Source organism: Barbus barbus, assembly GCF_936440315.1.
Source record: "Barbus barbus genome assembly, chromosome: 14".
Classification (NCBI taxonomy): Eukaryota; Metazoa; Chordata; class Actinopteri; order Cypriniformes; family Cyprinidae; genus Barbus; species Barbus barbus.
The window spans coordinates 18658685-18792916 of record NC_136742.1 but is presented as its reverse complement, the minus strand read 5'-3'; the positions used below and the strand labels follow the sequence as shown (position 1 = coordinate 18792916).

The following is a 134232-nucleotide window of genomic DNA, read 5'->3' as shown; positions in this document are numbered from 1 at the left end:
GTTATCATCTTGTCCTTACTTGCAGTTGCGCCACTCAGTTGGCTCATGAGGTTGCACCCCCACCTCTACATGCAAAGTGTGAGAAAGGCACCGCCTCCTGATTCTCACCCGTGATGGACCTATCATAATTAATTCACATATCTTTACAGAGGCATCTCATCATTACAATAAAGCTATTGATGTTTCTGAAACTTTATATTAGCTGTTTGTGTTGCCAGTTTGTCTTGAAGTATGAATGTGTCTATGAATCGTTTCAAAATGTAAGGAGCTTCTAAGCTTCTTAACTGAAATGAAGTGACCAATTTTGAATGCTCTACAGCAAACTGAACAGAAGACTTGACTCACGTTTGCTGCAACCTCAATGAAACGATTCTCTAATAAGCATAAACACCCAGAAATGACATTTTTTTTTATAAAATACTTTCAAAATATTAATCTAATTATATCTCTGATATTTTATTCCTGGATCTTTTGCTGTTGTATAAAGCTCTTTAAATAACTTAAATTGAAAGTCAGATGGAACTGCAATATCTGTCAGCCAATCAAAATGAAGCATTCTAGGGCACTGTTGTAGCCACCTTATTTTGCAACATGAAACTTAGCTTTTTTCTGTGAATGTGCAAATGACTTCACTGATTCATTATATATTCATTTTATATATAATGGCATATATATAGCATAAGAAACCTCTTTACAAAACATAAAAAACCTTACTGATCCCAAACATTTGATCATATATACATATATATATAAATAATGAATTTGTCATTTTAATGCGTTTACATTTTGTATTAATATTTTGAATTCATGTTTAGTGTATTTTGAATTTGTGTTTTTTAATTTTAGTTACAGTTTTAGTATTCTTGTTGTATGATTGTCGTTTTTATTCATTTTAGTTATTATTTCTCTCATCTGTTAAATATATGAATTTTTCTGCAAGGTGATGCTGCGTTAAAATTAGTCTTAGAACATAATTATAATTTCCTTTTGCAACAGACCTATGCCTTTAAGGCTGCCTGCGTAGACTAGGTTTTAGAACAGGGCCTATGCCATACAGTGATAGACATTATGAAATAAAAAATAATAAATACAGCAAAGTGAAATGTCAGCATGTAACATTGTCTCATGTGACAAGATTGTATCTTTGTGTTTATGTTGACCAAGATGGATCTTTTGTTGGTCAAACTAAGCGGATCTTGCTCAATGGGTTTCAAAAGGTCAAACTATAACGTGGACAAGAGTGACATGTCAATGGCATAAGAGCCACGCAATTGATTTAGATCAATGGTCAAAATGATACCGTCACACTGAACAGTCCAATCAAGGCTAATATCAAATCTTTGAAGTCATTATCAGCTCATCAGTCTTGTGAAAGAGGGCCAGTTTGAGGATCAGGAATGATTTCTATGAAGTCGGTCATTTGTAATGCACTGACATGTACTATTGCAGCTGACGAACTGTCATTCTCTAATGAGGCAGTCCATTATGTACGTGTTATCAAGCATTCAGTGTTCACAAGATCACATGACTACTTACCAGTTAACTGTCAATACAGCCAGCAACAGATTTAACAAGATTCTGTCTTACAGTATGTGTGTGAGAACTGAAACCATAACAGCTTATAAGCCACACACCCGAAACTGCAGATGAATCAAATAAACTTGACAGGGAGTGTGGGAGTGTGTAACGTTACTGCCTACAGGCAGTTCAGCAGACAACAGCTGTGAGACAAGCACAAGCCCTCGAGCTGTCCGTTATCACGATTGATTTTCCTGATTAAAACGTCCCCTTGATCCAGGGATATTTTCCACAACAATATTCGCAATCTAATTATAAAGATTCACTTAATTCCTTCATTTACAGTTAAAAGCATCGCGTTTGATGTAATTACATGAAGACAGTTTATTAGTGTCAATTTGTAAAGCTAACAAGTATTTGTTCTGTACAACCCCAATTCCAAAGAAGTTGGGAAAGTTTTGTGAAATGCAAGAAAATCTAGAATCTTGTTCATTCTCTTTAACTTTTTTTTTTTCAATTGACAAAAGTCAAAATATTTCCAAAGTTTTCACTGACCAACCTAAATTTATTTTTAAAATATGAACAAATTTAGTTTTTTGACGGCTGCAACACATTCCAAAAAAGTTGGGACAGAGGCAAAATAAAAGTGAAAAGGTTATAAAATATCCACATTAAACTGTTTTGAAACAGTTCACAGTAAGCATGTGAATTGGTAATAGGTCAAGGTATCATGTTTGGGTATAAAAGGAGCATCTCAGTCTTTGCAAGCAAAGCTGGATCATAGTATTTTGAGTTCTCAGTCCCAAAGACCAAAGGGACCATCCAGACTTTCATAAGTCAAGTCAAGTCACTATTATTTGTATAGCGCTTTTAACAATGCAAATTGTGTCAAAGCAGCTTTACATCAGCTTGATATAAAGCTGGGTGGCTTTATATCAGCTTTTCAGTATTTAGACGGGGAAATAGTTTGTCGAAATAGTGTCATTCTCCTCTGGCCAGACAAAATCAGCAGTTTAAATCTAGGCTAAAGCAGAGTCCGATTGTGCAAAGGACTCATCTGGTTCCTGTGGTCTTGTCCTGATGGCCGTCTCGGAGACAGGGTCTTCACTGGGGATCAGTCTCTGGGGCTCATCTAGTTGTCCTGGTCTCCGCTGATGTTCAGGGCTGTAGAGGTTATCTCTAGGTGCTGATCCACCATCTGATCTGGATACGGACTGGATCCGGGTGGCTGCAGTGACCATCTGATCTGGATACGGACTGGATCCAGGTGGCTGCAGTGACCATCTGATCTGGATACGGACTGGATCCGGGTGGCTGCAGTGACCATCATCATTAGGGACAGAAGCAAAAGCAAACGTCTGTCATGGCAGAGCGTGCACAGGCCTCCGGAGGGGCAGGGGCAGGGGCGAAATGGCGTTACGAGGGCTCAATCGCGGACCGGGGGGTGGGGGTTCCCCCTCAGCTCAGCTAGGGGCATCACGATTCACGATTTTATCACGATTCTTTGTCATGTTGGTTTTTCTATTTTGCAAGCTGTTTGAGCATTACAGCCAAACTAATTTCCCTATTATAAAGACAAACCCTTTCAAGATAACAAAATATAAAAAAGTATGGCAGATATTTAGGCCAAAGTGGGTGAAGATAAAAATCTTTGTCATTATTTTATCTTTGTTATTAAAAAATGAGAACAAAGATACACATTACAAATACACACAATATACAAATAAAATAAACCGTGTTTTATTTTCAGGTACAATAGGTGTATTTAGCATTCAAGAAACTGAATGAACAAATATAAAAATAAAACACTATATAGATTAATTCCAATTAAAGAAACTGTATTAAAGTTTTTCAGTCAAGAGTAGTGAGTGATTTTTCTCTGTGTTTGGTGTTTTATAAACATTAACGGAATAATTCACCCTAGAATTAAAATAGGCTAGTGTTTTATTTGTATACCTTCATTTACTCACTCAAAAGTTGTTTTAAACCTGAGTTTCCTTCTTCTGCTAAACATAAATGCTATTTTGAAAAAGGTGGAAAACCAAACAATTGCTGGTCCACAGTAACTTCCATAGTATTTTTTTCCCTACTGTCAAAGTCAATGTGGACCAGCAACTGTTTAGTTACCCGCATTCTTCAAAATATCTTCTTACTGATGTGAATGTATGTGGCACTGTGCAGTATATTGATACGGCCGCGCCAGAACTGCAGCTGATAGAATGCGCGCTGTAGCAAAATACAACAATATTTCTTCAAAAGCAGATCGTGGAGACATTTTTATCAGGGCCGCTGCTGGCCAAATGGGTGCCCTAAGCAGGATTTTATTGTTGTGCCCCCTCCCTCAAATATTATGGAAGTAAAAAAAAAACACACCTACCATAGGGGTCAAAATAGAACTTTAATAAAATATAAAAATAAATAAATTATAATAAAATTTTTATTATTTACAAATTACAACTGTAGCTCTAGACAGTTACCTATGGCAGTAAAACAGTTTTCTGATTGATTTTATGGTCTCAATCATTCAGAAATCATGCTAAAGAAAATTAAGCAGTTTTTCATTCTAAAAACCATGATGTGCATATGTTTTTTGTTGAAGAAATTATAGAGGCTGTGTCATCTATAGCAAAAAGGTGGCCAAAAATGAAAGATTAAGTGGATATTTGAATTAAATGTTTGGTCAATAGTCTATTGGTGTCTATTTTATTTCTTTCTTTCTTTTCAACGTTACATGTTATTACAAATGCCTGCAAAGGGAGCCAAAGGCCTGGTCATTGCTACTGTTACACTTAGCCTATTAAACAAGGACTTGATCGTCCTGGAAGTGTAACAGCAGCAATGACCAGGCCTTTGGCTCCCATTGCAGGCATTTGTAATAACATATAACGTTGAAAAAATAAAAATAAATAGACACCATCACAAAATTTGTAATTGTTTTACTGGTTATAATGGGACTTGTATTGGTTTTAATGGAAACTGTAATGGACCCTGTTGGTCTCTACTGGTAATTGGTCACCTTCTATTGGTGGCTTGTTAAAACCAATCAATTCTAATGGAATATGTCCCAAAACACACTACAGAAAACCATTTTTAATGGCTTTAATGGTTAAAAGTTGATGGCATTTGTGATTTATTTGTGATTCATTTGTGATGGTGTTAGAATTTTCTGTGATGGTCTTTTTTGTTGTTGTTTTTTTCAGCAGGGTTGCCTCATTGTTTTTATATAAAGCATTTTTAGTCATTTTAAAGGCTGTTTTATTTTATTGGTTTATTTAATAGGGACCATGCATATTCATTAACATTGTTGTATAAAAATACACCATGTAAATATGCCAGAATTAGTAACAATAACTACTTTTCATATAATATATATATATTATATTAATATTTCTTTGATTATGAATGTAGCCTACCTGAAAGTGACGTGCGTGCTTCATTTTCATCTTTTTTTTTTCTTCGCGCCGGATTGCTTTTCACGGGCATAGTTGTCCATCAATTATGATCATAGCATAAAATCAGACGTTAAATCAGAGCGGCAGTACTGATTTAACGTCCACGTTATCGTTCATATCGCGATTGCGCACAGCGTCAGCAACTGCACGCGATCACAGATTCTTGATTTTATTGCATTTTACAAAATGTCCCAACTTCTATGGAATTGTGGTTGTAAAGAAAGTTTGAATGCATGAAAAGTAAAATGATAATAAATAAATAAATACCAGTTTTACTCATAGTTAGTTTTAGGAATGTTAGTTATAACATTATAACATTATAATATAGTTAGTTAAAACTGAAATGAAATAAAATATAAATAGTAATATTAGATAAAAACTTCAATTCTTCAATTCTTCAATTCTTTAGACCAAACAAAATGGCGCCGCTGATGGCAGCTATTGTGCGTTGCTCCTCGGTGTTTGTATTGTTTTTGTTTGTTTTTCCTGTTTTTTGTTTTTCAAATAAGATCAGCTTTACCAGGGATGATCTACTGAACATTCGGCAGAACACACCACAAAATCTTCTACCGGTTTTTGATTTTTCGGACGTTTTGCTGGACATTGTAGTTGGCGGAGCTGTAGCTCTGGTCAAACGCTTCAGGAGGCGCAGACGGGGAAAGAGAGCCGGCGCGCTCGTGAAACTTCGTCAGCGCGGATTTAGAACGGCGTTGCCTAGCATCCATCTGGCGAATCTCCGCTCTCTACCCAACAAAACGGACGAACTCCTTCTGCTCTCCCGGACAAACAAGGACTTTTCTAACTCTGCTGCTCTATGTTTCACGGAAACCTGGTTGAATGGCGACATACCGGACAGCGCGATCCATCTGCCTAATTACCAGCTGATAAGAGCAGATCGGGACACAGAATCAACGGGGAAATCGCGCGGCGGCGGGACATGCTTTTACATCAATGAGAGGTGGTGTACAGATGTAACTGTTTTAAAGAAGATGTGCTGCTCAGATCTAGAAACGCTCTTCATTAACTGCAAGCCGTTCTATTCGCCGCGGGAGTTCTGCTCGTTCATTCTCGTGAGTGTTTACATTCCACCGCAAGCGCACGTGAGCACAGCTCTACAGAAACTCGCTGATCTGATCACAGAGAGTGAACAACAACACCCGGACTCTGTTTTAATCATTCTCGGGGACTTTAATAAAGCAAATCTCTCCCGTGAACTGCCAAAATACAGACAGCATGTTACATGTCCCACCAGAGACAGTAATATATTGGATCACTGTTACACAACAATAAAGGACGCATATCACTCGGTTCCACGAGCAGCTTTAGGACTCTCTGATCACTGTTTGGTTCATCTTATTCCATCCTACAGGCAGAAACTTAAGTCTGCGAAGCCTGTATTAAGATCTGTTAAAAGATGGACTAACGAAACAGAGCGGGATCTACAAGCCTGTTTCGACCTGACTGATTGGTCTGTTTTTGAAGCTGCAGCAAATGACCTGGACGAGCTCACAGAGACTGTAACATCATATATCAGTTTCTGTGAGGACATGTGCATTCCTACCAGGACTCATCTATTCTACAACAATGACAAACCATGGTTCACTGCCAAACTCAGACAGCTCCGTCAGGCCAAAGAAGATGCTCACAGAAAGGGGGATAAAGTCTTGTACAAACAGGCCAAATACACACTGGAAAAGGAGATCAGAGTGGCAAAGAGGAATTATTCTGACAAGCTCAGGAACAAATTCTCTTCCAGCGATCCGGCTTCAGTGTGGCTTGGATTAAAGGACATCACCAGCTACAAAACACCACCCCCCAGCACTCTGGAGAATCAACACCTGGCAGACGACTTAAACGAGTTCTTTTGTCGTTTTGAACGATCACCCCACACCCGCCCAGAACACCCCTCCACACAACCATTCACACCTCCAGCAACCCCTCTCTCCCCCACACCTACAATTCAAATCAGCGAAGACGAGGTGTGCCAGGTCTTCAGGAAAAACAAAAGAAGGAAAGCACCTGGTCCAGATGGTGTGTCATCAGCCTGCCTAAAAATCTGTGCTGAGCAGCTGGCCCCCATCTTCACACAGATCTTCAATAGATCACTGGAGCTGTGTGAAGTCCCCTCATGCTTCAAACGCTCCACCATCATCCCCGTCCCAAAGAAACACAAAATTACTGGACTTAATGACTACAGACCTGTGGCACTAACGTCTGTAGCCATGAAATCATTCGAAAGACTGGTTCTGGCTCATCTGAAGGACATCACTGGACCCTTACTGGACCCCCTGCAGTTTGCCTACAGAGCAAACAGGTCTGTGGATGATGCAGTCAACATGGGACTGCACTTCATCCTACAGCATCTGGACAGACCAGGGACTTATGTGAGGATCCTGTTTGTAGACTTCAGCTCTGCTTTTAACACCATTATCCCGGAAACCCTTCAAAATAAACTAACCCAGCTCTCCGTCCCCACCTCCGTCTGCCAGTGGATCAACAGCTTCCTGACAGACAGACAGCAGTTAGTAAAGCTTGGCAAATTCTCATCCAGCACTCGAACCATCAGCACTGGAGCTCCTCAGGGCTGCGTACTCTCCCCACTGCTCTTCTCCCTCTACACCAACGACTGCACATCTAAAGACCCCTCTGTCAAGCTCCTGAAGTTTGCAGACGACACCACACTGATCGGCCTCATCCAGGACGGTGACGAGTCTGCTTACAGACAGGAGGTTAAGGAGCTGGCTGTCTGGTGCAGTCTCAACAACCTGGAGCTTAACACGCTCAAAACTGTGGAGATGATCGTGGACTTCAGGAGAAACCCCCCTGCTCTCCCCCCACTTACCATCATGAACAGCACCGTGACTGCAGTGGAGTCATTCAGATTCCTGGGCACCACCATCTCTCAGGACCTAAAGTGGGATATTCACATTGACTCCATTGTCAGGAAGGCCCAGCAGAGGCTGTACTTTCTTCGCCAGCTGAGGAAGTTCAACCTGCCACAGGACTTACTGAAACAGTTCTACTCTGCCATCATTGAATCCATCCTCTGCACCTCAATAACTGTCTGGTTCAGCTCAGCTACCAAATCTGACCTCAGAAGACTACGGAGGGTAGTCCGGACTGCTGAGCGAATCATTGGTACAACCCTCCCCACTCTCCAAGAACTGTACTTATCCAGAGTGAGCAAAAGGGCTGGTAAAATCACTCTGGACCCCTCACATCCAGCACACAACCTCTTTGAACTGTTACCATCTGGTCGACGCTACAGAGCTCTGAGCACCAGAACGACCAGACACAGGAACAGTTTCTTCCCTCAGTCAATACATCTCATGAACACTCAATAAATAAACGTAGAACACACAACTAATACATTATCCATTCACCACACTCACTTATTTTATTTTCTCATTTCTAATTTGCACATACTTCACCTGTACATACATAGTCGCCTATATTATATATTATATATTGTGTATTTTTTATTTTTTTTGCTGCTTTGTACATTGGTTATTGGCTATTTCCTGTTATTTTGTTTCATTACCTGTGTCCTGTCCTGTTACTGTCTTTCTGTTGCACTGTGGAGCTTCTGTCACTACAACAAATTCCTTGTATGTGTAAACATACTTGGCCAATAAAGCTCATTCTGATTCTGATTCTGATTCTGATTCTATTAAATTTAGAAATGTTGCATTGACAAGTGAAGCTGAAGTATTATAATTACTAAAACTAATATATATACACACAGTATATACAGTTATATATATATACATACAGTGCCCTCCATTATTGTATTGGAACAGTAAAGACAAAATTGCTCTGTTGGCTGTGGAGTCAAGACATTTACAAATATGATTAAAAGATGAATATGAGACAAAACTATAGAATGTCATATTTTATTATTGGGTGATTCAACACATAGATGTTTTTACCAGCTAAGAAGTTCAGCACTTTTAGAGTTTCATCCCTCTATCTGATGTGAGCATAAGTATTGGGACAGTTGCCTCACAGGTCTTTCTAAGTGATCAGCTGTGTCCTGTTGCTTTAATTCTTCAGATATTAAAAGCAGGGAATGTGTCGTATCAGTTATATCCATTACTTCTGCATTCTGAATCTTGCATTCGATGATGACACACGCAAACCAGAATGAAGATGAGGGAGCTGACTTTGAGAGAAAAGCAAGCAATTTGGATGCTAAAAGAAAAGAGGAAGTCAGTTAGAGCTCTAGCAAAAACAAAGGGCATGGAGAAATCAAGAGTTTGGAAACCACCAGCGACACCAGCAACCAACAATGACCTGATCGGCTGAGAAAACAACAGTAGTTGATGACAGACAAATCATAAAAGCTGTGAAAATGAACCCTAAAAGATGTGTCTGTAAAATCACCAACAACTTCCAGAAAGCTTGGGTGATGCTCGGACAATCTACTGTCCTCAGGAGACTTTGACACAGAATTACAGATGCTACACAGCAAGAAGCAAACCTCTGACCAGCACCAAAAATAGAAAGGCAAGATCTGTAAAGCATGGTGGAGATGGTGTGGTGTCGTGGCATGGGCATGTTGCCTCTGGAACAGGCCCTCTCAACTTTACTGATGACTTAATGCATGATGACAGTAGCAGAATGAATTTGGAAGGGTACAAAACCATCTTGCCTAACAATATTCAAGAAAATGCCACCAAATTGAAGTGAAAGTGAAGTGCTTCATATTGCATCAGGACAATGACCCAAAACACCCTGCTAGTTCAGTCAAGGAATTTATAAGGGCAAAGAAATGGAAAGTCTTAGATTGCTCAAGTCAATCTCCAGATTTAAATCCAATTGAACATGAATTTCACCAGCTGAAGGAGGAGAGTAAAGGCATATCCATCCATCCATCCATATATAAATGCTGGGGTAAATACAACCCAGCGCTGGGTAAAATATGGATGAACCCAGCGATTGGGTTGTTTAGACCCAGCGGTTGGGTTAAACATTTAGCTTTTTATTTATTTAGTTGAAAACAACCCAGCATGTGTTCTGTCCAATATTTACCCAGCTCTGGGTTGTATTTAACCTAGCATTTTTTAGAGTATATATATATATATATATATATATACATATATATATATATATATATATATACATATATATATATATATACATATATATATATATATATATATATATATATATATATATATATATATATATATAAGGTATTATTATTTTTCAAAGTTATTGTACTTGCATTTTTTTTTAATGAAAAATTGGTCAAATAAATCTCATGAACAAGAGCCATATCTAAGGAACACAATATCATTAAAAAAAAAATATTAAAACTATTAAAATCATTTTCATCAGTTGAAATAAAAATGAAATGAAATAAAATATAAATAGTAGTATTAGATGCAAAACTTAACTTGTATGAAAATTAGAAATGTTGCATTGACAAATAGTTAAAATTACAAATAATTAGCTACTAAAGTATTATAATTACTAAAATTGAAATAAATTGAAGCTAAAATTAAAATCTTTAAAAAAAATGCAAAATGACTAACAAAATTATTAAAACAAACTAAAATGTAATTAAAATAGAAAATATAAAAATAAAAAGATAAATTAAAATATATAAATACCCTAGCAACTGTTTAGCAACATGCTATAAATCACTCAAACACCCTGGCAAAAACAACCAAACAACAAGCATATGTTATTCAATGGTTGATAAAATGCAAAACTCTTGTAAGCCTTTCAAAGAATGAGGTAAATATCATTCTGAAAGCAAAATTTGTAAGATTCAAATCAAAACAAGCCGCAAATAAGTCCCAAAGGCCTATGCATCATCTTGTCTGTGAATCAACCTCTGGCAATAACAGTAATGGCTGATTTGGCTGACCAGGAACAGGCTGGGTCTGTGATTGTGTACCTGTGTCCTCTCAGGAGGCCTGTAGGTAAATGTGACAGGAGTGAAACTCATTGAAACTGGCTGCGTGCCAGAGAAGGCATAGTCAGTTTGGTCTGAGCCCTGGGAAAAGGGGCGGGGAAGAAAGCTAACAAAGAGGTGAGTAACCGTTTCTTTAACCACAAAGTGAGATGAACACCTCACCATTCATGGGAACCTAAACCTGTCAGGCCTGGCCTCTGTTGCTCAACATGTGGAAAGCAGTATCATGCTAGACTCCAAAGCACAAATGCATCCTTAAAGAAACGTGGGTGTGTGTGAACATAGCTGAATTTACAAGCAGAGAAGATTAGTTTAATTACTTCATGTCAGGCTAATTATAGAAAGTTGTTATTTCTTGCTTTCCTGTAGTTTTCTGACTTTTTACTTAGAATATGTTCACTATACTGCTAGAATAGATGTAACAAAAAGTACTGTATTGTTCGATTTCATTCATTCAGTCATTTAGTGGTCTAACAAACATGGCGACACTTAATGAAGTCCTCATAATCCATCATGGTAGCAAGAGCGTAACCCCACAGTGGAGGTGATTCATTGTTGCTAGGCTTTGTTGCAGCAATAGTGAGCAATACCATCATGCACATGACAATTTCACTATGTGGTTTTTGTCATTTAAACAGGTACAAATGGCAGCCATTACTTATGTAATTCAACATGACTGTTTAGTGTTTTATGAGACATGTGAAAGTTTAAATGTAAACTGTTATGATAGAAATTTTAATTTGATCTAGAAAACTATAGTTTGTCAAGACACTTTAAATGCTGACACCATATTATAGCTTAGCTTTGCCTGAAAGTTTAAACACATTGTTGCTCACCGATGAATCCTCTGCAGGAAATGGTGCCGTCAGAATGAGTACAAACAGTTTTGAGTAGAATTTCATTTCGAGTAGTTTGAACACTACAAACAACAGCAAGAAACCCTTTGTCTCCTGTTTACACTTCAAGGGTAGCGAGTGAAATCCTCTCCCACATTCATCCGAGCGCGGCTCAAAGTCACAGCGCGAGACCTCGGAGCAGAGAAGTGTGAGTTCACAATGTATTCATATTCCTTCAGTACCTGACACTTCTCTGTGTCTCATTTACACCCTCTGAAGATATTTGCAGGACCATTTACATCAAGTACTCATAATGTTTGAGAAGCGTACTCTGATCTCTAACATTTGTTTGCGATGTACATAATTTAGTAGCACATATGTGTGTGTGATGCTAGTTCACATACTCAATTTAGTCATTTAATTATTTTTAATCAAAGTGAATTTAAACATTCACAAGTTCATTTGAATTAGTTTGGAAAAAATATTTGAAATGATAACAATTAATATAATTGTATTTAGCAAAGATACATTCATTTAATCAAAAGTGACAGTAAAGATATTTGTAATGTTACAACGGTTTCAACAAATATTTTAAGCCACATATTTTTTCTACATTGATAATATTAAGAAATTTTTTCTCTGTTGCACACCAACTCAGCATATATGAGTGATTTTTAAAGGATCATGTAACACTAAAGACTGGAGTAATGGCTGCTGATTCAGCTTTGCCATCCTAAGAATAAGTTACATTTTAAAATATGAAAATAGAAGTTATTTTTAATTATATTTCACAATATTATAGTTTGTATTGTATTTCTGATGGAATGAATGCAGCCTTGTTGAGCACAAATGACTAAATAAAATAAAAATCTTACAGACTCCAAACTTTTGAATGATATAATAACGGTTTCTTAACGGAGCTCAAAAATACAATTAGGGAACAATATCCATTTTCATCATGTTATTTATTTGATATTTAAGAGAAACACATGATTGTGTAAATAACTCACATATAACACTTAAAGCAGGAAAAAATAATAAAAACAGGGAACTTGCAAAGTTGCATTGGGAAAACTGCATTGGAAATGTATTTTGCCCTTTAAATTTATTTTAGATGATGCAAAGAAACACTGAAGGAGAACCTGTATAAAAGTGCAGCTTGAATTTGATCAAAAGGCAAAACAATAGTGAAGACAGATAAAATGATCAAGCGGTACATCCTTCTTGCCTGAGGCATCAAAACAGAACAGTTAAAACTGTTAAAAAAGAACTGTTAAAACAAACAGCATTAAAAAAAAAAAAAAGATAACTTCCACAAGAAGCATATTTGTAACAAAGACAGTCTTGTTTACCCTGTGAGAAGCACACACTGTCAGTAAAAGATTAAAAAAACAAACATAACCAAGCTACGGCTCCACAAAATGGGCTGGGCTTCTATACATTCATCTGTGTATGCACTCTCACAATACATTTGCACAAGAGAAAGACGCTAAACCTGTCTTAGGAAATCAGGAAAAACCCTGACGAATTTTCCCCGGATGTAGGAAACCATTTTCACACAAGCCTAATAATCTTATTTTGCCAATTTGCAAGACAATCCCCAGCTAAGGTTTATCAGGAGAACAGGCTGAATCATTGTAAGAGTGTTGTCGGATTTATAGTCACAGGCACCTAAGAAGGAGACATCTCACACATTGGTTTTGGTTTGGGCTGTTGCATATGAAAGAGTCTGTCTAAGTAGCGCCTGACACAAAAGAGATAAGACAGATACCCACTCTTGTTCCCTCGACCATCAGAGACATCTCCACGTGAGCACCATTCAAGCTTTGAATAGGCAGCTATCCAGCTCATGCAAATTCATTCATTTACATATGGTGGGTGCTCTTTGTGAACAATAAATGATTTAAGGAGTAGTTTTCTCTAATCTTTCTTCATTATGTGTCTATAAATCTTACAGCAAGTGTTACATATACAACTTGTACAATTAAAGCGCTCCGTAAACTTTGTCGAGTAACGCAACAACTCTCAAATGTCACTCGAACATTTCCTGGGAAGTTTCCCACAGATGAAACAACTCCACCCATAAAATAAAGCTAAATGACCGTAGGTAAACACATTGTCCAAAATAAATTAATATCTCATGTAAACAGTCCACACATTTTGACCCACAGGGTCAGATGAAGCAGAAGAACTTCTTCCAGCTGCACTTGGAAAAAGCTTTAGCTCGTCTGTCCGACAGTCTCAGTTTTTTGACCTTCCGGGCCTTGTGTTTAATAGCCGCGAATATTGCTGCGTCAAAGGCCTCCTTTAGGTTTTTCTGGGTCAGAGCTGAACACTCCACGTACTCAGCGGCCCTAATCTTCTCGGCGAGGCTCCGTGCCCGTGAGCTGAACACAGGTTTGACCTTGTACTTGTCCAAGTCTATGAGAACGTTAACGTCCAATAGAAGGTCCGACTGAGTTCCAACTAAAATGATGGGGGAGGATGGGTTACACGCACGAATCTCAGGGATCCATTTCTTGGTTATGTTCTGGAATGATGTGGGGTTAACCATACTGAAGCAGAGAAGGAAGACATCCGTGTGTGCGTAAGACAGAGATCTGAATTCATCAAATTCTTCCTGCAAGTCAAAGACAAAGACAGATAAGAACACCAGACACAGTTAACAATCTTCTGTTTAACAAAATTTGCACTTTACAAACTTTTAAATTACATTTTTAACAGAATATGCACTTTTTTTCACTGTTTACAATTTACAAATGTTTAAACAATGTTTTCAATGTACAAACCTTTTCAAGGTTCTTTACAAACTTTTTTTTAAAAGTTAATTTACAAAACTTTCTGAACAATTTACACTTTGTCAAACTAAAAGTTTACAACTGACAAACTTTTTGGACAAAGTTTACATACTTTATCCATTCTCAACTCAAAAGAACTACTAGTTGTCTCAACTACAACTAATGTGAAATATTTGATTAAATTGACAAATGAAGAAAACAGTTACCTGTCCAGCAGTGTCCATCAACTGAATCCGCACAGGGGTCCCATCCACCTGAACTTGTCCTGAATAAGCATAATGTAAAGACTCTTTAAATTTGAATCCTCATAATTCATCTAAATACTTTAATTTAAGCATCAGGGTTTAGAAGGAGTCAAAGATCACCCTCTTACCTGAGAAGACGTCAAAAGCCGTCTGTTTGTAATCCGTAGGGTATCCATTGGTTGTGTAGCTGACTATCATACTAGTCTTCCCCACCGCACCATCCCCAACAAGCATACAGCTGATCCAGGGCTCCAGCGCGTCGTCCTGCTCTAAACACACGGACGGAACTCTTGACTCGTGGTAAAAGTAATCCATTTGAGGTGGCATGTCCAACAATTAAAGCCAAGAAGAATTGTCTTCAGGAAAACTTAGTAAACTCCACAGTACAAGGTGGTATCTTTGTTGAGACCGATGAATGACTCATTACTTTCGCAGCTCAAAAGCTGACTCTCTTTCTAATATGTGACGGATATCTCCGTGTCTTTTCATTCAGCGATTCGGAGAGGCTTGACTTTGCATAGCCACGCCCACCGCAGTCACGGGCCTCAATAGAAAGATCAAATCTTTGGTTTGAACACAGATAAACTATTTAACGATTCGTTAACGATTTTAATCCCAAACGATTCTCAATGAAACAAAGTGCATGCCTTTTCTAAGCGGTTAAATTAAATGCATTTTATTACTATGCAAAATAATAGACCCTTTAAATATTAAATGTACTAAATGAAAAGAGCTGATACAAATGTAAAAACTGAATGCAATGTAAGTCGCTTTGGATAAAAGCGTCTGCTAAATGCATAAATGTAAATGTAGAATACAGTAGTGTCCTGAGGCGTTTTGTGCTGTTTTCACAGAGTCATCATCTTTATGAGGAAAAACTGGAATTAAATAGACTGACTAGTTAAACACGAGCCGTGTACAAATGTTAAAAATAAAATCTGCGTTTTCATGTTTTTTTCTCTTATTAGACCTTTGTCTTTGCATCTGGATTTAAAATATTACACTGCCATAATTGAGTAATTTTTTTAAAATGTAGCACAAAAATAACCATTACAAATTAAGCATATTTCTAATATAACTTATAACACTGCAATATTTAGTTACGCATGAATGATATTCCATCCTTAACTAAACAGTGCCACTATGTGGACAGATAAAGAAGAACAGTGAAGTTTTGACATGTAATCACATGATAATCATCAGCTGACCAAGACAGCAATGCACACAACACAACTCGGTCTCTTAGTTCTGTCTTTATTCATTCATAAAATATAATTTAAAGCTCAGCATCGTTTTATTTACAGTATTAACTAGTATATAACGGAGGCATTGCAGTAAATGAGCTTTTGAACTGGATATTTAGCTCACATGCTAGCGTGCTATGGCTGGGGACAGCTGCTAGAGATACTGTACATCTTTACGTGCAATGTGAACACAGCTTCAGTATTTGTTGTACATACTGTAGTTTTGTGAATAATTGATCATTTGCAATGGCATCTATTCTGGACCAATATGAAGATTCTCAGAACATCCGTCAACACAGCCGTGTGTCAGCGGCCAACATCGGCATTACTCATTCAGGTATAAACCTCTGCATTTACAGCTTTTAGGATATTGCAAACATTATGATTGGGTTGACTGTTGTACTTTACATGATTTTTTTTCCGTTCAAAGGGTTTGTGAATGTAAGGTTGGAGGAAGAGAAACCTATTTTCAACAAGCAGCGCATCGATTTCTCACCTCCCGAAAAAATCAACCACTTATCAGTGTGCAACAACCAGTTATGCATGAGTCTGGGGAAAGACACCCTGCTGAGGTAAAGGTGCCATGTCTCAATTGGGACATTTTGCAGCTGATATGTTTTGCATTGATTAGTTTATGTACATGCAATTAGTGATTAATGCGTATTTAATTTTCTGGATATTGAAAGGTGAAAGGACTAAGCAGTGAGGATGGGGACCATTAAAGACAATTCTCTTTGAAGGCTGTTAAAGTGGGATAACGATAACTTAATCTGCCCTTTATTTAGGCTAACAATTGCTAATTATGATTAATTCGCATTATACATGTCATTAAAATATGTATAGGATGAATTCCTGTAAACTGACCTGAAAGAGGTCAGCAATATTTACAGAGGAATTTTAAAGTGTTGTAATATGTTGACATGCATATTATGTTTCAGAATTGATCTTGGAAAACCTGATCAGCCAAATCAGATTGAACTGGGAAGAAAGGATGATAGCAAAGTGCACCAACTTTTTCTAGATCCTACAGGTAATCACGTGTCGATGTTCACACCTTGTTGTAAGAGGATTTAAATGCATTTGGGCCATCTATTAGACGTCATTAGACAGACACAGAAGTAGTCGGATTAGATTTCCATTGAAATTAGTATGATAAAAGAAGCTTCCCAAAGTAGTTTAACAGAACTGGGAAATTCAGTTAGGAAAATGTATATTTCCAATGCTTGGAGTACAATGAATAAATACATGAAATGTAATCTGTTTTTGATATGATTTATATCATGTAATGCTCTACAATGCATCCCATTAAGAGAAACCAATTCTCTGTTTAAGCCTGGTATTATGATCTGACTTGTGTGATCCATTCACAAATGGTCAGGTGAGACGCAGCAGTGTTTACATCTGGTAACAATGTGCATTTGTCGTACAAATACTGTTTAAGCTTTGCAAAAAATGTTGAGTTTTGCATTAACTAGTGTTGGAAACTTTTTCCTTCGTCAAAGCAGAGACCAGGAGACTTTGGGATAAGTTACTCTTTATTGAGAACTCGCAGTAGTCGCTGTAGTCATCCAAGTCTGACTCAAACAGTATACATTGTAGTTTATATACATTTCAAGGGGGAGGGATTTACATAGAGGTGGATACACTCGGAACAAAGCATGTAAATGAAGTATACAGGTTTAGGAACCCGCCCCAGACTCTAGAGTGTTACCAGTCCTAATTCAATCAGCATAACTATTCAACTGTATAAATGCTAATCCAATCAGCCTGACCGTATCACCCAAATGGTCAGGAAGTGCCTAAAGACAAAAGGTTAATGTCTCAGACACCTGGGCTGCCTGACTTCATCTTAGAATGTCATCATCTTTACCTCAAAATGTAAAACACACTGTTTCAGTTTATATATAGTTATATAAATAGTTATACTATTACATTGGAACCTAGATTTATCATTTTAATAAATTTGTAATCCCACAGTTCCCCCTTTGAGAGTTCTAATAACTCTCACAAAATACAAATTTAGACACTTAAAAGTTCATTCGTGTAACTTGTGATCGTTACAGGCACATAGCACATGCTCTGTGTTGATTTTCTGTAATTGCATGCTGACACAGAAACAAACATGCAATTAAGGTCCGTGAAGTTCTTACGGGTAATAGTCTTCTCTGGTTGGAACTGTCATTTTCTCGTGAGACGCGTGAGTCATTTGTTGAATGAAACACTTGATACTGTGGACGCATAGATAGTACGCCAGTAGGAGAAACAACAGAAGAATTGCTATTTCCTTGATCCACAGCCAGGGTTTACCTAAGTTTCCAAACCATGAAGAATTATCTTCAGTCATCTTGTGTATTTTTTCTGAAAGATCAAAAATGTCTTGTTGGATCTTGTTAGTAGTACGACAATCTTGATCATGTTGATGGATGACTGAAGTTCCCGTATGTGAGTCTCTGCGTTGTGTATTTTTTTTGTTTGTTCTGTCTTCCGTGACAGTTGGCTCGGCAGTGGGTCTATTGGTCTTTTAGAGGTTGTGGCTTCATACGCAGGTGAGGAGGTCGGTACGTATGGGTCTCAGGACAGCCATCAAGTGGTATCTGCACAGAGTAAGAAAGAAAACAAAAGACGACAGAGCAGTATTTGTTCTAAAAGATTGCAAACACTAGGGTTGTGTCCTTTGTTCGATCTGAGTCTGCTATTGTTGTTCCTTCTTTCCCTATTTCTTAATTCCTGCGACACCTAAGGAACAGTGAGGTAAGGATGGACTAGTGGATGGGGAAGGCCTATGAGGGAGTCTTCACCGCAGGGTTGGCCCCCGAAGCCTGTTGCATTCGGTTCTTCCCTGGGCTCTCACTGGTCTGCGTGTCCTAGTCTGTCCCTGTAGTTGGTGTACGAACTTTACTGTGCGACATCTCCATCCTCTAATGGAACATCAGTCATAACAAACATCATAATCGAGAGAGGATAGGTGAGTGACTGGAGTGTGCTGTAGTATAGCTTTGAAGGCTGTGAGTGTACTTAGCTAGCGTTCTCTCAATGGAAGGAAGTGACAGTCACCTTCCTGTTATTTAAATTACAAAGGATCTTTCATCTTTGTTGTACATTACTAGTGAAGTTAAGCACTCACAGCCCTAACAGTTAACACCTGAGCAAGCTGCTCCAACAGTTCGGTGAAGTGGGGAGGGGCTGCTTCAGAGAAGTAAGTAGACTGAGTAGGAGCTGAGTAAAGCTGTTAATTTCTCCTAATGTCTTTTTACTTTTCCTACACTCTTTCATCCAGTGTCCAGTTTTGCCACAGTAATGACAACTGCCCTCCTTCTTAGGACATTTACGTTTCTGGTGGTTCTCTGTATTCACCTTATAGGATGATGCTGCAATCTTTACTCTGGCTTTAACATCAAAGTCTCTTTCCCAAGTAGCTAACCTGTCCAAGTTGTTTTGTAGGCTTCCAGTGGACCATGTGAGATCTAAGAATGGCAAAGCAGATCTGTGCTCTGATAAAAGGCCATCAAACCATGTTCGAACTAGTGGTCCTTTATGATCCAGTACCTTCTCTGGAGTGTCAGCTATTCCACTGTATGCTGCAGCTGACTGACAAAACCTTTCCGTGTATTCACTTACAGTTTCTTCTTGCCTTTGCACACAGTTAGTGATTCTGGACCAGTCTATTTTGGGTCCCATGATATTCTTTAGAATTTTCAAAACACCTTCTCTCAAATCGCCTTTACTGGCATGTTGTAGTTCAGAAGTAACAGCGGACTCAAAACTGTTGAATTCAGATTCAGTTAGAATTTCTGACATTAGCTGTGTGACTTCTGCCAAGGACATGTCATAGAGACGCATTTTGCTGATCAATGCTCTTCTAAATTCAGAAAAATTTGTGCGTGCTGAGGGTAAACTCTGGGATAGTCTCTCTATATCTTTAGGTCCTAGCACTTTGGCAACAGTTTGTATTTGGACAACAGAAGAGTTGGGAGGAACACTTTCAGTTCCCTCAATTCCCTGAGATCTTCTCCTAGCGCCACATACCTTCACTGAATCTACAGGCACATCAGTTACTGATTGGATGGTTACATCTGTTTCAAAGAAAGCTTTTAAGTCAGGATAATTGTTATCAGGCTGACTGACTTCTTCCACATCAGTTTTTGCTGAAGCTTTGTTTCGGTTCAATTTCTTAGTCAAAGAGGATACTCTAGCACGGAGCTCTTTGTTCTGTTCCTCTAGCTCTGAGTTACGCTGAGACTGTTGTGTAGCTAGCGCTAAACCAAATTCTCTATGGCAGCATATAATGCCTTTCACGTCGTTCTTGCGAATACATGCTCCTAGTACCTTTTTACACTCATCTACCGACCAAGTCTTGTCTGGATGAATCTCATATTTCTGCGTTAGTTCTTGTCTAACTTTCTCAGTGACTATTAGGTTCATTTGTACTCCTAACAGTGATTTGAATTCGCTATCTGACCACAAAGGAGTCGCTAGACCACCTTTTTCAGTTGTGGGGATCAGTCTAGCATTCTTTCTAAACATATTGTGAGTTTCTTTGTTACCACACAATCAAAACACTAAAACTTCTCTGTTCAACAGAGGGTATGCTTGTTAACACATCAACTATTGTTAACCTTCCTTGCCAGAGCCACGGATAACGCAAATTACTAGCACTTTACGCTAATCTTCTCTGCCGAAACAGAGGGTCACAAATATTAGCACGTAATGCTAATCTTCCCTGCCTGAACAGAGGATAACCAATATTAGCACGTAATGCTAATCTTCCCTGCCTGAACAGAGGATAACCAATATTAGCACGTAATGCTAATCTTCCCTGCCTGAACAGAGGATGAATCTTCTCTGACTACACAGAGGATAAATCACCTTCCCTGGTAAAGCAGAGGATAAATCTTCCCTAACTTTACAGAGGATAAACCTTCTCTAGCAACGTAGAGGATAAACTAGTCTGTTAAACAACCTTCCCTGATTAGACAGAGGATAACGAATATTAACATGTAATGCTAATCTTCCCTGCCTGAACAGAGGATAAATTTCCTCTCTAAAAGAAAACTTTAGAGGATAACTTAGTTAACCAAACCCTACAGCTGTCTGTTAACTCTTCTCTGACGGCGCAGAGGATAATACATTTGTACTGGTCTTAAAGGTTCTTTTGGATAGAGTGGCACTCACCAACCCTTGGTTTTACAGAAAGATTAAGTCTGGAACACAGTCAGATCTTTGAGCTTGAAGTTTCAATCTGGATTCAGAAGATTCAGTCTGGAATGCAGTCAGATCTTTGAGCTTGAAGTTTCAATTTGGATTCAGGTGAGGAGCTCTATCCGGATCACGGCACCAAAACTGTTGGAAACTTTTTCCTTCGTCAAAGCAGAGACCAGGAGACTTTGGGATAAGTTACTCTTTATTGAGAACTCGCAGTAGTCGCTGTAGTCATCCAAGTCTGACTCAAACAGTATACATTGTAGTTTATATACATTTCAAGGGGGAGGGATTTACATAGAGGTGGATACACTCGGAACAAAGCATGTAAATGAAGTATACAGGTTTAGGAACCCGCCCCAGACTCTAGAGTGTTACCAGTCCTAATTCAATCAGCATAACTATTCAACTGTATAAATGCTAATCCAATCAGCCTGACCGTATCACCCAAATGGTCAGGAAGTGCCTAAAGACAAAAGGTTAATGTCTCAGACACCTGGGCTGCCTGACTTCATCTTAGAATGTCATCATCTTTACCTCAAAATGTAAAACACACTGTTTCAGTTTATATATAGTTATATAAATAGTTATACTATTACATTGGAACCTAGATTTATCATTTTAATAAATTTGTAATCCCACACTAGTTAGCTGGCATATGAGTTTTTTGTTTTGTTTTTTTTAACAATGATTTTCCCCCTTTTGTCTGTTTTCTTTTTGTGTAACAGTATACCACAAATTAATCAGTTTAATTATTGTTTACCCTGTATGCTATCATTTAATGTTTTAATAACATAATATTAAAGGGTAACTCCACCTCAAAATGAAAATGTTGTCATTAATCACTTACCCCCATGTCGTTCCAAACCTGTAAAAGCTTTGTTCGTCTTTGGAACACAATTTAAGATATTTTAGATGAAAACCAGGAGACTTGTGACTGTCCCATTGTCTGCCAAGTAATTACCACTGTCGAGGCCCAGAAAAGTATGAAAAGCATAATCAAAATAGTCCATCTGCCATCAGTGGTTCAATCTGAATAATAAAATCTAAAAAATAACTTTTTTTTTCAACAATTCGTCTCTTCTCTGTCTCTCCGCGTCACCGTAGCGCCATTTTGGAGATTACACGCTGAACGCAAACTTACGCTCTTCTGTATCAGCTGCAACACAATGATACATTTTCTACGTGTATTTACACTTTGATTTGAACGAAAATAGCACATCCTTGTGTTGCGGCTGATACAGAACAGTGTACACAGTTTGAAAGACAGAGGAGATGAATTGTTGAAAAAAAGTCATTATTTTTAATTTCTTTGCATACAAAAAGTATTCTCGTCGCTTCATAAAATTCAGACTGAACCACTGATGGCAGATGGACTATCCTGACGATGCTTTCATACTTTTCTGGGCCTCGACAATGGTAATTACTTGGCAGTCAATGGGACAGTCACAAGCCTCCCAGTTTCCATCCAAAATATTTTAAATTGTGTTCCGAAGACGAACAAAGTTTTTACGGGTTTGGAACAACATGGGGGTAAGTGATTAATGACAAACTTTTCATTTTGGGGTGGAATAACCTTTAAATCATTTCAACATAAATATGAAATAAAAATTATAAAGAAATTAAATGAGAAGTGCAAATTTATAAATGTAAATATAACATTTTTATTTTAAAGTTATACTTTTTTATTAGAAAGATATTTTTGTTTAAATCCGTAACCAGCAAAGTTTAATATCTCTTTTTGGCACATTGTTTGATTCACAGATGAGTAGGATTATCAAATTTTTTAAACTTGTTATCTTGGTCTAAATGTCTGATTTAGATTATTTTAGATTATCTTGTGATAGTCAACCGCACAAACTGCACAGTAGTGCTTTGCCATGTATGCCACAATTTGAATGCTTAATAATATTAAATAATTCAGAAATTAGTATTAAATAATACACACACACACACACATATATATTAACTTTTGCATTTCTAAATGTTTATATATAGAGCTGTAAAAGTTAAATAAAATTACATTTAAAATGGTTAGCAGCAAAGTTTAAAAACTGTCTTCGCACAGTGGTTAATTGACAAGTGATTAGGCTCATGAGAAGGATTAGCTTTTACAATGCGATATGGTTATTTTGAACCCCATTTACACCCATGTTTAGCAATGACTGAAGATGGATCTTATACCAGGTGTAAACTGGATCAAAAGCTCAGACCTGGTATTTTTAAACTTGCAATTTAGTGTTGAACTGCTTAAATAGATTTACTTTTTAATGCAATCTGTAAAATGACCTTATCGTTTGTCTTACAGGGTCACATTTAGTCATCAGCCTCACCACAAACGAATGTGTATACTTAAACCGAAACACTCAAAAGGTCCGAAGTCTGTCACGATGGAGAGGCCACCTAATTGAAAGCATAGGATGGAACAAATTAATCGGCTCTGAGACCAACACCGGCCCGATTCTGGTCGGCACCAGCCAGGGAATCATCTTTGAAGCGGAGATCTCTGCCTCAGAGGGCAGTCTGTTCAACACTAACCCAGACCAGTACTTCAGACAGGTTCATTCCCTGGAGGAGGATGGTAAGCCAGCTCCGGTTTGTTGCCTCGAGGTGGAACGTGGCTTGGAATCCAAGTACTTCATTGTTGCGACCACACGGAAACGCCTGTTCCAGTTTGTAGGAAAGCTGGCAGAGGGATCTGAGCAGCAGGGGTTCAGCTCCATCTTTGCCCAGAACCAGGATCTCCTACCCAGCTTCCAGGAGTTTCCAGTCAACATGGGCTACAGTGAGATTACGTTCTACACGTCAAAGCTGCGCAGTTCCCCGAAGACCTTTGCATGGATGATGGGAAATGGGGTTTTGTATGGACAGCTGGACTATGTGCGGCCCGACTCTCTACTCAGTGATGTTCAAGTGTGGGAATACACCTCAGACATCGATTTAAACTCCGTCAAGCCCATCTCTATAGTACTCACCCAGTTTCACTTCCTGCTCCTGCTCCCAGACCGCGTCAAGAGTATTTGCACTCTGAATGGACAGGTAGTGCACGAAGAAAAGTTTTTTCCGGAAAAGTTTGGCAGTCTAAAAAAGATGATCAAAGATCCAATCACTGGGCTTGTCTGGATCTACACAGAGAAAGCTGTGTTTCGCTACCACATCCAGAGGGAGGCGCGGGATGTTTGGCAGATGTACATGAACATGAATAAGTTTGACCTGGCTAAAGAGTACTGCAAAGACAGACCAGAATGCCTGGACATGGTGCTAGCCAAAGAGGCGGAGCACTGCTTCCAAAACAAGCGCTACCTGGAGAGTGCCAAATGCTACGCTCTCACTCAGAATTACTTTGAGGAGATTGCGCTGAAGTTCATCGAGGCCAAGCAGGAGGAGGCCTTGAAAGAGTTTCTGATTAAGAAGCTGACCAACTTCAAGCCCACCGAGAAGACTCAGATCACCCTGCTGGTCACCTGGCTGACGGAACTCTATCTCAACCGGCTCGGTCAACTGGAGGCCGATGACGGCAAGCAACACCTCTTTCTGGAGACCCGTGAAGAGTTCCGCACCTTTCTTAAAAGCCCCAAACATAAAGACTGCTTCTACAACAATCGCAACACCATCTACGACCTGCTCGCTAGTCATGGCGACGTGGACAACATGGTGTATTTCTCAGTCATCATGCAAGATTATGAGCGCGTCATATCACATTACTGCCAGCATGATGACTACAGTGCAGCCTTAGATGTTCTCTCCAAACACTGCGATGACAAGCTCTTCTACAAGTTCTCCCCGGTCCTCATGCAGCACATCCCCAAAAAGGTGGTCGATGCATGGATTCAAATGGGAAATCGGTTAGATCCAAAGAATCTGATCCCAGCACTGGTGAACTACAGCCAGATGGGTAGCATGCAGCAGATTAACGAGACCATCCGGTACATGGAGTTTTGTGTGTATGAGCTGGATGTCAAAGACGAAGCCATTCACAATTACTTACTGTCGCTTTATGCCAAACACAAGCCAGACGCTCTGTTGTGGTACCTCGAACAAGCAGGAACGCACGTCTCCGACATCCACTATGACTTGAAATATGCCTTGCGCCTTTGTGCGGAACATGGTTACCTGCAGGCCTGCGTCTTGGTTTATAAGATTATGGAGCTGTATGAGGAAGCTGTGGATCTAGCTCTACAAGTATGTGTGCTTTTATACTCCTTACATTCTCTTTTAAAATTCTGTCATTACTTACTCACCCTCATGTTGTTCCAAACCCGCAAGACCTTAAGATATTTTTTATGAAATCCGAGAGATTTCTGACCCTGGATAGACAACAAGGCAACTACCACGTTCAAGGCCCAGAAATGCAGTAAGGACATCGTCAAAATAGTCCATGTGACATCAGTGTTTCAACCGTAATGTTATGAAGCTACGAGAATACAATTTGTGAGTGAAGAAAACCAAAATAACGACTTTATTCAACAATTTCTTATCTTTCGTGTCAGTCTTCGATGCGCGTTCAGAAGAGTACCATGACACATGCGTATCCAAACCCTCTCGAATTTCATCAGAAATATCGTAATAAGATGAACAAAGGTCTTGCAGGTGTGGAACAACATGAGGATGAGTAATTAATGATAGAATAAATTTTTTTTTAGGTGAACTATCCCTTTAAAACTCTCAGTATTGGGCTAATTATACATTTAATTAAAAAAAATACCTATGTTTATTCCTTTAGGTGGATGTAGATTTGGCCAAGTCTTGCGCCGACCTTCCAGAGGATGATGAGGAGTTGAGGAAGAAGCTGTGGCTGAAGATCGCTCGTCATGTGGTTCAGGAGGAGAAAGATGTCAAGAAGGCCATGAACTGTCTGTCCAGTTGCAACCTTCTTAAGATTGAGGACATCTTGCCTTTCTTTCCAGATTTTGTTACGATAGACCACTTCAAGGAGGCAATTTGCAACTCCCTGGAAGAGTACAACGAACACATCAAGGAGCTGAAGCAAGAAATGGAGGAGGCCACAGAAAGTGCCAAACGCATCCGTGAAGACATCCAGGAGATGAGGAACAAGTACGGAGTGGTGGAGTCTCAGGAAAAGTGTGCCACTTGCGACTTCCCCTTGCTCAACAGACCTTTCTATCTCTTCCTGTGTGGACACATGTTCCATTATGATTGCCTCTTACAGGAAGTCATCCCTCACCTCTCTTCCTATAAGCAGAATAAATTAGAGGAGCTTCAGAAGAAGCTGGCAGCGACCACGCAGACCACCAAATCCAGGCACAAGCCCAAAGAGGAGGATACGGTCAGCTTAGGTAAGGGCCAAGGAAGCAGAGAGCAGATCAAGTCTGACATTGATGACATCATAGCATGTGAGTGTGTCTACTGTGGTGAGCTGATGATCAAATCCATTGACAAGCCTTTCATAGATCTACAGAAGTTTGATCAAGAGATGTCCAGCTGGCTCTGAAGGATGCATTTCTCCATGAGTTCATTTGAGGACTGCACAATAAATCTGTTATACGTTGTACATATCCTGACAAATTAACCATTAATCATTTGTGAAAGTTGTAATTTGTTTAGAATATTACATGCTACCTGCTGAATTAATGAGTATTAACAGATATGTACTGTACAAATGGCCTTCTTTGATTTTTATGTTGCTTCCTTAGATCACTGGTCACTTCAAAATTTAATAAGCACTTGTTTTCATTTTGCATTATGAGTAATGTGAATAATATCTTTTTTTTAATGTATGCAGCAAAAAATAAATGATTGCTATGTGACCAGACTTTGTGTTGTGATATAATGTTATGGGACAAAGGTGAAAAGGTATCACTCCTAATGTAAAGCCATTTTATGGAAATTGTTTTCATTTTGTAAAAAAAAAATAAAAAAAAGTTACATTTTGATGAAATCAGTAATAAATGTACACAATACACACTTTTGTATCTAAGCACATTTTAAGTTTTCACATTTTAAGTTATTGGTGTAGTTTATTTGATAAATTAAATGACCTCTGTTCATTAGTGTTATTTATTTTTAACAATTATATACTAAATAAATCAAAACCCAGAGATAATGGCCAAGGGTTTATGCACTATAACACAGAGATAAAGGAAAATATATAAAATGAGAAAAAACAAAGAGTAAACTAAATAAATGTGTTATATAGATCACTTGATACAATATATCTTCCCTTAAATTATAGATAAAAGCCAAATAAAAATATAAAAACACCTAAATGTGAGCATTTCCATTTAGTAGTTTGTTTTAAAAATGAGAAAATTAGTTAATTTAAATTCCTTACATTTATACATAGCAAAAATAATTAAGTTGCATGGGGGGGAAATCATATTGCATTAGTGCTATTTGTGTATTACAAGACTGACGAATTTTACGTCAAGTCTCAATCACGCGATATTTTGAGGCTACATTCGGAAAGTGTTACGTCATAAAACCTTCGGCAACGTTCGGTTTTTCTAGGCACAATCAGTAGAACTCCGATAGCCATTACTCTCTCCTCCAATATAACCCACTTCATTTATAATGGGTCGGATTCTCACCACTATCTTTTTTAAATTAAACTACTCTTTTCTTTTTGCTACTAGTACTTTATTATGATACGTCCCTAAATGCTTATAAGATTGCAGCCTTCGCTCTATAATTGATTGGTACGCCTGTTCCCCACTCTGTCCTCGCCATGGCGCCGTGTCCCTGCTCTCTCAGTTACTGAAAGTGGCCGCCTCTCTGCTGCTACCGACTCACGGTCTCTCTCCTCGCTCACAACCGCCATTTTGGAGACAGAGAGCTGCGAGTCGGCTGCAACAGAGACAGAGCAAAAACGGCGGACAAGGTGAGCCAGCGTTTATGAGGAACGTGGTGGGGGAGCAATGGGGGAAGATGGCCGGGAGGGAGAAAGAATTAGAATATGGGAATCGCAGATCTGCTGGCCTCCTCGATTCCCGCAGTGCATATAGACATGAGACGGGACAGGTGGTGCTTGACCTCACGTGTAACAAGGCCACGGAACATTACGAATAATTTTAAATCATATCTCCCTACATTTCATTTGACAAAGAGGTGATGGCCTTAAAGAGACAGAACCCATTTCAATTTTTCAAAATTATTAAGAACTTGCCATGATACTAAACCTTTGCTAAAACAAAGTCACCTCTCAACGGTTATCATTACAAATAGCAGCCAGCTAAACTTCATAGTCTTGCTTTTAAAAATGTAATAAATCTCGTTTTTAGTGGTCGTGCCTCAAGTTTACCTTACATCGCGCTGCAAACTAGCAACATATCCAGTAACCCTGGGTTTAGATTAACAAGCAGCACTGGCTGCTGAGACGCTTAGCGTTAGCTAAACCTAGCCAGCTTAGTGTGCTAGCTAAGCTAAATCGGAAATAAAACATTAGCCTGTCGATAATATTCTGTGAACTAACAGTGGTTTTACCTGGATTTCATAAGTCTTAAGACACCTTGCACCGCTATACATTTCCTCTTTATATAAGGTTAAAAGGATACGCTCGTAAGTGTGCGTTAGGTTTATAAATTACGTTGTCTCATATGAAGAAACCAAAAATTTACGAGTATTTGTCAGTAACATTAATCTATTGATTTTATAATAATAGTTTCCCGGACATTAAAGTCAAATGAGTTGCCGAACTATAGAAATTAATAACTCATAGGCTATCCATTGCTCTGTTTGTTATATTGCATCCAGGAAATGGTTAATGAGGCACTAAAACACAAGTGGTGTGTGTGCTTTAGTTGTGTTTACAAAAACTCAAAAAACCTGTGCAAATGCACCAGTATTATTTGAGGTGGAGTATCATGTTTGCTTTAGAGTTGAATTACTATAAATAGATGTAAATACTTTCCCAATGGTGGATTTTCAATAAAACTGCCTATTGTTATATAAATAATACTTACAGGTACATCTAAAAAAAAAAAAATGAATATCGTGAAAATTTTCATTTTTTTCTTGTAACTTATTTCAAAAAAGTGAAACTTTCATATATTTTTGATTCATTACATGTAAAGTAAAACATTTCAAAAGTTTTTTTGTTTTAATTTTGATGCTTACAGCTTACAGCTCATGAAAGTCAAAAATCAGTATCTCAAAACATTAGAATATTTACATTTGAGTTTCAATAAATGACCATCTATAAATTCCGGGTATCTCTTGTTCTTTGAAACCACAATAATGGGGAAGACTGCTGACTTGGCAATGATCCAGAGGACGAACATTGACGCCCTCCACAAAGAGGGTAAGTCACAGAGGGTCATTACTGAAAGGTGTGGCTGTTTACAGAGTGCTGTATCAAAGCATATTAAATGCAAAGTTGACTGGAATGAAGAAATTGGGTAGGAAAATGTGCACAAGCAACAGGGATGACCGCAAGCTTGAGAATACTGTCAAGCAAAGCTGATTCAAACACTTGGGAGAGCTTCACAAGGAGTGGACTGAAGCTGGAGTCAGTGCATCAAGAGTCACCACGCTCAGACGTCTTCAGGAAAAGGGCTACCAAGCCACTTCTGAACCAGAGACAACGTCAGAAGCGTCTTACCTGGGCTGTGGAGAAAAAGAACTGGACTGTCGCTCAGTGGTCTAAAGTCCTCTTTTCAGATGAAAGTAAATTTTGCATTTCATTGGAAATCAAGGTCCCAGAGTCTGGAGGAAGAGTGGAGAGGAACAGAATCCATGTTGCTTGAAGTTCAGTGTGAAGTTTCCACAGTCAGTGATGATTTGGGCTGCCATGTCATCTGCTGGTGTTGGTCCACTGTGTTTTCTGAAGTCCACAGTCAACGCAGCCATCTACCAGGAAATTTTAGAGCACTTCTTGCTTCCTTCTGCTGGCAAGCTTTATGGAGATGCTGATTTCATTTTCCAGCAGGACTTGGCACCTGCCCACACTGCCAAAGGTACCAAAAGCTGGTTCAATGACCATGGTGTTACTGTGATTGGCCAGCAAACTGAATTTTGGGTTTTCATTATCTGTATGCCATAATCATCAAAATTTAAAGAAATAAAGGCTTGAAATATTTCACTCTATGTGTAATGAATCTATATAATATATGGGTTTCACTTTCTGAAATGAGTGGCAAAAAACATTGACCTTTTTCACGATATTCACATTTTTTGAGATGTACCTGTATATTTTGAGCGTTCACTAGTAGTTTTTAAAGTGGATGTGAAAAGGAAATTCACTCTATTTTCTATTTATCTGTTTTATAAATTTTATGAACAATTCATTAGTTCAGTATTCCACAATTTAATATTCAACAATTCATCCATGCGCTTCACGTTTGTTTTTTTGTTTTTTTTAAATCGCAGGGAAGTAGATTTGTTGCTACATTTTCTCAGGAAATCACTTGATGCCACAAAAAGATGGTTTGCTAATTGGTACTTATTACAAGTATTTTTGGAGGGTGTGGATATTCTCATTCTAGTGAGCATTTGATTTGAACAAAAATCTGCAGTGCAAGATGAATTATTAATACCTTTTGATAAAAAGTTTTTATTGTGGTCAGTAAGATTCTTTTTTAGTTTTATCAAGCAAGGTTGATTAATGTGACTAAAACTAACAGTAAAGACTTGTTACAAAGTGTATCTCATTTTACACAAAAATATTAAACAGCACAACTGTTTTTTATATTTATAATGATAAATGTTTCTTGAGCAGCAAATCAGCATATTAGAATGATTTCTGAAGAATCATGTGACTGAAGACTTGAGTAATGATGCTGCTGAAAGTTCAGCTTTGCCATCACAGGGATAAATTACATTGTAAAATCTATTAAATAATTTTTTTTATTTAAAATTGTATTAACATTTCATAATATTACTGTTTTTACTGTATTTTTGATCAGATAAGAAACTTCTTTCAAAAACATACTTTTTTTTTTTTTACCAGTCCCAAACTTTAATAAGAAAAATCTACTTTTCTTTGAGTCTTTGAACAGATGCAAATCTAAAAAGTCAAATTATAAATTCATGCAGTCATTCACGAGTTTGTCCAGCTGATTCTGAACCTCACAAGGCTGTTTATCAGGTTGATTAGCACCTCTGTTACCCTACAGAGGGCACAAACTGCTACAACAATGGAATATATTCAGTATTACATTTCATTATGTTCTCAATAAACCTGTCAGCTGTGTTAATCTAAATCCACTTCATTATCATTCAGCTACTGCCAGTATGCCATGTGCAAATGTATTTTTAAATTTCTCATTTTTATTTGCAATTTGTTATTGTCATTAAGTTCTGAATATTTATATGCAATATTCTTATTCTAAATGTGCAATCAATCTTACAGTGATTATATCTATATAAGAGTAGACAGATTAATCAATAACTAAATCAATATCACATCCTTTTCTGTTTCAGATTATTCATTTCTGGGACACTGAATGTTGAAATTGTGAAATATGAAGTTTCGCTCTCCAAAGGTACTGTACTGTCTTTGACCACAGTTTTATTACCTTGATTCAAAGCATTCAGATGATCTTCATAATCTCATTTAGAGTTAACCGACAAACACTTTCCATATTGTATTTGCAGTGATCGCCCTTTCAGGGTCTTAACCTCTACCTATGGCCTTGGAGCAGGATGGCGTTGGAGACGCCACATGCTCAAAGTTGGCCAAACCACTTCACCTGCAGTACCTTGAGCGATCCCTCCGCCTAGACACTTTTCTAAGGCAGACTGCTGCTGTTTTTAACCAGAACATTTCCAGGTAAATTATTGTGGAGTTCTCAAAGGCATTCAGGTCCTTTTTGACCTTTTATATTTAGAGTCACTGCATGACTACCATGCTTTTACAAAATCCTTAGAGACTGTAATGTCCCAACCTGGTTTGTGATTTTTATCTGTTTTGAATGTTTCTCCATTCCCCATAATTCCAAAAACCAAAACCTAATTATGGGAAATAATGCACTGCAGCTTGGTTTTATGGCATGTGGTGGGTTGTTTATGGTCGTGTTTGTGTGTGCTTCTCTATATCAGCGATGACAGCGATGATGGTTTGGGCGAGGGGTCTTCTCTGGCTCCGTCTAACCCACTGCTGGCAGTGAAAAATGATCACATCAACCCTGAGAATGAGAGCAAGGACTCATGCAGAGATAGAGAGGCAGAGTGTGGCACTCTCAATGGAGCTGTGCTGCAAGGTACAAGACATAAAATCAAAAATAGCCATGCTATATAACATAAGAATATAATTTTCTGTATATATTACGCTGACCAGTTGTCGTGGATTTCTGCTGGCATCTAATACCATGAAAGTAGTACATTTTGTCTTATTGATATGATAGTATTTGGCTGGTCATGTGATTTCAACATGGCGGCCTTTATTAGGCATTCCAATGTGTATATGATTTTCAAAAGTACTCTTCATTTATTTAGGGGTAGAAGCTTTTAATGAGTAAAAAAAAATACTGAGTTCACCTTAAACCCCACATTGTCATCCACAGAACACAAAGCTGACAAGGCCAGTCTGTATAACTTCTCAAAACTGAAGAAAAGCAGGAAATGGCTAAAGGTAATGTATAGATACAACACTACAGTAATTCTGGGAAAATCTAAATCCAAATCTTTATCTAAATCCAATCCCTGCTTTAAAGAAGCCTGTTGCCGCCTCAAGAGTAAAAAATAAAAGCAGTTATTGCTGTATAAATATAACATTTAAAATAGTAAATTAAGGCTCTTTGCAAAATATAAACTAACAGTTACAAGAAATATAGTCACAGTTTTGATATGAGAAGTCAAAATTGTGACAAAGTGGCAGTAATAGTGAGAGTAAAGTTGCAATTAAAAGAAGTACACTCACAATATTGAGATACAAACTCTAAGAGGACATGGTGATGGAAACAAATGAGATGCGGGAAAGAATTGTTGCAATTATGAAAAAATGCAAATACATTTCAGTAATACGATATGAAATTGCAGTTGTTTTTGCTCTGAAGAGGAAACAGGTTTATCCATACTACTGGCAAAAAAGTCATTCATTGGTAATTGTGCCTCTCGTGTATGTCTGTGTCTAAGCATTCTGATGTTAGGGAGATTGTTTGTGAATTTCAGGGCATCTTGCTGAGCGATGACACCACAGATTCCGATACTGACTCGGATGATTCTGACTTCACAATGACACGGGAAGAGCTCCAGGACATGCTGCGCCTGCACAAGTTCACCAAACTCCACCAGAGCAAGTTCCACTCTGACAGAGAAGTACGACACGCTTGCTGAGTCTGGGATAGTTGCCCCCGCATAAATAGCTTCATGGAAACAGTTGGTAATGTGTGTTTGTGTTCACAGCTGCAGCACTATCAACACTACAGCACTGGCCTCCTGTCCACTCACGACCCATTCTACGAGCAGCAGCGCCACCTACTGGGCATCAAGAAAAAGAAAATCAAGGAAGAGAAGAAATGTAAGGGTAAGCCTACAGAACAAAAGAGGATGACCGTAGCTGTTTTCTGGTCATTTGAATGCTCATCCTTCTTCTGTTTTCATAGCCAAGTTAAAAAAGATGAAAAAGAAAAAGAAACGAGGAGAGGAGTTCTCCATGGAGGGAAGGCCGCACGTTACAAAAATTTTTGCCAAGTTTTCTCATGATGCACCTCTTCCCATGATCAAAAAGAAGCACTTAACCATCGAGCAGCTCAATGCTCGTAGACGAAAGGTCTGGCTCACGATTGCCAAAAAAGAAATCCCAAAGGTACAACAATTTTTCTTTGGAATTCCATTGAGCTTTGTGACACACAATATCTATTTCTTCTGTTCCCGCTTTAATCTATGCTTTCATTGTCTCATTTCAGGCATTTAAACAGAAAGTCTCGGCAAGGAACTTTGTGTTAACCAATGCCAGAAAGGTAAGAGATGTTTATTTTTTACATAACCTACCACTGGGGTTTGAAAGAAGTCTCTCATGCTCACTAAGGCTGCATTTATTTAGAAAAAAAGTAATATTTATTGTATTACAATATATATATTGTAATATTTTGAAATATTAATACAAATAATGTAATTCTATGATAGCAAAGTCATATTTTCAGCAGTCTTCAGTGTCACATGATCCTTCAAAAATCATTCTTATATGCTAATTTTGTGCTCTAGAAACATTTCTTATCATCAATGTTGAAAACAGTTGTTCTACTTAATATTTTTGAAGAAATTTTAATATTTTTCAGTATTATTTAATGAATATAAACTTATAAGATATATATAAAGTAAGTATAGTGTATATAATGTATAAACAGAATTTATTTGAAATAGAACAAATATTTTTTGTAACTTTTGTAACATTGTAAACATCTTTACTGACACTTTTGATCAATTTAGTGCATCCCTGCTGAATAAAATAATAAAATTCTTACTGACCCTAAACATGTGAATGTCACAAAATTTGAAGGTCAAAATTCTGAGACAACACTGAAAATCTGCTAATAAAAATGCATGTGTACACTTGTCCAGTTGGCCCACCAGTGTATGCGTGAGGTCCGGAGGGCTGCGATCCAAGCGCAGAAGAACTGCAAAGAGACTTTGCCACGAGCACGCCGCCTCACCAAAGAAATGCTGCTGTACTGGAAGAAATACGAGAAGGTGGAGAAGGAGCATCGCAAACGCGCTGAGAAAGAGGCTCTTGAACAACGCAAACTGGATGAGGAGATGCGGGAGGTATCAGTAAATATGCACTAGAAATTATATTTCACTGAGAATCACTTCTTAAATAGTTTCCCTGACAGTTCTTCCTGTGTGTCCTATCAGGCTAAGCGTCAGCAGAGGAAGCTTAACTTCCTGATCACCCAGACAGAGCTGTATGCTCACTTCATGGGGGGCAAGCAGAACGCTGGGGGAGACGGCACACAGGAGGAGATCCTGTGCAAGCTTGAGGACAACACCTCCCAACGGCAGATCGACATCGGTGGAGGGGTTATGGTGAATGTCAGCCAGGAAGACTATGGTAAGATCTTATTCTGACCCTGATGGAGCTTGTCAAAATGCGGAGTACCATCTTATGCATTTAGAGTCAAATTTCATGCTGTCCTTTTGCAGATAGTGAATATTACAAGTCTCAGGCCCTTAAAAATGCAAAAGAGGCATACCAGATTCACCAGGCCAGAGTAAGTGGCAATCTGATTTGCATTATACATGAATTTCAGCTGTAAATTATTACATTGTCTCTCTTTTTGTTGTATAGACTAGGTTGTTTGATGAGGAAGCAAAGGACAGTCGCAGTGCCTCTCTGCATGCGGCTAGCGTGTCTGGCTCTGGCTTCGGCGAGAGCTATAGCTTATCAAACCCATCTATTCAAGCAGGTGAAGACATCCCCCAGCCCACCATATTCAATGGGAAACTTAAAGGCTACCAGCTCAAAGGCATGAACTGGCTGGCCAATCTTTATGAACAGGTGATTTTTGATGTTCTCTTATGTTTATTTCTATATATATAAGCATTGAAAGTTTTGGTCAGTACAATGTTTCTAAAGAAATTTATACTTTTATTCATCAAAGATGCATTAAATTGATCAAAAGTGACAATAAACACATTCATAATGTTGGAAATGCTTTCTCTTGAACTTTCTAATCATCAGAGAATCGTGAAAAAATATATATCATAAATGTATCATTTTTCACAAAACTATTATGCAACATGACTGTTTTCAACACTGATAATATAAAAGAAATATGTCTTGACTAAATCAGGATATTAGAATGTTTTCTGAAGGATCGTATGACCAGACACAGGACACATGTACTATCACAGGAATAAATTATATTAAAATAGAAAATGTTTCATTTAAATTGTAATTGTATTTGACAATATTACTGTTGTTAGTATTTTTGATCAAATAAATGAGCGTAAGAGAAACAAACAAATTTTACAGACCCCCAAACTTTTGAACAGTAGTGTATATCGTATTTTTCCATCATGTCTGTGATCTGTAGATGATTTATGTCTGATTTATGTCTCTCATAGGGCATTAATGGCATTCTGGCAGATGAGATGGGGCTTGGAAAGACAGTCCAGAGTATCGCTTTACTGGCTCATCTGGCAGAGGTAAGGAATGATGTTCCAAGGAAATTAAGTAGTTACACGCTGAAAATCTTAAACTTTTAATAATGCTATTTTAGTATTATTAATACATTTTCAAAGTTCCATAAATAACAAATAGTAATACTACTATTATGACTACAACTAATTATACTAATAAAAAAATCTCAATTTTAGTTTTCTTATAGCATTTTTGAGCAAATACACGTATATGCTCTCTCCATCACTATCGTGTCATCTTCAAGCCAACAGATACTGTATTTCCCAATCTCCAGGCTCTCAGGTCGAAAATCTGGAAAAGGTTTATTTTTTGGGTATAAGACACCAGAATTTTTAAAGAAAACAATTCTCTGTTCTGCTTTCCTGTGCTATCATATTCTTTTCTCCCAAACAAACCCCTGACACCACAAATCAGTTATTTGGCATCAGTTCGAACCCTCCAGCTGTCTCCGCTGCTCTCTGTGACTTCCAGGGCTTGTGAAAAGAGGAGGATACAGAGTTTTGATATTTGATATGAAAGTGTAGCGCTGTGGGCCCATAGGAAGCCATGGTAGCATGTTACCGCATTCTTCAGTTGTTTCCTGTTTTGACCCCTCTCTCCTCTCTTTCTTTACCCCCATCTCCGTCCCCCTCCGTTGTCTGCACCTGTTTGGCTTATTTTGTGTTCGTGTGCTCTATCTGACAGAGGGAAAACATCTGGGGACCCTTCTTGATCATCTCCCCAGCCTCAACACTCAACAACTGGCATCAGGAGTTCTCCCGCTTTGTCCCCAAATTCAAGGTGAGTGTGGCAGCTGTGCAAGGAAACACCTGCAGCCGTGGAATCCTTTTTACCTCTCTCTCTCTTGCTCTCTTTCAGTGTCCCTCACGGTCTCAAACTTTTTATAAACCCATTGAACTATGTCTACTTTCAGAACAATGGAAAATGTGTTTTTTCTTAGCCTTTGCATATTTTTGCTGTAAGGAAACGCATGACAGATTACTGCACTTCTGGTCTGATTTTTGTAATCCTTAGGGGGCAGTATTGTATCATTTATGGCGTGTTCCACAAAAATCAGCATCCTAAATATTCATTTCCTGCCAGTCAGACTAAATCTCACAAATCATCTGTGTCTGAAATCCCAGCCAGAAAAACTTTAGGAATATCAGAGGGCTGAGCAATAATGATTTCTTTTTGTTGGCGTGGTAAGGCCAGTAGTTCGGATTAATACTTGCCCTGCCAATTTTTTTACTGGCCCTGCCACAATTTATTTTTAGCAACATATTTTTGTGTGTCAGAAGGAAATATGGTTTCATTGAATCACTAGTTTTCTTTATATTAAAAACAAGATACAAAAAGTATTTAATCGTGTTTTTTAATTTGTGTAATAACTGGAAATTATAGCGATATAATGCAACTTGATGAAAGCTATAATTTCAAACACATAATTGTACTTTTTCATTCTTGCCTGGGTTAATCAGTCTATCCTTATTATAGAGCCCTAAATAATTCATATAATACACCTTGTAATGAAGTTAAGATTATGAAAAGTATATACATGTATAAATAAATATTTTTTAAGTTTCACGTCTTTATTTGATTTCATCAGGCTTTCAACAGTTTTGTCTCATTCTTGCAGGTGTTACCATACTGGGGGAATCCTCACGATCGTAAAGTTATTAGAAAATTTTGGAGCCAGGTAAACATTTCATAAGAATATTGCTCTATACTGGGGGAATTCTCACGATCATAAAGTTAATAGAAAATTTTGGAGCCAGGTAAACATTTTAGAAGAATATTGCGCTAAAACATAGGTCTTCAAGCCTGCTCCTGGGGACCCACTGTCCTGCAGAGTTCAGTTTCAACCCAAATCTAACACACCTGAACCACCTAATCAGTTTCTTCAGGATCACTTGAAAAGTCACAGGCCAGGACTTTGCAGGAAAGTTGGTCCCCAGGAGCAGGGTTGAAGACCTATGCTCTAAAATATCAGATTAATTGAAATCTACTGCTTGAACCATGTTTTATCTTTTTTGGCTTCTGTAGAAAACTCTGTATACCCAGAATGCACCATTTCATGTGGTCATCACCAGTTATCAGCTGGTGGTGCAGGATGTGAAGTATTTCCAGAGGGTGAAATGGCAGTATATGGTTCTGGACGAGGCCCAGGCACTGAAAAGCAGCACCAGGTATTTAACACTCAATTAGTACTTTTAAAATGTAAAATAGCAGTTTTTAGGATGTTTACTTTACATGTATACATGTAGTACTATATGTAAATAATTTTTTGAATAACAAGATAATTGACTGCAAAGCATATGGGATTATTACATACAAACAAATCTTGAAAAAACAATAAATACATAAAATGAAATAAGCTTAACATAAAAGAAAAACTGAAAAACTGGGTGGTGAAAACCCATATACAAATAGAATTTCACCCCTTAAAGCTATGAACATTGTTTACATAGTATTTACTTAAATTGTTTTGGAATTGACACTAGCACTGCCACACTGCTGATAATCTTAAAATGGCCAAGTATAGCCAGTTAATTACTGTATTTTCTTGCAAATATAGCTCCAAGGTCTGGTTGTCTCACTGATAATGCATCCTTTCAACAAGGGAAAAAGATCTTATAAAAAGCTACAGATGCTCCAGGGTGTCTCCACTGCTGGTGCATCTCAGATTTTCCATGTTCCCGTCCTCATAGTCAGTGCAGTGACACTATGTCTGGACTGGAACCCTTCAGAGAATGAGGGCCTCTCGAGCTCTTGAGTGTGAGTTTGAGCCTCTCTGGAGATGACAGCACATGTGCCAGCAGCTTCTGTTGTAGTGGAACATGATTTATTGCCCAATCAGAGTCTCCACGGGCCGTCAGAGTGGCTTTCATGAGCTTTTAAGTCTCAAAGTCTCCATAATCAATGAAAGACCTAACCGAGTCTGAGAAGTGAGCTCTGAAGAGAATACCTGTAGGATTCAGAGTTCAGCATTGAGTGTATATGTCATGTCGAGGGTTGTATTCGCCGTTAACCTCAGCTTGCTGCTTGCTTGGGAGGTCTTAGTAGCTGTGTCTGTATTCTTGGCAGTGTCCGATGGAAGATTCTCCTTCAGTTCCAGTGCAGGAACCGCCTTCTGCTAACAGGGACGCCAATCCAGAACACAATGGCAGAAGTGAGTGTATTCATGTGAGACATTGTTTGAGAGTCCACGTGTTCGAGTGAAAAACCTGACTTTGTTGTTCTTCCTCTCAGTTGTGGGCCCTGCTTCATTTCATCATGCCCACTCTATTTGACTCTCACGAGGAGTTCAACGAGTGGTTCTCCAAGGACATTGAGAGTCATGCTGAAAACAAGTCTGCTATTGATGAAAGTCAGTCAACTCTTGTGTTTATTACCTTTTAAGTTGTTGTTTACTGCTCATTTGATCTCCAAGTAGGTTACAATATGTATTCGGGTGGAACAATGTAGTCCAGGGGTAGGCAACATCGGTCCTGGAGTACCGCTGTCCTGTAGAGTTTAGCGCCAACCCTAATCAAACACACCTGAACAAGCTAATCAAGGTCTTCAGAATTACTAGGGCTACAGGCAGGTGAGGTTTTTTCAGGGTTGGAGCTAAACTCTGCAGGACATCGGCACTCCAGGACCGACCTGGAGTATATGAGTATATATACACACCTGATGTAGTCAAATAAATAACTTTAAAAAGTTTGTCAAGACAAATATGGATGTTGATGTGAGAAAGACAGGATAGAAAGTCTGAAGTTGATTAAAAAGCTTAAAGTTTGAAGGTTTTCAGTTTGAAGTAGTTTTAAAAGTAATCCTCATCAATTCTTCATCTAGTCTATCAGATAGATAGTTTTATCATTTTGCTAGCATATTTTAGCATGTTAGGCTTTTCTTGTATGTTTTAGCATTTAGCTAGCCTTTCCTAAGCTAGCTGTTAGGTTTTGCTACTGAGGAGCTTGTATCAGAAATTGTAATCTCAGAATAATAAAACAATTAAATCAACAAACAGTTTGTTGGCTTTCTCAAGCCAACATAATTCATTTATTATATATTATTTGGGATTTTAGCTGAAATATAATTTAATAACATGTAATATTAAAACAGCAGCACTCACACTGAGCAAGCAAAGCCTTCATGTTTTGCTCATGTTCTTCTGTCGCTTGATGTGATTTTACTATGGTTTACCCTTTCAGACCAACTTTCCAGATTGCACATGATCCTAAAACCCTTTATGCTGCGCAGAATAAAGAAGGATGTGGAGAACGAGCTCTCTGACAAGGTGAAGTCCTATCGTCTCTCAGTCAAAATTAAGGTTTCATACCTAAAATGTCTATGTATGTGATATTTACGTTGCTTATTTTTCAAAACCGCATCTCAGATTGAAATCCTGACATACTGCCAGCTGACCAGCAGACAGCGGCTGCTCTACCAGGCTCTAAAGAACAAGATCTCCATCGAGGACCTGCTGCAGTCATCAATGGGTTCAGCCCAGCAGGCCCACAGCACCACCAGCAACCTCATGAACCTTGTCATGCAGTTCAGGAAGGTGAGACCAGGTTTGTTAGCTTTAAAGGGATAGTCCACCCAAAAATTTGATTTGTAACCACAACAGGGTGAGTAAATAATGACAGAATTAAAATTTTTTGGTTGACTATCCCTTTAAAGCCTGTGTGTATATAGTGAAGAGCTGCTGTTTTTAAAACATGTTTTTCTCAACTTTAAAAGGTTTGTAACCACCCAGACCTATTTGAGCGTCAGGAGATACGTTCGCCTTTCCACATGTCCCTGAAGCCCTTCATCATGTCCAAATTTCTTTTCCGACACGCCATCCTCCACACGTCTGACCACGGAAAGACCAAGTGAGTTGATCTCAATGTTGCTCCCAGGTTTACTGTACCTTCATTAAGGCCCGGCGTTCACACCACGGATGATAAGTTAACCGCTCTAATTATGTAAGAATAGGGAAGTCCACACCACAAATTGTTGGAATAAAGAGCAATATATATATTTTTCTTGCTAATGAATAATAAAAAACATTGTCATCTTATCAAAACATTTAAAGCAGCAGACAACATACAGTTGTGCTCAAAATTATTCATACCCTTGGTAAATTTGATCAAAGAAGGCTGTGAAAATAAATGTTTATCCATTTGATCTCAATTTGAGACTGTCCCTGCTAGAAATTTTATAATGGGCAATGGTTGGATCTTCAATCAGGACAATGATCCAAAAAGAAAAAAAAAAAACTGGGTCACTGAGCCCAAAATGAAGCTTCTGCCATGGCCAACCCAGTTCTCTGACCTGAACTCTACAGAAAATGAATGGGGTGAACTGAAGAGTTGAAGCACCAACAAGGACCTGGAAATCTGAAGGGTCTGGAGAGAATGTAGTTTAGTTTTTGTTACAGTTCTTTGTAGTTATCATGCTTTATGTGAACAAACCTTTAGGGTGATTCTTAACCAATGGTGTGGCATTGTTGATTCCATCAAAATGTTGTTATATAACATGTGTAATAGCTTTTACAAGTTTTTAAAAAATTTAATTAATTGTTTTATTTATTCTCTCACTCCTCAGGCTGAAGCAGATTTTGCTCTCTCCGTTCTCTGCTCAGCACATTCAACAGTCTTTGTTTCACCGAAAAAGTAAGTCTCTATTATTCAACAATTATTTTCTGATTTTGTAAACTTATCTAATTTCTGATCATATATTCAACTGATACAGCTGATGATGAAGGCAGCAGCTATTCTTTCCTGCGTTTCATCGATGTTTCTCCTGCTGAGATGTCTAACATCATGCTTCAGGGTACTTTAGCGAGGTAAGTTATGCCACACTCACGTCAGTCAGAGAACTGGATAGTTCACTTAATATATCAAAAAGAATCTAATTATTGCCACACTTGAAATGCATAACTGCGTGCATTAAGGTGAGATTTGGGTATATTTCAGCACATTGTTTCCTATAGCAGACAAAAGCAACTGAAGAGCTGTTTAGATAATAAAATCTCCTCTTTTCTCAGGTGGTTAGCCCTATATCTGTCCTTCAAATCGGCCTACCGGCTCCACCACAGCCGTCTGTGGGATGAAGAGGTGCAGGAGAACGAGGCTAAAGGGAGGGCACGGTTAAGCAAGCTGTGTCTTTCACACAGAGATCTCATCCTGTGGCTTAACCGGCCAACATCTTACCCAAATGTCCACAGAAGTCCTATTCTACAGGTGAGCTCTATCGTTCTTTTTCTTGTTTTGTCATATGACGTTATATTTACTAGCTGCCTTAATCACCATATGTTAGTGGTTCTCAAACCTTTTGAAGGCCCCACTTGATCCAAGACTATTTCACAGCCCTTCGACCTAAGATGACAGACCTCAATTTTTTGGTTGCAGTTTAAAGATCATTCATATAAATAAATGTAAATAATTTTAACATTGATTGGGCCCCTTCTGGAAGTTTGTTGAGGCCCCCTCCTGATAGAGAACTTCTGCCATATGCTGTCCTTTGTAAGTGTACTTTTGTCTGAACTGTGACAGATTACAAAAGTTAATGGGAATTTTTATTTTATTTTAACACGAACGGCACATTTTAAGAACGCCATGATCCACGAGATTTTGTGAGACGGAAGACGTGAGTGTAACATGTATACATAGAAAAACATACGAAAAGCAGTACGGTGGAATACAATAAACGCTTTCTGTGTGAACATCCCCTAGACTTCTCATTATTGGCATACGATCTGGTCGAAAGGTACGTCCAAAAATAGTACTGGTTATTTCTCAGGCATAACTCAAAAGACACAGTGGAACAGTCTTACTTCTAGATGTCTAGTTAGCATGTTTGAACAAAACGGAATATCTTCCAAAGATTTGATTGCACAAATTTTGGCGTATTTTTTGCTCATAATTTTTCTTGCATTCACCGTTTTGGAGTTTATGTATGAGTGCACAGGTCTACTCTTGCTTTAGGTTGCCCCACCGAACCAGATTAAATGACCCTCATCTTTCATTAGCGGCAAAGGCTCGTATTTCGTTGTGGAAACCTATTTCTACTCACCCACGAGACTCTCCAGTGTTGTTGTATATCAAATACTGATGGGAATATCAAAGGTCCAAACTGATTAGCAGGGAAAGGAAAGACGATAGAGGAAGTGATGCTGGATGTCCCAGTCCAGAAGCTTCAGTGTCGTACCCTGGAGGCCAAACAGCGGCAGGGGTTAACCTGCAGTTTGGCGCGCTGGCGTGTGTTCAGGCTACGGTCAGGGGAAGCTGTGTTCAGAAGGTGCTGACTGAGGTGTAATATTATCCACTTCCCACTATGGCTTTTGTACCACACAGGCGTCTCCTAGCTCCACTGGGGCATGGATGGGGAACACGACACCACAACAGTCAGCTCCCCGTGTGGACTGGTCCATATCTAGCACTCAGAGGCCTGCCGTTAGACTTGTAAAGAACCTTAAACTATACTAACCAGTGACAAAAGTGAAAGCACCTGCCTTTTTCTACAATTTCAAATCTCCCCCAGGCACAATTTGGAGCAGTTCAGTTTTCTCCAAACATTGCAACATATTGCGGTTTTGAGTTGTAAACCAAGATACTCAGCAAAACTGATTCCCAGTCTCTAAATTTAAGCTGGCAGTGTGTGATTTGTGAGTAATCACGTATTGCTCAAGCCCAGTGCTGAATGTGAACCGAGGCATCCTCCTCTCTGTGCAGATGTAGCTGATCTGTGTGTTGTTGTATAGTAATTAGCGTTTCATGTATTTGTGATACAGTCAGTGAGCAGCCGCAGGCAGCAGTGCTGTGAGAATCTCAGGGCTCTGGATGCTGGATCGTATTGATGCCTCATCTGTGTTTGGACGGTCACTCTCACTGACGTCCTGGCAAGAGTTTCAAGCCTGTGCTTTATGAAACGGGACACAAGCACTCCTGCTGACACTGCCCTACTGCACCTTTCTTTTTCTTTCTTTCTTTCTTTCTTTGGCTTTTTGTTTTTATTTTATTGTTGCTGTTTATTTGTTCTTTCACTCTCCCTGTTTTTGTTCTTTCATTTGTGCTTTCCTGTCATTTATTAATTTATTTTTGCTTTTTGTATTTATAATTTTTAATTTTCTTTTTTTGCATTTTTTTACTCATACTTACTTTATGCTTGTTTTACTTTCCCCCCTATTTTTCTTGACTTTATTTTTGTTTTATTCTTGACTTTTTTAGTTATTGCTGTTGTTTTTCTTGCATTTGCTTTTTTATTTCCTTTCTCTCTCACTCCTTCTTTCTTGTTTTTTTCTTTCTTTATTTCTTTCATTTCACTCTTATTCTTTTCACTTTCTTTCTTTTCTTTCTTTCTCTCTCATCACATGTCTTTCACACCTCATCCATCATTAGCTCACAGCCTCCTCTAAATGAAGCCGACATGTTTGTTTATTCTTGTCACTTTTGTGAATGCAGACAGGAAACAGGCAGATATATAGGCTGGTCTTCATGAATTATGTGGGTCATTAGAGCTGTAGTTTTGACTGTGACCCCGTCTGGACGTCTGTTACCACTGTGGTCTCATTTAGGGTATCACTTCTGCTCAATGTGACCTCTTGACTTGTGACAAATGGAGCTGATGAGATGGGAGTTGGGTTTACATTAGAGTAAGTAACTCACATTAGAGTAAGTCATAGAGAGTAGTGAGATCACTAGGAGGTGCTGCAGGCCCATATACTCCTTTGTGACAAAATTCACACGTAGTGCAGAAAAACGGCCATCCTCACACACACTCAGTCATACGTGTTGACGTTTTGACAGTATGTGATTTAGTAGGGTTTAATATGATATACTGACCTTTTTTTCTTTCTTTCCTGTAGGATTTAGTGTTCACATCCACAGGATCTTCGCTGATCTGTCACACTGACAAGGTCATCCACAGCAGACGCTCATCCACTCAAACCTTCAGACCGTTCCAGCCTACCCAACCACCCAAGTTTTTACTCACCGTCACACCCAGGGTGAGAAACACACAGCCTTTCCCTCCAAAAACATCTAAGTGGACCATATTGATTGCCAGAACTTTCACTCAGTTTAGCGGTTTGAAATAAATCCAGATTTCTATATGCAGTAACTCTGTTTTCAGTATCCACTATCCAGTAACGGTTTGGCAAAAGTCAGAAACTCATCAGCGTGGATTTCTGCTGAGGGTGGTCAGATGCTGACAGGGATCTCCCGCTGTCTCAGAAACAAACTTGCTATCCAAAATGAAAGACTTGTTCTCTGTGTGGCCCTCAGTACAAGCCTGGTTTATTTATCCTCTTTGACCTCTGACAGATCTTCTGCTCAGCTGATCATGACCCCAGTGGAGAGCAACCAAACAACACAAGCCCACCAGTGAGAAATCAGAGGTCTTGGTTAAGGGCTGCTTCTCTGGCTGTGAATACACAGCCCATCAAAAACCACACCGCCATTTGGGATACTCGCAAACTTGAGGATGTTGTCGAGATATTGTGAATTCACATGTTTGGTACTAAAGGAAACATGGTAGTTGAGACTGGTAGGACATGGTAGGATCAACATTCCTATCAAACAATTCTAGCCAAACTGTCTCGAGTTGTTTTCAGATCTTTTTAGATTGAAAAAAATCTCCAAAAATTATATAATATACTTATCCTTAGTTTTTCTACTACTTCTTATTACAAAAGCCAAATTATATTAGTTTGTTTCATTCTCATTTTAATTCTCATTTTTAATTTTCTTGTAATAATAATTTTATTTCTACAATAATATTATAATTTTTGTTTACATAGTTTTATAAAATTGTATAGTTATGAAATTAATAATATTATTATTTATATAAATAGTAATGTCAGTATTCTTATGTGTACTTATTTGTTTTATAAGGTAATGAAATAAATATATTTTATAGTGTTTTATTTTATAAAACTAATAACGTTATAATTTTTCCATATTCTTATTCTGCTTATTTAAATATTATAATTTTGTTTTATTCACTCAGTTTTCTTCCTTGTTTTCCTAGTCTGAACCTCTGCTCTTTTTCTAACCCTAACAATGACCCACCTTTTAAACCTGAGATGATTTGATCTTTTATCAAATGACAGTTTGATCAGAATCTTTTTCAAGCCCTTAAGCCTAACAGTAACCCTAAACCTAATCTAAAAATCTGATTGGTAGATAGGAAGGTTGTTTCAGATCCAACAAAAGACAGTGAGCCAGGAAAACGTCCTACTTAAGCTAGTCAAGATATTAATCTTTTAATACGTGACCAGTGTGCTTGTACTGAATCATATCCGCAACGTTAATAGTTCAGTCATGTATGAGAAACTGTTCTTTTTCCTCCAACATCTGGTGTTAACTTGGCTGATGTGAGTTTATCTCTGTGTTATCCCAGCCCCAAGAGTCGGGATTGTGTCTGGCCTCATGGGCGCAATGTGAGAATTGGCACCGCGTTGGCACCCGCCCCTAGGCACCAGGGGCATATGGGCACTGTGGGAAAGTGATAAGATAGATTAGTCGCCTTTTTTCTCTTTATTCATGAGGGACTCTTGACCCTGTTGGCTTTTTATGGCCACATCTGCGTGTTCGCGCTCCTATTGGTCAGCTGTTCGCTACAAAACTGGAAGCCTGGCCAAAGCTGAGCTGTTTTTCATCAGAGATAAGAATGAAAGGAAGATAATATCATCCGCTTGTCAGCACGCCATAAAAATTCTCCACAAAGCTGAAAGAGGAATAAAGCGAGAGGGAGAGAAAAGAAACGGCCAGTGGAAGAGGTTGTGAGCAATGTGAATCACTACAGGAAATGGTCATCTGTTACTCAAAGGCCTGTTAGCGCTGTTAGCACCGCTGACCTCTGCCACGCTTTCCTGCCAGAGCGGCGGGGTTCGGACAAAATGTCAGAAAGACAGGGTTGTGCATGCCTGTGTGTGTGCGCGCACGTTCGACAACTGGAAATGATTCTTCTCCCCCCTCAAGCTCCAATTTGTTTGGTGTTTCTTAGCAATAAAAAGACTAGGGAATGAATAGGGAAATAGATGCCAATTATCTGGTGGAAAGACACTTTGATAGTGTAAACAGCCTCGGAGGTGTTGACTAAGGGATTTTCTTCTTTCCCTAGGTGACTTCAGTTCCCATGGAACGCTACTGTGCGGATCGCAGCGCCGAGTATGAATGGAGGTTAATGCGAGATGGAGGGAGTCTCATTGCCAAGCAGTGCTTCCTGTACGGTTCCCCCGAGCTGGCTTGCGCCTGGGCTCAACGCTCTCAGGCCTTCCTCCCTCAGAGCCCAGGGGGCGTCATGGCCCTGCAGCAAAGACATGGCTGGTCCTTCATAAGGATCCCAGGTAGGTGAAATCCTGGGTGGGAGTTAGCGTGCGTGCGTGTGTGTTTGTTTATGTTTGCTCGTGTGTAAAAGCGGTTGAGAGGTACTTCGTTTTTCCAAGACGTTTGTATCCGGCTATTGTCCTTGCAAAGACATTTTTATTTAAGACAAAGGACTTTCTCACGTTCATTAGTTTGCTCATAAAGGTTTCGAATGTCTCGAGAGGAAGTCTAAATTTTATTGAAATTTATAATGCCCTCAGAAGTGACAACTCCCTCCTTTAGACCAAACACAAAACAGATAACTGTGTGTCAGCTCCTTATGGCAAGCCTTCAGGCCCTGAAGGACCCCATGGCAATACTGTGCTCTGGGGCCAAAGTGCATTTCAATCAGAGAAAACTGGCTAAAAATGAGATGGAGACCCATGGGAGAGTGCTGGAGGTCATGGAAGAGGCCATGTCTGAGGGCCGGTGCGCCTCAGTCACGGTCACTGTTTTGGCACCAATGCATGCACAACCATTCGTCACATGTTTAGCATGGCAGTGCGATAGGAGTAGTGCCAGGCGATACTTAAGACTTAATTTGCAGATAAGACTGATTTTTGCATCGGCCTGTTGTGTGATTTGCGCGCAGGAGTGTGTTTGTGTGCGCGTTCCAGTGTAATTGCTGGGAGCAGACTGGGGAAGAGAAAGAGGTCTGGGAGCGCTTGTGAAGTTGGGAGGGGGGACAAAGCAAGGAAGTTGAACTATTGGACATTGTTTCTGCACAGCGTTAGGTAAGCGCTTTGAATGTGTTTGTGTGTGTATCACTGTGAATGTTCATTCACAGGCTTAAGGTGTTTCAGAGCGCACTTTTCCCATTTTCTCAGAGTCATACTGTACCCAAGGAAGGAAATGACACAAGACTGGGTAAGAGTCATTGAAGTATGCTTGCGGTCCCACCACTATATATACTCGCATAACTCACATTCACATGAGCATTTTTTATTCTCGTTTTTAATGTGTTATTTCCTTGAGAGTGGGGAAAAAAAACTTTCAATATATGTCAAAATCAGATTGTGGCTGTATTTGTAAATTTGTAACGGAAGATGCAAATAAAAAAAATACATATAGAGATATATTAGAGTTATATAGGTCAGGTGTTCATAAATGGGGGGGGGCATAAATAATTGAAAATAAGCTTAAAGTATATGAATAAACATCAGATTAAAATGAATAAGAAAAAATGAGTGAACAAATAAATACAGTATTATAATGAGTGGAAAGAAACATAGCCTAATAGGCACACACTTTAGGTGTATTTATTATTTTTCAAAGGGTGTTTACAAGAAACTATATAAATGACTTTTAAATTTTAGGATTGGAGTCCCTCGCATGAGGATTATGAATATTTGTGGGTGTCTGTGACATCTTAAAGATTAAAAACACTTGATTGCATGAATTATATCATTACAGATACATTTTTGTGTTGCATAATAAAATCATATAAAAAAATCAGGATGATCACATTATCATGTCATATATTTAATTAAGAATAGTAATAATAGAAGAATATACAGTGCCCTCCATAAGTATTGGAACAGTAAAGACAAAATTGCTCTGTTGGCTGTGGAGTCAAGACATTTGCAAATATGATTAAAAGATGAATATGAGACAAAACTACAGAATATCACATTTTATTATTAGCCGTTTCAGCACATATATGTTTTACCAAATAGAAAGAGCAGCACTTTTAGAGTTCATCCCAATGTGAACATAAGTATTGGGACAGTTGAACATAAGGCAGATATAAAAGATTAAAAGCTATTATTTAGTTGCAGATCCAAAATCACAAATCACAGCAGTGAGACTGTGACCCATAGATATCACCAGACTCTTGGTCTCATCCTTTGAATGCTTTTCCAAGCCTTTAATGCAGCCAATTCAAATTGTTGCTTGTTTTGGGGAGTTTCTGCCTTTACTCTCCTCCCTCAGCTGGTGAAATTCATGTTCAATCGGATTTAAATCTGGAGATTGACTTGGGCAATGTAAGACTTTCCTTTTCTTTGCCCTTATAAATTCCTTGACTGAACTGGCAGGGTGTTTTGGGCCATTTTCCTGATGCAATATGAAGCACTTCCCAATGAATCTGGTGGTATTTTCTTGAATATTGGTAGGCAAGATGGTTTTGTACCATTCCAAATTCATTCTGCTACTGTCATCATACATTTAGTCATCCATAAAGTATCACCCAATAATAAAATATGACATTCTATAGTTTTGTCTCATATTCATCTTTTAATCATATTTGTAAATGTCTTGACTCCACAGCCAACAGACTGTTCCAATACTTTTGGAGGGCACTGTATATTTTTATTTACCCCATAAGCCTGGAATACACAACACGATTTTTGCCCCGATTTCCTCCCGATTTTACAGTCTGCACAAGTTGATGCTAGTTGAGGAAAGTCAGAGACAGTCTGCAGATTACAGCTGACAGATTCCGCAGAAAATCACATAGTGTTTGATGGTCACAGACTCCGATGTTTTAGCTTCAGACTTTGATTCCATCCAGTCAGAGGATATCAAACATGTTTGATGTTTTCAGCCGATTTTAGAACGCATTGTTTTCATTTGTCATGCGTCTCCTAGCAACAAGACGCATGTTTCTGGGTGAGTTTGTCGTGATCGGAACAACTTTAAAGTCTGGTAGTGTATGATGCCCAGTTGTCCTTTGTCACTATTTACAAAGTCGGTAAGTGTATGATGCCTGGTGTTTTAAAAATCTGTTCAGATTTTAAAAGTTGTGTAGTGTATTCCAGCCTTTAGTTATAGAGTTATGGATACATTTATACCTCAGACAACCATCAAACAAAAGTGGACATGTCCACCTCTGCCCTCTTCATAGTGCAAAAACATTTACTGTTTACTGTATCTCACACACACATTTAGCAAGATGCATTTTTTTTGGCCTGTCAACATTGGTGTGGCCACCTATCAAGCGGTTTGCACACATGAAAGTGTTAGTGTACTAACTGCTGTACCTTTCGTGTCACACTAATTGGGGGGCAGACCACAGGAGGACAGGCTTTCTCTTACAATAGCTCTGCACATTGTTGTAATGCGACTGCGGCTTTGAGCTGATGTTTTGAGGGAGAGAGAGAGAGAATGCTGCAGAGCTCAGCTCACAGACAGCCTGTGGGAAACTCTGCTTTCCCTTCCTGTTCTTTCAAAGAATCTCTGCACTCCAGCAAAATAGCCGGAAATATTCCTGGCCTTTTTGATTTGGGGCCCAAACAACAGTGACTGCATAATTGTTTGTGATCTGCTCCCTCGCCCCGCCTTTCTGACTGTGAAAAACAGCCAGACTGCACCAAGGTGTTTGGAAAGATTATCCACATGGTTTGTATATTAGAAAGTAATATCTATCTATCTATCTAAATAAAAAACAAGAGTATAATCATGCTATCAAACATTGAATATAATAGTATTACATTTTAATCTAATTATTTATTATTCTTTTACAATTACTATACTTTTTTTTAAACATTTTTTCTTTTTGTCTGAAGCTACATTTATTTGCTAGTAGTAGGACACATTATGGGAATATAGCCAGGAACAGACTCGAACCCTCATTTCCCATGAGCTCCACTGCTCAATCTGTTCTCAAGACCATGGCTTATTTTGCTTTTGGAGGTCAAAGGCTGCAGAAGTCATGATGTCGACCTTTCGTAAAACGAGTTGCTTCCCTGTTGCAGGTCTCATTTTGGCCTACAGAGGGAGCATTTTGCTTTGGTTTCAGTCTGCTTTGCCTCTCCCTTTTGTGTGAAATTCCAAATGTGGTCACATCTTTCACCCCCTTTGCTTTTGTGTTTTGGTTAGTGCTCAGATCCCAGGCAGGATCTGGTGAGTATAATCGATATACGACAGCTTAATGACAGTCTCCCTGATTCGCTCATTTCACCTCCCGTCCCAGCAAAATCTGTGGTCGCTGGACTGATGAAAGACTCTGTAAACATTGTGTGTGGCAAATGGGTTGCATTTCATATGATTTTACCTACAAAAAGATGGCTTTAGATGGAATATCGTACTATCTGATTCTGAACCCATTTCATCAGCAGCTGGCCTGTGGCTTTTTTGACTTGAATATTGTATTTAGCACTTTTTACAAAGTTTAAAGGGATAGTTCATCCAAAAATTAAAATCTGTCATTAATTACTCACCCTTGTGTCGTTCCAAACCCGTAAGACCTTTGTTCATTTTTGGAACACAAATTAAGATATTTTTGATGAAATTCGAGAGCGTTAACTTCTGACCCTCCATAGACAACAACACAACTGACACGTTCAAGGCCCAGAAAGGTAGAAAGGACATTGTTAAATAGTCCATGTGACATCAGCGGTTCAACCGTAATGTTATGAAGCTACAAGAATACTATTTGTGTGCAAAGAACATTACATGCTGCATAACAATAAGGTTGAACCTTACTCCCTTTTTGGGCTGTAAAATGTTTCAGTTGCATCGCTATCTATGCAGGGTCAGAAAGCTCTCGAATTTCATCAAAAATGTCTTAATTTGTGTTCCAAAAAGTCTTACGGGTTTGGAACAACATGAGAGTGAGTAATTAATGACAGAACTTACATTTTTGGGTGAACTATCTACTAAGGTGTATAGTTCACGTAATGTTGTTTTTAACCACACCGACTCATTGTATGGACAAAAACAGTTGAAAGGTCCATCAAAATATATTTTGTGTTCCCCATTAGAAAGTTATTCAAAAGAAAATCAGGGTAAATGAGTAAATGATGACAGAATTTTTAATTTCAAGTGAATTACACCTTACTTTGGAATTATATCACATTTGAAATCTGAGCTCATGCCCTTCTAAACTGTGATTACGTAAATTATTCGTGGAACTCTGCCCTGTTTTTAAGGTGCAGTAATCACTGTCACTTCTAAGAAGTTTTGCCAATTGTCAGAGTGGCAAAACAAATATTGTTTGTGTTGAGCTCCAGCCTCACCCCTCAGTGCTCATGTTTAGGTGTTGACTAGTGGTTGTACTGGGCGTCAGTAAACACTAAAGCTAATTTTATAGCAAGTTAGGCCAATGCTTGTGTTGTCGCCCACTGTCCCTTTTCAAGAAGAAGCGGCCCTAAAGCTGAGATCGCTTTAATGAAATTAGCAAGCAGCGGAAAGGCAATTAAGTAGGCAGGAGGGTTAATGAGCTCGTCCAGGGCTCTGTGACAGATTTTTAAATTGGTTCACCCTGGGGTCAGACCTGAATTCTGGACAGGAGGGATTGGATTAGAGCCGAGGCTCTTGGAAGGGCACTTTTCAGGGGGTTCCATCAGCAGGTGGGTTGAATTGATAGCAGTAACCAGAATGATGTCTGATGGCACAGCGCTTGGTATCTTTGTTCTCCCTCTGTTATGCAGTTGGAAGGTATCCTGAAACTGTACAAAGCCGTCCTCGATGAACATTCATTACGACATAATCCACCCCAAAATCTGTTATCGTGAAATCTAAATGATGAAGTCACCCTTGTTAGCTTCCTCTGAAAATATTTTGGTATGAGATTAGTTGTGTTTGATAAGCATGTCTAAGAGCTGGTTTTAGATGAAGTAGCATGTGTCTGACTAATTGCAGACTCGTCAGACTTGTGAAATAGGACGTGTGGGGGGATTTGATAAGACGGGAATGGAAACACCAGAGGAGACTCTGTGGTGCCGTTGAGTTGTGGGTACCAACCGGTCACATCATCCCTTTAGACCACCATCTTCATCCCACAGTCTTTCAGGGGCTTCATAAAGTGGGATCTAGCAGCTCTTTGCCTCATCCCTCTGACGCCAGACTCATTAGATTAGAGCTTTATGGGGAAGAGCGTATGGGAGACTCTTCTCTCTACATGAAACCGTCCTTCTCTCAGTCGGGAACCTGAAACCTCGATTTTTTTTCTAAAGAAACCATTACTGTTAACACTGTGGGATACGGTTGTTAAATTTCTACATGTATTTCAGCAGGCAGTCTTCTGGTGAAAAATGTGATCCTTCAAGCAGTCTTTAGTGGTCTGAAAATAGCATAGTATATAATCATTATGTAGCGTAGTATATAATCATTGTATCAGTTCTAGTAGATCTTTATTGAATCTGTAAGTCACTATAAAAAACTAGAGCAATTTAAGGTATAAGTGAAGTGACATACTGCCAAGTATGGTGACCCATACTCGGAATTCTGCATTTAACCCATCCAACGTGCACACACACAGCAGTGAACACACACACACACAACAGCAGTGAACACACACACACACACCATGAACACACACCCGGAGCAGTGGGCACCCATTTATGCTGCGGCGCCCGGGGAGCAGTTGGGGGTTCGGTGCCTTGCTCAAGGGCACCTCAGTCGTGGTTTTGAGGGTGGAGAGAGCGCTGGACATTCACTCCCCCCACCTACAATTCCCTGCCGGCCCGAGACTCGAACCCGCAACCTTTGGAATACGAGTCCGACTCTCTAACCATTAGGCCACGACTTTCCCCGTATGTACACTACCATTAAAAAGTTTGGGAGCAGAATTTTTTTTTAAAGAAGTTAATTTTATTCTGCAGGAACACATTAGATTTATCAAAAGTGACAGTAAAGTCTTTCTTACAAAATATTTCTATTGAAATTAAATGCTGTTCTCTTGAATTTTCTACTCAAAGAAATCCAAAAATCCAAAAAAAAAAAAAAAAAAAAAAAAACAGTCACGGTTCCACAAAAATATTAAGCAGCAAATGGCTGCTGAACATTCTGCTTTGCCATAACAGGAATAAATTATATTTTAAAAAGCAATAAAATAGAAATATTTTAAAAAATAATATTTCATAGTATTTTATATTTTACTGTATAATTGATCAATTATTTTTTCAGTTAAATTAAATTTCAATTTTACAAATTAACTATTTTGTAAATTTTTGTTTTATGTTTGTATGTATGTTTTAAATATTAAAGTCAACAGCAAGGCTTTTAATGAAGCAATTCATTTTTAATGATGCAATGAAACTCATTTTACTCTAATTTTAATTATTCCAAGAAGATTTTAGACGTCTGCTATGAAACTCTTCAGAAAGCTGATGGATGTGCAGTTTCTTCATGATTAGTAAATGAAGAATTTGTAGAAGTTGTAAAGTGTCTAATTTGTTTTTCCAATTTCATTGCCAGATAATCTCATCAAATCTTGACTTTTTTAAAGTTGGACGATAATGAGAATTCAAGTGTAATTTTGTGTGATTTGCTCTGAAGCTTTCAAACAAAGCATCCTCTCTGCAAACATATCGCTTAGATGTGATCTAGTTTTCCATCTAATTCAGTGCAGCCGAATATAACTGTTCCGATGTATACGAGGATGCAGACTCGTTCGTTAGTCTTTTGGATTATTAAAACTTGAGGGGTTGTTGGAAAATACCTCTTTGGCCAAATATGGCCCACAGGCCTGATGTTTAAGACCCCCTACCTTAGAGAAAATGTTCATCTCGGGTGGAGTAAATTAGATCCATGTGGTCATTATCTTGTGGATCATCAACACGGTGAGTATGAGATTCTTGAGTGGATGGGTTAATTTGAGCCATTCTCCATCACTCATTGAAAACGTTACACACATGCCCTTTTCAGGGTCATAGGGGTGTTGAGTCAGGGTTCAGCTATGGTTCACATTAGCATGGACATGATGTGGTAACGGCAACATGGTCATGCTGGCCGTGTGTTTGACATGCTTTTTGTACTGTCTAAGGCTTGGCCAGCAGGCCTCAAACTGTCTCTGGGGATCTCTAGATTGCTCTGGCAGCCGGCTCATTTTGTGTGTATAATCACTTTCTGAGTGCCCATGACTAGCAGGGTCATTTAGCTTCCCCCCCATGAGCTGACCCTAGAGTCAAGGGTTGCACCAGTCAACAATGGGAAGCCCGTGCTTCCTCTTTTGTAAGCACCATTGTGGTGACAGCACTGACAGACCATTGCCACAAAATCTTCTGGTCTGTGAACGTCAATCAAATGTGTTGAGGTCTTACATAACTGATGTACATTTGATGACCACCTTAAATTTTGAAAAACTTAATATACAAATTGATTAGCATTTAAAGGATGATGTGGATGTGGATGTGGATTAGATGAAAACAAACAAAAAAAGTTACTAGAGATGCACTAACATTAAAATGCTAAATATTAATTGATAAACTCATGTTATGACCAAAAACAAAATTCGGTACTATTTTGTCTTTTAAAAAGAAAAAGAAAAAACACCTTAAACCTATATGAAAGTGCATTTAGGCATCACAACATTATAATGCACAGTATGGAATATGCTATGACCACAGAAAATAATTTAGAGGATAACAAACAAATAAATGACTAGAGATGCACCAATATTACAATACTAGATATTGATACGCTCACATTATAGCTCAACACTATTTTGTCTAAAAAAAAAAAAGCTTATCAAATTCACATCAAATTCATTCTTTTTTTTTTTTTTTCCTAAAAATTACATTTAACAGAATCAGTCAGTTATTTTTTTTAAAGGGGTGATTGATTGCGATTTCACTTTTTTAACATTAGTGTGTAATGTTGCTGTTTGAGCATAAACAATATCTGCAAAGTTGCAGCGCTGAAAGTTCAATGCAAACGTAGATATCGTCTTTTAAAATTCTGACAATTTAATGCCTACAAAAACGGCTCGTAGGGACTACAACGAGTTACTTCCCAGGTCCGTTACATCACGAACCCAGATAAACCCCGCCCCCCCTCCTGTTCCTCACGTCCTCCTGCTCTGCATCTCTCTCTCTCTCGTATTTCTGAGGGAAGGGCTTCATAAAAGCAGGAAATGATCAGCGCGTTTATCAGAGAAGGGACAGAGCGGTGTGGAATAAAGATAAATTATGTGAAATTTTGTATTTTTTTTTAAACAAAGCATTAACACATGTTAGACTGCACCCCATAAACACAATCAAGCCTAGAAAAAAGTCAACCACCCCTTTAAGATTCATGTTAGTACAAATATGTCATGCATCACTAAAAAAATAAAAACACCTCTTCTTGTCTTAAGTAATATTGTTTTTCCACTTAAGAGAACATTTTAATTTTGTGCTCAATTGTTCGCGATATCATAAAACAAACATGTTGAACGAACTTTACAGCGTATCTGTAACAAATTTTGCTGCTGAGAGTGGGGTTTCTGTCATCTGCAAGTGAGGAGCAGGAAATGGAAAACCCGGAGCGGAGTGATTTTCGAACGTTTGAGCATGGAGCGGAAATTGCTGTCACTCGACAAGCTTATTCATTATATTGCTTTGATTTGTCTAATCAGCTCCATTCCGACAGTGTGGCATACAGTTTTGATCTTGTGAGTTGACGAATTATTTACCATTTTTCAGTGTTTTAAATGTTATTCTCCTCTTTGTTCTTCAGACAAAGAGTCTCTGATCACAGACAGCGGGAAGCTTCACACTCTAGACCTGCTGCTGACTCGACTGAAGTCTCAGGGCCACCGAGTTCTCATCTACTCTCAGATGACCCGCATGATAGACCTTTTAGAGGTGAGTGCTTCCAGGAACTTCTCACAGTCGGTGACTGACAGCTCTGTGGCCTGTGAACATTACGTAACTACGTCATGTCATTGTGACATGTTTTTTCCTTTAACCTTCAACCTTTCCTTCATGTCCACAGAAATCTGTCTGTACTGAAGCGATTGTAGATATCTGAGGTCGCGCTGTACGTGTTTTTGTTTACATGTTCGTTGTACTTTAAGTGTTAATCCCACAAAAGGAGAGATGGCTAAATTTGATCAAGCATTGTGAAGGGAATGTTTGCTGTTAAATAGCTTCATATTGTCAAAGTAGGACAAAAGCTGAGAGAGGAGAACTGGAGGAAACAATCACTTTTTCCAGAGGCACACAGTTGTTTGCCACATGTTCAGTAGCAAGCCAAACATGGAGCTAAAAGTAGAAGCCTCTAATAACATTGTTATTAGAGGCTGCTTATAGTCCTACACAACAGTGCTCGTAGTCTAGAAACACCTCCTTAGAGTCAATAGGAATTCCTTCCGATTCATTTTGGCTTAATCCTTTTCCATGGCAGTCTCTCTAAAGTCTGATTACGTAGATTTGACTTCCTTTATTTGTGAAGTAGTTGGTCTATAGAAAAAGTTACGCATGGAAAAACATGGCATCAACCTTTGGCTTTGATTGGCCATTAGTTTTGGCATAGACATGGATATCTACACCTATATTTTTACCTTATGTCAACATGAAAATCTTGATTGGTCCTATTTTCTTTTTGGATACACATTCCTGGTCTTATTATGAATGATTCATCAATGCACGCAATTCAAAAGAAATAAAATGTTTGGCTCTACATTCTTTCATCAAAATGTAATAACTTATCCCGCTCTGAAATGACTTTGCTTTTCAGCTGGCATCACAAATTTGTCTTATTTTTCAACATGCAATGGATAATATATTATCCACAATTTCCTGCTCTTTTAATAGAAATATGTCACAATATATATAACCAGACTACTTTTGTAATGTGTATAATATATATATATATATATATATATATATATATATATATTATTTTAAATAAGTACATTTTAAAGGAACCCTGTCCTAAAATATAAATATATATTTTATATATTTTCATTTATAAAGACCCATTTATGTTGTCTGTGGGACTTTATAAAAACAAGTTGCAAAATGTATGTATGCAAAATTAAATTGTATGTAAAATATGTATAATGTAATATATAACAACAAATAACTTGTATTTAAAATTAAATTGTAACTGAAATTAAATAAAATATACAACAAAAAATGTTTTACTGTTAAAATGTTTAAAATCATTAAAATGTTTTAAAAACATTGCATTAAACAAATTAATTTCTGTCTTTAGGTAAAATGTCAACTTTGACGAGCCTAAAAATGCATTTTGTAAAATCTTTTTATTTTTTTTCCCCACACCTTTTTTGCGGACTCCCTAGAAACCCTTGTAGGGCACTGGAGCCCAGTTTGAAAACCCCTGTATCGATGTATTCTCTGTGAAGAAGCCGAAGATTGTCAAGTCTTGTCTCCTTTGATATTGTGTCTCTCCAAGCAGATCTCTTGAGTGTTTGGGTCAAGTTTGTTTTTTATTTTTATTTTTTATTCATTTATTATGTGTTCAATAGCTCAATTCCCACTTGAGATCTGTTCAAGCATATTCCAGGCTTTGTTCCTAAGTCTCAGGCTAAATCATGTTATGTTCGACATTCTGCTAACCTGGATTTATATTCTCAGCAATGTAATGCCGTTTAAGATAGTCTCATTTGTTACTTACAGCTGCAGAGAAGCTTGGGATTTGTGATCTAATGTTACTTCAGGCTGAAACAAAGTCCTAATCAAAGACATTTAACGTCAAAGAGAGCGCTAATGCTCGCTTCATATGATCCAGATGTGCTTTTGGGAGGCCATGCAGTGGAGTGGTAGGCGCAATGGAGTTGAGCCTTCACTCTGGGTGGCGTAGGAGAGTGGGAGGTCATCTGAGAAAAGTCTCTGAGAAGAGTCTGCAATGCTAATGAGGATCTTTGGTGGTGTGTTAAGGGAGACATTATTGAATGCAGATTTTTTGAAAGGATTAAAGTGAAATAGACATACCAGTTTCATATCGTTGACTTGTTTGCCTGCATGACTTACTTGAAATGTTTCTCAACTGTCCTGCAGGAGTACATGGTGTACCGCAAGCATACTTACATGAGACTGGACGGTTCATCCAAGATTTCGGAGCGGCGGGACATGGTGGCTGACTTCCAGAGCCGGTGAGTTTTCAGCGGCCCGCCAGCAAGGTTTGAAAAGGAGACGCACACGTCTGTAAGCGCCCGTCTGCGCCCGTCTCTTCTTAAACCTAATTGGGACTTGTTTTTCCAAAATGTCACCAAGCATAAATTCCTCATCCCTGGCGGTGCTGTCAGGGTTTTGCGCTCTCTTCTCTTTCCCCACCCTTCCTCACAGGGTCTGGTTTGCATTAGCTCAGCTCTCTGTCGGTGCAGTGGGCTCTGGTTTTTATTTTCTAGAGGAGTGTGCTGTATATTGAAACGTCTCTCTGTGTAAATCCTGGGCGATTGGGCAGGCCCCTTAAAGAGCACGATCTGCCTCCGCTTTATTTGCTTTCTCTCACTGTTCTGGTTTCCCCTCCCTTTGCAGGACGGATATTTTTGTCTTCCTCCTCAGTACCAGAGCCGGAGGCCTGGGGATCAACCTGACAGCTGCAGACACGGTGAGGCCGTAGCCCATCAGCACATCATGATTACCAGATCGCCTTCCCCCCACCGGAGGCCATGAGAACGGCCTCTAATATTGGATGAAATCAAAGACATTTAGCACTCATGTAATAATAGCTGCTGAACTCGTTGACCTTAACACGAACACTTTGAAGCTTCGACCAAATGGTCGGCATGTAACGCGACCAACCACAGTTTGTTTTGTTTGGGGGTGGGTTTATCTGAAATGATGGATATCGCAATAACAGCAAGGTATTAAATAAACAAATAACGGTGCAGCAGCCTCTGGAAGTGGTTACACAGAAAACTCTCCAAAAACATTTACATTTTTACAATTGAATATGTTCTGTTTGTGTAGATGCAGAATAGGATCAGAATTGATGGTAAAAAATAATAAGAACTGATTGTTTGACATATCTCAGAAAACGAAAAACTATATATGTGTGCAAAATTTAATAGGCTTTTATGTGTCACATTACTGAAATTAAAGAATATTATTTTGTATTATCTAAAAAATATTTACTTCTCTTTTTTCTGTTAAAAACCATGTATAGAATAAAGTATTAAACTGTTTTGAAAATTATTACATTAAGCATAATTAATTTATTAAATTAGGATGTTAACTTTGACAGCCTTAATAGAATAAAGAAAATGTTTTTTTTTTTTTTATCCTAGTGAATAAATAGTGAATGATCACTAAACTGAAGCTCTTTGGACAGTAACTCTTTGGAATAACTTGAATATGACATGTTGGGTATTTTAACTAAAACATAAAACTGTGCTCACTGTGTCTCACGGTACCTTGTTAACTTGACTTTTTCAAGTGGACTGATTAAAAAAAAACTCTGCTTTTACTCTCAAATGTTGAATTGGGTCAGCCAGTCAGATAAGAGCTTGCCAGATCCAGAAAGTGCTTTTTAGTTTTGTGTACAATAACATTTAAAATGTATTCATTTGGCCTACGCATCAGATGGTTAGTGAATTGACTGTGGAGAGGTGCGATCTAAGGCTTACACAGCATTTTAAACCCGTGTGGATTATATGTGCAAGAACTAAAAAATACTATCTGTTGAATAGCCTTGAATAGGAATGAGTTCATAAGAGGAGATCATTTCATGTGACCAATTTAGCCATTTCCTCTCTTTCCAGGTGATCTTCTATGACAGTGACTGGAACCCCACAGTTGACCAGCAGGCCATGGATCGAGCCCACAGACTTGGACAAACCAAGCAGGTCACAGTCTATCGGCTTATATGCAAAGGGACAATTGAGGAACGCATCCTACAGAGAGCCAAAGAAAAGAGTGAGGTTTGTACACAGTATATTGAGTGCCTTCCTCGGGCCAGAAGGTTACACAAAACATAATGTAACATGTTTTCCTTTTAATTCAGCTAATTCTGCAGTGGTTAGACAAATTACCCCTTTTTCTCCTGATAGCTTACATCAGTCAGTTTAAGTTACAAAGCTATATTTATCTAAATGTCAAACCTCAGAAGAGTCTTTGCAGTGACAAGGGGGTTAAAGGAATATTTAGCCCATGGTTTTAACTCTAATTACAACTAATTATACTGTAATTGCATATGTGCTCTAAACATGTAGTCCAGGATGTCTGTATCAACTCATCATTATAGTTAGTGTTTGTTTCCGAGAGTCAAATTTTCTCTTCTTTCTGATCTTACTGATTTGATTTATTTATTCTCTGTCTCAATAATCACTTTCGGCTGTGGGATCTGCACTTCAGATTCAGAGGATGGTAATATCAGGAGGAAATTTTAAACCTGACACCCTGAAGCCCAAAGAGGTGGTCAGCTTGCTGCTAGATGATGAGGAGCTGGAGAAAAAATGTGAGTTACCACTCCGTTTATGATAATAAAAGCACATGTGACCCTGGACCACAAAACCAGTCATAAGGGTCAAGTTTTCCAAATTGCAATGTATACATAATCCGAAAGCTGAAATATAAGCTTTCTATTGATGTATGGTTTTGTTAGGATAGAACAATATTTGGCTGAGATACAACTATTTAAAAACCTGGAATCTGAGAGTGCAAAAAAAAATCTAAATATTGAGAAAATCACTTTTAAAGTTGTCCAAATGAAGTACTTAGCAATGCATATTACTAATAAAAAATGAAGTTGTGATACATTTACAGTAGGAAATTTACAAAATATCTTCATGGAACATAATCTTTACGTAATGTCCTAATGATTTTTGGCATAAAAGAAACATTTAAAAAAAAATATATTTTTTGGCTATTGCTACAAATATACCCCAGCAACTCGAGACTGTTTTTTTTGGTCCAGGGTCACATATGTGTAATCTAAATGAGTTAATAAATTAATTAATTGCTCGGCTCTGATTGGATGGCTTGGTTGTGTTTCCGGGCAGTGCGTTTACGGCAGGAAGAGAAACGGCAGCTGGAGGAGAGCAGTAAGGTGAAAGAGCGAAAGAGGAAGAGGGAGAAGTATGCAGAAAGAGTAAGTGCCCTCAGGTGTAAAATGATGAAGAATCTACTTCCTCTGCAGTGGAGTTCAACAATAATAAATATATATATAAATATAGATACAGTGCCCTCCAAAAGTATTGGAACAGTAAGGCCAATTCCTTTATTTTTGCTGTAGACTGTAAACATTTGGGTTTGACATCAAAAGATGAATATGAGATGAAAGATTAACATTTCAGCTTTTATTTACAGGTATTTTCATCTGGATCTGATACACAACTTAAAAGATAGCAACCTTTTGTTTGAACCCACCCATTTTTCATTTTTCAATATATATATATATAAATAAAAATTATTGAAACTTAAACTAAACACTTGATATAAAAAATAAAACCTTATCCAAAATGTAAATATTCTATTAGTATATAAATAATACTAAAATAGCACTGCTTTATATTCATTATCACTCATTATCATTCATTTTTACTATCAAGATTTTCTATAAGGTTCCTGATGTAGAAATCCATATAGATATTATAACAAATTACTTTGTATGTGAACATCAAGAAAATGCCCTGACCACCCTTGTCCAACTGTCCTGTTTCCATGCATCCTTCTTATTTTAAAGAAGAGAAAGGAGGATGACCCAGACACTAAGAGGAAGAAGGAAGGTGTGAATGTGGTCATCCCTTTTGTCCCGTCTGCAGACAACTCCAATATGTCAGCAGATGGAGAAGACTCGTTCATCAGTGTAGACATGGACTCTGCCATGCCCAGCCCCTTCAGTGAGGTAAGAATGTATGAGACTCTACCCTCATGCACTTCCTGGACTGGATTGAACTGTGTGATCCTGATAATGTTTATTGAATTGCAGAGGTCATGGTGTCAGGAAGAATTATTGTACAGTGCTGGTCCTGTAATGACATTTCTTTAGCTGATGAGTCCACAAAACAATCATGTGAGAACTTTCCCAAAGAATGGATGATTTCTATAGAGCTATTATGCCATTGTCAACACACATCCTCTTATTTACTTGCTACATTGATCTCACGCCGCTCTTCCTCCTCTTCGTCTATCTTCTGGTCCTGCTGTCTTTCCTTCGTGGTGCTGTCCCTCTGTCCCTGTCTCACCCCCAGAACTATGTGTCCCTGCAGATCTCGTTGAGCAGTGAGCTCCAGCCCAGCTCCATTCCTGCTGACGAAAGCAGCAGCGACATGCTGGTAATTGTGGACGAACCTGTGTCTTCTGCTCCACAGTCCCGTGCCACCAACTCTCCCGTTTCCATCACTGGCTCTGTGTCTGACACGATGAATGGTGGGTGCAATTTTTTGTTACATTCAAACAAAAAGTTTTTAATTACATTCAGACTTATATAGCTCACAGAAAGCGTTGTTGTATTACACATATACATAAAATTTCACACATTAAAGTGCCCCTATTATGGGTAATGAAAGGTTCATATTTTTGTTTTGGGAGTCCCCAATAACAGGTTGATATGCATTCCTTTTCCAAACCCCTCCTTTGCGTGCCGCTAATCTGCGGTGATTGGTCGGATTGGTCTCATTTTCATTTCATCATGCCTGTTATGCTTGATAAAGCAGCATTTGTGAGTGCAGTGCTGCATTGTGTACATCGTTACCGGGGGAAACCACTATTTTACGCTGCAAAAGCGGCACCTTGTGGCAAAGAATGAATTTGCCTTTTCATTCAGACCAACGCGAAAGACCAACAAGTGGGCGGGCAATATGCTAATGTTAATGTTAATGAAGCGGCTTGGGTTTAGTTTTAAAAACGACTCGTTTCAATGATTCAGAATCGACTCTTTCTTTTGAGAGACAATAACTTTATACAGGTCCTTCTCAAAAAATTAGCATATTGTGATAAAGTTCATTATTTTCTGTAATGTACTGATAAACATTAGACTTTCATATATTTTAGATTCATTACAACACAACTGAAGTAGTTCAAGCCTTTTATTGTTTTAATATTGGTGATTTTGGCATACAGCTCATGAAAACCCAAAATTCCTATCTCAAAAAATTAGCATATCATGAAAAGGTTCTCTAAACGAGCTATTAACCTAATCATCTGAATCAACTAATTAACTCTAAACACCTGCAAAAGATTCCTGAGGCTTTTAAAAACTCCCAGCCTGGTTCATTACTCAAAACCGCAATCATGGGTAAGACTGCCGACCTGACTGCTGTCCAGAAGGCCATCATTGGCACCCTCAAGCAAGAGGGTAAGACACAGAAAGAAATTTCTGAACGAATAGGCTGTTCCCAGAGTGCTGTATCAAGGCACCTCAGTGGGAAGTCTGTGGGAAGGAAAAAGTGTGGCAGAAAACGCAGCACAACGAGAAGAGGTGACCGGACCCTGAGGAAGATTGTGGAGAAGGACCGATTCCAGACCTTGGGGGACCTGCGGAAGCAGTGGACTGAGTCTGGAGTAGAAACATCCAGAGCCACCGTGTACAGGCGTGTGCAGGAAATGGGCTACACGTGCCGCATTCCCCAGGTCAAGCCACTTTTGAACCAGAAACGGATGAAATATGCTAATTTTTTGAGATAGGAATTTTGGGTTTTCATGAGCTGTATGCCAAAATCATCAATATTAAAACAATAAAAGGCTTGAACTACTTCAGTTGTGTTGTAATGAATCTAAAATATATGAAAGTCAGTATGTTTATCAGTACATTACAGAAAATAATGAACTTTATCACAATATGCTAATTTTTTGAGAAGGACCTGTACATGGTGCACTTTCAGATTTAAAACTTTGCAGGATGTTTTCATTCACTTAGTGCTTTGTTACACACTGCATGAAAGGTAATTTTCAAAAATCCATAATAGGGGAACTTTAAAGGAGACCTTTTATGTCCCTTTTTACAATATGTAATATAAGTCTCAGGTGTCCCCAGAATATGTCTAAGTTTCAGCTCAAAATACCCCACAGATCATTTATTATATCATTTTGAAATTGAGTTGAAGCAGAAACGTGCTGTTTTAGTGCATGTCTCTTTAAATGCAAATGAGCCGCTGCTCCCCGCCTCCTTTTCCAGAATAGGGCTGTGCCTTTACAGCTAGTTCCTCAGATACTCTGCTAAAAAAAAAAACATCTATTTGCTTTTGATTATAATATCTATCATGCTGAAATCATGTGTTTTAAACCATATTAGTTTAAATTTTTTGAGCGTACACATCTGAAGCACGTGCACAGAAAGTGACTGTCACACGACATGTGAGTAACTAAACTAAGTTCTCTTTCATGTCTTCTTGCGCTTAAGCTTTCAAATACTCACAAGTTTGTTAAAAACACACAAGTTACAAAAACAGTCGGTTATGTCTGTGAAATCGCATGTCTATATTAGATCTGTGTGGCAGCGTAATATACAGTAAATAAATAAATAAATCCACTGCTCTTGTCTCCTCTGATGCTGGTACTATAAATAGTGTTCTGTGCTCGTCAGTGCAGCCAAAGACAGAACCATTAGCATGCTTTGCTCGAACGTTCGCCATGGTGTTAGAACTGGTACACCTCTATCGCTTGCAAAAACAAAATGACTGTGCCGTGGGTGGAAACGTGCAGATTTAGGGGCGGTAATATTATAATATACACTCACTGGCCACTTTATTAGGGACACCTTGCTAGTACCGGGTTGGACCCCCTTTTGCCTTCAGAACTGCCTTAATTCTTCATGGCATAGATTCAACAAGGTGTTGGAAACATTCCTATGAGATTTTGGTCCATATTGACATGATAGCATCACGCCGTTGCTGCAAATTTGTCGGCTGCACATCCATGATGCGAATCTCCCGTTCCACCACATCCCAAAGGTGCTCTATTGGATTGAGATCTGGTGACTGTGGAGGCCATTTCAGTAAAGTGAACTCATTGTCATGTTCGAGAAACCAGTCTGAGATGATTTGAGCTTTGTGACGGTGCATTATCCTGCTGGAAGTAGCCATCAGAAGATGGGTACACTGTAGTCATAAAGGGACGGACACGGTCAGCAACAATACTCAGGTAGGCTGTGGCATTTAAACAATGCTCAATTATTGATACTAAGGGGAGTGTGCCAAGAAAATATTCCCCACACCATTACACCACCACCAGCAGCCTGAACCGTTGAGACAAGGCAGGATAGAGCCATGCTTTCATGTTCTTTACGACAAATTCTGACCCTACCATCTGAATGTCGCAACAGAAATCGAGACTCATCAGACCAGGCAACGTTTTTCCAATCTTCTATTGTCCAATTTTGGTGAGCCTGTGCGAATAGCCTCCGTTTCCTGTTCTTAGCTGACAGGAGCGGCAGCCGGTGTGGTCTTCTGCTGCTGTAGCTCATCTGCTCCAGGGTTCGACGTGTTGTGCATTCAGAGATGGTATTCTGCATACCTTGGTTGTAATGAGTGGTTATTTGAGTTACTGTTGCCTTTCTATCATCTCTAACCAGTCTGCCCATTCTCCTCTGACATCAACAAGGCATTTTGGTCCACACAACTGCCGCTCAATGGATATTTTCTCTTTTTTGGACCATTCTCTGTAAACCCTAGAGATGGTTGTGTGTGAAAATCCCAGTAGATCAGCAATTTTTGAAATACTCAGACCAGCCCGTCTGGCACCAACAACCATTCCATGTTCAAAGTCACTTAAATCCCCTTTCTTCCCCATTCTGATGCTCGGTTTGAACTTCAGCAAGTCGTCTTCACCACATCTAGATGCCTAAATGCATTGAGTTGCTGCCATGTGATTGGCTGATTAGCAATTTGTGTTACCAAGCAATTGAACAGGTGTACCTTATAAAGTGGCCGGCGAGTGTATATCCCCTTACCAAGTCATGGGGGAAGCAAAATTTGACATGCTCATTTTTTCACAAGCTTGCAGAGAAAGGCTTACCAAAAAAAATGTACAGGGTTGTTATTTTTCACGTTTTCTGGGTTGGTAGGTGCACCAGGGACCCGATTCTAGCACTTAAACATGGTAAAAGTCAGATTAGTTTTTTTTTTATGTCACCTATAAGACTTTTTTTCAGTCTAAAAGCCTATATTTGCTAAAACTTATACGTGTTTGTTGGGGCTTACTGTTCAAATCCTTAACTATAGCTTAAAGCAGTGTTACTCATTGCACTGCTCACTAGCCTCATGCGGCTCGCCAAGCTTTACTTTGTGGCTCGCATGGCAGTAAATAATACGATTATATGGTCATGCAGTCGATACAGATATTTCATAAAAACATTAAAAACAAGCAGGGCTATAACATAACCCATTAAAAAACTCACACCATGTCTAAACCGGACGCGAGTTGCGCGATCCGACAAAAGACAATAGAACCCAGCAGAGTACGTGAGTGGAGAGGTGTAATTTTGATTCAAGGTAGGAACGGATTTTTTAAAAGTCGGAGCGTCATGGTTTTCACTCGCTCCAAGAGCCCTCCACCACCGCTCCATCGCGAGTACAATTCATGCCAATGGCCCGTAATATCAAGCAAGAATTCACATGTTAAACATATTTAGCTAGCTTGATAGAGATGGATCACTCAAATAAAAAGAATGTGAAGGCTATTATAGTCTCGTGTAGTCAGAAGGTCTGGAATAGATGTCCACTTTCATTGGCCAAGGCCTGCCCATGAGGCCTGCCCTTGACCGACATGTCGCGTGGAAATGTCGCCATAATAACAAACTTTCGGATGTATTTTAAAGATTCTATGCAGCAAACTTTAAATATTTCACATACTTTTGATAATCCAGCGTTTATTGACCCTGATAAGCGTTTGCTGTAACATTTGTAAACACAACGGCTTTCTTCTTTCGTGAGGGGGTTTGGCGCCGCGGCATCTTTGTTTCCCAGCGGACCGAAAATAAACGCGACATTCGCATCTCCCGGAAATCCGGTTTAATTCAACCAGTCAGATGACAACTTGGACATTCCTGAAGTGTTTCCAGAAAAGTGTGCCATATGCATCAGACATTTCGTGGGCGTGACGTCTGAGGCTGAGCCTAAGGCTATGATGACGTGAGCTGATGTCATAGTTCTCAACGAATTTGTAATTTTGTTCCTTCTGATACTGAATATTTCCATTAATTACTCACCCTCATGTCGTTCCAAACCCATAAGACCTCCGTTCATCTTCGGAACACAAATTAAGATATTTTTGATGGAATCTGAGAGCACTTAGACCCTCCCAGAGACAGCAAGGGTCCTTACACGATCAAGGTCCAGAAAAGTACCAAGATGATCGATAAAGTAGTCCATGTGACATCAGTCTGTCAACTGTAATTTTACAAAGCCACGAGAATATTTTTGCGCAAAGAAAACAAAAATAACGATTTTATTCCACATTTTCATTTCTACTGTTTCACTTGTGAACGTGTGTTCACGACAGTACATGACGCAAGCGCGTGGTGGTGCAAGTGCTGATCCAGATCCAGCGTGATCACAAGTTGACAGACTGATGATGTCACATGGACTACTTTGTTGATCATCTTGGTACTTTTCTGGACCTTGATCGTGTAAGGACCCTTGCTGTCTCTGGGAGGGTCTGAGAGCTCTCAGATTCCATCAGAAATATTTTAATTTGTGTTCCGAAGATGAACAGAGGTCTTACGGGTTTGGAACGACCTGAGGGTGAGTAATTAATGACAGAATTTTCATTTTTGGGTGAACTATCCCTTTAAGAGGGTCACATTTAGCACAGATCTGGCTGCCTTCCTGTCAAGTGATGAGCAGTGCTAAGAAGCAGTGTTGCAGTCTAGGCCATAAAGAGAGCACAGAGGTTTGTGGGATTGATCTTGCCTGTGAAACGCGAGCAGAACTGTGGCTATGAAGGAGACATGGTGTGCGTGAGTCTGGGCCGCAGTGGCTCAGACAGCCTTGGCATGCAACCTCATAATAAACTGAGGATTGGAGGAAAAATGGCACACTCCAACAATTTAGAAGAAACATATTGATGTGTTTGGCTGGCACATAATCTGTTAAATAGTTGAAGATCTGTGAAATCAGTTTGAGGATACACTACCAAGTTTGGGGTTGGTAATTTTATTAAGGTTTTTGAAAGAAGTCTTTTATGCTCACCAAGGCTGCATTTATTTTATCAAAAATACAGTAAAAACAGTATTATTGTGAAATATTTTTACAATTTAAAATAACTGATTAAAATTAGTTTTTAATCCTGTGATAGAAAAGCTGTATTTTCAGAAGCCCAGAAATGTTCTTTCTTCAGTCAAAAAGAAATTAAGGTTTTTGAGGAAAACACTCCAGGATTTTTCTCTAAAGTGGACTTCACTGGGAGCCAACGGGTTAAAGGTCCAAATTCAGTTTCATTACAGCTTCAAAGGGCTCTACATGAACCCAACCGAGGAATAAGGATAAGGGTCTTATCTAGCGAAACAATGTGTCATTTTCTGTAAAAACAACAACAACAACAACAAAAAAACATTTGTGGTTAAAGTATATAAATTACTTTTTTTTAAGAAAATGACAGACCGTTTGGCTAGGTAAAACCCTAATTCCTCAGCTGGGATTGGTAAGCCCTTTGAAGCTGCAATGAAACTGCAATTTGGACCTTCAACCCATTGGGTCCCATTGAAGTCCACTATATGGAGAAAAATCCTGGAATGTTTTCCTCAAAAATCTTGATTTAATTTCGACTGAAGAAATACATGAACATTTTGGATGGCATGAAGGTAAATCAATTATTCTGGAAGTGAACTAATCCTTTAATCCTAACCCATTTCATCACATGACTCTCTCTTAGGTGTCTCCTCCCAAGATATATCCAGTCCAGGCAGGGGAAGGTCCAGTCGGATTCGAGGACGACCCAAAGGCTCTGGAGGAGCTGGGAAGTCGTCTTCTGTGAGGAAGGGAAGAGGACGGAAGTCCACCGCAGGCAGTGCTGCAGCCATGGCGGGGGCGATGGCAGGGGCGGCAGCGGCATCTGCAGCTGCATATGCTGCATACGGCTACAGCGTGTCCAAAGGTAACAGATTCTACTTTGACTGGCAGAACTCCTGGTGAAAAGGTCTATAACAGGTCATCCATTGTTAATCAACCCTCTTCCAGGTATTCCAGCAACTGGCTCCTTACAACCGGCTCTCATTCGGTCTTCAACCACACCTGCCTTTGTTCCAGCTGGCACCTCCTCCCCCCAGGATAAAGGAAGCACTGTGGCCACCAACTCACAGACTTTAGCACATGCCAGTTCACAGAGCCAACACAACCCCACTAAGAGAGGCAAAGGACCCAGCAACCACAGTGGGCGGTAGCAGCTTGTGAACGTTCGCTTTTCGATTGTAGCATGGCCAGTGCTTTTTCAGTCCCAGGTTGGCAATTCTCACGCTTACAATGTCGAGCTGTTATCACACCACAAGCCCTACTGTCACTGTGAAGCCCAACTTGATGCCCACCCCAATTAAGCATCCATTTTGGGGGCTGGTGAGCAGGAACAGGAGTTTGCACACTTCTCTAAAAGCAAAAACAAGTCACTTTTCCATTGAGAATTTGATATTCTGAAAATGAAATTTAACTAATTGTTCCTTCGCACAGAAAATAGCCATTGTAAAGGCTGACATAAGAGTTTATTCCAGTGACAGCTCTTTTTTGTTTTCTGATGACCAAGTAAGCAAAGGGCAACAAGGCCAAATTAAAGATCAAAAAGTTTTCTTCATCTGGCACTGATCATGAGATGTTCGGCATCATTGTGAGCAGAGATTAGTTGAAATGGGAACGGGGGAGGAATGTTTGTTATTGAACACCCTCTCGAACAACGTCTTTACCTTGAACACATAGGAACAGATAAGACTGCTTTTGTAAAATTGCTCTTATTTTTGTAGGACAGACTTGTTGACATTTGTTCAATTAAAATACTGAATGGCCTTCTTTCTATGTTTATTTGCTGCGAATTCAAAGGTTTTGGCTCAAATACTAATATATATTTTCTCTTGGGAAGAATACAAAAAATCAATGTTTTTTGTAATAAATGCAATGAAAAAATGTCTGAAGTGCGCGCTGCTTAAAAAAAAGTCACTGCTCGGATCGTGACTTAAAATACTTGGATGTGAAATGTATCATAGCTTAAGTTAAAACTTGGTAATTTATGATGATCTGTGCTAGTTGTAAATTGTATCAAAGCAGTTTTATTTTTTAAATATGATGAAAAGTCCATAATTTTGTTGCATCTGTGACATATGGCTATGGTTTTGAGGAAGGCCATTTCTGGGTTTATTTAGTCTTTAAATGTTATGATAAATGTTCTATGTAAATACTTCAAGGGTATCGTCCCTTTCAAAGTTCTAAATTTTCCCGCAATTGCTTGTCTATTTTTATAGGTCAGTGTAAATACCTGAAGAGGAAAAACCCAAGCACTCCTTTTACTAACTTGGAGAAGAACTAAATAAACATTGATTTGAAATTCACGTGTTTTTTTCCTATGCATTTTGTGTTGCCAACTTTCTGCCTGTTTTTAAAATGCAAGTCTACTTGAGTTAAATCTTGTCAGCTTTCCCATTTTCTTCTCTCATATTCAACACATAAGGACTTCATTTCACACCAAACACACTTGACAATCAGGTTACAGGTTCTCTGAAGGTTTTAATGTGCAAAAGGAAAACCATTGTAATAGCTTAACGGTACTCCGCTTCAGTGCAAATTAAAATGGAAGTGTATTGAGGTTCCATACCCACACATTCAAAACAAAAAATGTAAACAGCTTTAGCAGTGGACAAACTTTGGCAATACATTGTCACAAGCATGCCTTTGTACTACAGCACCATATACTTAGGTCAAGAGCACAAGACAATGAGAACTGACAGTATGCATTGATGTCACACTATAGAATAACAACATAGACAGCCTTAAATACCATGTTCCCTTAATACAGTATCTTTATAGTACAGGAAGTTTTAATAGCTTGGTATAGGGAGAATGAAACATTTGAATAGCCACTAAATCACAATCACACCAAGGACGGCAACATTGACTTAATGCTAGGAACTTAGTGTTTGGACTAAATGTTGACCTACTTAATGTTTTACAGAAGATACAGGTGTCTAGCCTGCTAACAATATGGGTCTAATGGTGGTGAGAACAGCTGCCTCGATGGAGAACAGGTGAGGGTCGTCCACATCAGGGCAGCTGACTCTCATGAACTCCGCCAGGCGAAGAAGGTACTCGATGTTGTGGCCCGACTTCCCCTTGCACACAGCGATCTGAGCTGCAATTTTCTCTGTACTGGCAGGCCCCAGGTAAATAGGGTTGTCAGGTGTGGCGATGTAAACCAGAGCCTGGATAGGTGACTGGTTTGTGCCCCGTGGGAAGAAGTCTACGACCTGGGTCTGGTAGCCTCCTCTTACCGCCTCCCTTACATTCAGATACTTGAGAGACTCCTCGACCTGAGAGCCAGTCACTTCGAAGGCAACACCCCAGGTGCAAGCCTGTGTATGAAAACACAAGGTTAGTCACATATAGTGAGGGGAACCAGTATTTAAAGAGACAGAAAAAAAAAAAAAGAAGAAATTGTAATTTGCTTGCTCATGTCGTTCCAAACTTGAATGACTTTCTCCCAGCAGAAATAAAAAATGTTAGGCAGAATGACAGCCTGTCATAATTTGCTTTCATTGCATCTATTTGTTTTTATACAAATGAAAGTAAATGGAGACTGGCTGCCATTCAACTTGACATCTTTAGTGTTTAGCGGAAATCAGTCAGTACAGGTTTGAAACAACGCAAGAAAAAAAAGTAACTGATCACGCCCACAAAATGTGGTATTTCTCGGCTGTCTATTCATAGCGTTGTTCCTCTAAAAGGGGAAGTTGCACTTACGTCTCCCTCCTCGATGAGCGTCACCACTCTTCCGGGCTGTCATGGAAATACGCAAGGGTCAATGAGTTTCAATGGAGGAGCTCTTCAGGTATTTAGTTATACGTTTGTAAGAAAACTGTAAATTTGTATAAACAAAAAGAAACTCACCATCTCATCATCTCCACGATGAAAATTGTCCCCGTGCCAGAAGCGTCTCTTGTACCCATTAATATAGCCGATCTTGCTCCTCTTGTACTTGAAGTCTGGTTTCCAAACCAACGAGCCGTACCCAAAGATCCACAGACTGGATTTTCCAGCGACGATGTCTTGAGGTTTCATCTTTACAGGATGGTACGAGGATAGAAAGGGTAGTAGTTTACGCTTTGATGGAACAGCTGCTTTGCGCTAAATGAATGGGCCCACAGGCTAACTGACTAGCGTTAGCTTCCTCCTATCAAGCAGGAGAGGTATCGGTTGGCTCACGGCTATACCGCGGACGGTATCAGAGCCCAACTGCTTGGCAGTTGTGATGGTGAAGTCTCGCAAATCGCTTTTCTTTGCCTGGTGCATGCCGATGCCGTGCAGTTACCGCATTATTGCCTTAAAACTCCATCCTGGCCTCTTCGGCTCTATCAACTAGAATAAAACACAAAAGCTGTTGCTAGCTCACCGGCCAGTCTGCTGTTTACCAACAAACCTCTAACGTTACCCAGCCAATCACACGACACTTTAAAGTCGGAAGAAATAGCCTTTTGATTGCCGTGCTGCTGTTCCTCCTCAGCGGATGATGAAATGTAGGCTGCTTTGAGGCAGACTATATGCGACGGTGTCTATGGGCGTATCTGACCTTGCTCAAAATCCTGGCCAATCACAGCTTAGATAGGGCGGGGCGGTTTATCTTCTATCCAATCAAATCATCTCATCGTGACTCTGTAAACGCATGTCTGTCTGATTGGCTAACGAATCAGGAAAAAACGCGAGAGGTTGTTTCATTTCATAGGCGAGTCAGACGTCAGTCACAGAAACCTCTCACGCTCATTGGTCAGAGAATCTGTCGCTTAAAGTCTGTTCGGCTGATGCAACTTGAAACAATCGTTTCAAGCGGCGATACTGGAACAGTACGTACTGAGAGTATCGCATCAGGCCTTCCAAGAATGTAATTTGACACCGAAAACACTGCTGAATCATACAAGGTAGCAGATTTGATCTCGTATGAAGTCTTCATTGGAAGATATATTAATTCATATATTATAACAGGACATAATATATGAGAAAATAATATAACATTCATCCATTTATCAATAGCAGGGATGCAGAAGTGTAACTCAGCATCTCGGAGCCATCATATAATATCATATATAATATCATATCATATATCATAATATAATATAATATGCCTGAGAATAACAACATGATTTCCAAGATGTTGTTTCAAACCATGTCCAAGATTTCCATTTTTATTTTAAATGCAGTAGTCTAGTCAATTAAATGCATTTTGCATCGCCACCGGAAATTGTAACATCCTTCAGAAATCTCCATTCAGTTTTATCCTATCATGACTGCTGATACAGATTAGATTCTTCCTAAAGATCTTTTAAGCTATGGCATCGGCTTGTATTTTAGATCTCCTTTGTCTGTAATCTCTATCTATGATAGTGTGACATATTTCAGTCCTTTCCAATAAGTACACAAGCAATTTTTCATACATTTCTAATCTTTCTACAAACTTGTGACATCCAGTGCCACATTCTTGACAGGTTTAACCACATGTGTTTGTCTCTATTTTGTTTACATCTCATGCTCTGATTATTTACATATTATGATAAAGTTTAAGTTAATCAGTTCGGAAAGTACAGGTTGTTTGTCCTTAGAATTGCGTCATGTTCTTAGCAAACCAAATATTTATGTACTGACCTGTTGTCTGCCTGGAAGATTCAGAGTCGTATTAGATTAATGGTTATTTTGCATATTATATATATGACCAGCCTGAGAATAACAACGTGACGGCATTATCAAACTATGAAGAAATACAGGCAGAGCAGGCTTGTGATCTCACTAGTGTCAATTCTTTTGTCAGCCCTGTTTTGCATTTAATGTCTTAGGTTGATGAGTTTTGTTAGTTAATAGTTTATAGCATTTAATATTCCCTCTGTAGCAATGCAGATGTAACATTTTTCTGATGTCAACAGAAAGGATCATTTATTAGTAGCTAACCCATGTTATTTTATTTTTGCAAGCCTGTCAGTCATTGTTTTCCCAGGTAAATGAATCACTGAATTTCAAAACAATTAGATCAGAGACAATATTTTATTTTCTGTTTTTTGCTGCTATTTCTTTCTTATAAAAAGTTCAAATTAGTCCAATTTTGGTTGATAAACAAAACACCCCTCTGCCCCTGGCCACCCCTGGACATTTCCTTGTAATATAGCTTAGGCTCTTCTTTGGTTAAAATAGGATTATCTATAAATAGAGGTATTAGCTGGCATCATAAGATACAAGCACATGTAAGCTCCTTAAAGGTCTGCATGATGCACAAGCCTTTCTCTGCCTATAGCTCAGGCAGACGGGGGAGCTCCAGTGACCAGACCTTTCACGGGACAGCCTGTTTACTTTCTCCAGTGCAGTAACCTTAGGCGCAGACACGCTAGGCCCCCGCTGACCTTATATGAATGACAAATGCAGAATGGAAAGAGGGTTGTGTGAATTGCACGTGTTGTACTTGCCGTTTGTTTGCATGGTTCTTACCAGTTTCTAAAACCATACTTTTTTTTGGCTGTTGATCAAGTTACTGAAAGTTTTATTAGCATAACTGATTGAATGTTTAACTTAATCAATGTAATTATACTATAATATGTGTAATTTGACAAAGCTCATTATTTAAAAAATGTACGACATTCAGATCTTCATGCTGCTTACGTTGGCTCATGTTAGTTTGACGTTATGTTGATGACCAGTTGAACTAGTTTCAGCTAGTCAGGCAGGAACATACTGCCGTCAAATGTCCTAAAACAAAAACACACATGTACTGTATGTAATGCAAAGAATGGGCTTGCCACAGGGTGGAGACCAAGAAATCTGCACCCAAAATAAACAGACCCAATATCTTGGAAAAAATACATTCCCATGCCCCATACACACATATAGTGCACTTAAACATTCTTCCTGCCATAAAATGCAGGGAACAATTCAGACATGGTTTATTTCATGTAATGTTTTTTTTTTTTTTTTTTTTTTTTTTAACTGGTTCACTAATTGATGAGAATGTTTGATAATTATATATTTATTTTAATCATCATGCAATTTTGATCTTACTTTTAATTTCTTTATTATTATTAATAATAATATTTTAGTAATGTTATCTTTAAGGGATAGCTCAAATGGAAAAATGTTATCATTTAGCCTACTCACCCTCATGTTCTTTATACCTGTATGACTTTCTTTATTATGTGGAACACAATATAAGATATTAAAAAAAAAAAATTCTCATCGTATTTAAAGATATTTTGAAGAACATTCAACTATTATTGTCCATAGAATGAAAGTGAATGGGGTCCAAAACAACACTGAATCCCTTTGACTTTAGTTGTATGGACAAAAACAGCTTTTAAGAATATCTTATTTTATGTTCCTCAGAAGAAAGAATGTCGCACAGGTTTAAAACGACATGAAGGAGAGTAAATAAAGACAGAATTGCCATGTTTTGGTGAACTGTCCCATTGGCGTAGGTCTTTTAAGATTTGCTATAATTTGCACGTTTTTGTTACATGTTAAATATTTTAATATTTCATTAAATTCCTCCTATAAAAGAGAACTTTAAGAACAGTGTGAAAAGCAACAGACAACAGAATGTTGTAGTTGTTGTTTTTGTTTTAAATAATGAAACTTGCAGCTTGTGTTGCTGTACAAACCTCATGGGCATTTTAGTGACATCTAGTGTTAGTGAAGGGGAATTTCAGATGGAGGGCCTCTGGGTTTGCTGGATTTCTGGCTCATGATAGCTGTGTTTTGGACATCATGTGCTTTAAATTGTGCATTGTAGTATTGCATTTGAACAAGGCATTAATTGTGCAATTTCAGGTTCAGAAAAAGTTAATTTGGGTTGTTTACCCATTTTACTCTTTTGACTGTACATGACCGAATGTGTCAAAATCTAATGAATGTTTAGCATCCTCCTATCAAGGATGTTTTCACATTCCACAGCCCAGATTTCAAAATACTCTTGAAATGAAATCAATAGTCTTGATTTGATGCCCCCCCCCCCTCCCCTTTTGTTTGTTATGAGCTCGTTTCCTGAAACTTTTTGGGATCCGTACAAATACAGAGAACGAAGAAAGAAAGAGATGCGTGAGAAAAGCGTTTGGCCAGTGCCGGCATGTTCTGCATTTTTTAATCAGACAGGAAGCAGGAAATGATGTCACTGGGTCACAAACAGGATGCAGTGATTATAACACAATGAGAATGCCTGGCCATGCGATTTAGACCCAGAGGCCAGAGAGCAGAGTACACACACACACACACACACACACACACATATACACACTTGCAGTTGCAGCGGGAGGGGTTCGGGTAACAGGTTGCATTGCGAAAGCTTTAGCGTAAGACTAATTGCTGCGATAACAAGTGTTTAAAGTTCCGGCCGCAGACAGAAATTCTCTCCGAACCTTTCCGAAATGTGTTTATTCTTCCTAAGCGTCCTTTTGACCCAAGCACAGACGCAAAGACAAGGATGCTTAGATGATACAGATGAACAGGATGTGTGTGTGGAGTGTGTTTGCGTGGCACAGATTTGTTGTCGGTTGTTGATTATGTTGCTCTTTGGAATGGAAAGAAACTCGAGCTTGACCTCCTGGAAAACCATTTCTGGTTTAGTACTTAGTTAAACTGAAAAACGCATCTCATGCATGGCCCTCTGCTGCCTTGCATGGGGTCTCAATATTGACTTTGGCCAGGGTGATGGGAAGGATGAATCTCGGAGCTGAACATCAAATGAAAGTCCAAATTGCCTTATTTTTTATGATGCATATCAACTACTTAAATTGCCGATCAAGCCTTAGCTGACCTTTGCACACTTTAGGTGATTCTGTACAGGCTGTCCTGCTCTGACAGGCCGATAGGGTCTTTGATTTAATTTAATAATTTTTTTAATAAAAACCTCGCTTTTTTCCTATTCGTTCCATGTTTGGAGTGCATAATGTCGCTGAAACCCATCTGTGGGCGCCAAGGCCATGTGCACAGCTCCGGTCGATTCTTTTGTTGTGGATCGAGATGTCTCCTTTAGCCCCAAAGGCGAGGCTGAGGCCCTCGGAGCTGGAACTCGTTTGCGTTTGTAGATAAGTGTGTGTGTTTTCTTTACGAGTGCTCTGCAGAGCAGCACCGTGATGAGCCTGGTGAGAGGGGCGGCATATGCCGCTGTTTTTATGGCAGGGCAAGGTTGCACCCTGGGGCATCTGTTTCGGTTTTCTGAGGAGGGGCCGCTCCTCTGTCGTTTGTGCTCTTCGCCTGTCTTTGTTTCAGAATTTTCAGCTCAAGGGGCCTGTATCCGAGGCAACGGATTTAAATTTCAAGCCAATTTACAACTGGGGAAGGGGAAGGAGGGGGTTGTGAGGTTTTTTCTTTTTCAGGATTGAGAGAAAATAGTTCATGGAGATGTAAAAAAATACTGCACATTTGTAACCAAATTGTAGTTTTGTTGTTTTTATACACAGACAAATGTGAAATTATCAAGAACACAAAATAGCTTGAAGGAATTCACTTTTTTTTATTTTTCAGATGTTTGGTTTCTTATAAATATGCATTATATACAAAATAATAGTATAAAACATATAGAGCAGTGTGTCATTATTAAATTAACTCTGGAAATAATCACTTTTTAAAAAATTACATTATTGGTTCTGTATTCTCAAAACTAATTATAGGCAGTCAGTGGTGAGCAGTTTCTGTCCATTTCTTGTCTTGTACTCATGGGCCGTGTTGCATAAAAGAAGTCAACTTAACTTCCTCTTGGATCTTGCTGGCACAGTTCTGCGTATTACGGTTCTGCAAGTTATTTTTCTTTTCTTCTTTTTTTTTGTTTTTTTTCTCCATGTTGATTAAATTCTCAAAAAAAATCCAAGAAGACCCTGGGCACAAACATAGCACTCTATTTAATTCTTTTAAGGCTTTTTTGTGAATTTTCAGCTGCTTTCAATCTTATTGTAGAGAGGAGAGCAAAAAGTCTTTTTAAATGATTGATCTTAGCAGTTTTTTCCTTCCCAGACATTCATAGTGTTCATCGTTGATTTGTTTGGGTAAGCTCTCTGATTGGTGCTCCCCTCCTTGTTCTTGCATAGCTGGCAATGCTGGTTGAAGGTTTGGAAGTCCCTGGCACCTTCTATTGATTACTTGGCGGACGACGTGTCCATGATTACCGCAAAAGGATCTTTTTTTTTTTTCTTTTTTTTTTCCTCAACGAAGTCCCTTTTCCTTTCAGCCAACGGGGGAAAAACATACCGTAGCAGAAGAGTTCAGAAATCATCCAGGACTGTACACGTTTTGTACACAAACACTTCTTTAACATAAAACTAAACTATTGCATTCGATGAGCAGGACTCTGCTCTCTCCAGTTTCTCAAGTTTCTCAGTGCAGCAGTGGACGTCAATATAAAAAGTATTTTTGTAAACAATCCAGAAAAAGATTCTGCTTTGATTGTGTTTTTTTTCTCCTGTCTTCATAGACATCAACCTGTAACTTATACCTGTGGAAATTGTCAAAACAAAACAGAGGCTTAGATTATGCTTTGGAATTGGTGCATTGCTCTCAATATGTACAGTAAGAATATCATAGTTTCATTACAACTTGAAATGTATACAGTAAAAATATTTAGTGGCCTAAAAGACAGTTTTATCACTTTTCTCTCTATTAACAAGCCTCTGTTCAGTAGCCTAGATTAGTAGACACTGACAGAATGATAAAACTGTGAACATGGCCAGCAGATCCCTGCTTGAAACATGGAGACATATTAAGAAATGAAATGATCCTCCTTACCTCAGTTGCTATGACACATTCACTCCTCTCCTCTGCTATTACAAACACAGACTGGTACATGGAGTCCCTTGGGGAACATATCGTTGATATCCTACACTCTGGCTTTTCCCTGCACACACAAATCACGCTTCATGTTAACACAAAGTAAAAGCACATGGGGCAGCTATTTATTGTGCTGTGATGGGGGTGAATGCGTTTGGCTCATTTTTTCATTTTATAGCGTTTTGTTCTTTTGCTTTGTTTACAGAGGCTGATGTAAGAAAATCCCAGTAAGAGGAAAAAGCGCTTTTGCTGTACGGTCCAAATCAATAAAAATCTTTTAATGGGGTAAAAATGTTTCTTGCTTTCAATGCCTTAGAGTAAAATCCGCATTCGAGCGTGTAAATGTGTGTTGCGGTTGCGGATAACTTCTTTTAGCCAGTATTGATGTTAGTATTACAGTCATCAGGCGAGCACTAAGTGCAAAGGTTAATATACTGGGCGGCACTCTAATGGAGCATGACCTCAGCATAATAAAGCAAATTCAATGAATCCAAACACCTCTATTTATCAAAGTGACGTGAAATCCAATTCTTACCTGTACATTCTACTCAATGGTATTTTCTCTTCTAAACACTTTTCGTATTTATGACTTTTGTCCTCTTGGGATACGATGTCCTTGAATTCTTTTGATGAATTGTAGTCCAAGTGGCAGTTCTTGTGTATGTAATTTGATTTGTCAGGTGTGCAGTCCACCTCCAGGCTGACCTGCTTATTAGTGTTCTTTAACTGGGAGGTGGGAATCAAGTTGTCTCTTTGCGATTCCGACATGTTGTTCATTGCCTCGCCTCGAGTCCTTTCTCCAGATGCCTGCCTGTGAATGTGGCGCAGGGCAATAACCACCATGCAGAGCAGAACCACGAGAGCCACCAAACCCACGGCTAGAGAAACCGCAGCCCACTGGAAGCGATCTTGGGTTTCCTCTTTGGTCACAGAAGCGGTGACAGAGTAGTATTCGCAGTGGGGTCCGGTGAAGCCGCTGGGGCAGAAGCAGGCGGGCGGGTTCCCTGGGATGCCCACGCAGGAGCCACCGTTGAGACAGGGTCTGGACGAACAGGCATTGGAAGGCCGGTCACAATTGCGGCCTTCGTATCCCGGGGCGCAGGAGCAGATGTAGTCGTTGATGCGGTCGTAGCACGTGCCGCCGTTAGCACAGGGGTTGTTTGCGCAGTCGTTGATGTTGATCTCACAGCGCTGGCCTGTAAAACCCGCTCGACAGCTGCACATGCGAACGCCCCCCAGGACTACACACAAGCCATCTGTGGATTAGTGGGACAGGTGTCAGTGACCAGTTTTACATAGATATTCATGCATAGATCTCTGCATCCGCAACATTTCTAAATTTGAAAGTTAGAGGCAGAAAATATGCATTCTCGTACCATTGGCACACGGCAGAGTCGTGCATTTGTCCACTCGTCTCTCGCAGTTCAGACCTGTGTAACCTCTGGGACAGTCACATGCGTAACTGCGCCCGTTGTCTTTCTCGTGGCATGTGCCGCCGTGAAAGCACGGGGAGTCTGCGCAGGTGAGCAGACTGTGTTCACAGTGAGTTCCCTCAAAGCCAGGCAGACAGGTGCAGATGTAACCTTTGTCAAGATCCTATAGGGTGAGAGAGGAAGCAGATGTTTCATAGAGCTATTTACGGACCCATTTGCATTGTTTTATGTTTGTCCAGTAATTCTAGATGTTGAGAAAAAGGCTTTTCAAAGGATGCTTGGATCCATTAATAAGGTCATAACATGGCTAGTGATTAAGCCTGAGGTCTTTCCAAACACTAACAATGAATATTCTGACATGGACAGATGATAAAATGGCAAAGTCATTTAATATCAAAGATTATCTATCATATTTTACTGATTTTAGCATCATTAAAGTCTATTGTGAAGAGGATTAATTTATTTGTATTTCTTCCAGTCCAAATTCACATTACAATACAAAAACACTAAGCTCGTTAAATGCATGTTATTTTAATCCAATTCATATACTTAGATTGAGTTAGAATGACTATAAAAACATGAAGGTTTGGGGCTTTTCAATGAAATAATGACTCACCGAGCAAAGACCTCCATTCTTGCATGGGCTGCTGTCACATTCGCGCACTTCAAGCTCGCAGTTGACCCCAGTGTAACCAGGCCGACAGGTGCAGGTGTAACTGCCCTGACCTGTATTCATACACGTGGCTCCGTTCACACATGGCTTGTGATGTGTGCAAAAATTCAAATCTGTTTTGAAAAAATAATAAAAATTGTCAGTACTAGAAAGGGTCATATTTTTCAGCATCAGGGTGAATCACTTTAAGTTTTTCCATGTTTCAGTCACAGATCTACTTGTTCAATCTTAAACTAGCAATGAGCTAAAGTGCTGTAAGCTCTATTATTACATGACACTGAGGTCAATGAAGAGTGAGACATTCAGTCAGCTACTGTAACTGTTTAGGGTTTAGTCTTACCTTGGTCACAGAACAGTCCACCCCAGCCCTCTTTACAGTTGCACTGCCATGGTTGCTGACAGGTGCCGTGTTTACAGGCTGGATATTTCCTGCACTCTGTGCAAAGATTTCCCTGCCATCCTTCTCTGCACCTGCAATACACAAATATGCCAAAAAAAAAAAACCTTTAAATATGGTTTTTAAACCCCCACTAAGCTAGATATTCACATAGGACATTTTTCCATCAAACTATAGCTGACAAAACTAATTTAATGACAAAAGCTGAATAACAATATGTGGCATTTTAAGGCTGAATGTAGGTCAGAAAATTACTACAACAACAAATATATGCATGTATGCAAAGACAAAATATAAAAGGAATATTCCACACTTCATACACAGGCCATGTATACTTACACACACTCTCCAGGTTTGGAGCAATTGCCATTCGCCTCACTGCATCCCTCCAGACAGATCGCTGCATTAAATGAAACACTCTTGTTAGTAAAGGTTCATGGGTTTACAACAGTTATGAAATATTATTTTGACTTATTAAAGGTGATGTATGTAATTTCCCCCATGTTAAATAATTTGTCCTCTACCAGCTTAATATGCATTGATAAAAAGTAAGCCTTTCAGATCGATTCTTTAAATAGTGTAGCCTACCAAAACATGGCTTTGTTTGTTTGAACACCTCATTCGGTCTGAAATAACAATGTTGTCTTTGCCAGGCTTGGGCAGAACTACCGGTTTATCCAACAAACAACAGTTCTCAGGTAACTTTTCTTTTTGCAGTAGTGGCACAAAAAAAAATCCAACTTCACCTTTACATGTGAAGGTTCATACTTTAGAAGATGTAATGAGTAAGTGTGACTGACTCATTCTTTGCATTAAGCTTTGTTGAAGCTGAACGAAAAACTGAAATGGCAGAAACTGGACTAGACCTCTATTTCCAAGATCTGACTCCGTTTTCCAATAGAAGTATCCATAACTGCACTGTAGCTTTAACTTAATGTCAGCTGCTCTTGTATAAACTCAAGTTTAGTAGGCTTACTTGTCCATTATAATGGCTCTCTTAACCAAATAAATCTGTCTCGGTTCAAGCAGTTGTATAGAACCTGTCTGGCGAGGTCACTGCTTTGGATGCGGGTAATTTACTGTTGCTTGTGTTGAGCTGTCTATGACATTGATTTTGAGCGGGTACCGACTAGCGCTGAACTGCTGGTTAGACCGCAGCAGATGCTCTATCCCAATAACGGACAGCTGCCCCTATTGTTGTTTGTAGTCTGTGCGAACCATATTTGCAGCTGCTACGCTGGAGCGCAACAATGGGGACTACAATTTCGTGGCGCGTGGCGGATAATAATGGCGCGATTAACTCGGCACGTGCTTGCCATGACGCTCGTGCAGGATTAAATTACCAAGCACGCGCGTTTAGAGTATACACAAACTGTTTCAGCGCCCTGATCAACACCGTGAATTCTCAGAGAAACTACAGCAGTACAAAGAAAAAGCCGAAATGAATACTGGCGCTTTCCATTAAACCCATAACCATCTCAGCATTATTACGATCAAAAGAAGTCAAACCCCAATCTTAAAGGACCTTAAAGGAACATTTATCTTTTACATGTATATAAATAGAATGTTTTCGTTTCAAAATCGTGTTTGATTGACCAAAAATAAATAAAATAGAAGTTAATAAATGCGTGAACAGTATGGCCTGAAGAGGTAACCATAGCAATAGGATAGGATCATCATTGGACGAATTTTATATTATATATTAATTTACACACTTATTCACACTAAATGTTAATTATAGATTTGCATATCACAATTCGCCTGTATCACAAATTTATATATAGCCTATTTTTTCTTTATATATAGTTTATTTGTGCTAGGGGCCACAAAACACAATTCTGGTTCTTCCATTTCTAAAATTTCCTCCGCAAACTCCTTTTAAAAGGCTGATCCCAGAGGCCGTTTACATCACTCAGGCATGTTCTAATATTCTTTTGTTCGACTGTAAATTAGTGGGACGAGCAAGACCCTTTTCAAGACAAGAGTCCAGTGGTTTGTGATCTCTGATTGCTTACGTTCTTCGCAGTACTCCCCCTTCCAGCCAGGGAGACAGGATAGCTGCCCATCTGGGTTGCAGGTGTAGTGGCCAAAACGGTCGTTCCTGGGCGCGCATTTTTTGGAACAACTGTCGCCGTAGTAATTTTCACTGCAGATGAGCCGGTAAGAATACCTTAGCTCCGTCTGCTTCCCGCTTTGAACATCCTGAGACCATTCAGCCCCTACTTCCAACTTTCTTTGGATGGAAAAAAAGCTTATCTGCAAGTCGCGGTTGTATGTGTCTGAAGAAAAAGAGGAGAAGATTGTGATTAGGTCATTGCTGAATTATTATTTGATTTCTTGTTTTTCTTTTTCTCAGGTTAAAAAGCTGAAATTAAATAAGTAGGTTAGAGCGTGGCCTGATTTTTTTGAAAGTGTCTTCAAAGGAAAAAATGTAGCCCAACTTTAAGTTCTGGGAAGCTGACACATTTGGAGTAAAATTTATGTTTAAATTTCCTCTTCCTTTGAGTTAAGCAAAATATTCCCATGGTATTATCCCATTCTAAAGGGCGGGACAGACAAAGGTGTAAAATACAGGAAAATGCACTCGGATGGTTTTGGCAAGCGCTGTGTATTCTCACCAAAGCCCACTGCGCTTTCCCACGACAAAAATAAACCAAAGGAAGTTCAATTGTATTCGAGCATGAGAATGCAAAGGTGTTTGAAGCAATAGGAAAATGCATTACAAATTTACATCTTTTCAATGAACATGTTTCTTAGGAGATGGATACAGCTTGCCAAGGTTTAATAAAGCGCTGTAGACAAAAAAAAGGTAGACTATATAAAACGTTCTAATGAAAAGAGAAGCTTGAAATTCTGTATATGTAAAATATCGAAGTGTCGCCCTCTAGTGGACAAATCGAATCTTACCTACAGGTACATCCGCGTAAGGTGCGTGCCGGGCCTCAATAATCAATGAAAATGATCCCTAGGAGGAAAGACACATTTAGAGTTTCGCCTTTTATATCTAAAACACAAGATTGCATACATTATTAAAACATGAGAGGATGTAGCCTATAATTAAAAAATAACAGCATTATAAAATATTTAAGAAGCAGAAATAAAGTAAAAACAGTAATTAAAGTTATCAAAATATTGAATCATGTGGAATGGATCAAAACTGTTACTCTGCACATGTTGAACCTGGCTGCATTACAAACTGTTGCTACCACAACACTGTAATAAAACGCAAACATGTTTCAGATCATATACGATCAAAAAGAGTTGCATTTGAGCTCACCGGCCAGCCGAAGCTGAACGGCAGTCGAATCGGTGTGCTGAAAGAGCCACCTCCCATGATACTGAACGAGTTTGTCCCCAGCACTGGCGTTATGGCACTTCCAAAGATACATTCATCTGGAGACACTACCACTTGGTAGTTTTTTAGGCAAACTCGGAAGAAAGTCCTGCATTCAGGCTTGCATGCATTGCCATTTGCGAGCAAGCCTTTGAAATTTCTGAATTCGTGAAGGTCGAGTTCGAAAACGCCAGATCCAAATATCTGAAGGGAAAAATTACACGCGTTACAATATTGCACTGCAAACACTGGCTTACCTACAAAAGTGCGCTCGAGAAACAATTGAGAGGAACGGGGTCCTGCTGACTTTCCACAGGACCTGGGATGTTTACCTGCGTCAAAACGGTCGTGAAAATTGCGATGAGAAAGGTGAGCCAAGCTGCCATGCTTTTCGATTCTCCTGGGCAGCCGCGTCACCCACGATTATATTCCCCGAAAGAGCCTATTCCAATGTAAAAGGATGCAATGAAAACAAACGAGTAAAAAGGTATATCCCGCTGCGCGTCCACCCTGCACGGCACTTCAGTGTGCAGGAGCACGTCAAATTTCCAGGTTATCCAAAAGGTGAAGGTAAAACTGGGAAATCAGCATCCAGTCTTATTCCTCTTCGTCACTAGATATCCACGGAGCATGTTTAGTATTCCACAGTGAGCGCACCGATGTGTTTAGTGTCAATGGTATTGTCTTGTTTTGGTTCTAAACTTTGTGCGTCAGCATCGCGCTGTTGGGTATCCTCGCTCTTCTCGCGTAATTCGTGAATGAAGACTTGTTTCTTGCGTCCCGCAGTACTTATACTGGCTTTGTGTCCGCGCTGCTCATTATATAAACTGTCTATCACTAAACACCGCCCACTTTATATACTCAGTCAGCCCCCCTCTCTCGACAACAATGATATCCACATTTAATACCCACCACTACGCGGATGATGACCAATTGAGCGCGAGTGATTATTAACAAGCCCAGCATCTGTTGGCATATTTAAAGCAGACACGGTTAAACGCTGATCGTTTCACAACGTGCAATTTTCTCTCATCCAAAAACGGAGGAAACTTCGCACAACGCACGCACAGCCTGTTACTTCTCGTTTGTCCCCGTTCCAGTCAATTGCGCGGGTAATTATATTACATCACTGAACGCGTGCGCGGTCAGTGTAGGGTCATACACCTTACCTGATGTTCCGGCGTAGAGCCTCTTCGTGTTTCTACCTAAGCGCTGTGGTAATCATATTGTAATAATTGAATATGAAGATCTATTTTAAATAGGCTACATCTCTAAGCATTTCTTGTCATTTTCACAGTTTTATACAAAGTATTATTATTATTTTTTGTATTTTTATCAAAAGATTCAAAAACTCACTCCAAGTGATGCCTAATTAAAAATATGATAATGAATAAAATTTCCTCATTTAATTTGATACATGTGCTGCACGCGTTGTCCTTTCAGCCTAAATACAGCGTGCCATTATTGTTGAGTCGCGTGCCCCTCGTTAGAAGCGCGTTTCGAGGGCTTTCATGTTGCTTTCATACGGGCCTCTGGCTGCGATGGGGTGAGATAGCAATTCAGCTGTATGATAATGAGGGTTTTTAGCCATAACCGCCATAAAACTCTTGGTCTTCTTCTTTTGCAGTTAACAAGAATGATTATGTAAATTACTCCAGTTTTATTCTGGTTTAATTTTACCCTTTAACCTAAGTGTCACGATGGTTTATGAATCGAAATTCAGATAATTAATTTAGCTCAAAATCAATCATGCAATGTATGAGCTCAATAAAAGATTAGAAAAAAATATTAAAACGGTCTTCATATGCAATCTTTGCATATGCTGAACCTGATGGGCTAATAAATTGATTACTTAAAATTATTTGGAAAATTGGTTCTTTGATAAAGCATTACATCGGATTTCATAAGCCTATATTTCATGAAAGGAAAGAGCAATTACAGAGAAGTTTAAATTGAAAGCATTTCCAGTTTGGTTTCGATATTTTGCCAGTGTCCACAGGCGTTTTGATTTTTGATTGGTTGTGCTATTGGACTGTCATATCGCTTGAGGTTTTTCTATTTACCATCTGGTGTTAGATTGAGCGCGCGCGCTGATCGACTGACTGATCCTGTTCATTTTGGATTCTAGCTGGCATCGTTAGTGTGAATAGAGAGGGATTCGGCACATCCAAGCAGTGCATTAATTGCATTACAATAATGCGAAATTTTCAATAATTACAGCAAGCCCTGTTTTCATTTGCCATTACGCTTTGAATGAGCCAACATGAGTAGGCTATTTGAAGGAAACGCCTGATGCATGCACAGGTGGCGAAAGTGCATGAAAGAGGGTTTAATTGCTTTGTGGTTAGCGGTGACATTTGAGCTCTTTCGACAAGGCATTATAGTTTCTCTGGCTATCTTGCCAAATTTAGTAGTAAGCCGAACTGACAGCTTGAATATCCCATTATCAATCACGTATTAGGAATAAAGCTTATAAAATAAGATTCAGTTCAAAACTTTACAAGCTCTATATTTCAGTATAACCTATATTTGAATCATACACTGGCCATACAGCCAGATGTAGTTCATTGATCCTATTTAGAGCTGAGGGAGTATAAATCATAAATCATATAAATCAGCTCAGCTGCAATATTGTAGACTCCCATCTCTTCCATCCTGTGTTATTTAATGTGTGTGACATATTTGTAAATTGTAGATACCTCACACGTGTAAACTTTGATCTAAACCCTTATGTTGATAAACTGTTATACACAAATGTGATTCCGTTTATATTAGCCTGTTTTTACTTTTTGTCAATAGGGCAGTTGATAGTTATAAGAAGGGTAGCCATAACAATAAATATGTCTCACTTCCCATGTTTTATCGGTTAGTGTTTTTATGAAACATTTATTAAGGGTCTTTTTAAATGGAAATTTTAGTGGATGTTGACACAGATCCTGATATGTGAAACAGTGTTTGTTGATTCGCTATTATCGGTTTCAAATCTCTCTTTCTCCATTCTGGTCTGCTTTTGAACATTTGCTGAGACGGCATATTTATCCTTTTTTTTTTCCTGATGATGTATTGAATAGGTTTTGTGAGTCATATTTACACACCTGCCATGCTGATGACGGCTAGAACAAATTAAACAACAAAATGAAAGAAAATGCGTGTAGAGAGAGAGAGAGAGAGAAAGTGATTGAGAGACATATCCTTTGCATTGATACTTGTTTTGTTTATGAACTGAATTAATTGTTAAAAGCACCATTTATAACAAATTAACCATAGCAGAGACATGTTTGTTTTGGCTTATGTGAGCAATCACTGAGTTTCAGTGGACAAAGCAGTGCATTAGTCCACAACCCATGGTATTGGCATTTTATATATATATATATATATATATATATATATATATATATATATATAAAAAGATATATAATTAAAAAAAGATATATAGAACTAAGAAAATAAATAAATGCTGCTGTTAGTAGCAGGTTAGCGGTTACTTTGTACCGTAATTACATTATAGATGACCGTTTGATAACACAAAACTGAACTTTTCAACTTGTTCATTCAATTATATGATTCAGAAACTATAACTCTGGATTTGAATGAACTAAAGTCCCAAGAGGACTTTCTGCAGTCCTCAAATCGCCCCTGTGGTGAGCAGAACAGTGGATCACAGAGCATTTTTCCTCCTGTGTCTACACCACTTCCCTCCACTCCACAGTTGTCTGGTCTATATACAATATATGTCTTCTTGTTTTGACTGTGCAGAGATCTGATGATCTGTGAGATCAGTCTGATGATCTGCCTGTTCTCATTCATTTCCAAAAAGTGAACAAAATTTTGGAAGGATAATAATTTTAATTTGATGTAGATGTATGAATTCTTACTTTTTTTGTTTGTATATTATCCTTGCAGATCTTTTGTGATATTGTCAGATCACCAAAATCAGGTCAGACAGAACAAGAAGAAAAATAGATTATTTTTTTTCTATCAGCATACTACTTTAGATATGAGCACAAATTTCTCTATTTAATTAAACAAATAAATAAGGTTTATTATGGTTTATGTATGTCAGCTACATATGCTTTGCAGAAGTGCCCAGCATTGTTACTGTAAATCCAGAACTTATAAAATAAACCTGCTTCTTTTGCCGGACTGACCATCAACACTTTTTATATTGCCAGCACTGGAAGTGGAGGCAGATGGCCCTGGTCCACTTGGATTACACCCCTATTAAAACATGGCAGTTTCACACTCTGCGATGCTACATTTGATCTCTGAGCCACAATCTGTCTCAGCCAATCAATATCCAGTCCATTGGTAGTGCTGCGCTGAGAGGCTGTATATCAGCAATATAAGCCACCTGTTTCACTGATTATAGTTCAGAGCTCTATTTGTTTTAGCTAAGCACCAGCAAATGACTAAAGCAGGACGGCGCTCATTGTAAAATATTCCACTGAGGAAGGATTAATCAGAGTTGCTCATGTTGTTAGATAGATGGCTTCACACCAAATCCAACCTCTATCAAAATATTTTTTTAATACTTTGGCCAGTGAATATGGATGCTTATATTTCTATGGATATAAATGTGATCATAATGAATATAGATAAAAACTGAACAGTAAACAAAAGTACAAAAGGCTTTGTTACCATTATAAACATCCTCAATCAAGCATAGCGGTCTGATATGTATCAGACAGGCTGCGTCCATCTTGATGCTGGTGAGCCATTAAGGTTTCTCATTAAAATCACTAGCACCCACCCATCACACCACTGAAAGGAGCTTGTCTATCATTCTGAACCTGTTTTGGAACTTTCCTACCATTCTCTCCCACATTATGTTGACACAACAGTATTGTTTCAACACTCTTCTCATCCCTCACAAGAATGCTGTTACTGGCAGTTGTTCTGTTGAAACCACGATCCATGAGTGTATTTTAAGGTGTCACGATCCATCGTATCATGACCTTCTGGAAGAAACCCTACTGAAAAGTACATAATAATCAGAAATATATTAGATTGTACATGAAAATGCAGAATAAGCTAATTTCTCAGATGCAATCGACATTACTGGCTGTTTTATAGCAAAAAAGTGTATGTTTGAATCAGTAAATTATGTATTTTAAAAACAACCCGATCATAGTATAAAATACAGTTTCTTTTAAAATTAAACTTCCACTTCGATGTCTTCATAATTCAGGTGTATACTACAGCTTAAAAGTTTGGGGTTGGCAAGATTTTGAAAAATGTTTTTGAAAAAAGTCTCTTATGCCCAAAGCTGCATTTACAGGTGCATCTCAATAAATTAGAATGTCGTGGAAAAGTTTATTTCATTAATTCAACTCAAATTGTGAAACTCGTGTATTAAATAAATTCAGTGCACACAGACTGAAGTAGTTTAAGTCTTTGGTTCTTTTAATTGTGATGATTTAGGCTCACATTTAACAAAAACCCACCAATTCACTATCTCAACAAATTATAATACTTCATAAGACCAATAAAAACAATTTTTTAGTGAATTGTTGGCCTTCTGGAAAGTATGTTCATTTACTGTATATGTACTCAGTACTTGGTAGGGGGTCCTTTTGCTATAATTACTGCCTCAATTCGGCGTGGCATGGAGGTGATCAGTTTGTGGCACTGCTGAGGTGGTGTGGAAGCCCAGGTTGCTTTAATAGCGGCCTTCAGGTCATCTGCATTGTTGGGTCTGGTGTCTCTATGATTCTCTATGGGGTTCAGGTCAGGTGAGTTTGCTGGCTAATCAAGCACAGTAATACCATGGTCATTGAACTAGGTTTTGGCAGTGTGGGCAGGTGCCAAGTCCTGCTGGAAAATGAAATCAGCATCTCCATAAAGCTTGTCAGCAAAAGGAAGCATGAAGTGCTCTAAAATGTTCTGGTAGATGGCTGCGTTGACTGTGGACTTCAGAAAACACAGTGGACCAACACCAGCAGATGACATGGCAGCCCAAATCATCACTGACTGTGGAAACTTCACACTGAACTTCAAGCAACATGGATTCTGTGCCTCTCCACTCTTTCGCAGACTCTGGGACCTTGATTTCCAAATGAAATGCAAAATTTACTTTTATCTGAAAAGAGGACTTTGGACCACTGAGCAACAGTCCAGTTCTTTTTCTCCACAGCCCAGGTAAGACGCTTCTGATGTTGTCTCTGGTTCAGAAGTGGCTTGGTAGCCCTTTTCCTGAAGATGTCTGAGCGTGGTGACTCTTGATGCACTGACTCCAGCTTCAGTCCACTCCTTGTGAAGCTCTCCCAAGTGTCTGAATCAGCTTTGCTTGACAGTATTCTCAAGCTTGCGGTCATCCCTGTTGCTTGTGCACCTTTTCCTACCCAAATTTTTCCTTCCAGTCAACTTTGCATTTAATATGCTTTGATACAGCACTCTGTAAACAGCCACACCTTTCAGTAATGACCCTCTGTGACTTACCCTCTTTGTGGAGGGCGTCAATGTTCGTCTTCTGGATCATTGCCAAGTCAGCAGTCTTCCCCATTATTGTGGTTTCAAAGAACAAGAGATACCCGGAATTTATAGATGGTCATTAACTGAAACTCAAATGTAAATATTCTAATATTTTGAGATACTGATTTTTGACTTTCATGAGCTGTAAGCTCTAATAATCAAAATTAAAACAAAAAAACTTTTGAAATGTTTTACTTTACATGTAATGAATCTAAAATATATGAAAGTTTCACTTTTTGAAATGTTACAAGAAAAAATTAACTTTCACGACATTCTAATTTATTGAGATGCACCTGTATTTGATTAAAAAAATGCAGTAAAAAGCAATTTTGTGAAAAATTATTACAATTTAAATATCTGTTTTATATTTGAATATATTCGTTAAAAATAATTTATTTCTGTGATGGCAAAACTGATTCAGCAACCATTAGGCTTACTCCAGTTTTAATTGTCACATGAACCTTCATAAATCATATTGATTTGGTGCTCAAGAAATGTTATTTATTTATTTAGGAAGCCATAATGCATTTCAGAATTCTTTGATGAATAGAAAGTTCAAAAGAACAGCATTTATTTGAAATGGAAATGTTTAGTACAATTAAAATGCCTTTACTGTCACATTTGATCACTTTAATGCATCATTACTGAATAACAATATTAACGTATTTAAAAAAACATCTTACTGACCCCAAACTTTTGAACAATAGTGTACATTTAAATGTCACCCCTCCTGATATTTGTAACCCTGCAATATTTATAGGGAAACAATGGGGTTGAATGAATCTGATATTTGTGTTCTCTCACCTCCAGAGCAGCAGCTGAACTTGATGCATCCAGCTAGTATGGTGCTAATGACAGAAAGAGACTAGTTCCACTTCCTGACTCGATTATGAGAGAAGACATGTGGTTGAGATACAGAACGTAGATTAGAGAGACCACCTGCAGCCATGTAAGGGGTTTAGAGCATGATGCGAGACTGAATTAAAGCATGCTCTAATCTTCCCAGAAAACATACTCTATTAATCAATGACATGCTACATCTTATCATCCACATCTTTGCCTGCGAAACAAAAATGAAAACAGTGTGTTTGATCTGTTCGTTGTACTTCTTCACTACGGAAGCTGGATACAACTGGATACAACTAGAGATGTGACTCATTTTACCTTCAAAACTTTGTCACTGGTGCTAGTGGTGATGAAGTAAAATGAATCCCAGTGGTTAGGTACATGGCACCTTGGGAGCATGGCCAAAAGCAACACATGGGCAGTACAGTTTTTGCAAAGCCTTTGCCACAGTGGGATTAATGTCTGTAGCCCAAGATAATCCCAGTTATCTCCACACTAACCCACCCTGCAAAACTGGAAGATGAGATATAGGGTAAATGGACAGAGAGGGGCAAGATGGAGTCAGAGGGCTACATTGGACTCATGAGTGATACTCCTACAGATTTTTGTATACTTTCTTTGTTACCAGGTAGGAGTGGAAGGTTCTACTGGCCGAAGGTCTGAAAACAATTTGGGTAATCTGTTGCATGGGGTGCAAGACTACTAGCCATCTGTGGGCGTGACGTGGTCAGTAATCAGTCAACAAGTGAGATCTATGCTGCAGTTAAGCTCCATACAAGTAAATGCACTACATACTTGGAAGTCCATATGATCTTGAATTTAACATTTCTTCCAATCCTGTATGATGTTTACTTCATGCAGGTTATAGTAGGATATGCTTTTCTCAAAATGCTCAATCAGCGCATCTGGTACAAGAAAGAACAAATGAAAACACTGCAAAATTACTGCTTTTGTACGATACACTGAAAAAAAAACCATTTTCGCTGAGATATTGCTATATTTTACAAATAATTACAAATAACACACTGAGTTCAACGTGAATTTAAGTAAAAAGACTGAAATAGTATTTTCTCCTTTATGAAAATGAATCATGGTTTTATAGTAAAAGTGTAGTAACCATTTTTTTTTTTTTTGCCATATTGACTACCATTTGTAGAACCACAGTTTTGCTACAAATACCATGGTTAAACTATGGTTAGTGTAGCAAAACCATGGTTAATTTTTGGTTACCAAAAATTGTTTATCTATACCAAAGATGGTTTAACTAGTAACCATGTTTTTTTTATTTTTTTATTATTTGTAGTTAATTTTCATAAGGGCTTGTAAAACATACTGCAAATAGATGGCAAACTTCTCTGAGAAAGCGCAAAAAGCTGTAAATTGGACAATCTAGGTTGAAGCAGTTTCAAAAGCTTGAAGTTTGAAAATGAGTTAAATAGAAACATTGTTAGCATGTTTCTAGCTCATTTTATCATGTTGCTGGCAGGTTTTGGGATGCTGTTAGCATGTTTTGGCACATTGCTAGCATGTTGCTAGCATGTTTTAGCAAGTATTAAAATGTTAATTTGTTTCAAAGTAAACAAAAAAAATTACTCCAATATTGCTTGTAAAATTCACAAAATCATTACAAAAAGCTGCAGGTAACACATGATTAAATTAAAAGTGAAATTTTAAAGCAGAAAAATAAAATAGTATTTTCTTATAAAACACTCCAGTAAATGTACATGAGAAAAAAAAATTGTGAAATAAAAGAATGAGCTTTAAAGGGATAAAAGCAAATTTACTTGTGCTGATCTAAACCTGTATGACTTTATTTTCTGTAGAAAAAAACAGAGGTAGATGTACATATTTACATTTACATTTATATATTTAGCAGACGCTTTTATCCAAAGCGACCAATTCAGGCTATACATTTTTTTTATCAGTATGATATAATGAAAGTCAATAGGCTCCAAAACATCATTGGACCACACTGACCTACATTTTATGGGGGGAAAAAACACTTTAGTGTTTATATCTCGGCTTCGTCTTGCATGTATACACATTAGTCAGAAAGATGGCCCAACTCCATAACTAAAATATGCTTTTATACTCCCAGAGGGTTCTCTCCAGAGATCTTGTTAGCCACTCTCCTAATTAACCACCAGGGTCCACATCTGTAACGCTTCAGGTCATGGGGTCATCCATTATTCAAGGACTGTGTTAATGGACGAAGCAATCTTCTTAATTTTTTTGCATCTTTTAGAACTAGCTTCATGCAGCCCAGCGGACACAGAGCAGGTTATTTGAGTAGTGTAGTAGTGTTTGACATTTATGAAAGTATATAATGGAATAGATGTCAGTCAGCACATTATATAATTCTGCTCATCATTTGGTACCACATGTTACCATTTTTCATATAAATCAAATTGTAACCCAGAGTAGATTTATCACAATTACGGCCATTCGTGGAATGACGTTGTCTCTCCGAGAATGCTCAGAACCAGACCATTGAGGAGAAAATTGAATCACTTAGGAAGCTGGGGTCAGAGGAAGTGACCTAAAAGTGCTGACAAAAAATTACTCATAGCAAGGGTTATGTCACAGGCTGTCACAGTTGTAAAGTGTTGGGTAAAGTGTGTAGTTCATCTGACAAGACACTGATGCAAGTGCTCTGGCTTCACGGAAGACAGTAGGTGTCCATTGATTACTACATTGACTTCATCAATACCAAAAAAAAAGTCAAACAACTCCCAAAGGAATGATGAAATTCATTTGAGAAGTGTATGAGTTTAGTCATGTCAGACAAGAAACTTAAAAGGACTAAATGACAGCTGATACCAACACTTGCGAAAACTCCATTACATACAGAATTGTCTAATATTGTCCATATACGTATAGTAATCATTATGATCCCCATCTATAATCTTTGCAGGTTCATTGTGTCTAAATACATGGAATCCATTACTAACCACATAACTTACAACTGTATATTACTTCCATATGGACATTACTTTGACACATTCATCTCTAACTAATGACAGAATACTTCCTGACTGTAACATTTAAATATGCATATTCAGTGAAGCTGTTTTGAAACAATATGTATTGTGCTAAACACTATACAAACAATTTTTTTAAATACTTTTTCTTATGTATAAACATTTATTTATTTATTTACATTGATGGTTCCACAAACACTAGACTTGCCACTGGACAATAGGCTCTTTACTATGGAAAAAGGTTCTTGAGAATATTAAAATATTCTTCTCACAAAACTAAGAAATTCAGAACTGTTCATAGAAACCTTTATTTTGGAACTTTTATTTTTAAGAGTGTTCTGTGAAAATCAGTGGGTCCAGTGTTGTTGTTGTGGTTTTTGGGCCCCATTGACTTCATTGTGTGACCGCAAACATTCTTCAAAATATTTTTGTGTTTTTATGGGTTTGGAATGACATGAGTGTGAGTAAATGATGACAGATTTTTCATTTTGGGGAGAAATATCCCTGTTTGCAATGAAAGTGGGATTACTGCGATTGTTTTAATAGGAAAGCATGCTTGTCTTTCAACTGTTGTGATGTTTCAGTCTGTGACCATCATGAAACAGGAGGCTGATGAGGCTCCTAATGAGCAGTTACCACTGAGCTTCCTGGCCAGCGAGAAAGGGGCAACAGAAAATGATGATGGCCAGAGCAACAAAGGAATAATATTTCTATTTATCTGCTTTGGGATGGGTCAGGGGTATTTTTGGAAGGCTGTTGTTTTTTCCTCTGCAAAATCCAGGTTCCGCTTTTTTTTTTTCCGTCTCCCCCCTTCACCCCTTGTTCCCAGACTGTGAATGCACAGACTTCCTATTTTTCCTATTCTCAGCCTCTGATTGCTAGGAAGCGTATGTGTGTGTGTGTGTGTGTGTGTGCGTGTGCACGTGTGTGAAGCAGAGACACACATGCAGTGTGTGGTGTGTGGGGGGATATGGGCATTAAAGAAATGAGGGGAGAGTGTCAGCGCTTCCACGAGTGTCGCTTTCTCAGAAACAGCTGCTGGTAGTTAGTTTGTTAAACCTGTGCAGGCATCTCAGAAAAGCACATGCAGATGGATTTAAACTCCTACAGTTTTAATCAGACCGTGTCATGCTAAAATTACTCTGTTGCAGACTAAATAAGCAGACTAAAAATGGTTTGTCTGTTGGAGGACATGGTGGTGCTTCCAGGTGATACGACTTTAGTTATCCTGATTGCATGCGTTTATCAATATTGACTATCCTGAGGATGTCTCTGCTAATTGGTGACCATCTGATAATCCATGAATCAAGCTTATGTATAAAAACAGTAGTAAATGTCAGCATGCCCCGCTTCTCTCATAAAGCTTATATAAACAGTGCAGTAGCTTCCAAAAAGAAGTTTGGCCAGCGATTATGATTTCAAATATACAGTGGGATCCAAAAATTCTGACCACACTGAAAATCTGGGTTTCGAAATGCAACTTAAACCTGGAATAAACAATGTGTGAAGTAATGATCTAAATGCGAAATAAATATTTATGGTTCTGCAAATGTCTTGGTCATTAATACATAAGTCTATTTCTGACATTAATCAAGTCGTACTGGAAAACTTGATCATCCGGTTTTACACAGCCTGTTCTTATTAATGCAAAATGGGAACATACAAAATATTAAGACATTGAGAATTTTTCAGTTAACTTTTCACTCAAATTGTTATGCTAATAATATATTTTGTAATGTAAGTAAAATGACATCAAATTAGTTAGTATTCTTCTCAGACTTTTGGACCTCAAATTTCTCTTTTTACCCCCTTTTCAATGTTTAGGGTTGGTAAGAATCAGAGGTGGGTAGAGTACCCAAAAACTGTACTCAAGTAAAAGTAAAAGTACTTCTAGAAATATTTACTCAAGTAAAAGTAAAAGTAATAGTCTGAATAGTTACTTGAGTAAGAGTAAAAAAGTACCGGATAAAAAAACTACTCAAGTAGTTAGTTACTAGTTACTTTGGATCATATAGGTACTGAATATAGTCTATTTTTATTTAGATATATAGATTACATTTATGTAATGTGTATGTGTATACACACACACACACTGCCGTTCAAAATATATATATATATATATTATATTAATGTAATTTATTTCAGTGATGCAAATCAGAATTTTCATCAGCCTTTACCACAGTCTTCAGAGTCACATAATCCTTCAGAAATCATGTTGATTTATTATCAGTGCTGCTCTTTTTAGCTTTCTATTCATCAAAGAATACTGAACAAAATGGCACAGGTTCCAAAAAATATTAAGCAGCAAAACTGTTTCCAAAACTGGTAATAAATCGATATATTATAATGATTTCTGAAGGATCATATGACTCCGAAAACTGGAGTAACAGCTGATGAAAATTCTGATTTGCATCACTGAATTAAATTACATCTTAAAGTAAATTATGTATTATCCTATAACCTCTGACACTGAAACCTCTGAAAACGCCTCACATGACAGCTCTGAACATAACGAAACAAATGCATATTGACGGATCTTCTGTTCTGCAAAATGTAAACAAATGTAGCCTATATTTTTGCAAGCGTAAATATTGTAAAAATATGAATATTAATTGTGTCTAGAACAGGCCGCGCGCCGCTGCGCAGAGCTAACTTGGGTTTCGCGGGTGTTCATTTCATACTCTGTGACAGCTTATTTAATGTATAAATTATACATTGTATTTAATGTAAGGTACATGTACAACAAACTGGTAATGTCATAGTGGTATCGTGGCCTATAGGCCTAAGTTACCTGTGGAACAGTAGACAGCACACGCGGTGTTCATCTAATAAAAGATCTTCATATAGCTCTAAGCAAACAAGCCTTTGCAGATTTGCTTTCAACTGACTGTAGATCCAAAGCCACGTCTTCATCGCTCTTGATGTTTTTAAACTTTCTGTTATCTGAGTGAGAACCGCTTCAGAGACTCAGCGCATGCGGCAGGGAACTGAACGAATCATTCAAACTGATTCGCGAACCGATTCACTGGTTTGCCAACTGGTTTGATAAAGCCTTTAAACAGAATCGACTCAAAAGAATGAATCATTCGCGAATGGGCATCGTTCATTGCCCAGAGAAAAGTAGACGGCACGTTTGGAATAAACTGAAGCATTTTTAACTTGTATTGCATTAAGATACAGTAACGAGAGGAGAGTCGCCCACAGTAACGAAGTAAAAGTACCGTTTTTTCTCTAAAAATATACTTGAGTAAGAGTAAAAGTACCCATTTTAAAATATACTCTAAAAGTATTAGTTACCCAAAAAATATACTCAAGTAAATGTAACGAAGTAAATGTAACTCGTTACTACCCACCTCTGGTAAGAATCAATAATGTTTTTGAAAGACGTCTCTTATGCTCACCAAGGCTGCATTTATGCTATCAAAAATACAACAGAAATGGTAATATTGTGAAAAATGTTTACAATTCAAAGTACATTCTTTAATATGCTTTAAAATGCAATTATTTCTGTAATAACAAAGCTGAATTTTCAGCTGACTTCAGTCTTCAGTGTCACATGATCCTTCAGAAATTTTTGAAACATTTGTTCAGGATTCTTTCGTGAACATGGAAAACCAGACATTATGATGATTTAAATGCAAAAGAAGGGTAGTAAACAAAACAGTAACCCTTGTTATAGTGTGCCAGTGACAAACACCAGTCTAGAGGATGCAGACACCAGAGGGTTACTGAAAACTATTAGAGCTTGTGACCTTGGTACGGGTCATGACCTCTGTGCATGTAATGTCCCACAGTGACGTAGATCAGTATAGACACTCCATGTGAACAGTGAAATTCTCTGGTGCGTTTCACTTTATGGCTAACATTTCTTTTAATGAACATTTGAACAAGACTTTTATTTTATCTTTATCTTCATGGATAAGGATCTGAGCTGACAACTCATTACAGGGAAGTATGAAGAGCCTGCCGCATCATCTTCCCCAAGGCAAGGCATGTAATCCAAGGCTGCTCAAAAATGACTGGCTGTTCTTGCACTTTTGAGTAGTTTAAATTGCTTTCCTGAGTGACATGTAACCTAGCTAACTAACTAGGTATATATAAGTATAACTTACAGTGGCAGTAGGATGTAGCACATAACATATGATATTTTACTTCAAAATGTTGCTTCCGTTTTTTCACTAAAAGAGCAATTAAATTCATAGCTCTTTGTGCCCAAATCTTTTCTGCTTTTGCAGAATTCACTTTTTGTTTGCCAAGTATCTAGAAGTATTGCAAAACAAGGCATTTTTGTTAAACCAGTGTCTTGAATCAAGTTCACATGGGGTCTAACGCCAAAATTAATAATAAGACCGAAGCTGTTATATTCTTTAAGAACCATTTCCTGCTCCTGAAAATGTTCAACAAACCTAATTCCCTTGATGCAAACGTGTTTGACAGAGATCCAAACGGAGAGCTCAAAACTTCACACTTCCAAGAAGTCCTTTTGGTATGCCTCAACTCTTGACAATTGCTCTTCCAAGGTCAATGTAATTTCAGTTCAGGGTCACTGGGTAACACTAACAGTTGTAGAAGAGGAGAGACATGTATATGATTTAACTGAGATCATTACACCGTATGCCAGCGCTATGGTTGTTTAGAGACAGCATCATTACCTAAAGCTTGCTGTTGATATAAAAACAATGCAGTGCTGCTTCACCAACAGTCCAAGCTGCAAGCCAACCCTGTATGTTTACAGAGAAACAACAACCTCCGTCAGTCTTCTCCATCCAGAGTTTGCAGCTTTCCCTCAGGTTCAGCTGGAATACTACATGAAAAAGAATTCAGCCAAACTGCACTTCAAAATTCACGAATGTTAGGTGAGCATATCATATTTTTCTAGCTGTAAGAGATCATTAATCTTACTTTATTTACATTATTTTTGGATTCCCTCAGAGGTTTTTATGTCATGACCCACATTTGAATGAAAAAGAAAGCCGCCCCCGAGGACAATTTTGAACAATCCATGTTAATTTCCAGCGATTCCAGCAGCTCCAAATCTCCTTGGGAAATGTTAACACGTAAAACAAGCAGATAAACACAAACCCAGACTATCATTTACTATAAATCTCCCAAGTGCTGTGCATCTGCTCTTGACTGCAGAAACGGCACACGCCATTCTTATCTGAAAGGCCAACGAGATACAGTCTGTTACATTGTCAGAGCAGGGAAAATGTTTCATTTCCAGACATGGATCTGTTTCTGCTGCGATAACCAATCTTCACTTAAGTCAGCTGTTTGTCTGGAAGCACAACCAGATATGGGGGCACCTTGATTAATGTTTAGGATGTAAATATTTATATGGGTTGCATTTCATGGAGCAGTACAAACAACCAACACATGGATCTTCTGAGTTTGAAGCCTGGTCGGGTGTCGAAGCGGAATAATTTTTTTACTTACCGGTATATAAATTCACATCATCTCTTGGACAGTAAATCAACAGTATAGCAGATGTTTTGTTAGTGTAGTCTTCTATGCCTTTCAAAATGATTTAAAAACTCAAAAAAGGGAAAACAAATTCTTACCATTGGGCGCTCACATTTCACTCTTGTTAAGAAAATTCATGACTCTACAGTTGTCCTGAATTTTTCAAGCTAGCTGTCATCTTATACTCTACTAAATTCCTCACATATGGGTTTGGTTTAGGTTTTTGTGCATGTAATCAGTAGTATGAGCTAATCATATGAACATGCAATACATTTAAAATACCATAATTAAATTGTGGTTTTCTATAAGCTAATAAGCTCTTGCCCTTTCATTTTTCCCTATGGAGCTATATCATAAAACCATTTTATTGACTAATTGATTGATTGTGCAGGCTCATTCAAAATCAACACTTTATTTACTCCACCTTGTTTCTATAGACCGGTGGAGTATTTTTGGCTGCAATCTTCTCAGAGTTCCTATCGATGCTGTTATGTTATGCATAAGGTGTAATGGCTTTAAAGGAACAGGAAAGATCCTGTTCTTGCCAGAACTTCCCAGCTCGGAGACAAAAGCAGTTAATGATGACTTCTGATGAAGTCTAGTATTAATATAATTCATATGCATCAGAGGGAGTTGGGAGGAAATATTGGAGGAAGTAAAAAGGGAAATGGTGGCCCAGGACTGGGGGGTTGAATGTACCAACAGGAAATCAGAAATCACAATTGTGTATGTTCCTCGAGTCACACACTGCTACTATATGCATATATAGATTATACATTTCACATACTGACAGATCTGCTCTATTTGATTTTCTGCATTTCTGAGTCGTTTCTGAGCGTTTTTTTATATCCACATCAAACAAGCACTTGTCTTTGTGTCGGCAGCTATAGGGTCTTTCTAACTAAAACGCTTTCAGGATACAATGCATATACTATAACTCCCCTGGGTTTAATGCATTGTTCTTGTGAACACAGAGTCATGCATTTAGACATAGATGTTCTTGATTATACTATTCACAGCTGTGACACTTTGAGCATGTTATTTTAGTGCATCTTACTCCATTAGATATTTGCAGTCCAGTAGAACAAGGCATTCAAATTAAATCAATTTGTTCATTACAGATATGCTTTCTAAATAAGTTAACTAAATTATGTATTGTGTAAAATTCACTTTATGTATTGTCTTATTCGCATTTTACTGTTCAAAAGTTTGGAATTGGTCTTGTATGCTAAAAGCACATTTATTTGATCAAAAACAGTTCAAACGTAATACAGTGAGACATTATTACAATTTAAAATATTGGTTTTCTATTTTAATATGCAGTTTAAATATTATTAAAATGCAATTTATTCCTGTGATTCAAAGCTGAATTTTCAGCAGCTATTACTCCAGTCTTCAGTGTCACATGATCCTTCAGAAACCATTCTGATATGCTGTCCTTATGATAATCAACCACGGTTTTATTATTGTAAAAGTGTAATAATAACCATGTTTTTTTTGTCACATTGATTATTATTTTGTAACCCCAGTTTTACTAGATACAATAGTTAATTTGCAGTTATGTTTTTTTGGTTTTATTTGTAGTAAAACCATGGTTATTTTAAGGATGATTTGTTGCTCAAGTTACATCTAATTATCATTACTTAAAACAATTGTTCTCTTTAGAATCATGCTGAAAAAATTGCTGAATATTGTTTATTTAAAAAAAATCTGACTGACCTCAAACTTTTGAACAGTTAAGTGTGGAAAGCAGACAGTAAACTTTTAAAATTAGTTTTCCATTAAAGAATTGTGTCCATTTTGTATACAACATTGATCACATTAGTATGTTTCTGTACCTCAAAAAGTAGCGTGTGGTGCTAGCATTGCAGGTTCGCTTCAGACTTGAACTGATAAAATGTAAGCCTGAATGTAGTCTTCTTAAAAGTGTGACCGAGTTGCAAGATCAGAAATTGCCATTACCTGATTTGCATAATCAGGTGCTAAACCTCCACAGTGTGATTCCCTCTTCTTCCCAAATAATTCCCTAAATCACCTGACCTGCTCTCTCTGCTCTACCTATTTTGTCACTTGTCCCACATCCTGTGTGTATATATTAGGGTTGCAATGTCCCAAAGAACCGCACAGGGAACACAATGCTGAGAAGGCCTTGCCTCTTTCCCTATTGTGGCCTCGTTAGGGAAATGAAAGGGGTGTTCCGTCTGTACTGACCCTCCGATGTTTTTGCCAGTCCCTGCGTTCAAGGATTGCCTGGGAATTATTTCGTTTATCAGCACTATTGTTGCCGGCCATGGTATATCTCAATAATCTATCTATTGCACAAATTACAGTTGGATTGCGAAGCCTGCGGCAGGATATACAACTCACTGAAGTGGAAACAATAGGAAAGAGTCATTCCATCTTAGTCATTAGTGCTTTTATGAAGGAGCTATTTAATTAGCCACAATAGTTTCATGTGAGAGTCATCTCCTAACAGAAGTTCACAGTGCTGTGAGGACCTGTCTGGCCTTTTCACAGCTGATCGTTCTCATCCTTCAGGCCCTCCCTCCTTAACCCCTTCCCCCTACCATTCCCTTCACATTCCCATCTCCTCACAGCTTGCCTCTCTTATCTGCAGCCTCCAGATAGCTGTGTGTCATTGTGTTTGTCTGCACTGACTGTGCGGCTGTGTGATGTGAACGTGGGTACGTATATACGCATTGACATGGAAGCTGTGAGTGTAAGCGTTTTGGTCAGAGGCCATTTAATTGCAATGTGTTTTGATGTGGTTCATTACATATAAGCCTACAGAAAGGGTCTAGGACTAACAAAATATTGAATTTCTTGAGAAACCACAGAGGTCTTACTCGTGTTTGGACACAGCTGATTTGACTGTTTACAGTGAGTCTGGGAGGTTGAGCAATGAATTGTTGCGTAAACAATTATACTCTATGCGCATGATCTAAACCGGACTTGAATTTGATCAAAACAATGGATCCGCTGATGGCAATTACTGTCAGCATCGCCTGTGTACAATGTGAAGTGACATTCAGCCAAGTATGGTGACCCATACTCGGAATTCGTGCTCTGCATTTAACCCATCCAACGTGCACACACACAGCAGTGAACACACACACACCGTGAACATACACCCGGAGCAGTGAGCAGCCATTTTATGCTGCAGCGCCCGGGAAGCAGTTGGGGGTTCGGTGCCTTGCTCAAGGGCACCTCAGTCGTGGTATTGAGGGTGGAGAGAGCGCTGGACATTCACAATGAGCTATTTAAATATTTAAATTCGAAAGCTTCACTTTCGGAATGTTTGCGCGCTTATGATTTCATTCAAATATGGGATGCAGCTTGCTGGTGAGAAACATCCTGTTTACTGTGGCTTTCCTGGCTCAGGGATCATCTTTGACATCACTTTATTGTCTATGGCCGTATTCAAGGTAACCACTCATAGGGGTCACTGTCTGATGTTCTTCCTGATTTTAAAGCATATAGAAGTTTTCAGAACCGTGTGTATCAGAGGAGTAGTTCTCAATTGGTTTTTCTTCACGACAAGGGCTTAAAGGGTTACTCCACCCCAAAATGAAAATTTTGTCATTAATCACTTACCCCCATGTTGTTCCAAATCCGTAAAAGCTTTGTTCGTCTTCGGAACACAATTTAAGATATTTTGAATGAAAACTGGGAGGCTTGTGACTGTCCCATTGACTGCCAAGTAAATAACACTGTCAAGGCCCAGAAAAGTATGAAAGTGGTTCAATCTGAATGTTATGAAAATACTTTTTGTACTCAAATAAAATAAAAATGACGGCTTTATTCAACAATTCGTCTCCACCGTAGTGCCATTTTGGAGAGTATTCGCTAGACGCAAACAGCGTATGCTGTTCTGTGTCAGCCGCACCACACGTATACGCTGTTTTCATTCAAATCAAAGCGTAAATAAACATAGAAAACGTATCCATGTGGTGCAGCTGACACAGAACAGCGTAGGCAGTTTGCTCAATGGTTGAACTTTTGTGTTCAACATAAGAAAGAAACTTATATAGGTTAGGCACGACATGAAGGTGAGTAAATTAAGATATTTCTTTTTTGGGTGAACAATCCCTTTAACACCTTTTTTTTTTTCTCTTGAGGGGGCACCAGTGACTTAATCTTTCATTATAATAATTACTGCAGTGTCTTCAGATCCGATACTTTTAAATTATGATTCCAAACAGTAACATACCACCCAAATTCCGGAAATGTTGGGATGTTTTTTAAATTTGAATAAAATGAAAACTAAAAGACTTTCAAATCACATGAGCCAATATTTTATTCACAATTGAATATAGAGAACATAACAAATGTTTAAACTGAGAAATTTTACACTTATCCACTAAATGAGCTCATTTCAAATTTGATGCCTGCTACAGGTCTCAAAAAAGTTGGCACGGGGGCAACAAAGGGCTGAAAAAGCAAGAAATTTAGAAAAGATTCAGCTGGGAGAACATCTAGCAACTAATTAAGTTAATTGCCATCAGGTCTGTAACATGATTAGCTATAAAAGGGATGTCTTAGAAAGGCAGAGTCTCTCAGAAGTAAAGAGGCTCTCCAGTCTGTGAAAGAGTGCGTAAAAAGATTGTGGAATAAAAACAACGTTCCTCAATGTCAAATTGCAAAGGCTTTGCAAATCTCATCATCTACAGTGCATAATATCATCAAAAGATTCAGAGAAACTGGAGAAATCTCTGTGCATAAGGGACAAGGGCGAAGACCTTTTGTTGGATGCCCGTGGTCTTCGGACCCTCAGACGACACTGCATCACTCATCGGCATGATTCTGTCATTGACATTATTAAATGGGCCCAGGAATACTTCCAGAAACCACTGTGGTAAACACAATCCGCCGTGCCATCTACAGATGCGAATTAAAGGTCTATCTTGCAAAAAGTAAGCCATATGTGAACATGGTCCAGCAGCGCCGTTGGGTCCTGTGGGTCAAGGCTCATTTAAAATGGACTGTTTCAAAGTGGAAAAGTATTCTATGGTCAGACGAGTCCAAATTTGACATTTTTGTTGGAAATCATGGACGCCGTGTCCTCCGGGCTAAAGAGGAAGGAGACCTTCCAGTGTGTTATCAGTGTTCAGTTCAAAAGCCAGCATCTCTGATGGTATGGGGGTGCACATGTGCATACGTTATGAGCAGCTTGCATGTTTTAGAAGGCACTATAAATGCTGAAAGGTATATTTTTAGATTAGATTAGATTCAACTTTATTGTCATTTATGCAGAGTACAAGTACAGAGCTAATGAAATGCAGTTAGCATCTAACCAGAAGTGCAAGAATATAGTGTTTTATATACATATAAGTGCAGAGTAAGTGAAGATATGATTTACAGAATATACAGTGGAATTGCTATATACAGTATTGAGCAGAGTATATACAGAATATAAAATAGGAATGCAATGTAGGGATTGTATGTACATTATGAACAGAGCAATGTAGATTATATAGATTACAGATTATATATACACATTATGAACAGCAGGAACGTGAGAACAGTGGTAATAAATAAATACAGCTGGATGAGTGTGCAAAGTATTGATAGAACAATGTATTCTATGCAAATTAGCAGTAGTGCAATATTTTATAGAAATAGTTTACTGTGCTTGTACAGTAACAACTTTAAACAGTTTATAGTGTAATGACTTGAACGATGTGCAGTCTGTGCAAAATATGAGTAGTGCAAATGCATGTGTTTAAAGTACTGTGACCAGTGCAGTAATAAGCAGGTGCAGGTTAGATTGGTGGTGTGGCGTTCAGAAGTGTCACAGCCTCGGGGAAGAAGCTCTTCCTGAGCCTACTGGTGCGAGAGCGTAGGCACCTGTAACGCCTGCCGGATGGAAGGAGGGTGAAAAGTCCATGGTTAGGGTGAGAGGCATCCTTGATGATGTTTCTTGCCCTGCCCAGACAGCGCTTATAATAAATGTTCTCAATGGAAGTTAACTGGGTGCCGGTGATCCGTTGAGCAGTTTTCACCACCCGCTGGAGTGCTTTGCGGTCAGATGCGGAGCAATTGCTGTACCATACTGAGATGCAGTTCGTGAGTATGCTCTCAATGGTACAGCGGTAGAATTCCACAAGGATCCTGGGATTCAGGTGAACTTTCTTAAGGCTCCTTAAGAAGTAAAGGCGCTGCTGTGCCTTTTTGACCAGAGTAGAGGTGTTATGGGACCAGGTGAGGTCATCAGAGATGTGGATGCCAAGGAACTTGAAACTCGACACACGCTCCACTTCAGCTCCGTTGATGTAGATGGGTGTGTGTGCATGACTCCTAGTCCGCCTGAAGTCCACAATGATCTCCTTTGTCTTCTGGGTGTTTAGCTGTAGATTATTGGTGGCACACCATACAGCCAGGTGCTGCACCTCATCCCTGTAGGCTGATTCATCGTCATCCTTGATCAGACCTACCACCGTGGTGTCATCTGCAAATTTGATTATGGTGTTGGAGCCATAAACAGGAACACAGTCATGGGTGAAGAGGGAGTACAGGAGAGGGCTCAGTACGCAGCCCTGTGGCACGCCGGTGTTCAGGGTGATGATGGAGGAGGAGAGGTTATCTAACTTGACGGACTGAGGTCTGTTAGTCAGAAAATCTAGAATCCAATTACAGATGGGTGTGCTGATTCCAAGCTGGCTGAGCTTGGAGATCAGCTTGGAGGGGATTACTGTATTAAATGCAGAACTGAAGTCCATGAACAGCATTCTCACATGTGTGTTTTGACTGTCCAGGTGGGTGAGGGCAGAGTGAAGCGCTGTTGAGATGGCGTCCTCTGTTGACCTATTGTGGCGATAGGCAAATTGGAATGGGTCCAGTGTAGCAGGGAGACAGGATTTTAGGTGGGATGCAACCAGTTTCTCAAAACACTTGGCAATGATGGGGGTGAGTGCAACAGGACGGAAGTCGTTAGGGACCGAGGCAGTGGAATGTTTCGGTACTGGTACGATGGTGGAGGTTTTGAAGATAGTGGGGACAGTTGTTTGGGCCAGGGACAGATTGAAAATGTCCGTGAAGACCTCAGCTAGCTGCTCCGCACAGGCTTTAAGCACACGACCAGGTATTCCGTCAGGGCCAGCTGCCTTCCGTGCATTCACCTTACGCAAAGTGGAGTAAACGTCTGATGTGGAGAGAGTGAGAGGCAGTTCACTGGGTTGATGCTCAGCTTTGAGTGAGATCTCCTTATTATTTTGATCAAAACGAGCATAAAAGTGGTTGAGCTCGTTTGGGAGGGAGGCAGAGCTGGAGGGGGGCACAGAGTTAGGTGGTTTGTAATCCGTGATAGATTGTATGCCTTGCCACATACGCCGGGGGTCTGAAGAATTGAAGTGTTCTTCAATCTTCTGTTTGTGTGTGAGTTTGGCCTGGCAGATACCCTTCCTCAGGTTGGCTCTGGCTGAGCTGTAAGCCTCCTGGTCTCCAGACCTGAAGGCTGCATCTCTTGCTTTGAGCAGGAGGCGAACCTCTCTGTTCATCCAGGGCTTCTGATTGGGGAAGATTTTTATTTTTTTGTGTGTAGTCACTCTGCTCACACAGCTGTTGATGTGCTCCATGACAGAGTTGGTGTAAGTGTCAATGTTAATCTGAGAGTTTGTGGTGGCCTGGGCAGCAAACTCACTCCATTCTGTGAGCTGGAATTGATGTTGAAGAGTGGAGTCAGCACCTTCCAGCCAGATTTTAACAGTCCTTGTTGTAGGTTTCACACGTTTGATGACCGGGGTATACTTGGGGAGCAGGAACAAAGAGAGGTGATCAGACTGACCCAGGTGGGGGAGGGGTGTGACTTTGTAGGCATCACTCACATTAGTATAAACGTGGTCCAATGTTTTATGTCCTCTTGTAGTGCAGGAGACATTTTGATTAAATTTAGGGAGGACTGATCTAAGAGTGCAGTGATTGAAGTCCCCAGCAACAATAAAGGCTCCATCCGGGTGCAGGGTTTGTAGTTTGCTAATAGCAGCACAGAGTTCTTTCATAGCCACGTTAGCATTAGCGTCCGGAGGTACATAAACTGCAGCAGCAACAATGCAAGTAAACTCACGTGGTAGATAGAATGGCCTGCACTTGATAATCAGGAACTCCAGCTCAGCAGAGCAGTAGGTATCAACAATGACAGAGTCTTTGCACCATGATTTATTTACATAAATGCATACTCCACCACCCTTGTTTTTACCAGAGGTTGCTGCTACTCTGTCAGCCCTGAAGAGAGCACGTCCATCCATATGCACCACGCTGTTTGGGACATCGTTGCAGAGCCATGTTTCAGTGAAGAACATAACATTACAGTCCATAAGCCATTTCTGTGTGAGGGTCCAGATCTTTAGTTCGTCCATCTTGTTCATCAGAGACCGTACATTGGCAAGGAAGATGCTGGGCAGAGCTGGTCGATGTGGGTTTAGCCTTAGCTTAGCACGCAGCCCTCCACGCTTTCCCCGTCTTTGTTTACGGTCTCGACGCCGACGCCGAGCACTTCCGGTCGGTACGAGTGATCCGCTTGTCCGCGGTGATCTCAGTAGCTCCGGCGGGAGTTCGCTGAAGTCGAAAGGATGATCTAAAACTATGTTGGAACACTGTTTGTTGATGTCCAAAAGTGATTGTTTACTATAGCTGTAGTTCGCATAACTGGATCGCGCGAACACGAGTGAAATAACCAGGTAAATTAACACTATTTTCCAAAATCTGGTAAGACGCTGAGCCTCGCGATGTGTTCGCGCCGCCATCTCATAAAGGTTTTAGAGCAGTATATGCTCCCCTCCAGACGACGTCTATTTCAGGGAAGGCCTTGTGTCTTTCAGCAGGACAATGCAAAACCACATACTGCAGCTATTACAACAGCATGGCTTCATAGTAGAAGAGTGCAGATGCTGAATTGGCCGGCCTGCAGTCCGGATTTTTCACCTATAGAGAACATTTGGCACATCATTAAACAAAAAATACGTCAAAGACGACCACAAACTCTTCAGCAGCTGGAAACCTATATCAGGCAAGAATGGGACCAAACACCAAAACTCCAGAAACTCGTAACCTTGATGCCCAGATGCCTTCAAACTGTTTTGAAAAGAAGAGGAGATGCTACACCATGGTAAACATGCCTCCGTCCCAACTATTTTGAGACCTGTAGCGGGCATCAAATTTGAAATGAGCTCATTTTGTGCATAAAATTGTACAATTTCTCCATTTAAACATTTGTTATGTTAACTATGTTCTATTGTGGATAAATTATTGGCTCATGTGATTTTGAAATTCTTTTAGTTTTCATTTTATTAAAATTTAAAAAAACGTCCCAACATTTCCGGAATTCGGGTTGTACATTATCAATTGATTTACTGTCGCTTTTCCAGAATATTATGAATAATAGGACTATAAGTTCTGCATTGATTCAGGCTTTCACATATTCTGTAGCTTATTGAAACCAATCAATGTAAAACATAAGCACCACAAGTCTAAAACCGCATCTTATTTCTGTGTTTGACAAGTCATTTTTAAATTAAGGCTTTAGTCTCTTTAGTCTTCTCTTTAGCCCTTCAAAGAAATGCAACATCACAACATATATTACCTAGATACAGACATATTGATTTTGCAAAAATGCATTTAAAAATATTAAAATTACAACTTAATAAAAACTGATAATATATTTTCTGAATAAAAATAATTATTTTGTTCTTTAAATGTCATTTCACTGGTTTCGTGCTCTCGAAAGCCAATAAAGTGACACAGACCATGTTGCAAATGTATTTAATGTTAAAGAGCCTAGATTCTTTTTTTTTTTTTTTTTTTTTTTTTTTTTTTTTGGCCTTGTGTAGTTTTGTTCATGGTTTAAGGATGAGGGCATGTCAAGCAAACTTTCCATGTTGGCATCTGTCTAATGACAGAATTTGTGCCAAATTACTGTAGATTATTCATGGCCCTTGACGTCAACAACAAAATATTAACTATGGGAAATGTTCTCTATGTTTGATTAGTTGATAAGTCTTGTTACGTCGAGAAGCCTATTTATTTTTCCTCCCCTAACAATGCACAACTATATAGTTAGGTGCATTTTATTATTTGCTATAGGAAAAGGGGCAATTTTTTATTTCCTTTTCAAAACAGACACTTTTGGCCCAACAGCTGAAAACAACACAGCACAGAGCCTAGGCTATGAGCCATTGTGCGTTGGTTCAGTTTTAATTTTTTTATGGTTTGATTAAATTGGCAAATGTGCTATATATAATTAAGTTGTTTTGTTTTATTTTTGTTGGCTCACAATTTATCCAATTTAATAGTCATGAAAAAATGGTTTAATCATAGACTGTTATGATTCAAATCAATCACCACATCATTTGAGGCCCCAGAGCCATAAAACTCTAACAGGCCATGGCATTTAATCATTATTTTTTATAAGGGCTCTTGTCACGTTTGCTTTTGGAATGCGTGTCACAATTCCTGAAAATATTTATAATTTCATGGGAAGGTACTCGCATACTCTAGCACACACAGTCCCACACATACTACTATACATCTCCCAGCTGTGTGTACTCAATCTGCAACATAACTTAATCTTTACCTTGTTCAATGCATGTTTATTGTCTTCACAATAGTGGCTGTATAATACCATAGTTTATTCAGCTTCTGCTGTCTAAATGTTTTCATTATCCACCAATTTCCAAATTAAGTTAAAAAACTAAAAACCTAATAAACCTCGATAAACCTGGCCTTCATTTAACATCCAGAGGCAACTTCTGTCAATACCTGTGCCTGGTATCACTATGAAATTTTTAGCGCAGCCATATATACATTTAGGGCTTATAGTGTTAGATTTTAAGTTGCTTTTTTTTTTAATCACATGAGCAATAAGACCATGTTTCCATGCAACGTTGAGTCAGCTTCCTCTTCTGCCTCATTCCATCTCCTTTCCCCCTCCTCCATCTCCTAGTGCCGCTTCCTGCGTGTTATGTTTTTGAGAAGCTTCACATCCTTACGATTTGACCATTAGGTCCTGTTACTAACACAGGAGGTTGCGTACAGGAACATCTGCGTGATGATTATTTTGAGCCCTCACATGAGATCTCTCCTTTATTGTGCCGAGCGCTGACTGTGATCTTGCGTGTTTCTCACCCCCATCGCCTGCTGCCTACCATGCTACCTCTGTCTGTTTGGTTCTTTAGCCTCACGGTGTGGTGCTGTAGTGAATCTTATAGCCTTTAAATAGCAGCGGGAGGAACCGTATAATTGCAGGCCCACAGAGGACAAATACCCCACCATCACCAAATGTTAGCAATGCAGTATGATAACACCTCCATAACTCCCACACGTGAGAGCCCTCGCCAACACAGAAAACACATGGTGCTTTTGGCTGCCCATGTGAACACACAAAGGGGTGTATTTGGGGGTGCATTAACGACGGGCGAGCTGGCACGCATCCCACTCCGTGTTTCACACATTTCAGCGCTGATGTATCTGCTCTCATCAGCTCCTGTCTTTCTCAGCATCTGTTGCTGTGTGATTGTTAGAAAGGGACTACTGTGCAATGTTGTGCAAAATTCAGAATCAATCTATCTATCTATCTCTATCTGTCTGCCCGTCATTTTATCTATTATTCTATCAGTCGTCCTACTTTTTTCAAATCAGGCTTTGTCACAGCAATATTCAAAAAACGTTATTTGTTTGTTTATAGAACACATTTACATATGAATTTCTTTTTCATTTTAATTCTATTAATTAATAAATTCCTCTATATAAATATATAAAAATGTAATTATACATCCTTTTTGCTTTACCTTTACTCAAATTTAAGATATTTGTGATTATGTCTGTCTGTTTATGGGGGAGAAAAGTGCTAATATGACATGGTCTTATTTTATTTCATAAGCATGATTGGCAGTCATACTTGGACTTTTTTGTTCTTTGTTTTGTTGTTGAGCCCATTTCCATTTGATCAAACTTTCAGGACAGACTAATCATCTTCTCGTTTTTCACAAATCCAATATTTGGATCGGTTGTTTATTAATCTGCAGCAGTATTATGACGGTTCCACTTTACTTCCCCCTATTAGACACAAAATTTGTGTGCCAACAGCACATGGAAAGAAAACACTAATTTTGTTGTTTTTCGATGAGAGAAGATGGGACATTGTATTTAGCAAAGTGCAGAAGTCACTGGATTTCCTCAAAGACAACGAGGTGTGTTCAATCACTGATCCGCGTACCACCTTCCTGGAAGTCAAGCACCTTTCCCACAGGCTCAGCCTGAGAGGAGCATTTCCATGGTTACGCAGACTCACCGTGACATGTGACCGCTGGTTAATTCTGATCAGGCCTCTTGCTTTTTCTCCGTTCCTGTCCCTCTCTCGCTCTCTATTTCCTCTGCTCTCTATTCCCTCCCTCCATTCCCAGCCTTACCTCTGAGCCTGGGAGCGGAATTCTGGGGACATTTTTCCATGTGAAACACTGAGCACCAGTCGAGGGGTGTGACGCAACTGCATTGTTTTAGCCGGTGAAAAGAGGAACCGCGCGCGATGAGGCCAAATCCTGTCCATTCCAAAAAAACAGCCACTTTCTCACACTGGCTTCCTTCCTCGCTGGACAGCTCAAAACAATCCCATAATCGTAGAGCCCGAGGAGTGTGAACGAGGAATCAGCCGCACAGAGAGCAAAAGGGAAGCGGGCCTTTTTCTATCGGTTTATGCAGGCTGTTTATGAGCCATTGAAAACAAACAAAGGGGCAACACTACTCATGCCCCCCTCGACAGCCGCCAACTGACACCCACGCAACAAAGAGTGAATGGGCATTATATCATCGCGAAACAACTAAGCCGCTCGGCTGCTGGATATTTTTTTCACTCAAGCTGTCTTGTTGCAAAAACAATGAAAAATCCTTATCATGAAAAACGGTTGGCTGTTCCTGAGGGCAGCCTTTTTTTTTTTTTTTGCCTTTTCGATATTCAGCTAAAATATATACTATCACCTGGGAAGTTTCAGAGATGTCACATTCTTGGTGCATATGGTTTCTTTATGCCAATTTTATATTTATTTTATATAAATGTATATATTGTAATGAATAAATATTAGGCTATAAATATATTACATATTAATTAATAAATCAAGGTTATGTGTTAAGGTAAAAATGATCACCCACTTTTCATAGTGTTTTACCTTTTTTCTGGTAAAACACATCTGTACGAATTCTTGTGGCATTCTAGCAATGATTAAGAGTGGGGGCCGGAGGGGTCTGTGGATCCAATCAGCGGCATGAGGCATTCCCGCTCACTTGCACATGAGCTCTGACTTTTCAGTGAGGTCAGGAAACCATCTCATCTTTGAGGATAGATTCGGCTGCGGTGGTCTGTCTTCAGCTGTAGCGCTGTTCTCAGGTCAGGAGTTTAACGAGTTCCAAATGTGTGTATAAGGCCATGGAGAGGCTGCATACGTGCCTCCCCTTGCGATGACTCAGATGCCCCCCCCCCTCCTCAAATCCTCCGCTCTCATCATCCTATTGTTTTATTCTGCGATGCATTCAGCACGTATGGACACTGACTTTCCCTGCCCCCATCTATCTATGTAATATATAAGTGTGCATATAAAATATATATATATATATATATATATATATATATATATATATATATATATATATATATATATATATATATGCACCATGGGGTCAGTAAGATATTTTGGAACTAAATAATACTTTTATTCAGCAAGGAACCATTAAATGTATCAAAATTGAGAGGAAAGACTTTTCAATTATAAAAAAAGTAGTGCTGGGCAAAGATTAATCGCATCAAAAATAAAGGTTTTTGTGTACATAATATATGTGTGTGTACGATTTATTATGTATATATAAATAAATACACACACACACATGCGTGTGTATATTTAAGAAAAATGTTATGTTTATATTAAATATATTTAGATATAATATAAATTATATCGATGTAAATATATGTAAATATTTTCAAAATATATATATTGTATATGTGTGTCTTTATATATATACATAATATATATTATGTAAACACATATATTATATAAACAAAAACTTATTTTGGATCACGATTAATCATTGCTCAGCACTAAAAAAGTAAATAAATTTAGTTATTTTAAACTATATCAAATAATCCTGAAAGAATGTATCACAGTCTCCATAAAAAATATTAGGTTAAGAAATAAGTGTTTCTTGAGCCCCAAATCAGCATATTAAAATGATTTTTGAAGAATTATGTGACATTGAGGACTGGAGTAATAGCTGCTGAAAATTCAGCTTTGCCATCACAGAAATTAACTATATTTTAAAATAGATTAAAATAGAGAGCATTTATTTTAAATTGTAATAATATTTCACCATATTACTGTTTTTACTGTATTTTGGTTCAAATAAGACCAGCCTTGGTAGGCAAAACACCATCTTTTTTCAAAAAGATTTTAAACCATATTGACCTCAAACTAGGTGCAAACTAGGCGCTGTGCACTGACAAGCTAAAATATTTTTTTTTTTCTGACAGTGTATAGATATATATTGCATATATATGGTATATACTGTTGGTATACTTGGCCCTTGACTCAGTCTTCCCTGGGCGCCTGCATGCAATAGGCTTCATTCATCAAATTAAACACCGATATTCGTCTAATGTCTACATGTGACCCTGGACCACAAAACCAGTCTTAAGTGTCAATTTTTCAAAATTGAGATTTATAAATCATCTGACCGCTGAATAAATAAGCTTTCCATTGATGTATAGTTGGTTAGGATCGGACAATATTTGGCCGAAATACAGCTATTTGAAAATCTGGAATCTGAGGATGCAAAAAAAAAAAAAAAAATATTGAGAAAATCGCCTTTAAAGTTGTCCAAATGAAGATCTCAGCAATGCATATTACTAATAAAAAAATTAAATTTTAATATATTTACGCTAAGAAATTTACATAATATCTTCATGGAACATGATCTTTACTTAATATCCTAATAATTTTTGGCATAAAAGAAAAATCTATAATTTTGACCTATACAATGTTTTGTGTTCCAGGGTCACATATTAGGAGCAGATGAGCTTGGGCCCTTGACGAGGAGTCCTGACCGAGTTTGTCTTTTTCTGAAAGTAAATGTGTGTTTACACTATGTATATAGAAACAGAACGGGTGAACAAAAACAAAAACAGCCGGGATTGTGCGGCGTTTCCTGGCCTGTGTGCGTGCACTGTCCTTCGTCTCGCCCCAACCCGAGGATACTGTTCCTTTAACAGCTCCGCTCACACACACACACAGGCTGGGAAAAGCCTCGTCTGACATGGCCGAAGAAGGGAACGAGCTCGGAGGAAGCACCTGTTCTTCCGCGGCTGCTGCTGTTGCGTTTATCTGACCCCAGTCACATCAGGTGGCTTCCTGGTTTGCGTCAGTTGCTGCTCCCTGAGGCCTGGCTGTCATTGGGCAGCTCTGGCCCCTCCTCTTCCTGTTGCTGCCATGCTCATTGATCTTGAGAGCTTTGTTGCTTCCTGGTTTCTGAGAAGACAGCAAATTGGTGGGTCTTTCGACCTTTCTCATCAGCCACACTCTGACATCTGCAAATACACAAGCACATGCACACAAACAAACCTTCTCAGATTGTGAGATTGTCTGGTTTCCCTGTTTACATGTGTATATATAAATAAATGTATGTATGAATGGAAGATCTAATTTAAGAGGGTGAGAGAAATTCATTAAACACACATACAGTGTACTTGCTCAACTGCCTTGATGTTTCTTAATTAATGCGACACAGAACATTTGGGAAATTAAATGATGGTTGGAAAGCAACAGCAAACACACCGCTTCCTACATGCATATACAGCTCATAACACGTGCTGGCCAGTTTTTATGAACCACTCTCCAAGGCCATTGGGGTTTTGGGTGAAACAAACACTGTGATCTTGAATGCGAGCACAGTGGAGGAAAAGTGGGCAGAAATGACAAGTTATGGGTGCTTTATACATTTCAGTCCTAAAATAAAGAGGTACATCCGAGTAAACTAATAACATTAGACTTAAGTTATACTTTTCACAGTTATATTGAATACATCAAGTTGAATTGAGCTATTTTAACAAGCATTTTTGCTACTGTAGAACACACATGGTATAACATCACGTGTGTTTAGGCTAGTTTTTGTGAAGTGTTTTTGTGCATACATGACACAATGTCTAATCAAATATTTAAAGGATTAAAGGTGTAGTGCATCGCCTTTTTCTTTCCGAGACCAATATTACACAACGCCAGATAAACATGTTTACATAGTGTTGTTATTGTTAACAGAAACTATTAAAAATAGATTTTGTTATTGAAATAAAGCTGAAATAAAATAAATTGTAAATATTAAATGGAAAAAAAGAAAAGCTTGAGAAATAAGTTTAAGTACTAAAATACAAAAACAAAAAACCCCCAGAAACTTTAAAATGTTGAAAGCACATAAAAATTAAAACTAAAATTAGAATGAAATATTAAAATTAAAAGCCCATTCAAGATATGAATACATATGATAATAGTATATCAATAACACTAAAATAACACATACATGCTAGACTAAGCCAAGTTACAGTTATGTCTGCTAGCCTGTCTGCACAAAAACCAGATGATTTAAGTCTGACTAAAGTGTTTACGTCATTTAAAAAAAAAAAAGGCAAATGATTGCTTTAGTCAGACTGAAATCAGACTTTTAATGTGCATGCAAACATACTTATCCTGACCTCACATAAACTCCACAGAGGTTGATAGACACCTCACTCAACAGTAGTGTGAGTAATCAAATATGGTGCCTCGCTTTGTGGCACTGAAGTGATTACTTTCACTAGTAAAATCCCAAAAGGAAAGCTTTCCTTTGATCACGTAAGGTATAGATCGTTTAATGGATGGAATTTTATTGTCACTAAAGCTATATGACTAACAGGAAGTGTTTTTCAGAGAGCCCGACTGTATGGCTATTGATTACTATGGATGTTAGCTGAAATGAATGGGACAGCATTTACAGTGTTACTGAGATCCTCTTTATTCATTTTTTTCTGTGACTTGTAAAGTGAAAATAATTGTTTTCTGACTTCCTGTTTGTTCCTGTCCTGTCTATATCTGTCCTACTTACTGAGACATGGAAGATTCAAAAGATCTGTATCTTTTACCAGAATCTTTATTATCTCATTCACAACAACTGTAGAAATGTCAGACTGAAACCTCTTATCTCCTCTGTCAGGAAGAGCATATCTTCGTCATGACTCTGGGTTTTGTGAGATGCATCAAACATGGAAGTTATTCAAGAGCGTCATCACTCATCCTGTAAATGCTGCTTCCCAGTGTCTTGTTTTCCAGCAGGTGTTTCTCCAGAATGACTCCACCCCTTCCCTTCAAAGCCATCTTTGTTTTGTCTATTTAGGCTTGTTGTTTGTGAGGCCATTTCTTGTTCTGTCCTCGCTCAGATGAAGAAAATAGCGAACATAATGGCACTGGGTAATTGCAAGGTAATTTCCTGTTTAATGACTCTGCGTTTGATGACTTTTGTTGTAGTAAATGGCACAGGCTTTAATGGTCCTCTCCGGCAGATGAAGGGCCAAACCAGATCATTCATGTTACTTGAGGGCATTTGGTCTGGTTGGGTCAAACGCAGCACTAATTTCTAAGAGACCATTGCCTTTTGACTGGGTCTCAGCGGTTCTCTTGTGGTTTTGCCACCCTCCCCCCATAGGAGAAAATAGACTCTTCATGGACTTCTCCATCCAGCCCATCAGCTGTGTCTCTTCATTGACAAAGCCACACTGATGGGCGTCGAACCATGCTCTTTGTGAATGAGTTTCTGAGGATGCTGTGGCCTTAAAGCTGGTTCAATAGCTGCTTTCCTGTCATTACCCCCTTCCCCCATCCCAACCTGGCCTTTCCCATTTCCTTTCTGTGAGTGTCACGTTTTGTGGGGGTCCGATAACAGGGGCACAGTTCCCATGGATATCCCCTATGGGGGAGGGAGTGATATTGGCCAGGGCACAGAGAGAAACAGTCACTACATATATTATATTGCACATAAAGTTTGGCTGTGAAAGCAACTTGGCTCTAGCACCAGTTACACCAAATATAACTAATATGTGCAACACAAAACTGAAAACAATCTCTGCTTCACATAAAATGGATTATAGATTCCATATGTGCTTTAACAGTCTACTTCCCTTTAATGCTGTAATTAATTTGCTTTGTTTTACTCTTTTAAATGCCATGGACCCTCAAATATGATCATCCTTATGTTCCCTATTGTAAAATTTAAAAGGCAGTTTTTCATATATAAAGACCATGTATAAAGATCTATACTGTGCAAATTAATAAATGTGTAAAATAAGATTTGAGAAATATTTAAAATATTTAGCACTGTACTGTTTATTTTACCTACTGTTTATTTTATTACTTAAATCGTTTTTTATTTTATCTTATTTTGAATTTTATCTTATTTATTCGTTTTTTTTTTAAAATTCACTTGAAGCCTTCCAGAACCTATTTTCAAACCCCTTTTTTTTTTTTTTTTATAAAGTGAATGAGAGCATCTTTGTATAAAAAAAATGTTGCTGTGTTCTAAAACTAATGGTACATATGTAAAATTCCACAAAAAATATTTAGTCAAGTTTTACATTTTTAATTAAACTGAACTGTTGAGTGAAGTGACATTCAGCCAAGTATGGTAACCCATACTCGGAATTCGTGCTCTGCATTTAACCCATCCAACGTGCACACACACAGCAGTGAACACACACACACCGTGAACACACACCCGGAGCAGTGGGCAGCCATTTTATGCTGCAGCGCCCGGCGAGCAGTTGGGGGTTCGGTGCCTTGCTCAAGGGCACCTCAGTCGTGGAGAGAGCGCTGGACATTCACTCCCCCCACCTACAATTCCTGCCGGCCGGAGACTTGAACCCGCAACCTTCGGATTACAAGTCCGACTCTCTAACCATTAGGCCACGACTTCACGACTAAACAACTGTTTAGTAATGAAATAAGTTTCTGTCATCTTTGATTTATTTTTCATTAACTCTTGTGGTGCATCCCCAAATGATACATCTTGCCTAAGAATTTGGTAAAACCAGTTATTTTAGGAGTTTTTGTGTCAAGACTAATACCTTCAAATGCTGCTTCGTATCTCACTAGGTTTTGAAAAACATTGCTATCTGTCTATCTGCACAATGGAGTGGTGTGATGACATTGTGTCACAAATTTATACATAAACAAAAGCAAAAGCCACTTAGTTTGTTTTCTTAGGAACACTGTGGGTCTGCAGTGGAGCTGGCAAAGGACAGGGAGTGGATATGCCCTCCGATATATAGCAGGGCCCTTGCTTGTCAACAAAGCAAAGCCAAGCTTTGTTTCTGGCTCTAGTTATAGTCTCTCCTTATTTCTTTGAGTTTAAGCAAGCAGTTTCCTTTTTTTTCATTTCAGACATCATAACCCCAAGGGCACGATGGGCTGATTTTCCCCTGCTTTTTGTTTTATCTCATAATACATCTCTCAGCACCGTTTCTGTAATTGCATTGCAGTTGTGTAACACCTTGTAGTACAGCTTAAAGGCTAAATTCCAGATAATCAACAAAGGGGCATTAGGGGGCTCCTTGGGTAGCATCTGAAACCCCCCAAGGACAAGTATGAATCACAGGGTAGATAAGACCTTGTCTGCTTTTCTGTATTCTTGCATGTGCAGTCTTGTCTAGAGCTGAGTACACTGGACTGTGATGAACACGAGATGTTGTTCTTTGGAGTCTTGTAGAGAAATACCACAGACATAGATGCATGAATTACCAGAAAGGCCTCTATTTTATTGCCGGTGGACCTACTGAGTTTAGTTATACTATACCATTGCCATCAGTTTTTTTTTTAATAAGGAATTAATACTTTTATTCAAGGATGCATTTTATTTTTCAAAAAGTGAATATAAAACAAGATTTTTATTTCAAATGAATGCTACTCATTTAAAGAATCACTGTTTCCACAAAAATATTAAGCGGCACAATTATGAAGGATTAAGTGACTCTGAAGACTGGAGTAATGGCTGCTAAAATTCAGCTAAGAAATTGAAAAATATAAAACTGTAATAATATTTTATATTTTATATATATATATATATATATATATATATATATATATAATAACACAAACACTCATTCAAAAGTTTCGAATTAGTAAGATTTTTTTAATGTTAAAACTAAGAATAAAAAAAAAGTTTAAATATACTTCAAAATATAATTTAATATAAAATAATTCAGCAGAGCTGAATTTACAGCCTCATTACTCCAGTCTTTAGTGTCACATGATCCTTCAGAAATCATTCTAATATGCTGATTTATAATCAATGTTGGAAACAGTTGTGCTGCTTAATATTTTTTTGGTACCTGTTATCATGGAGGCATGTCCAAAAAATACAATGTAACTTTTTGGTTATTTTTGTATTGTGAGAATCACACTAAATACAGATAACATCATCTTACGTTTCAAGAAAATAGGATGAACCTTTGATACTAGTAAAAACAGATTGTAAATAGCGTCAGATTAGAAAGTCATGTAATTTGCAACATTTTACATTTTGACAGGAGTACATTATTTTTGTGTTGAAACACAAAAGGGTAATTCATCTTGCTGTCTAATATTAGTAAACCAGTCTCTCTCTACATTCCTCTGTATGGCGCAATGTCAAGAACAATAAAACCATCAATTCAAAACGCTTTTTCAGCTTGGATCTATTATTACTGGCTAAAGATCTCATGGCATTCTCAGAAAAAAAAACATGAAAGTAGGTCCACATGAGGTCATGTGAGCAGAGGGTGTTTTTTGCTTTGTTGAAGCCCAGAGAGTGATCAGCAATCAGGTGCACAACTGTCCTGGGATTGTGAACAGTGCTGAAGACTATTAGTTATGACTGTAACAATTTCACATCGAAAATGCGTATGACATTAAAAAGACCATCCTGTAAATGATTTCCTCCCTTTTTTGAATTCTCATGCTTCTGACCACACATCTGGATGGCTGTCATGATGAAAAAGATTCAATATGGCACAGTTTGTTTTCTCAGAACTGCTTTCACCCAAACATTTATGTGGTAATAGAGAGAAAAGGACTTACAGAAGGCTTTGTATTGGAGTACTGGCCCGTGGCTGACAGGAACGTGATGTCACTCAGGCCTGTTCAGTGTTACACGGGGCGGTTCCTCACCCTTCAGAAATATGGGCCAAAAGAGCAGCTTTTTTTTTTTTTTCAGATGTAGACTGCATATCTTGGCACATATACAACTGCATATACTCATATGTTTTTGTTTGCATTACTGTGTTTGTGGAAGTTGAAGCCTCTGGGCATGCCTGTGTTGAATCTCTCATTGAGGTCCTCACAGATCCATCAAGAATATACAGCGGTGATAGAGGTGAAAAAGCACTACTAAATCATATTAAAGTACTTAAGCATTTTGAAGTTAAATGTCTTAAATTCATTTTGAGTACTTATTGCTTTAAGCTAAAATAATATTTAAAAGATGTAAAATAATTTTAGAAATTAATAAAACACAAATACAATTGAAAAATGCAATTAAAAAAAATACAAGTAGTATGGTACTCCTATTACCCATCATGCTTTGTGACTGCAATAAAGATAAAACAAGCCCAAAAAAGGTTACAATGCTTATTTTTTAAACTATAAATAAATTATTAAAATTAAGAGGTTGATTAGAGGAAGTAAAAAATTTATAATATACGTCAAATATGTAAAAACTAATAACTGATGTTCTCCGTGAACATCGTTCTAAGCTCTGAGCTGCAGAAAGGGTACCGCACAAATCACAAAATCCTACTGACCTTAATTTATACCGGTCACTCCTCCCTGACTTCTCTGCTAATGTCTCCACTGCTAAAAGGACATACTATCACAACAAAATTAACAATTCGCCTAACTCTCGCATGCTCTTTAAAACATTTTCCTTCCTCCTTTGTCCTCCTCCTCCCCCTCCTTCAGGTGACGACTTTGCCACATTCTTCATTAATAAAATTACAAACCTCGCAGCACAATTCTCCATACCACAAACTGTCAAACACATCGTACCAACAAACATACACTAGTTCACATCCCTCCCTCCACTCACTGAGGCAGAAGTCTCTAAACTCATCCTTTCTAGTCATCCTACTACTTGTCCGCTTTATCCTATTCCATCTCATCTCCTTCAAGCCTTTTCTCCTGCAGTTGTACCTACACTCACTCACACCGTTTACACATCCCTTCACACTGGAGTTTTTCCCTCAGCATTTAAACAGGCTCATATAACCCCACTTCTTAAGAAACCCAGTCTTAACCCAACTCTTTTAGGGAACTACAAACCGGTGTCCCTTCTACCTTTCATTGCAAAAACACTTGAACGAGTTGTGTTCAACCAAGTCTCTGCCTTTCTCACACAGAACAACCTCCTGGACAGCAACCAATCTGGCTTCAGAAGTGTACACTTGACCGAAACTGCCTTGCTCTTAGTTGTTGAAGCCCTAAGACTTGCAAGAGCGGCTTCCAAGTATTCATTACTTATCTTGCTGGATCTTTCTGCTGCTTTTGATACAGTCAACCACCAGATCCTCCTGTCAACCCTATTGGGAAAGGGCATCTCAGGAACCACACTTCAGTGGTTTGAGTCTTACCTCTCAAATAGGTCCTTCAAGGTATCTTGGAGAGGTGAGGTATCCAAGTCACAGCATCTAGCTACTGAGGTGCCTCAGGGCTCAGTTTTTGGACCGCTTCTCTTCTCTGTCTACCTGGCATTACTAGGTTCGGTCATTCAGAAAAACATGGCTTTTCATATCACTGCTATGCTGATCAGGGCTGTGCACAGACATTTTGGGGGGCAGTGGCCCAAACCAAAAAAAGGGGCACTAAGGGGGTGGGCGCATGATCCTTCAGAAATCATTCTAATATGCTGATTTGCTGCTTAAGAAACATTATTATTATTATTATTATTATTATTATCAATAAAACAGTTGAGTAGATTTTTTTCAGGATTCTTTGTTGAATAGAAATATCCAAAGATTAATCTTAAAGATTAAGATTAATCTTGTTCACTGGGGATCAGTCTCTGGGGCTCATCTAGGTGTCCTGTAGAGGTCATCTCTAGGTGCTGATCCACCATCTGATCTGGATACAGTCTGGATCTGGGTGGCTACGGTGACCTCGGAATAAGAAAGAAACAGACTAATATTAGCATAGATGCCATTCTTCTAACAATGTAACAAGTACATCAGGTGTTTTGAGAAGTGTTCCTGGTTCTGGTTGACCTAATTAATGCAGCCTAACAATCCTTTAACGCATTTAAATTATAGAAATGTGATAGTGTATTATGTGTAAGCCAGGTTAAAGAGATGGGTCTTTAATCTAGATTTAAACTGACAGAGTGTGTCTGCCTCCTGAACAGCGTTAGGTAGATTGTTCCAGAGTTTGGGTGCTAAATAGGAAAACGGTCTGCCGCCCGCAGTTGATTTTGATATTCTAGGTATTATCAAATGGCCAGAGTTTTGAGAACGCAGCGGACGTGGAGGACTATAATGTGATAAGAGCTCACGCAAATACTGAGGTGCCAAACCATTCAGGGCCGTTTAGGTAATAAGCAAGATCTTAAAATGTATACAATGTTTAATAGGGGGCCAGTGCAGTGTTGACAGAACCAGGCTAATATGGTCATACTTCCTGGTTCTAGTAATAAATCTAGCTGCTGCATTTTGAACCAGCTGGAGTTTGTTTATTAAACGTGCAGAGCAACCACCCAATAAAGCATTACAATAATCTAGCCTCGAGGTCAGGAATGCATGAATTAATGTTTCTGCATTTGACATTGAGAACTTAGTGTTATATTGCTGAAATAATGGGGTTGATTCCTAGGGAATGGATAACGATTTAAAAACAAACAAAAAACCTTTAACTAGTTTAATTCGACTAACTTACCAGTTGATGTTATCCCTGTTATGATGGCAATCACAAAAAAAGCCTCCAACTGGAATGTATTGCAGATGATATGATCCAGAGCACAAACTAGAAAATAATAATAATAATAAAAAAGCAGTAATTGAAAATACTTTTTGGGTAACTTAACTCAATAAAATGTGTACATAATGCAGCACAAGTTGCTTTGGATTAAACCATCTGGCAAATGCAGGAATGTAAATATAATGTAAAATCAAATGTATTTTGGGCTACCTAATTTAAATAAAATTGACAGCTGGCCATTTGATGATTCTGCCCCTCATAGTCAGCATCCCTGTTTGTGCTTGGCGCAATCTCCTGTAACAGAGTCACAATCCTGTTAGTGTTATTGTAGTTTATGGTCATTGAAAAAACTACCATACAATAACAGAACTTACAGGTTATAATAAAATAAACAACATTCATAATATTTGTTAGCCAAACTTCCTATATATTGCTAGTCCGTTCCTATAAACCCCGTTCTGTGGGTTATTGAGCAGCAGCCAGTCTAATTGATACTTGGTCTAATTCGGCTAATATATGGCAGCTTACTCACCTGTTGTTACCACCTCTATGATTCAGTCACAAGAAAAAACTCCATTACACCTCCGTTGCAGAAGACATTACCAATAGACTAAAAATCTGTTAAATTTACGGTAAAATACCAGCAGCTGTGGTTGCCAGAATTTTACCGTGAAAATACGATAGCAACATTTTAGGATTTACAGAACTGTTTAAATTTACAGTGAAAAACCATATTTCATTAACTGATACAATGTTAATATACAAACTTTTCAGTTAACTCATTTTATTTTCAGAAACCGACTGCACTTAAATTGTCCAACCACCATTTGTTTATAAACTAATATTTATAATGTTTAAGTCAAGTGAGCATAAGGGTATTGAGAACTATTTTGCTTAAGTACAAGAAGAAAAACATACTGATTTATGCAAAGTCATTAAAAGCATCAGCTCAACTCAAACCTTTTGCAGATAACAGCAGCACACAGACACGTGTGGTTAAGATTAACAAAGAAATTCTCACTGCATCAGCAACTACACAGTTACTGCCTTTAAATAAAGCAACATGCAGGATAACATCAGTGTGTCTCTGTTCGTCCTTGACTTAATCACAGGCTCTACTCTCCAGCACAATGGTGACCCACAAAACACAACAGGAAGTTGACTGTTAGGTTTTACAGTATTTTGCTGTTTTTTTTTTCTTAATTTTACGGTGCAATACCGGCAGCTGTGGTTGCCAGTAATCTATTGTGTATTTTTTTTTTTTCATCTCACACTTTTAAACCCTTTAATCCTACAGCAAAATCCTTGGTTTTAAAGAGCACTTATATGACCACACTACAGAGTGTTGAAGTAACACTGAAGTTAATGAGAGAATGAAGTGACTAATTAAATGAGGTTGAGCTTTAGTGATGAACACCTGCTGTTAACAAGTAGAATCACCGAAGGAAAGAGAAACAAGAGCAGAGAAACAAAACTTACAACCAAAGCCAAAGATTAAATCAACTGAAATAAAACACATTAAATCTCTCAAGATTTCAGAAGAGAGGGATTAAACAACTCCACAAACAGCATCACCAGCTTCTTATTACAAATCACATTGACTTTATTTCTGTCATATGTGTACAAAAGCTCTTTTAGGTGTTGTGCTTTCATTTGAAGTCACCATATTGGCGATCAGTGGTTGCTTTAGTCGGGCTCTTGAACCTTGACTTTTTGACGTAAATTTTTATTTGGTTGCTTTAATTAACTGTGTTTATTATTATTTTTATTTTTAAAGCAAGAAAAACTGTAATAATCTATGATGTGATGAGACTGATGGTTGTGATGTCAAAACCATCATCATCTAGTCTAGATCACTGATCTTACACAATGTTTAATCTGATATTAAATACGTGATATGTTAATACATTTAAATTGCACCGCAGATACTACAGCAATCAAATATTGTGAAACGGTTCTAAGCACAATAAGCACAAATAAATGTATTGAACTACGGCAGAACTTAAACACACACAGACATCAACAATCAGCATATGAATCTTAAAATTGGTGAAAAAACATATACAAGTAAGAAAACAAGTGTACAAGTGTGCAAATCTCATTGCAAGAATTCACATACTGATCTGTGGATGTGGATTCGTCAGTGACTTCACATTTTTGATGCAGGTGTGTGAATGTGTTTTGAACCATATTCACTGCAGCAATAGTAGCAAAGCATGTGAGAGTACGAGTTTCTTGATTTGTGATTCGTAGAATAGGATTTGTGTCTCTGCAATGAAGGATCCGAGAAGGTGTAACTGTTGTGTTGTGTTTGTGGGAGAGATAAAAAAAATCTACAAGTTTGCAACTTTTGTCTGTGGCTTCAAATTTACTGATACACGTGTGACTATTCTCTACAACTACAAATTCTGCTGTCACGGACGCTCAGTTGTTTTGCACCAAATTTACCTTCATACAATACCCGCAACCTCACACCAAATTTCAGGCCGTGTAGACAGGCAAGAATATATACAAATAGTTTAGTAAGCAGAAATCCGAAATTTACCTTAACATATTAGAGGAAGATGTGACTGAATTGATGCTTGAAGAATGCACTTCCAGCAGCCATGATAAACAGCAGTTGGCGGTTAAAATTTTCTATGCACAATTTGATTTGACGAAAGTCACGAGACCGATTACTATCTCTTTATCCAATCACATTAATGGATAAAAATAAAATTAAAATAAGCATGTAACGACCACAAACGGAGGAAAATAGCGGAGTAAAAGTACTGATACATCTCTTAAAATGTACTCAAGTAAAAGTACACCATTTTTAAACTACTCAAAAAAGTACAATTACTTATAAAAAACTACTTAATTACTGTAACGTTAGTATTTGTAATTCGTTACTTCACACCCCCGTCATTAACTGTTCCCTCCTGGAGGAATGACCTGCTCTACTCCAGCAGCTGAGTCCTTAGCCATCTTCAAGAAACGATATATTGTTAAAACATATTGTTGCTCTTTTGTTGGTTTTGATTGCTTCTATTGTCCTCATTTGTCAAGTCAAGTCAAGTCACTATTATTTGTATAGCGCTTTTAACAATGCAAATTGTGTCAAAGCAGCTTTACATCAGCTTGATATAAAGCTGGGTGGCTTTTATCACCTTTACAGTATTTAGACAGGGAAATAGTTTGTCGAAATAGTGTCATTCTCCTCTGGCCAGACAAAATCAGCAGTTTAAATCTAGGCTAAAGCAGAGTCAGATTGTGCAAAGGACTCATCTGGTTCCTGTGGTCTTGTCCTGATGGCCGTCTCGGAGACAGGGTCTTCACTGGGGATCAGTCTCTGGGGCTCATCTAGTTGCCCTGGTCTCCGCTGATGTTCAGGGCTGTAGAGGTCATCTCTAGGTGCTGATCCACCATCTGATCTGGATACGGAATGGATCCGGATGGCTGCAGTGACCATCTGATCTGGATACAGTCTGGATCTAGGTGGCTACAATGACCTTGGAATAAGAAAGAAACAGACTAATATTAGCGTAAATGCCATTCTTCTAACGATGTAACAAGTAAATTGAGTGTTTTGGGAAGTGTTGCCGGTTCCGGTTGACTTAATTAATGCAGCCTAACAATCCTTTGGGACATTCTACCAGAAACGTACATAATGTGTCCTTGACTTCTTACAGTGAATAAAAAGTATTTCATTCAAAAAATTTCTAAAACTGACTGATGGTTGATTTCTGTGAGTTGTTCTGTAAAGGAATATGTCATTCATTAGGTTCTCAGACATTTTTTTTCTTTATTAAAAACACTTTTGAAAATTACAAATCCCTTCTTTGTCCTTGTCCTCAGCCAAAGTAGACCTACAGCTTTCATAGTTTTGTTATGCTAACAACTGTTTAATAACAATAACAAGTTTAAGTTGTTATCTTTCATATCAATTGATTAAAAACATGAAATGAAACCTAAATTCTAGAAATAAATGCTATTTTACAACTGTCCCCATGTTTTCGGTCAGTCCTGTCACGTTTACATATAACTCAACATAAAATGTGTGCAATAAGTCTTTAAGGGGTATGACTCAGAGGAATTACATCATTTGACTGAGGTGAAGCTGACACTGATAAAGGATGAGTTCTGTATTTTTTTTATTTTTTTTTATTTTAAGCTTGTTTTTGTATGTTTTTTTGAGGAGGACGAGCTAAAGCGTCAGGCCCCGTCACACTAAAACATCCCAGAAAATAATGAAAATATTTTAAATCCAAAACATGTCTAAAAAGGTTGCTGAAATTTCTTGATTGCATGTTAACAGTTTTTATGCTATGTTTTTATATTTTTATGTAGAGGAAATGTACGTTTCTGGTAGAATGTCCCCTTTAACGGATTTGAATTATAGAAATGTGATAGTGTATTATGTGTAAGCCAGGTTAAAGAGACGGATCTTTAATCTAGATTTAAACTGACAGAGTGTGTCTGCTTCCCAAACAGTGTTAGGTAGATTGTTCCAGAGTTTGGGCGCTAAATAGGAAAACGATCTCCCGCCAGCAGTTGATTTTGATATTCTGGGTATTATCAAATGGCCAGAGTTTTGAGATCGTAGCGGACGTGAAGGACTATAATGCGATAAGAGCTCACTCAAATACTGAGGTGCCAAACCATTCAGGGCCTTATAGGTAATTAGCAAGATCTTAAAATGTATACAATGTTTAATAGGGAGCCAGTGCAGTGTTAACAGAACTGGGCTAATGTGGTCATACTTCGTGGTTCTAGTAAGAACTCTAGCTGCTGCATTTTGAACCAGCTGGAGTTTGTTTATTTATTTATTTTTTTTTTTTGAACAATCTGTTTATTGAAATGTAACAATATATTACAAAGTAGTAAATGTAGTACAACAATAATGTAGTTACATCTTTTCATATGAAAAAACAAACAAAGAAAAAAAAAAAAAAAACCAACACAAAAAAAAACAAACAAAAAAACAGGTTATTTTAAATAATATCCCAGGTTATTCCAGACAGTTATACAATAGGAAGGAGAAGTTGGAAATCCAAAACATGCATAGAAGGCATACACGAAATCAATATTCAACAGTGGTTTAAATAAATCTGTGGGGGGGGTATGTGTCAGATGTCAAGTTATCTTGTCTTCTCCAGTCTCATTCAGTACATTTGCCAAAATCCGAATTTGATATAAACGATATAAAGGGTGCCCAAATTTTCTCAAAAGAAGAAAGTTTACCTTTTAACATATGTTATCTTTTCCATTGCTAAACAGAAAGACATGTTATTGATCCACTGTACAATAGACGGCCTTTCCACTTTCTTCCAGTACAGAGCTATGGAGTTTGTTTATTAAACGTGCAGAGCAACTACCCAATAAAGCATTACAATAATCTAGCCTCGAGGTCATGAACACATGAATTAATGTTTCTGCATTTGACATTGAGAGCATAGGTCGTAATTTAGATATATTTTTAAGATGGAAAAATACAGTTTTACAAATGTTAGAAACACGTTTTTCGAAGGAAAGATTGCTATCAAAAGTATGCCTAGGTTCCTAGCTGATGACAAAGAATTTACAGAGCAGCCATCAAGTATTAGACAGTGATCTAGGTTATTACATGCAAAAGTTTTTGGTCAATAATTAAAACCTCTGTTTTTTCAGAATTTAGCAGTAAGAAATTGCTAGTCATCCAGTTTTTGATATCAACTATACATTCCGTTAGTTTTGCAAATTGGTAAGTTTCAACAGGTCGCAAAGAAATATAGAGCTGGGTATCATCAGCATAACACCAAGTTTCCTAATTATGTCTAACAAGGGTAACATGTAAAGCGTGAAAAGTAAGGGGCCAAGTACTGAGCCTTGAGGTACTCCATACTGCACTTGTGATTGGTATGATACCTCTTCATTTACTGCCACAAATTACTATTACTTCTGGAAGCACCTCTTTTAGGAACTTAGATGGAACAGGGTCTAACATACAGATTGTTAGTTTAGATGATTTAACAAGTTTATACAATTCTTCAATTACAATAGAACAGAATGAGTGGAATTGTTCCTCAGGGGATCTATAGTGCACTATCTGATGCGATACTGTGGCTGGCAGCTGAATGGTTACAATTTTATCTCTAATAGTTTCGATCTTGGAAGTAAAGTAGTTCATAAAGTCATTACTGCTGGGTAATGTCTGCACCTGCTGATGTTATATTTTTTGTTAATTTAACCACTGTAATGAATAAATACTTGGGGTTGTGTTTGTTTTCTTCTAAAAGAGACGTAAAGTAAGCAGATCTAGCAGTTTTTAAGGCTTTTTTGTAGGAGAGAGTATTTTCCTGCCAAGCTATACGAAATACCTCTAATTTAGTTTTTCTCCAGCTGTGCTCCATTTTCCGGGCTGCTCTCTTTAGGGCCCGAGTGTGCTCATTATACCACGGTGTTGAACTCTTTTCCTTAATCTTCCTTAAGCGTAAAGGAGCAACCGTATCTAAAGTGCTAGAAAAGAGAGAGTCCATAGTTTCGGTTACATCATCAAGTTGTTCTGAGCTATTGGATATGCTGAGGAACTGAGATAAGTCAGGAAGATTATTTATAAAGCAGTCTTTTGTGGTAGAAGTGATGGTTCCACCATATTTGTAACAAGGAGTTGGCTTTACAGCTTTAGCTATATGGGATATACACAAAACTAGATAATGATCTGAGATATCATAGCTCTGCTGCAAAATTTCAACGCCACTGACATCAATTCCATATCACAGTATTAAATCTAGAGTATGATTTCGACAATGAGTAGGTCCTGACACGTGTTGTTTAACACCAATAGAGTTCAGAATGTCTATAAATGCTGATCCCAACAAATCTTTTTCATTATCAACATGGATATTAAAATCACCAGCAATTAGGACTTTATCTGCAGCCAGCACTACCTCAGATAGAAAATCAGCAAATTCTTTAATAAAGTCTGTATGGTGCCCTGGTGGCCTGTATACATTAGCCAGTACAAATATCACAGGGGATTTATCATTAACACTTGTTTCTATGGATAACATTATATGAAGCACCATTACTTTGAACGAATTACACTTGAAACTCGACCTCTGAGAAATACTGAAAATATTGCTATAAATTGTAACAACACCTCCCCCTTTACCTTTTGGATGTGGTTCATGTTTGTAACTGTAATCATGGGGGGTAGTCTTGTTTAAAGTAATGTAATCATCTGGTTTTAGCCAGGTTTCTGTCAAACAAAGCATATTTAGTTTATGGTCAGTGATCATATAATTTACAAAAAGTGCTTTTTGGAAAGGGATCTAATATTCAATAAGCCAAGCTTTATCATTTGTTTATCTGTATTATATCTGTTTTTTATTTGTTGAACATCAATTAAATTGTTACTCTTACTTTGGTTTGGATGTTTTCTGTATTTTCTTGTTCGGGGAACAGACACAGTCTCTATAGTGTGATATCTAGGTGAAGGATTCTCTATGTGCTGAGAATTAACTAATTTATAAGTCGCTTTGGATAAAAGCGTCTGCTAAATGGTAAATGTAAATGTAACTGTCCTTTAACTGTAAAAGACTAAATGCTGTTAAAATTGGTTAACAGCAAGTTCCTTTACTATAAGCTGTTCAAACCTTACATTTCATGTAATTTTACAGTAAAATACTATTAAATGTAATATTTTATTTTTAGAAGTCCAAAATAAAAAGTCTTATAATTTATAATGAAACCCCATTTTTGTTTCTTAATAGTTTTTTTATCACTTAAGTACATTAGTGGTTTATGTTAAGTCTTATGTTATTTTATTAATATGTAATTTGTATTTTTGTGAATGATACAGTTATTAATTACATCAGCTTGTGGAAATGCTACTTGTGATGAACTTAGCCTCTTCTTGTTGGTTTCGTTTTACCACCTATGGTAGTCGTCAGTATATGTCAGTAGCAGCATGCCTTGATAATTCCTTCTTTCATTCTTTGCTAATTACTCCATTTTTTGTAAATAACAGTTTTAAACTGTAATATTCACAGGTTGTTCTGTAAATATATTTGACTGTATTTCTACAGAATTACAATCACAGCTGACAAGTTTTTTTCTGTAAAAAATTATTTGTTTATAGATTAATAAATGTTGGCTTTTGGGAAACATCTGAGCTATTTTTATAAATTTTTCAGTGATAATTGTAGTTAAAATCTTTAGATCAAAGAAATTTGTAATTGTGTTAGCCTACATTTTGCACAGAAATGCACGATTTTATTAGCGTGTAAGTTCAGTAAGAAGGCCAAAAAGATTCATAATGACATACAAGAAAAAAAAAACTTTCAAAGTAGTTTTTGCCTTCAGTAGATTTTTTGATTGGACAAATGCATATTTCTTCCATTATCATTCCATATTGGCACTACTTTTGGCCAGATTTCTCAGTCTAATAATTAATTAATCTAATTAAATAAATAATTAATCTCTGTTATTTCTGTGTTTCAATCAAATCCATTCATGATTAGTATGTGTATGTGTCTGTCACACTTTTCTCTTTACAAATGGATTAATCTCCCG

General features: G+C 38.4%; 5 protein-coding genes across 7 annotated transcripts; 2 read left to right on the top strand and 3 right to left on the bottom strand.

The window, feature by feature from the left end:
- Positions 1 to 12676: 12676 nt before the first annotated feature.
- On the bottom strand, positions 12677 to 15251 carry LOC306879835 (rho-related GTP-binding protein RhoV-like). Its single transcript, XM_079433039.1, has 3 exons — positions 14901 to 15251; positions 14734 to 14792; positions 12677 to 14349 (listed from the first exon to the last, which is right to left on the bottom strand). Exons 1-3 carry the CDS (start codon positions 15097 to 15099, stop codon positions 13903 to 13905), a joined length of 705 nt encoding a protein of 234 aa, XP_079289165.1. The 5' UTR covers positions 15100 to 15251; the 3' UTR covers positions 12677 to 13902.
- Positions 15252 to 15955: 704 nt separating this feature from the next.
- On the top strand, positions 15956 to 27078 carry LOC306879802 (vacuolar protein sorting-associated protein 18 homolog). The gene is made up of 5 exons (XM_079432994.1): positions 15956 to 16353; positions 16447 to 16588; positions 16955 to 17046; positions 23524 to 25397; positions 25939 to 27078. Exons 1-5 carry the CDS (start codon positions 16263 to 16265, stop codon positions 26665 to 26667), a joined length of 2928 nt encoding a protein of 975 aa, XP_079289120.1. The 5' UTR covers positions 15956 to 16262; the 3' UTR covers positions 26668 to 27078.
- An 808-nt stretch (positions 27079 to 27886) lies between these two features.
- LOC306879801 (chromatin-remodeling ATPase INO80-like) lies at positions 27887 to 71660 on the top strand. Of its 3 annotated transcripts, none has more exons than XM_079432992.1 (37): positions 27887 to 28053; positions 31593 to 31654; positions 31767 to 31941; positions 32211 to 32371; positions 32675 to 32742; positions 33282 to 33428; positions 33516 to 33630; positions 33716 to 33918; positions 34019 to 34072; positions 34674 to 34877; positions 34968 to 35163; positions 35256 to 35323; positions 35401 to 35610; positions 36180 to 36260; positions 36940 to 37035; positions 37874 to 37933; positions 38281 to 38423; positions 39322 to 39406; positions 39487 to 39604; positions 40434 to 40519; positions 40619 to 40786; positions 40966 to 41099; positions 41815 to 41882; positions 41962 to 42055; positions 42257 to 42452; positions 45077 to 45217; positions 47335 to 47560; positions 56961 to 57088; positions 59249 to 59343; positions 59729 to 59801; positions 60955 to 61113; positions 61547 to 61649; positions 62194 to 62282; positions 62877 to 63038; positions 63403 to 63562; positions 70004 to 70225; positions 70309 to 71660. In XM_079432992.1, the coding sequence occupies exons 3-37, from the start codon at positions 31799 to 31801 to the stop codon at positions 70509 to 70511; spliced, it is 4659 nt and encodes a 1552-aa protein (XP_079289118.1). In that variant the 5' UTR covers positions 27887 to 28053; positions 31593 to 31654; positions 31767 to 31798; the 3' UTR covers positions 70512 to 71660. The 3 variants fall into 3 exon arrangements, with proteins under 3 accessions (XP_079289118.1, XP_079289117.1, XP_079289119.1); XM_079432991.1 differs by having other exon boundaries at positions 33516 to 33636; XM_079432993.1 differs by having other exon boundaries at positions 27892 to 28053; positions 33522 to 33636.
- Positions 71661 to 71817: 157 nt separating this feature from the next.
- Positions 71818 to 74982, bottom strand: LOC306879800 (glutathione-specific gamma-glutamylcyclotransferase 1-like). The gene is made up of 4 exons (XM_079432990.1): positions 74959 to 74982; positions 73213 to 73383; positions 73066 to 73101; positions 71818 to 72677 (listed from the first exon to the last, which is right to left on the bottom strand). The coding sequence occupies exons 2-4, from the start codon at positions 73381 to 73383 to the stop codon at positions 72294 to 72296; spliced, it is 591 nt and encodes a 196-aa protein (XP_079289116.1). The 5' UTR covers positions 74959 to 74982; the 3' UTR covers positions 71818 to 72293.
- A 3797-nt stretch (positions 74983 to 78779) lies between these two features.
- LOC306880159 (delta-like protein 4) lies at positions 78780 to 87035 on the bottom strand. Its single transcript, XM_079433489.1, has 11 exons — positions 86279 to 87035; positions 85890 to 86150; positions 85520 to 85577; positions 84628 to 84891; positions 82952 to 83012; positions 82556 to 82686; positions 82159 to 82328; positions 81486 to 81705; positions 80645 to 81365; positions 80068 to 80176; positions 78780 to 79777 (listed from the first exon to the last, which is right to left on the bottom strand). Exons 1-11 carry the CDS (start codon positions 86330 to 86332, stop codon positions 79772 to 79774), a joined length of 2055 nt encoding a protein of 684 aa, XP_079289615.1. The 5' UTR covers positions 86333 to 87035; the 3' UTR covers positions 78780 to 79771.
- Positions 87036 to 134232: the final 47197 nt, after the last annotated feature.

Excerpts from the sequence above, each read along its gene's own strand:
- LOC306879835 (XM_079433039.1), bottom strand. The coding sequence starts at position 15,099 with ATGCCACCTCAAATGGATTACTTTTACCACGAGTCAAGAGTTCCGTCC. Across the intron at positions 14,793-14,900 it reads GGCTTTTGACGTCTTCTCAG|GACAAGTTCAGGTGGATGGG; the intron begins GTAAGAGGGTGA and ends ATGCTTATTCAG. Across the intron at positions 14,350-14,733 it reads TGATGGACACTGCTGGACAG|GAAGAATTTGATGAATTCAG; the intron begins GTAACTGTTTTC and ends TTTGACTTGCAG.
- LOC306879800 (XM_079432990.1), bottom strand. The coding sequence starts at position 73,383 with ATGAAACCTCAAGACATCGTCGCTGGAAAATCCAGTCTGTGGATCTTT. Across the intron at positions 73,102-73,212 it reads ATCGTGGAGATGATGAGATG|CCCGGAAGAGTGGTGACGCT; the intron begins GTGAGTTTCTTT and ends TTTCCATGACAG. Across the intron at positions 72,678-73,065 it reads CGCTCATCGAGGAGGGAGAC|GCTTGCACCTGGGGTGTTGC; the intron begins GTAAGTGCAACT and ends TTTCATACACAG.
- LOC306879802 (XM_079432994.1), top strand. The coding sequence starts at position 16,263 with ATGGCATCTATTCTGGACCAATATGAAGATTCTCAGAACATCCGTCAA. Across the intron at positions 17,047-23,523 it reads ACTTTTTCTAGATCCTACAG|GGTCACATTTAGTCATCAGC; the intron begins GTAATCACGTGT and ends TTTGTCTTACAG. Across the intron at positions 25,398-25,938 it reads CTGTGGATCTAGCTCTACAA|GTGGATGTAGATTTGGCCAA; the intron begins GTATGTGTGCTT and ends TTATTCCTTTAG.
- LOC306879801 (XM_079432991.1), top strand. The coding sequence starts at position 31,799 with ATGGCCTTGGAGCAGGATGGCGTTGGAGACGCCACATGCTCAAAGTTG. Across the intron at positions 57,089-59,248 it reads GCATGATAGACCTTTTAGAG|GAGTACATGGTGTACCGCAA; the intron begins GTGAGTGCTTCC and ends ACTGTCCTGCAG. Across the intron at positions 61,114-61,546 it reads GAGCCAAAGAAAAGAGTGAG|ATTCAGAGGATGGTAATATC; the intron begins GTTTGTACACAG and ends TCTGCACTTCAG.
- LOC306880159 (XM_079433489.1), bottom strand. The coding sequence starts at position 86,332 with ATGGCAGCTTGGCTCACCTTTCTCATCGCAATTTTCACGACCGTTTTG. Across the intron at positions 84,892-85,519 it reads TTACGCGGATGTACCTGTAG|ACACATACAACCGCGACTTG; the intron begins GTAAGATTCGAT and ends CTTTTTCTTCAG. Across the intron at positions 81,366-81,485 it reads GACTCTGCCGTGTGCCAATG|ATGGCTTGTGTGTAGTCCTG; the intron begins GTACGAGAATGC and ends ACTAATCCACAG.